The sequence below is a fragment of the Lactuca virosa genome, chromosome 8 (assembly GCF_052849685.1).
Source record: "Lactuca virosa cultivar CGN04683 chromosome 8, Lactuca_virosa_CGN04683_v6, whole genome shotgun sequence".
Taxonomy (NCBI): Eukaryota; Viridiplantae; Streptophyta; class Magnoliopsida; order Asterales; family Asteraceae; genus Lactuca; species Lactuca virosa.
In genome coordinates this window covers 102,822,053-102,966,231 of record NC_136433.1, presented here as the reverse complement: position 1 = coordinate 102,966,231, position 144,179 = coordinate 102,822,053, and the positions used below count along the sequence as shown (strand labels likewise).

The following is a 144,179-nucleotide window of genomic DNA, read 5'->3' as shown; positions in this document are numbered from 1 at the left end:
CTGCTATCTCTACATCAAGTGGATAGTCCAGCTCTCCTGGAGTTCCAACAAATCGCTTACTAAGCGCAAGCGATACAAAAGATCGGGTAGCCCCCGAATCGAACAATACCAGAGCTAATATGTCGTTCACTAAGAACGATCCTATAACGAACACATAACATAAGCGGCAAATCAATATAAATAAATAGATTAAGAGAAGATACATACTCGTCACAACATCGGGAGCTGCATGTGCCTCCTCTGCAGTCAGCTGGAAGGCTCTTCTCTTCGCCACAGGCGCCTCTTTCCGGCCCTGACAGCCATCGGTAATCCTCAACGTAGCAGGAGCGTGTTCCGCCACCTGTCGTGCTACTGCTAAACTCAGGCACTTAGACCTCTTGTGGCCCCTCTGATTGCATTGAAAGCAAATCAGATCAGATGTTGTGGTGGTGGTGGTAGCAGTACAATCCATGCTGACATGACCCGTTCGGCCGCACTTAAAGTAGCCCAAACTACCCGCCCTGCACGTTCCCTCGTGCGTCCTCCCACACTTGCCGCAGCGGCCTCGGCCCTACTGGCTCTTCCCTCGAGAATCCACCTTGGATTTTTTCCCAAACCCTCCACACCAGACGCCGCATCTGGTTTCCACTTCCTCTCCATCTCTAAATCAATTTCCCTCCCTCGAGCCCTCGCTATCATATCCTCCAGCGTATTGCAGCTGGATCGGCTCACAAACTGTCGTATGTCGCTCCTCAACATCTCATGGTACCAGAAATTTTTCATCTCCTCGTCTGCCATATACCGCGGAAAAAGAAGGGCCCTCTCCCTGAACTTGGAGGTGATCTCATTCACCGTCTCAGTAGTCTGCTGGAGATCCTGGAACTCCCGTGCTAGCTGTTGCACCTCAAATACTGGTGCAAACTCGGCCCTGAACCTGGTCGAGAAATCACTCCAAGTCATCGCATCAATAGCGGAATCATCTCCAATAGCATGTCCAACCTCCTCCCACCAATCTCGTGCCATGTCCTTCAGAAGGCAGGAAGCAAGTCGGACCTTGTCCCCCTTGGGACAACGGCTGGTGTGAAAGGCGTTGGCGACATCAGCCAACCACCTACTGCTATAATGGGGTCCCGAGTCCCATGATATTCTGGAGCTCCACAAGCTCGGAACTTCCTGAATGTCATCGTGCGCGCCCCCATCATGGCCGCCATCTCGGTACGGAATGCACCCAGCCTCTCATCAAGAATCTCATAAATGCCCTCCTTGACCGTCCCGAATATCACAAGAGCCTGATCCATGATACTACGTGTGATCTCAGATGAAATGAACTCTTTCATCTGATCATTGAGCTGCCCGGCTCCAGAGCCCGAGCTTGATCCCTCGCCTGTGCCAGAACTGCCAACTGGTCTAGTGCGTAGCATCACCATAATGAAAATACATCATAACAATCATCAGAATACTCAACATAACTCGAGGGATCACACACACAAGTTCCTTAGGTTCATCTCAACTTTCCTTGTCTCGAGTACGGATCCTCTGCTTTCAGTAGTACGGGCCCATACTACCTTACACATCTATCCGTACTTTCCTCAAGAATTGCCTCGACTCCACCAAGTCCATTTAACTACTACTGCTCTCTGCAAATCTCATCCTAGGCTTTCCCTAGGGTAATCTCCGTCTCACTCTCCGCTATCAGTTGCATAAGAAGTCCTTGCTATCTCTCCCTAACTAGCTTGCGAATACCATTACATATCACTAAGACCAGATAATTCTTCGAATGAGAGGTCCTACCCTACAACGGTTAAACTCAGACGAGAGCTGCGAAATAGGGCTAAAACCTGACCTTCTAAAATTATTTAGTCCTCGTAATATGTAACTTAACATATTCGTTTACTAGTTAGTTAAAGATATCTAGAACTCCTTACAGCACAAAGCAAGCAGCATTCGTGCATTGAGTAATCAAAACCAAGCATATCCTAATCAAGCCATCATATCACTGACTAATCAGTACTAGCATGCAGTTCCACAAGCACATATAGTAGGCATACAAGGCATCCTTCCTAGATCATTAGCCCTAATCTAGCATGCAGTTCTCATACACATACATCAGGCATACAAGGCATCCTTCCTAGATCCTTAGCCCTAATCTAGCATGCAGTTCTCATAATCAAATCATATCATAACAAACATGTATGGGTAATTTGGGAGAACTTACTTGAGCTCGGATGACTGCATGCACCACACCCTTTTCTCTTTTTGAAATCCTTTTGATAAAATGATTTTCTTTTGAAAATTTCATACCAAGTCCTCAGTTTGAGTTCAGACACACCCGAAAGTATGCCCGAATCCCTCAAACCAAGGCTCTGATACCAACTTGAAACACCCATAAAATACGGTCCAAAAATTTCATTTTTAATTATTAAATAAAACCATAGTTATCAAAATCATATCATCAAAACATAGGTCATAGTATCCCAAAACAATCCATATGAAAACATCTGTCAAATATATCATAGTAAACATCCCATGCTAAAACATCATGGTATGTGCAATGCAGTCACCCCGAGCTCTTCCCTTTGCTATTGGAAGTACCTGAAACCAAAACTGAAAACCGTAAGCACGAAGCTTATTGAATTTCCCCCAAACTACCACATACCATACACATAACATGCAGCTAGGAGATACGGGCCCCGCCCACACCCAAGGAGATACGGGCCTCGCCCACACTCAGCTAACTATGAAATACGGGCCTCGCCCACACTCAGCTATCTATGAGATACGGGCCTCTCCCACACTCTGCTAACTAGGAGGTACGGGCCCCGCTCACACTCCGCTGACTAGGAGATATGGGCCTCGCCCACACTCCGCTAACTAAGAGTTACGAGCCTCGCCTACACTCCACTAACTAAGAGATACGGGCCTCGCCCACACTCCTCTAACTAAGAGATACGGGCCTCGCCTACACTCGTCTAACTAAGACATCCATACAAGTATCACACAGACAACAAGTATAACCAAAATCTACCATTCCATATTCATACTCAAATAGTGCTAAGATACGGGCCCTGCCCACACTTAGCTACTAATCATCACACATACTATACACGGGCCGGAATTGGTGCCTTAGACCCATTCAAACCAGGAGGAAACTCACCTTAAATGTCGGATGATAACTGAAATGTCTCTGTCCCAAACTCGGATCTACTCAATCCCTGAACCAAGTGATCAATCCATCAAAATCTCGAAATACCCAAAATTCCCTCAGAAGTCAACCTTGGTCAACCATGGTCAAAGTCAAGGTCAACAATCCATGTTGACCCAACTCGTCGAGTGCATCTATCAACTCGTCGAGTTCCTTTAGTCTTCAGAAAACCGAGAAAACCCTAGCCAACTCGCCGATTTTGCTCAGTAATCAGAAAGGTCGGGGGACCACGATCCAACTCACCGAGTTGGATAAGCAACTCGTTGAGTTTTCCTTGTCTTAACTCATTCAGTCACTTCCAAGCGAGTCTAACACCTCCAAACCTTAGATCTGGTCCCCTAGGGCTGAGATACCACGTAAAGTTGCTAACTTTATGTCCATGCATGGTATCAAGAGGCTAAAAACACTAAAACTAAGTTTTATAAGAGACCTAGGCATGGAGGAGGGCCAAGACTTGATAAAGCTGGCAACTTTATGTCTCAAAAGGCCATGAAATGTCTAGATCTGAAGTCATAACTTCAAGGCATGCTCAAATCCAAGAATGACTCCTAAATAAGCTACTAAAGGCCATAAACTTCTCAATGAAGAGATCTATCAAATAAATGGTCAAGGTAACAACTTTATACCTTAATATGGCTGCCACAACAGAGGAACTCCTGGATCCAAAGCTTTTGCCTTCAACTAAGCAACACCAAACTTCAAGCTCATCCAAGAAAGCACCAAAGAAAACACTATTTACACTCACACACACTCAAGATGATAGAAAGCACGATTTAGGGTTTTACTGGACGGAGGGAACAATGAGGGAGGCCACAATGAAACATTAATGCCTTTAAATAGGGTACAAAACCCTGAAAATTGGGGTTTCATTTCTGCCAACCTATTCGTCGAGTTGAGGCCTCTCAACTCGTCGAGTATGTTACTTAAAATGCGTGACCCTTATGATCTCTACTCGACAAGTTTGGGGATTCCAACTCGTCGAGTTGCTATATAAAATGGAATAAATTATAAGTTAATTACATACCATGAACCGAGCGTTACAATTACCCTCTTGACACTTAGAGTATCTTTGACAACTTATCAGTCCATCATTTTTGGCAATGCATCATGTTACATTTCACTTGTCCCATCAACGGGTTTTATTTCTCGTAATAATACCTATCATGAAAAAAGGTGTAACAACTTACTCGTTGATGATTTTTAGACATTTAGGTGGAGTAAGGAGTGCATGCATGAAGCTTATTTACTCCATTCAATAGATTTAGCCATTTTGGACTCTTTTTAGATCTAGGGTTGGGATTTGAGTTGTTAGATGCTTGTTCGTGGATATATAAAGTTGGAAACTTTATCCATTAAGAACCTTAAAGGATAGTTTCTGGAAGACTTGACCCTATGAATTAACAGATTAAGCTCTTGTAGAGGATCCTGACTATGTGGTCGTGTAGTAGACGTGGTGCATCTAATTTTTTGTCGCGGTGTGTCTGGCCATTGACTGTTGACTTTGACTCGTTGATCGTTGACTTTTTGACTAGTTTGACTTTTGATCAAACTTTGACGAATTCGAATAATATACTAAGGATTGGCCTCTATTTGGTATTAGGTAGTTTGTGCAAATGATATCCTCGAGTTCTAACACATGTGTAGATTTTTGCTCTTAGTTTAGGTGAGTTTTTTCACTATATTATGTGTGTCATTATTGGATCTTAGGTGTGTAGGATGTATGTTTAATTCTATGGTATGATTGTATAATTTGTTAGACTATTGGAGTCTTCGTTCATTGATTGGTAGCTATATGATGTGTATATATTCTTTAATATGGATGTTGGCGGAATGGCTCTGGCCATGAGCCTACAGGCCGAGGGGGTGAGGTTCACGAAAGCGGTCGTGAACCGAAATCGCAAAAGTGGTCGCTAGATATATCCCGAAATTGGTCATGAACAGTTGTCACAAAAATGGTTGTTGACAGATATCATGAAAGTGGTCATGAGTAGTTATCACGAAAGTAGTCGTGAGTCTACAATTGTATGTATAGTTGTTACAATGGTATATGTGGTATATTGGGAAACCCATTAAGCTTTGTGATTATATTTTAAATTTAAATATTTTCTAGGTTGTTCTTCTGGTAAGGATAAGGGTGCGGCTTGACTGTACACACATCAGGAGATATTATGTTTTTGGTTTTCCGCAAACTTTGATTTATATTTTGCCTTGGTTGTGATGTTGGAAACAAATTGTACTATTTATCTTTTATGAAAAATGATTTTTGGATGTTTACCTTATTTAAAAAAAAAAACTTTGGTTGAAAATTTGGATGTTACACTTACCTTTTTGATTGACACATAAATTTGATGATGTCACTTAATAATAATGTCTTTATATAATAACTGATTATGTTATAAGTGTACAAAATCTATCTTAATAGCAGTTTTTTGTGAAGATCGGTTTAGTTTTTGTTAATATATTAGAAAATATGCAATGACAACTTTGTTGTCACAGTTTTCATAAGTTTGTATATGTCTAAGATGTATACATAGTGTCCACTGAATATGACACTCAAAGTTGCCAAGGAAACTCTATTACAAGTCAAGTTGCCAACCAATGAACCAACTGGAGTGTAAAATCCATATTATTTGGCCATGTTTTGTTTATGAGAAGTTCATGTTTGAAACTGGATGACTATTTGAAAATATTAATGCAAACAAAATGACGTGACAATGATATTTTTAGTTACAACATAAAATATATCTCACAGATAATATGTTGCATGGATTATTCTTTTTGGGAGGTTATATTTTCACTTATGATTTTGAATCATCCATTTAAAAACAACGTGGTGTAATTTTTATACCCTCATTATAATTGAAGACATAAAATCATGATGAAAGTATAAAGTCAAAACGTATTATTTAAGTGGATGGATCAAAAACTCAAGTAGAAATATCAAATCTTGTTCTTTTTGTTAGTATAACTATAAATATATCACATATCATGTTTATGTACGTGACGATAAATACTACAAAATGTATGTATAACTTGTAGAGTGAAAAATAATGATTTTATGTGTTTTCTTATTGGTAAAGAATTTATACGATTAGATGGTTGGATTTCTAAATCATGTGTTGATTAAGAAACTAGTGTGAGGGTTTTAATATTCTGCAATGGTAAACATGTGAAATTGAAGATTGTGTGTCAATCTCCACCAAGTTTTTGTGTTCATCATTTTTGTTTTTAAAACCCCACAGCATGTCATATATTGTATTCAACATACATCATCTGCAATATTTTTTAGCAAATAAGTTCTAACAAGTGGTATACTAGTAGAAGAAATATTTTATAGATTATTTTGCTATCTGATCCATTCATCAACCTAAATCATTTTTCTTATCAAATCTTCATGGTTTTTCTTCCTACAAAAATGTCATCCTCTAGCTTGAAATGTCCTTAATTTGATTAAGAGTATTCATCCATATTGAAAAGAAAGCTAATGCTTCATTTGTAGACTCTACATCCATATACATTTACTATCATCACAAATAGACCTCATAAACCAACCAACAATATATTTGATATTACTGTCAATGGTATTGACAAACTAACAAACCAAATGAATCAATTTATGAATATGAAAAGGGTTACCATAAATGGACTTGTGAAGATCACCAACTAGTATATGTGTATATACGTTCTAGATCCACCATTGATAATGTTCTTCTATATGGTGTATCATATTATAGAGTGATGCAAATCACTTATTATATCGTCTTGTTAAGGAATTGATAATTTTAGAGAAAACCAAAAATATAGTTAATTAAAGGATACAACTAGAATAAAACTTTAACTGAAACTCATACCACATTCAATACACTTATTAACAATATGGAAAACTTAGGGCTGTCAAGAATAATTACCAAATTGTCCATAATTTATGGACTCGTTGCACACCTACTGGGAGCATATCAACAAAGTTAAAAGGATATTGACAAGATTCACACGTATAATTTGTAAACCTACTTAGTAAGCCGATAAATCATGATAAGTCAAAGAATTAAAGGTTGGCATCCATGAAGAAGCTAATGTTGCAAGGATGTGCATATCTTTTATATTTGTTGACCAGTTTGACAGGTATAGTGCAACTATTGAAAATACAATTTTTAGATGAAAATTTTCTAATACGCAATGGCATGAATAAACATTTTATGACACTTTTAGATTTCATATCTCTGTTTAACGACATGCTTATTATTTACCAATTAACTTATGACACTTACCGACCATTTTCGGCTACCAAAATATTTTTGTTTCAAAAAAGGAACGGTATACAACCATCAAACACCATTTATTTTATCCTATTTTAAAACCAACAATAATTATTTTCAAAATTTCTCATTTACGCAACATATTTTCATGTTAATGACTTTCACAAACATTTTTTCATTTCTTTTTAAGCACTTGTTTTCTAACACAACTTTAATTCAAAATTCTGTAAGCCCTCCGGACAGAGGGAATGGAACCCGCGCATCTCTGTTGACTTCATAACTACCGATTGCTTTCTTCCGGAGAATCTATGGCAACGTGAGAAGCTAAGTTTCTAATTTGATCACAAAAAATAGGTAGCTCAAAGCGCCAACCCTTCCTCTTAGACACTACTACTGATCTCTTCTAGTTTTTCCTTCTTATGCTTATGGGTGAGACTCCCTTTCTTCTTAGGTTGTCTGTAAGTCTAGTTCGTGGTTCACGGGTGAGGTTACCTGGATAGGTGTATTGAATAGTGTCAAACCCGCAATAGTCAAGAAGAAAAACTCAGGACTAGGAAAGAAAGGCAGAGACAGGGAAAGCTAGGGTGATAGCCCTATAGCCCCCTTCTCGATAAGTAAGGTAGGTTGGCTGTGCTTGGGTCTCCTTCTCTTGTTGAAGGCTTTCCTACTTCTAATAGAATCTTCTAAGGTCATCTCCTCTTCAGCTTCTCTTTAAGTCCGATTGCCTTCTCAATCCTAATAAATGATGGGATGAGTTAAAGCACTATCAGACTGAATACCTTTTCTTATGAGTCTTCCATGAACTCAATACCAACTCTATGTTGATAAGAAAAAAGAAAATCCCCTAAGAAGAGGACTTTCAACTATTCCAAAAGAAAGGGGCAATTAAAATGCTTCATAGATAACCCCCTATGTCTCTTCCCGTCCAACTCACCGCCCGAAGTAGCATCCTTAGACACGTCCTTATCGCGGGAGGAGAAGAGACAAAAGATTCATATGAGGAAAAATAGGGAGAAAGAAATGGGATTGTGTCAACAGGCCCCTATTCCGACGAAAAACAGCCCCTTTTCTTTTTGTTTAGCCTGTTCCTATCAGATAAATTCTTAAGAGAAGAGGAAAAAAGTCCTCCGCCTATCATCATCACCAATTTACATCATCAAAGTTTACTTACAACACTAAAATTTTACATTGTGATTAACTACTCATGTTATTTAATTTTAATACACATATGTAAACCACTCATTCATTCCCAAACAATAATTTCAATATGCATCTCCAATTTGTCAACAATCCCATTTCAAGAAAACCCTAACCACATTTGCGATAAATTTCAAGGTTATACCTTTTGATTTAGGTTAAACTTCCAAAAAGAGTTTGTTAAACCCTTTAGGACTTGACCTTAATATATGAAAATCGAATCGGATTCCCTTTAGACGTCCTATGTATCCTATGTATCGGATTTTATAAAAGACAAAACTGCAAAAATGGTCCCTATGGTTTCTCATTTTATGTGGTTAAGGTCCAAACCTTTGAAAAGTTGTAGATTTGGTATTTTTCAACAAGTTTTGTTGTGGTTTTGGTCCCTCTTCCATTAACTTTAACAGCATCGTTGTTAACTTTTTTTAAATGTACCCCCAGGGACCATTTCTGTAGCCAAACTACAGGGACCATTTCTACATATATTCTTTTTATTCTTATTAAATTATTGACAAAATTGCAAAAATGGTCCCTGTGGTATGCATTTTTTTGGGGTTTTAGTCCAAACCCTGACTTTTTTGGGTTGGTGGTCCTTTTGAGCTACTTTGTTTGCAGTTTTGGTCCTTGTCCAAACTAAAAAGACTATTATACCCTTAATGAATTTATTTTTCATTTTTCTTTCACTTTTTAATATTATTATTATTATTAAATATAAAAGTGGGCCCACACACACACACTCTCTCTCTCTCTCTCACTCTCTTTCTCTCCAAAAAAAGCATCCCCAACTTATCTTTCTTACTCTTTTTCTCTCTCTGAAAATCTATAACACACATAGATCAAGAATATGACGATCAAATGAACAACAACTATGTAGAAATGGGTGGCAGTGAAGAAGATGATCAAATAAGCACGATTGAAGATCTTAGAAGAGGCCCATGGACAGTTGAAGAAGATTTCACTCTTATCAATTACATCTACTGTCTGCCAACAAATCGTCTCTGCACTTTTCTTCTTAACTTGTATTTTCTAGTGAACTTTTTACAGGGTTAAGCATAAATCTGTTACACACTTACGTTTAACTTGTATTTCAATATTGCTTATGAATCTAGGCTTAATTGTTGGTATTGTTATGGGCGTGATTTTTCAGATACGAATGACAAGTTGGGTGGTGGTTGATGGTGTGGTGTCGGATAGATGCAGGGGCTGTGAAGAAATTGGATGGTCCCTAAAGCCATGGTAACACTTCATCCTTTATTTTTGTTTTCGGCAATAGATTTAACAAGAAATACTCCTCCAACTAACATCTATTACTTCTAGATCTACATCCTGAACTGTAAGAAAAGCATTGCTCTGTCGGAAAAGCGACTCTCGGATTCCGATGAACGGCCAGCCCATACGACCTGGTGGCAGACACTCCCTCTTCTTCTTCTCCGAATTCCTCTCGTAAATCCATATATTCACACTCTTCAAAACCCATTTCAAAATCAACATTAATCCCAGAAAGCCAACCACCACCGCGTACATTTGTCAACAAAACGACGACCACCCGACAACCTGTCAAGTAGGTTTATATATCTGTAACAACTAAAATCTAGAGCAATCCTATCTTCAAATGGGTTTGATTATTATGAAGACTTGCTTTGATTCTTATGTATATTTACAATTCTTGAAAATCCAATTTAGTTTTCCCTTGATGACCTTGAAAATTCCTATGAATGATTTAATTTCTCATGATCTTATCGATTTCAAAAGAAACACAAAGTAATTTGATCTCTTATTTCTTATGCTGCCATTTAAAGGAGATCAGAGACGATTTTTAGGGGTTTGTTTGGATTGTTTTGGTTTTAAGCTGGAAGAGAAGATTTGGAGGATGAATCGAAAGCCTCCTTGTGGGTCTATGTTTTTTTTGTGTGTGTAGAAGGGATTGTGAGCTATGGTTTCAAATTGGATTCTAGCATTTAGTTGTTGACAGCAGGAGAAGAAAGGGGAAGATCGAAGAAGAAAGGATGCCACAATTACAGAGAAGGAGAGAGGGAGAGAGAGAGATAGAGAGAGAGAGAGAGTGGGGCCCACTTTTATAGTTAAGAATAATATTATTATTAAAAAGTGAAAGAAAAATGAAAAATAAATTCATTAAGGGTATAATAGTCTTTTTAGTTTGGACAGGGACCAAAACTGCAAGCAAAGTAGCTCAAAAGGACCACCAACCCAAAAAAGTCGGGGATTGGACTAAAACCCCAAAAAAATGCATACCACAGGGACCATTTTTGCAATTTTTTTTAAATTATTATATATTAATAAATATTATTTTTAATATATACTATTTATATATTAATAAATATTGTTTAATTAGATTATTAATTTCTTTTAATTAATTTTTTTTAATTTCTTTGTTATCGGATATTTTAATTGGATTATTATATATGAATAAATTGTTTTTAATATATAATATTTATATATTAATATATATTATTATATTGGATTAATAATTTATTTTAGTTAATTTTGTTTATTGGAGTAATTTTTTATTGGATTATTATATATATTAATAAATATTATTTTTAATTTATAATATTTGTATCCTAATAAATATAACATTATCAGATTACTAATTTCTTTTAGTTAATTTTTTGAACTCCTTTTTTTGGATTATTTCTTTTTTGTTGAAATATTATTTTTTTTATATAATAAATATTATTTTATTGAATTATTAGTTTATTAGTTTATTTTTTATGTATACTATTAATTCTTTTCAATTTTATTAGTTCCTCCACAAAGTTGTTGGAATACGCAAAGGCGCCGCCTGCGCATTAACGAAAATCGTTGGTTCACTGCCAAAAACCTTTATCGAGGGTCTGACGTAAACCCTACTTGTCAAATGTGACTGGAGCATTTGGATCATGATCACGGAGCATCTGGATTATGTTCATGGAGCATTTGTAGCACTTGGAACTCAATGGAGCACTTGGGGTTCACGGAGCATGTGGCAAAGGAACGGATCACGTGAGAAGGGAATGATTGTCTGACAAAGGAACGGATCAAGTGCTAAAGGAATGGATCATATAGAAGGGGGTTTGGAGCACCTGGAAGGGGTTTGGAGCACTTGGGGTGATATGGAGCAACAAAGGAACTTGTTGCGCCAAATTATGAAGTGTTGGGCCAAGAAGGATGTTGTTGCGCCAAGGGCATTCCTTCTTGTGCCAAGCATATCCCTCTTACGCCATGGAGAGTCCCTCTTGCGCCATGAAGAAGCCTTGTTGCGCCAAGTAGGTTCTTGTTGCACTAAGCATGTCCTTGTTGCGCCAAGATGATCCTTGTTGCACCAAGGTGATGATGTTGCTCCAACCTAGAAGTTCTTGAGCCACTCTTGATGCCTGCTGCGCCATCCTTGCACATGTTGCGCCATCAGGGTGCAAGATGGGCCATTTTGGTTCCTTGATGAGTCATGGTATCCTGATGAGCCAAGTATGATATGAAGTCCTCTGTGATGCTCAAGATCGTTCAAGGATGCTCAGAAGTTGGTATTGTTCAAGGATTACACCATGATGGATGTTGAGCCATTAGTGTTCATGATGCGCCATTTGTACATCATGATGCTTCACTATGACACAAGGTGCTCCATCATGTGTGTTGCTGATGCTCATGGGTTGTATGACATGGATGAATGTTCCAGAAGATGTTGCATGGCGGAATATGATTGGCTTTCACCATTCATGGGCCTATTGGCCAATGGGTTTGGCCCATTAGGGTTTTAGGTCTGATCCCTCAAGTATAGATAGGGATGCATGCATAGTTATTTGTAGTGTCTTGTGTCTTGTGTCTTGTATCTTATATCCTTAGTGAGTAGGGTGAATCTATGTGGAATTGTACTTGTGACCTCTGTTTGAGAACTCTGAAATAAAGAATACTCCCTTCCTACCTGTGGACGTAGGTCACCTTGACCCAACCACGCAAATATTGTGTCTTTGTGTGCTTATAGTTTTGCTTGTTATCCGCATTACTTCCTAACAAGGGTCATCAGAACTTGGCAAGTGGCATCAGATTTGTTCTGAGTCTTGACAAGTATCGCCTGTTTTCCCTAACACTACTAACTTTTTCCACCCAACATCCCCGGTATCCACCTACGACAACCTCTTCACAGTCCGCTGGAATCCTCCATATCTCACGCAATGCGCAACAAACTCCTATAAACATTAAAAGTGGTGGTGGTGATCGGGTGATGGTAGTGGTATTATTATAGGTGACTATCGTCATCATTGGTTGAAAAAAGTTGGTGAGTTTCTATCCGACCTCCGATGAAGATGTTTTGTGGTGTTCCCGACGATTTTCGATGATGAGAGGCAACGTTTTTGTGTATTCTGACGACTTTGTGGTGAAACTAATAAAATTAAAAAGAATTAATAGTATCTTAAAAATAAACTAATAAACTAATAATCCAACAAAATAATATTTATTATATAAAAACCTATAAATTATAAATAAAATTCCAATAAAAAAAATTAATCCAAAAAAAAGGAGTTAATGAATTAACTAAAAGAAATTAATAATATGATAATGTGTATTTATTAGGATATAAATATTATAAATTAAAAATAATACTTATTAATATATATAAATAGTATATATTAAAAATAACATTTATTAGTATATAATAATTCAATAAAATTAAAAAGAATATATATAGAAATGGTCCTTGTAGTTTGGTTGCATAAACGGTCCTTTGAGGGTAAAATAGTCTTTTTTTTAAGTTAACAATCAAGCTGTTAAAGTTAACGGAAGAGGGACCAAAACCACAACAAAACGTGTTCAAATGGACCAAATCTACAACTTTTCAAAAGTTTGGATCTTAACCACATAAAATGAAAAACCACAAGGACCATTTTTGCAGTCTTGTCTTTATAAAAAAATATATTTTATGTATCAAGTTTTATAAATTGCATCTAATAATTTATCAAATCACATGTCAAGAATGGTCATACAAACCTATCAGCATGCCACATGACATGTTCTATCGACCTTTCAAATTTGCATGCCACTACCAACTTCGATATACACTAGACAAACCCTTTCAAAGAAATTTGTGCCCTTTTTATATTTAGGTTTAGACAAAACTGCAAAAATGGTCCGTGGTTTGTATTTTTTTTTTTTCTGGAAATCAGTCCAAACCTTTCAAAAATTAGAGAAATAGTCATTTAACTAGTTTCATTATGAAATTGGTCCTTGTAAAAATTAAAAGACTATTTTACCCTTATGATTTAGTTTTTCTATTTTTTAATATTTATTAATTTTAAAATACTAATGGTCCCACAACACACCTCTCTCTCTCTCTCTCTCTCTCTCTCTCTCTCTCTCTCTCTCTCTCTCTCTCTCTCTCTCTCTCTCTCTCTCTCTCTCTCTCTCTCTCTCTCTCTCTCTCTCTCTCTCTCTCTCTCTCTCTCTCTCTCTCTCGTTATAGACTTGCAACTAGAAATTTTAAAACATACACAGACTAATATGAGAAACACATTACACTCGTTTCGTCTCGGTATCATAAGAGCTTGATCAGCTAAACACCATAAAGAAATGTCTCTATTAAAAATAAAAAAATGGACATGTGACGTACCTACGAATTCTATACACAAAAACAAACACACTTTTTGATGTGTTTTAGGTAGCCATATTTTTAATATATTTTCATGAACGTGTTATGCAAATTGATTATGGGGTTGACCAAAAACTGTAATATAAAATCCTCCAACAGTGCACTATATTGTCCACCCATTCCTTGCTAATTGTAAGTTGCCTTGGGTTTCTTGGCCGAGTACGTATGTCTATGTTTTGCTTGTTTCAGTTAAAGATCAACCAGGTGAGAGTAAGATGGATAGTGCTTAACCCAAAAAAATTGTTCAACAAAAGGAAACCTTAAACAAATTTCCCTTAGACAAAATCAGTTAAAGCAATTAAATTCAGGTTACTTCTTAATAGCAAAACTTTGTCATCATTTTTAGAAACTAGGTAGCCAACCAAGAACACCAAAATCAAAGCTCCCAACATGTTTTAATTTATCATTCATGCTCAATTCAAGTTGCTAATGTGCTTCTAAATAACAAATGGCCAGTAAAACTATGAGATCGATCTTAATCACTATATGCTGATTATTACATTAAAGTGAAGCTTAATTTAAGATTCATATCAAACCCCTGAAGCAGAATAATTACCAATCGAAGGTTGCGTTTACGAGACAGATAAGACACCAAGATTTGAAGGTGCTTCGATGGGTTGTGGTCAAGGTTGTAAAAAATGATCGACGATCGATTGGCGATCCACCGGGATTAAGGGATTAATCGATTTAGGCGGTGATTAATATGGAATTAAGCTAGGACCATAAGTTATTAATAAAATTATTTAAAAACTTAATATATCTTAAGAAAATAAGTAATTGAACTTTTGAAATTTTGAAAATTTGTAATCTTTGGTATAATATTTGAAATTTTAAAATTTTGTAAATTTTGTGTAATATTTGAAATTCTGAAAATTTGAATTTTATAATTTTACCCGTCTAGAAGCGCCAAGGACCGCCAAGCCCGATTTTGACAGATATTGACCAATTTTTGCCAAGCACCCCTAATCGTAATCAGTTACATACCGTCAAGCGATTAAATACCTGATTAATCGGCCGCCAAGGTTGATTTCTACAACATTGGTTGAAAGTTCAACAGTTCACCTCCACTACTACCCAGATTTAGAAACAAAAACCGATCTTCAGCCACCGATCGATGAAGGGTTTTGTTTTCATCCATAAAATCTGGACTTGATTGTGGCGAACTAGTAAATCGAGGGCAGTGATTTCCTGGCTCCTTCGGGTTCTACCACAGGAGCCTAATTATGGCCTGCAAGTAAAACGAGGGGAGAAGTTCAAAGGAGGAGGCAATTTTGGTTGTGATTCTACAGGAGAAGAAGGAAATGGACGACATGGTTGGTGGGCGTCGATGGTTGAGGCGGTGGTCATCTTGGCCGCCAGGAGAAAATATGTCTCGCTCTTGTTAAATGGGTATTATGTTCTAAAGGGAGAGGGTTTGGAGGGTTGGTTTGGTTAGGGGTGGGGTGGGGTGGGAGGATTTATTTGTATATTTTTATTAATTAAAATGGTAAAAACAATTAAAAATAGTGGGAAGGTAGAATATTTCGTCTGGACGGATAAGCAAGAGGAGGCATTCCAGACTTTGAAGGGTCTTCTATGTGAGGCTCTTATTCCTTCTCTACTCGAAGGGAATGAAGACTTTGTAGTTTACAGTGATGCATCATACTCTGGGTTGGTTTTTGTGTTGATGCAACGAGGGAAGGTGATTGCTTATGCTTCCCGATAGTTGAAGATTGTCGAGATGAATTACTTGGTACATGATTTGGAGTTGGAAGTAGTGGTGTTTGCACTCAAGTTATGGCGTCACTAGCTGTATGGGACGAAGTGTACGTTGTATATTGATCATAATGGTTTTCAACACATCTAGAACTAGAACGAGTTGTATATGAGGCAGTGGTTTTGGGTTGAGTTGCTTGTCAATTATGAATGTGAGATTAGTTATCACCTGGGAAAGAAAATATGGTAGCTGATACTATGAGTCGTAAAGAGACTAGGGTATCCTATCAGCTGGATTTTATAGGATTCGTAGTGGTTTCGAATATTTTTTTTAGAAAATTCAGGCTGCCCAGGCTGAAGGGTGAGGTGATGGTGAAAAAACAGGTTCTTCTGGTAGAGGATAATCGGGGATAGAAGATTTTGAGGCCCTAAAGTTGGTGGTGTTCGTGGCACGCTATTGCGATACACGCATATATAGAAGTACTCAATTTCATCCAGACACAATGAATATGTATCAAGTCGTAAAAACCGATTATTGGTGGTCAGGCATGAAGAGAGGGATAGCTAAGTACGAGACAGAATGTGTGACTTGATCGCAAGTCAAAGCATATCATTAGAAGCTACGTGGCATGTTGCAACAGCCGAACGTTCTAGAGTGGATGTGGGACAAAGTCACAAGGGATTATGTCACCATGTTACTCAAGATTATGAAAGGTAATAATATGATTTGGGTGATTGTAGATCGTATGACGAAGAGTGCTCTTTTTCCTAGTGACGAAAGAGAATGGGAAATTATGGAACTTGGAAGACTTTATGTAAAGGAGATTGCCACAATACATGGAGTTCCATTATCCATTATATCTGATCATGACAGTCGATTTGCATCCAGTTTTTGACAAAGATCACAAGAGGAGATACGTGTAGATGAGTCGAATAGTTTGGTGGAAGAACCAATTGTTGTTTTGGTACGTGAAACCATACTTGTACAAAGAAAAAGAAGCCAAACTTGTCAAGGTATGATGGAAGGACAGGTATGGGGTGATATGAGGTGGAGGGTCGAAGATGACAAGAGGACTCATTAACCTCGCATGTTCATGTCGGTACCAGATTATGGGACAGAATCCTTTTAAGGAAGGGAGGATTGTAAGGGATTCCTCTCATTCAATCTCTCATAATATTCCTCAAGGGTTCCAGAAGGTAAGTAGAAATTCTTCAACTCATATTTCTGTTGTGAATCGTTGAATTTAAGCACAAATGTGGTGATTTTGATGAATGTTGAAATTTTACACAACAATGTTCCCCCAACTTTCAAGGGATGTAGCGACTAAACTGGGCAGAATTTGACTGTTCACCGGAGAGAAAATTTTTGAAGGAAATTGAGTCTAGTTTCTAGGGACTCTAATATTAGCTTAATTAGATTTGTAAATCTTGAGATATCCTCAAAATATTGAACAGTGGTCTGGCTGGGAAATGAAATTTATCGTATACTAAAGTGGTGTATATGGATCGTGTTTTGTTCTTTGGATAGTACATGACTTCCAGGAGGTTAGTACTCGATATATAACATCTTTTTATGTATTAAGTTCATGATAATTGGTAGGAATGATTATTGAGCACAAACTAGAAGGTTATATAATGTATATAGTGTAATTGTGATTCCATCTTGTGCTTGATCGGTTCAAACCTTGTGGGACTAATCTCAGAGGCTGAAAGGTACCCTAAGGAGGGTTGGTTTAGGACTGGAACAAACTAGATCTCAAATTCCCCATGTGTTGTAACTTTCAGAGAGTTTGCGACGCGACGACCTTATACTCGTGACACGATGTCGGTGGTTCATTTTTACCAGAGTCGCAGCTTGTTGACTATTTGCGACGCTGCCTCTTGTCCTTAGCGACGCTAATGGTATTCTGTGTTGTCTGTAAAATCCAAAAATTTTACGCCAAATTTAAACTTTTCAAGCATAAATAAAACCCAATAGTATTGTTTACAAAAAAATGTTTTCAATTCATTATTCAATCAGAGTGTCCCAAAAGCCAGATCATAAGGATGAGGAGCGGTACGGTCACGCCTTCGCCTTGCCATGAACTCCTGAAGTAACTGAAACAATAAACTGAAAACTGTAAGCCCGAGGGCTTAGTGAGCTACCCCCAAAATACCAATACCACACTGATAATACCATATCCGTAATAATTAATCAATCAACATGCATACTGGGCCATCGGCCTGACTAGACCGCCCTACAGGGCCTACAGTCCAACTGAATCTATACCAAGCCTTCGGCATGACTGGACCGCCAGAGATGCAGGAGTTGTCATCTCAGTTGCAGGAGCTGCTGGGTAAGCAGTTTATTCGTCCGAGTAGTTCCCCATGGGGAGCACCGATCCTCTTCGTCAGGAAGAAGGACGGTTCGCACAGGATGTGCATCGACTACAGGGAGTTGAACAAGCTAACGGTGAAGAACCGTTATCCACTCCCAAAGATAGATGATCTTTTCGATCAGCTGCAGGGTGCATCTTGGTTTTCCAAGATCGACTTGAGATCCGGGTATCACCAGGTCAGGGTGAGGGAGGAAGACGTGGAGAAGACCGCGTTTCGGACTCGTTATAGTCATTACGAGTTCGTGGTGATGCCGTTTGGGCTCACCAACACGCCAATAGTATTCATGGATTTGATGAATTGGGTCTGGAGACCGATGCTCGATCGCTCGGTCATTGTGTTCATAGATGATATCTTGGTGTATTCCAAGACCCGAGAGCAGCACGAGGAGCACCTCAGGGAGCTGTTGGAGGTTCTGCGACGAGAACGGCTGTATGCCAAGTTCTCGAAGTGTGAGTTTTGGTTACGAGAGGTCCAGTTTCTCGGACATCTCGTTAACCAGGAGGGGATTTTGGTCGACCCGGCCAAAGTCGAGGCGGTTATGCAGTGGGAGATTCCAAAATCTCCCTCCGACATCAGGAGTTTCTTGGGATTAGCAGGGTACTACCGAAGATTTATTCGAGATTTTTCCAAGGTTGCAATACCCCTCACTCGTCTAACGAGGAAGGGGATGGATTTCCGGTGGGGGCCTGAGCAGCAGAGGGCGTTTGAGACCCTCCGGCGATGTTTATGTGAGGCGTCAGTGTTGACGCTCCCCGAGGGAGTCGAGGATTTCGTAGTATTTTATGATGCGTCCATCACAGGTCTGGGGGCGGTCCTCATGCAGAGGGGACGGGTGATAGCCTATGCATCGCGGCAGCTGAAGCCGCATGAGACGAGATACCCTACGCACGATCTTGAGTTGGGAGCGGTGGTATTCGCTCTCAAGATTCGGAGGCATTACCTGTACGGGGTCCGATGTACTATATACACGGGTCACAAGAGTTTGAGGCACATCATGGATCAGCCGAACCTGAATATGAGGCAGCGCAGGTGGCTGGATGTAGTCAAGGACTATGATTGTGAGATCCTTTACCATCCTGGTAAGGCGAATGTGGTTGCGGACGCTTTGAGCCGCAAGTCAGCTGGGTCTTCTACCCCGGCAAGGTGTATGAGGATAGCGGTGGATTCCCCGCTTGTGAGCTTGATTAGGGATGCTCAGGTCGAGGGCATGAGACCAGAGAACTGGAAGATGGAGCGGATTAAGGGCGAGAACGCTCGGTTTGTTCAGGATAGCCACGGATTATTGACCCGACACGGTCGGGTTTGGGTTCCGATGTCCGGAGGGGCCCGGCAGACAGTGATGGACGAGGCTCATAAGTCTCACTTTTCTATGCACCCGAGGGCCACCAAGATGTACCGGGATTTGAGTTTGAGCTACTGGTGGTCGTGCATGAAGCGAGAAATCGCTTGGTACGTCGAGAGGTGCTTAACTTGTAGGATAGTCAAGGCCGAGCATCAGAGGCCGCATGGTAAACTGCAGCCCCTGGAGATTCCCATGTGGAAATGGGAACAGATCACGATGGACTTTATTACCAAGTTGTCGAGAATGGCGAAGGGGCTTGATGCTATATGTGTTGGATTAGGTGTCTAAGCCCATAACTATAATTGGTATGTACTTGAATTGATAGCAGCACAGTCCTTTTGGGTTGCCCTCAACCTAGCAACTGGACAAGGAAATTATGAAAGGAGAGATATTAATTTATAAGATTAATAAATTAATATATATATATAAATGATTTATTAATATGTTAATGGATTAATATATTAATTAGAAATCATTATGTTTAATTAATTGTTAGCCAGAAATTAATCAGAATTGATTTTGGGGTTAAAAGAATTAATTATAAGGTGCAGGGACTAGTTTGCAATTATCTAATAGTTGAGTGGAAGGCTCTAGAACCCCCTTGGAAGAGGGTGGACGAAATCTTTAGGGGAAACCCTAATAATTTCGTCCATAGGGGCTTGGATAAGGCCCTAAGCAAAGGATAACTAGGGTTTCCCTTAAACCCTAAATCCCTCAGCTATATAAGGAGCCTCCTGGTTCATGTTTTTGGTCACTCTTTCTTTTGAAGAAACCCTAAGGCCGAGATTTTGCATACTCCCTCTCCCCTCTCTCTTCTACTTTCCTTCTTGCTAGTCATTGGGTGTGATTCCATTAGAGGCATTACACTTGTGGTGCTAAAGCTTCCAAGAAGATCAAGATCAAGATCAAGGGAATATCAATTGTTTGCTATAACAATTGAAAGGTATGTAAACCCTAAACCCTAGTTTGTTAATTTCGAAATTAGCCTCTCTCCTCTAGGGTTCTAGTTTTGCAATTCAAAGTTGTATGTTCAATAGTTAAAACATAGATCCAAAGTAGGTTGCATGTGAACTTAGGAATTGTTTTCTAGTTTATTTGTTGTACCTAAAACCCATCAGTGGTATCAGAGACATTATTGTTTTAAATTGAATTGCTACAATTGTTGAATTGCAAATTAGGGTTTATAGCTATTAAACCCTAAAGGCCAAATTTTCGATTTCTAGGGTTTTGGATCAAAGGGTTTTTTCGAAAACCCTAGCCTCCAAAGAACCCTAATCGAAATTAGGGTTAGGGTTTTGAAAACCCTAGCCTCCTCCCTTGTAAATTTCGAAATTTGCTTAGAAGTTTTAGGGTTTCTTGTTTTGGATAATTGTTGCTTAATTAGATTAATTGGATAATTATCCTTACCCTATTTTTCGAAATTTAGAGGGATAAAGATTAGGATTAAATTAATGGATTAATTTAATTAGATAATCCTTACAAGATTTAATAATTTGATTAATAGTTAATTAAAAGATAAATATTAAATCTAGTTAATTGGTTTATTTAAATTTAAATTTAATAGCTTAAATTTCGAAATTTATAAACCCTTGAAGTTTTAAAATGTTTTAAAACACACCTTATATATATTATAATTAAAAGTTTAATATTATATATGTATAAGAACATGGTCAGTCAAATCGCTAGTATGCCTCATTCACGAAGCTAATCTATAAGGGGGGTATAAGGAAACTGCCTATAAAATGGTAGTTGAATGGGTGTCCACTCTCACCCACCGCTTCCTTGATTGGTGGAGGGTCGTTAGCAGAACGGATTTGATAGGACAACTACTTCTCATTAAAAGTATAATGATATTAAAAGTACTAGAACATTATTTTCAAAATCCCAACTCTAGTTACTTTAGGAAAAATGTGAAAAGTATGCTAATCCATGAAATTGCACATTATGATTTATTGGTCGTTAGTGGAGCGTGTGTGGTTAACCAGCACACTAAAAGGCACTAATAAAGAGTAGTAATGGGTATCTCATAATTGTCATTTTGATGGAGCGTGTGTGGTTTACCAGCACATCAATAGTTAATGATAAAGACAATGAGGTTACCAAGCACATTTGCATGGTTATTCACATCTTGTTTGTGATCCTCGGCATCCCAGTCACAAATAGAAGAGCATAATCTGAGATTAAAACATGCCATTGAATAGTTTCAATGTATCTCAAAAGAATTAGGAATTTCACTTCGTTTGTTTCGTCTAATGGTGGAATTGGTGAATCGTCATTCACCTACCTTTATGAAATTTGCACTTGGATCTCGGCATCCCATTTCTAAGTTGTGAATCTTCATAGTTGGATCCTAACCTTGATATTATATCTTTGGGTTATTCTATTAAGGTATCTTGAAATCTAACTAAAACTTTCTTTTCAGATGTCTACTCCTGGAAACACTTCTGCTTCGTCCTCCTCCAACCAAAACTTCTCTTTGCTCAATATCTGCTCCAAAGTCGTTATGGATGGCTCAAACTATAACGATTGGATGCGCAACATCAAGATGGCTCTTCGTTTCGAGAACAAAGAATATGTTCTTGAAAAGGAGCTCAAAGAGCTTGATGAGAATGAAGCTACTCCTGAAGATCTTGCTGCCTACAAGAAACATTACGATGATGCTACCAAAGTGGCATGCATCATGGTGGCAACTATGTCCCCAGAACTGCAGAGGTACTATGAGGACTACTGGCCTTTCGAGATGAACAAGGACCTTATGGAAAAGTACCATAAGCGAGCTCGTCAAGAAAAGTTCGAAGTAGTCAAGTCACTCATGGCTTGCAAGATGAAGGATGGGGAGTCGGTAGTGTCACATGTGCAAAGAATGCAACGCTACATAGAGCGTTTGGTCAAGCTCAATATTCACTTTGATGAGGAATTGGCCATTGACATGGTCTTGAACTCACTTCCTGAATGTTATGGTCAGTTTATTCTAACTTACCATTTGAACAACACTGAGCAGACCTTGGCCCAATTGCACAACTTGTTGCAGACAGCTGAGGCAGGGATGAAGGGTAAAAGTATACCCTCCACACCTACGAGTGCCCCTGTTTTGGCTATTGGACAGGGAAAGGGGAAAAAGAGGAAAGGTCCTCCCAAGCAAAACTGGAAGAGCAAGGCTCAAGCTGGGACATCTAGTAATGGCCCAAAGGCTAAGCCCAATGGTTCCACTCCCCATGTTTCTGATCCAAAAGAGGCAGTTTGCTTTTACTGCAACCAAAAGGGGCATTGGAAGAGATCTTGCCCACAATATCTGCAAGATATCAAGGATGGCAAAGTGAAGCCATCTTCGGCAGGTATTTACACTATTTCTGCTAATAACTCATTATCTTCTCGTTCATGGGTCCTTGATACAGGATGTGGTTTTCATATCTGTTCTGATTTGCAGGGTCTAAAGGAAAGTGAGGAGATAGAGTGAGGAAGGATAAACCTGATCATGGGAAACAGAAAGTCTTCACCAGTAACCAAGATCGGAGTTTATCAGCTTCTGCTTAGTAATGATGTTAGATTAGATTTAATAAATTGTTGCTATTCGTCTGAGATGACGAGAAACATTATTTCATTTCATGCATTGTTCAGACAAGGTTTTACATATTCTTTTAATGATTTGAATGGTTCAATTTCTGTTTATAAGAATGGTGTTTTTATGTTTGAAGCTTTGCCTTGTAATGGTGTGTATGAAACAGTGACTTGTGTTGATAGCCTAGGAAATAGTGTACTTAATATTGACTTGTCTAATAGTGTAGACAAGGCATGCTTGTGGCATTGTCGTCTTGGACACATTAACAAGAAACGCATAGCCCAACTCCAAAAGGATGGAGTGTTGGAATCATTTGACCTAAAGTCAGATGATATGTGTGAATCTTGTCTTTTGGGAAAGATGACAAAATCACCATTCACAGGGTCTTGTGAAAGAGGTGAAGGTCTGTTGGATCTCATACACACAGATGTGTGTGGGCCCTTCAGATCAACTACAAGAGATGCTAATCGATTCTATGTGACTTTCATTGACGATTATAGCAGATATGGATATATCTACTTGATCAAGCATAAGTCAGAAACTTTTGAAAAGTTCAAAGAGTTTAAGCATGAAGTCGAAAATCAATTGGGCAGAAAGATAAAGATACTTAGATCCGATAGAGGCGGGGAGTATCTTAGTATCGAGTTTAACGACTATCTGAAAGAATGTGGGATAGTCTCACAATTGACTCCTCCTAGGACACCACAGTTAAATGGTGTAGCTGAGAGGCGTAATCGAACCTTGTTAGACATGGTTCGTTCTATGATGAGTCGGGCTTCGCTTCCTATTCACTTCTGGGGGTATGCCTTAGAGACAGCCGCCCACATCCTCAATCTTGTCCCTACAAAGAAGGTTGCCAAAACACCTCACGAAATGTGGACAGGGAAAGTTCCCTCGTTAGCACACATTAAAGTCTGGGGTTGTGAAGCTTTCGTAAGACGAGAGACTCACGACAAGATAGCAGCTAGAAGTGAGAAATGTGTTTTCATTGGTTACCCAAAGCAGTCTTTTGGATATTTGTTCTACAGGCCTAGTGAAAACGTGGTCTTTGTAGCACGAAGAGGAGTCTTTCTTGAAAGAGAGCTCATATTCAAAGTGGACAGTGGGAGCACTATTGACCTTGAAGAAATTCAAGATTCAGCCAATGAAGGAACCTTAGATGACACTAGCACTCAACCAGAGGAAACAGTTCCTGTTGAACCAATTGATAACTCATTACCTCTTAGAAGATCCACTAGGGTGAGTGTGCCACCTGAGTTGTATGGTTTTCATATTACTTCAGATGGTGACACATTCATAAGTGACAGAACACTGGTAAACTTAGATGAACCAGTCACTTATAAGGAAGCAATGGCAGGCCCAGAGGCTTCCAAGTGGAAAGAGGCAATGGACAGCGAGATTAAGTCCATGTATGACAACCAAGTTTGGAATTTGGTTGAAAGTGCACCAGGTCGCAAGACAGTTGGGTGCAAATGGATCTTCAAGAAGAAGACAGACATGGATGGGAATGTGCATACATTCAAGGCTCGACTGGTTGCAAAAGGTTTTACTCAAACCCCAGGGGTTGATTATGATGAGACTTTTTCGCCAGTGGCTAAGATTAAATCTATTAGGATATTGCTCGCCATAGCTGCCTTTCATGATTATGAAATCTGGCAGATGGATGTCAAAACTGCTTTCCTTAATGGGAAGTTGGCTGAAGATGTTTACATGAGTCAGGCAGAGGGTTTTGTTGATGCAAAGTTTCCCAATAGAGTGTGCAAGCTTGAGAAATCCATTTATGGATTGAAACAAGCATCTCGCAGTTGGAATCTTTGCTTCCATGAGAAAGTCAAAAAGTTTGGTTTCTCTAGAAGTGAAGATGAGTTTTGTGTGTATATCAAGGCTAGTGGGAGTATAGTAACTTTTCTGGTGTTATATGTCGATGACATATTACTCATTGGTAACGACGTTCCAACCTTGAAAGAGGTTAAGTCTTGGCTTGGAAAGTGTTTTGCAATGAAAGACCTTGGAGAAGCTGCCTATATTCTTGGGATTAGAATATTGAGAGATAGAAAGAAGAGACTAATTGGACTTAGTCAGAGCACATACTTGGATAAGGTACTAAAGAGGTTTAGTATGGAAAATTCCAAGAAGGGAGAGCTACCTATCCAGAGCAATACCAAATTGAGTAAGACTCAATGCCCGAGTACATATGTTGAAATAGATGACATGAGTCGTGTACCTTATGCTTCCGCTGTCGGATCGATCATGTACGCTATGACATGTACTCGCCCTGATGTGGCATTTGCTTTGAGCATGGTCAGTCGCTATCAGGGAAACCCAGGTAGAGCTCATTGGATAGCAGTTAAGAATATACTCAAGTATTTGCGAAGGACAAAGGACTGGGTTCTTGTGCTTGGTGGCAGTGATACTTTGAGAGTAGATGGTTACAGTGATGCCAGCTTTCAGACGGATAGAGATAACTTCCGTTCTCAGTCAGGCTGGGTATTTTTACTGAATGGAGGAGCAGTTACTTGGAAGAGTTCCAAGCAAAATACGGTGGCTGATTCTACTTGTGAATCAGAGTACATAGCAGCAAGTGAAGCGTCGAAAGAAGCAGCTTGGTTGAGGAACTTCATCGGGGATCTCGGAGTTGTTCCAACCATCCAGGAGCCTATGGAACTGTTCTGCGATAATGAAGGAGCGGTTGCCTTGACAAAGGAACCGAGAGATCATGGTAAAACCAGACATATCGACAGAAAGTACCATTTCATCAGACATAGAGTAGAAGAAGGCCATCTTATAGTAAAGAGGGTGTCATCTGAAGATAACCCAGCAGATCCTCTCACAAAGGGTCTGAGTAGGGCTAAGCATATTCAGCATGCTCGAAGCATAGGACTGAAAGATGATATTAGTTTTAGTAGTTAGATTAGTTATTGAAACTTGTAACAAAGTAAATGTAATTGACTTTTGGTGATTAAATAATAAAGTATTATTTATAAGTTTGGCTACTACCTTTTGTCAATTGTTTATTATTGTGTTTCATTTTTGCATGTTTTACTTCCTGAATAATGAGATTATTCAAATTCCACAGTCGCTCGTACTCTTGGAAGTAAGTAGTGAATTAAGACTGTCATGAATTGGATTGCAGATTGTCTAAGGATAGACATGGCAATAGAATTGCTGCAATGTTCATGAGTACTCAGAAATTGAGATTTGAGTATTGGATAAACCCTCGCTCAGAGTATCACTTCATGGAATTCATCACGAGTAATACTGAGACGATAATATCTTATAATCTTGAAACGAAGATATATGAGTTGTAATTTACAAAGTCGGTAATACATTGGTGATACGAAACCGCATCAGTAACTTGGTGTTATAAAACGTATTGTCATGTATAATTTGATGAGTAAAAGATACAAGCATATGAGTCAACGTTTATTCGTTCCTTTTGCCCTAACAGGAAAAGCGATATATGTGGGCCCCTCGATGATTTGGTGTTGACTTATGTGCTGGGCCCAGCCAGGACTAAATTGATGTGTTCAATTAGAAGTCCTACATCATCACAAATCAGGAATCGGGAAACATAGATTCTGGACAAAGAGATTGATTATATTCCATGTCTTTTGTCTGGGGATATCAAGCAGAACGAAGGGTTATATGATCACTTATCTTAGGACACGTAACTGACTGGGTCAGAGTTCGGCAGCAGCTTTTTGGAAGCTACAATTTGCTGGTCAAATTTAGAAGGCATACTAGCAATTATAGTTACAGACTTATCCAAGTGGGAGACTGTTGGATTAGGTGTCTAAGCCCATAACTATAATTGGTATGTACTTGAATTGATAGCAGCACAGTCCTTTTGGGTTGCCCTCAACCTAGCAACTGGACAAGGAAATTATGAAAGGAGAGATATTAATTTATAAGATTAATAAATTAATATATATATATAAATGATTTATTAATATGTTAATGGATTAATATATTAATTAGAAATCATTATGTTTAATTAATTGTTAGCCAGAAATTAATCAGAATTGATTTTGGGGTTAAAAGAATTAATTATAAGGTGCAGGGACTAGTTTGCAATTATCTAATAGTTGAGTGGAAGGCTCTAGAACCCCCTTGGAAGAGGGTGGACGAAATCTTTAGGGGAAACCCTAATAATTTCGTCCATAGGGGCTTGGATAAGGCCCTTGGGTTTGCTTAGGCCCTAAGCAAAGGATAACTAGGGTTTCCCTTAAACCCTAAATCCCTCAGCTATATAAGGAGCCTCCTGGTTCATGTTTTTGGTCACTCTTTCTTTTGAAGAAACCCTAAGGCCGAGATTTTGCATACTCCCTCTCCCCTCTCTCTTCTACTTTCCTTCTTGCTAGTCATTGGGTGTGATTCCATTAGAGGCATTACACTTGTGGTGCTAAAGCTTCCAAGAAGATCAAGATCAAGATCAAGGGAATATCAATTGTTTGCTATAACAATTGAAAGGTATGTAAACCCTAAACCCTAGTTTGTTAATTTCGAAATTAGCCTCTCTCCTCTAGGGTTCTAGTTTTGCAATTCAAAGTTGTATGTTCAATAGTTAAAACATAGATCCAAAGTAGGTTGCATGTGAACTTAGGAATTGTTTTCTAGTTTATTTGTTGTACCTAAAACCCATCAATATGGGTGTAACACCGTAAATTTCAAAACAATTTTTCACTTTTTAAAATATAATTTCATTCATAAATATTCTCGAATCCCAATGTATCACATATCAAATCCATAAAAACACATCCCAAGATCATAATGTATAAAACTCCAATAGTGTGTACTGATCACGCCGGCGCCTTCCCGCGATCCTCACTGGTACCTGAAACACATAACACAAAACACTGTAAGCATAAATGCTTAGTGAGTTCCCCAAAATACCACACACAACACATATTAGCCACTCGAGGCTATAACTCTGATTGACCCTCTGGTCAATGTGTCTCAGTGGGACCCTCCAGTCCCATAACTCTGTGGGCCCTCTGGCCCTAACTCTGTGGACCTTCCGGTCCTAACTCTGTAAACTCTGTAACATACATAGCATAAATCACACAGAAATCACATCATGCAAAAGCATACAAAATACTCTGTCACATAACTCTAATTACCACCCTAGGTAAAGTATAGTGAGAAGACTCACCTCGAGTAACTCGGTAAACCTCGAACTCTGAAATACCGCACTAGCCTTCACCTAATCACATAAATAAATTCTCTAATTAATACAACTTCTAAAGGCTAGGCCAACTCCTCTCTATAAGTTCTCTAAGAAGGGTAAAAGACCATTCTGCCCCTCTAATGGCTCATAAGTCCAAACACTGACTAATCCCTAAAAGTCAACAGAAGTCAACAGTCAACATTGACCAGACTCGCCGAGTGCACTAGAGTGACTCGGCGAGTATATGTCTGCCTCCTCGTCCCTGGTCCTCACTTGACTCACTGAGTCAACCCTATACTCCCCGGGTAGTTACGGATCGCGAGTCACGGGGCAACCCGACTCGACTCGTCGAGTCCCTTATGGACTCGGCGAGTTCCTCCCATGAAAACTCTCAAAAGATCTCTTGAGGTCAGATCTGCTTCACCAAACAGTAGATCCATCCTTCTAACATTCAAAAGTCACGTAAAGGTGCAACCTTTACATGCATGCAACCCATACCAAGCCTCAAATGGAGAAATATCACTAGAAATGGCAACCTAGTCTCCAATTGCTTATTTGCTTGCAAAAAGCTAGAAGGTAGTGACTCTATGGACCTCTCAAGGTCCAGATCTGATATCATCAACACAAAGGGGACCTTATGCTCACTAGATCTTATAAAAAAGGGAGGTAAAAACCCTAAAATCATGAAATCTATCATATCAATACGAAATAGAAGGGATTATACCTCCAGAGACAATATCTCAAGATGATTAGCTCCAATCCAAGCTCCCTTCACGTTCTAGATGGATCCTCTCTTCTTTCTCTAGCAAAAATCACCCCAAAATGAAGATTATAAGCCCTTTCTTGCACTCAAGCCTTCCTCACTCTCTCGAGGGTTTCTCTGGAACAAGGTGGCCTCAAATGACGGCCATAAGGGCCTTTAAATAGGGCACAAGCCCCGAAAATTAGGGCTTAATTTAACAGCGCGGACTCGCCGAGTCCACGCATGGACTCGCCGAGTCCCTTCATTAAATCCAGGCTGGCAGAAACGTGATTCCACTCGGCGAGTCTGAGCGCCTACTCGCCGAGTTCCTTTCTAAAATTCAACAAAATACATAAAATAAGATACATGGGTATCCGGATGTTACAATGGGTCATCGTGGATCGATTGACCAAGAGTGCCCATTTCTTGGCCATACGGGAGAGTTCGTCGGCCGAGAGATTGGCCGATATGTACGTCAGCGAGATTGTCTCTCGCCATGGGGTTCCAGTCTCCATTGTCTCCGATCGGGATGTCAGGTTTACTTCTCGTTTTTGGCAGAAGTTCCACGAGGAACTGGGTACGCGGCTGCACTTTAGTACAACATTCCATCCGCAGACTGACGGTCAGAGCGAGCGGACCATTCAGACCCTCGAGGATATGTTGAGGGCGTGTGTTATTGATTTCGGTGGGAGCTGGGATTCTCACCTACCGCTGGCAGAGTTCGCCTACAACAATAGCTATCATTTCAGTATTGGCGCCGCGCCTTTTGAGCTGTTGTATGGCCGGAGATGTAGAACCCCGGTTTGTTGGGGTGAAGTTGGACACAGAGTGATGGGTCGGATGGAGGTAGTCTTGCAGACTACCGAAAAGATCCAGCAGATCAGACAGCGGTTGCAGACCGCTCAGAGTCGGCAAAAGAGTTACGCTGATAGACGCCGATCGGATTTAGAGTTTCAGGTTGGTGACATGGTACTTCTGAAGGTCTCGCCCTGGAAGGGTGTGATCCGCTTCAGGAAGAGGGGAAAATTGGGTCCCCGTTATATTGGGCCATTCAAGATTATTGCCAGGGTTGGCAGAGTGGCTTATAGGCTAGAGCTACATGAGGAGCTCAGCGGAATTCATAGCACGTTCCATGTTTCGCAATTACGGAAGTGTATTATGGATCAGGAGGCAGTAGTATCGTTGGATGATATTCAGGTCGATGAGCGCCTGAATTACGTGGAGAGGCTTGTAGCCATCTTGGAAAGGAAGAAGAAGATTTTGCGGAACAAAGAAATACCTTTGGTAAAAGTGCAGTGGGAGCATCGGAGAGGATCCGAGTGTACGTGGGAGCCGGAGGCGGAAATGCGAGAGCATTACCCGGCGTTGTTTATTCCAGCAGACTTCGAGGGCGAAGTCTAGTTCAAGTGGGGGAGAATTGTAACGCCCCGATTCTCAGGTATTGTTTAAATAAGAATTTAATTGGTTTCAAGGCCTACTCGACGAGTTGGTTGCCCTACTCGTCGAGTAGCAGCGGGTTGGTTCGCGTATTTAGTGACCTACTCGCCGAGTCCATGAAGGGACTCGACGAGTAGGAGCTGGCAGAGGAAACCCTAAATCCCGGGGTTTTGCACCCTATTTAAGGAAGCATAAGCCTCCTTTGGCCTCTTTGCAGTCCTTTGAGAGCTCAGAAAATCCTAATTCGTGTGGTGTTTCATTCTTGTGTGTGTAAAGCTTTGGAGAGGAGATCTTTTGAGAAGAAGAGCTTGGGGAACAAAAGGCTAGGAGCAAGGAAGTGTGGGAAATCAGAAATCTACCTCAGATAGCATCAATTGGAGGTATCAAGTCGTCACCTTTTCTCCTTTTTCTTTCTAGACCTCTTTTGGTTGAGATCTAGGGTTTTTATGGGTTGGTTGAGATGGTAATGTGGGATATGAGCTAGATCTGAAGTTGTAACTTCAGATCTGTACCCTTCTTGAGTTCTAGAGTCATAAAGCTCCGAATTTGGTCATGTATGAAGTCTCTTTGAGTATGAAACCCCCCATTGTGAGCTTGGATTTGACATTAAGAGCCCTTGTAGCTATGCATGCACGTAAAGTTTGCAACTTTACGTGAAAAGCATGCCTTAGAAGCTTGGATCTGTAGTTTGGAGCCGCTGCATGGCTCAAATGAGTATGTATGGCAAAAAGGACTGAAGGGACTCGGCGAGTCGCATGGTCGGCTCGGCGAGTCACATGAAGATAGGCATGAACTCGGCGAGTTGGAAGAACAACTCGGCGAGTTGGAAGAACAACTCGGCGAGTCCGATGAAGATTGTCGTAGACTCGATGAGTGTATGAACAACTCGGCGAGTTGGATGAGGTTGCCCCAAATTATGTATGCGCGGGTAACTGTCGAGTTGCAAGAAGGAAGCTCGACGAGTGGCCTTAGGGTCTCGATCGTAAACCAAAGGAACTCGACGAGTCACTCAGGTGACTCGGCGAGTGGGTTAGTACTTCAAGGAACTCGGCGAGTAGCCGGGGGTACTCGGCGAGTCAATGTCAACATGGACTGTTGACCTTGACTGGTGACTTTGACTTTGACCAGGGTTTGATTAGTTAGCTTATGGGGTACCCTGAAGGGTTGGGAACTTATGGGTATGATTATACTATGGTAATAGGTGGTGGAGTTTGTGGCAGTGATCCGAGGGTTGAAGTTTATCTACCGAGTCGACATCTGCAAGGTGAGTTATCCTCACTATATCGATAGGGTCTAAGGCACCAAGGCCGGCCCTTTAGTTGTTATCGTTATGGTATGCTACATGTGGATATGATCTGTTAGATCAGAATCAGGATAGACAGTATGTTATGCTCTTATGATCCGTAGGGATTGATATGTTAGTGACCTGCTAGGTCAGTACTCTAGTTATGAGAGATTGCTATGTTTGGTAATCAGTGAGATAGATATGTTCGATGTTTGTATATGCCAGTAAATGTTAGTTATGCGCACATGGTTATTTGCTTGTTGCTTGGGTTGAGGCGGTCCTGCTTTGTGCTGAAGGCCAACACACCCTATGAGCGGTCCGGGAAGACTGTAGGCCCACGTGGCGGTCCAGTCATGCCGAAGGCTCGGTATAGATTCAGTTGGACTGTAGGCCCTGTAGGGCGGTCCAGTCAGGCCGATGGCCCAGTATGCATGTTGATTGATTGATTATTACGGATATGGTATTATCAGTGTGGTATTGGTATTTTGGGGGTAGCTCACTAAGCCCTCGGGCTTACAGTTTTCAGTTTATTGTTTCAGGTACTTCAGGAGTTCATGGCAAGGCGAAGGCGTGACCGTACCGCTCCTCATCCTTATGATCTGGCTTTTGGGACACTCTGATTGAATAATGAATTGAAAACATTTTTGTAAACAATACTATTGGGTTTTATTTATGCTAGAAAAGTTTAAATTTGGCGTAAAATTTTTGGATGTTACATTGTCTATTTTATGTTTTGAGGCTCGTCGTTGGTCAGACTCTTATGTATCTTTTTAGGGTGCTTAATTGTTTCCTGGAGAGTGTTTTCATCTGTTCATTGATTCCTAAAACTTGGACTAGAGGTGAGTCAACTAATGTTGCAATGCTAGTACTTTTTTGAGGAAATTTCATATCCTAGGATAAGTTAATTGATTCTAAGTTTATATGTGTAGTGTGTGCCCCTAATTGTGAATGATGTATGTGTTGTAAATGCCTATTCTTTACTATGGAAGTAATATCTAGGGTGTATGGCATGTTAGATACTTGATATGATGTTTGGGTGCAAATTTGTGGATAGGTGCATGCTAATGTGAGGGATATGAATTGATTATGTTGTGTGTTGTATGCATGATATTTTTTCTGGAAATTATATTGTCTATGATGTTAGGACAATGCATGTTGATGATATAATATTCCTAAAAGAAATGATGATGTAATATGCATGACTATATACTGATGAGAAAATGATGAAATATAAATGTCCATTGGTATGTAAATTAATAACAAATGAATAATAGGGGAAAACATGCTTAGAGGGTAAAGGGTGGCAACCTAGACTTAAGTATGTACCCTATCTAGATTGTATGATGGACTAATATGTTGAAAGAATGCCTATATGATAAGAGTTTAAGCCAACAATGAAGTCGAGTGATTTTTATAGACAATCATTCGGTACATGGTCCTTTGATGCAGGGACCGGAGTGATGTTGGTGGTTGGAGGACGTCAAGATCAAACATCACGTTTGAGTGGGAGGTATAATGATGGAAATGTCACTTTTACCACTCTCAAACTACAACTCATTGTACTTGTACACGCATCGTCAGAGTAGCGAACGCGGGGTATCTGGGGCAATTTTACGGGTGAGAGTTGTGCCTCACTTAGTGCATTGGGCCAAGCCGGTCATGCTAGTAGTGAAAAAGATTTATTCCTTATGGGTTAATGATGAACATAAAGACCCACAATAATGACGTAAAATGATGATACGAAGATTAATATTAAAAATATGACAGTGATGAATAATGATGAATAATTACACGAATGAATAGTGATGAGTAATTATTAATGAAGATTAATATTTGAAATATTATAGTGATAAATAATGATAAATCATTACAAGAATGAATAGTGATGAGTAATTATTAATTAAGATTAAAACGAAGATTAATATTAACGTATTATAATGATGATTGTATGTTTTATGTGATTTTATGCAATGTGTGAAGTTGATTGCATGTTATGTGATGATTGATTGACCGTTTTGGGATATGCATGTTTTCATTTAATATTGTACTTATGATTGGCTCACTTAGCATTTGCTGACACTTGTTTTTTGTTTGTTGCAATTGTCTTGCATTGGTTCAAGGTAGCTTGATTGTATGGCTTGGTGGGGATGGGATTCTTTGGGTAGTTATGTTTTGGTATTTCCTTTTGTAGTTATACCATCATGGACATGTTTGTTTGATCTTTCATTTACGGTTGGTTTTGCAAACTTTAACTACTTGAGGGTGGTTTTTGAAGTTAAAAGTAACGTTGGTGATGTTTTTTGAAATAATTTGCTAACTAAGACTTTCACTAACATATTCTGTTAAAAAGTATTTTAAATAAAAGAAAAATAAGATGAAAAATCACAACATTACATAGACAATCTCATGAGATTGTCATGGTCTTGTCTTCAATGATTTTTTTTTTTTTTTTCTGAAAACTATCTACCATCATCTGCATGTCTATACAATTTGCTATTGAGACTTGAGAGTTAAGACAGATCATACAAACTTATAAGTTTGGTATATGATACAAAGTCATTTATTGCAAGGTTTGTCATCATCTATCTAACACAACTAATATGGATTAACACTAACTAAGAAAAAAAACATTTATGTTGGGATTTTCGGTCCAATTAGAGCGAGTTTTGGTATTTTCTTTTTGGTTTTTCGATCGAATAAAGCAATAAAATTAGCAATTGAATATACATACTTGTTAAAGTGAAAAAGTCCATGAAAACACAAAAAATATATTTGACGGATTTCAAATACCTAACATCACAAATAATTGGAATGAAAACTATAAATATCTTATATAATTAATCAAGTACAAAACTTACATATGCTATAAATAGAATGGTATATTAAAATACAGTTAGACTTAGGTTTGGTTTTAAACAAAAAAAAAAAAAACAAACAAACAAAAAAGTAACCCTAAGGGTGCGTTTAGTTGCGGGAAAATGGACCGTTTTCCGGAAAATTTTCCAAGAAAAATGAGAATTTTGAAAACTTGTTTAGTTCGTCTATTTTTCTAAATTTTTCATGGAAAATGAAAATTTTCCGTTTTCTAAAATTACAAAGAAGTTGGAAATTTTTGGAAAACCGATAATCATTGTTTTCCACATTTTTCTAATTCCAATATTTTTCTAAAATATAAACACACATCCACTCCCACCCGCATCCACCTCTACCTACCCTCGCCTTAACACCCCCAACCCACCACACCCCTACCTACCCACACTCACTCCCAAACCCATCCCCCACAAACACACACACACACACCAACACCCACAAACATACACAAACACAAACACCCCTCCCCCCCCCCCCCCCACACACACACACACACCAACCCCCACAAACACACACACACAGAAACACCCACACCCCCACAAACACACACACACACACAAACACACACACACACACACCAACCCCACAACACACACACACACACACCCGCACCCACCCCCACCCCCACCCACAAACACACACACACACACACCAACCCCACAAACACACACCCACACCACACCCACACCCACACCCACACCTCCACAAACACACACACACACACCAACCCCACAAACACACACACACACCCACACCCACACCCCCACAAACCCACACACACACACCCATACCCACACCCACCCCATCCCCCCTCCCCCCATCCCCCCTCCCCCCCCCCACACACACACACACCCACCCAACCAACACCACTACCACAATCACCGACCTACCATCACCACTACCACTACACCATCATCACCACTGCCACAATTGTCGTCGTCACCACCACCGCCTATCATCACCACCACTGCCGCCACCCCGCTGCCACCGCCAACATCACCACCACTGTCGCCATCATCGACACCACCACTGCCCCCGCCGCTGCCACCGTCCCCACGCCTACCCTACCACCGCTACCGTTTTCTAAAAATGAAAACCGACAGAAAAATACACATCTAAACACGTTTTTAATTTTCTAAAACTGAAAATGAATAATAAATAAGTTTTAACTAAGCGCGTTTTCTAAATTTTCCAATGGAAAATGAAAACTGTTTTTCTGTAACTAAACGCAACCTAAACTTTTGTTTTTTAAAACAAAATCAAATAACCATCTATTCAAATAAATTCTTTGTCCCTAACGAAGATATATGAAGCAAATTTATCAATTATCCAAGTTTGCAAGTTACAAGTTAATCAAGGGACTATATATGTAACAAGCTACTAAACCAAGTTACAAGATCTCTTTTCTTCTTGTACCGTTTATAAATTTCTCTTCAAATTTTGTTTCCTCTCTAATTTCTTGTTTAAAACGGAGCATTTCAGGTATGATCTAGATTGTCTTTTTTCCGGATTCATCTGTTCTTTCTTGATGCTTTTGTTTGTTCGTCATTTATTAATTGAATTTCTTTCTTTTATTCATAATTCTTCCGCAAGAGATTGATTCTGTATGTATAATTCTATCGTATGTGTAAGCGACTATGTATGTTTTCGTTGTTTTTGATCGGCATTTTATTGTTTCTACAATCTGAATGCGATTTGTGTAAAAGATGAAAGTCTCTTAGGTAGGAGGTCCCCGTTCAAACCTGGACATTGGTGGATTAATTAACTTGGTGAATCTAACATCTAACCAATAACCGGCCGTTCAAAAAAGAATTATGGTTTTTTTTTGTGATGAGATCAATTGCTTCTTATGAGAAGATATAGATTTATACCTGAAAGGCTAATTAATTTTTGATCTTCATATATTCAAGTATTGGTTATGATTCTTATTTTCTGATGTCAATTTTGAAGATAATAGATTACTCATTTGATTTGATCATCAAATATCAATTGATGACTTTATCTTTTGCAATGAGATTCTAACATTTTGATAAATTATCGTTCACTATACCAATTCCGAAAAGCATTTCATATAAAATTTTCGCATGCTTTGCATGTATGTACCATAAACACATTCTTCAAACCTATTTAATATTCTATAAACGAAAATTTTAGTGTGGGATTGTTTTGATACTATCATTGTGTTGTTTTTTAATTTTTTTTTGTTAAATTGTGGATACTAATTCACTTTAACACTATAGTCGCTAGGTAGACCAAGCATGAGGTCCCACTTTAACCGTATATCATATTCGCCTTGAGATATCGTCATGGGCTAAATTTGTCGGAGTTCTCAGGTTGACTTTATTGTTTTAGGTAAAACAACTAGTATTTATATTCTCTGGATTTGTGTAAACCAATGTAATAATTAGTAAGTCATTCGGCTGGAAATAGTAAAATCTCTCTCGCTCTCGTGTTGGTAGTGGACGTAGTCGATCATCCTGATCATGTGAACTACGTTAAATATTGTGTCTTATTTTCGTTTTGCGTAAGAACTCTGTTTTGTGGAATTATCGAAACGATTGTTGAAGTGCTTAAACCCTAATATTTTTCTTGTTAAATTGTTTGTTTGAACAGAATTCTATCATAGTTCTGCTTAGTGAAGACATCAGAAACAACACAATTTAGCACCTGATCGAACTTTTGCTTAAATTTGATCGTTGAAAGATGACTGAGGTATGATGTTTTAAGTGTCCTATTAATTATTAAATGTTTATATGTCAAAGCAAATGTCATGCCTTGTGGAACATATATAATAACAATAACATGATGCATATCCACTTTTGAAATCCATCCATATATAGGAGGTTGAAAAGGTGAGCTTGCATGTCTACGACTTAAGCCAAGGGCTAGCTAAACAGGTCTCCACTTCATTGTTGGGGAAGGCTATTGAAGGCATATGGTGTGTATCGTTCCTAATTTTCTTCCATTATCATGCATTTATTATAGTTAATACATCCCTCATACCAATATACCATGAAATCTTTTTGTTAAAAAAAAAAACAAAAACTGGAATCTTTTTTGTAAAAAATAGTGCATAACCTAAAACCTTTTTCATGAATATGGTGCCTATCCTAAAATCTTTTTGTTAAAATCGTGGATACTTTAGAAGTGTTGACCATGTAACCTTTTTGTTAAAATAGTACATACCCTGGAATCCTTTTTTTAACATAGTACATACCATCAATACCATTAGAATCTTTTTGCTAAAACGGTACATACCTTGGAATCTTTTTCTTAAAATAATCCATACCCTCAAACTTTGCTGTTGAAATATATTTTGTTGAAATAATATTGCATATATATATACCTGAAAATGAACACAGGCACACGGGAATAGTGGTATATGGTATAGAGTATTATTTTGGTGGTGGGATACTAGAGACTCCAGTTGGAACAGCACCATATGGGACTCCAATTGAAATGATTGAGCTTGGTGTCACCAAGATTAAAAAAGATGACTTTGTGTCTTATTTAAAGGAAATAAGTCCGCGTTACACACATGAAACATACAATTTACTGAAGCATAATTGCAATACTTTTAGCAACGAAGTTGCACAGTTTCTCGTTGGCACCACCATCCCGCAGTACATTCTTGACCTCCCTAATGATGTCATGAACTGTCCACTCGCCCCTCTAATGCGTAAGTCAACAATTAAACTTGCTTTTGTTTGGTATGATGGAATCAGATTTAAAGTAATGGAATGGATTATTACATAACATATACCATCATCATGTTTAGTTGACTTGAAAGAATATAGCTGAGTCATACAAAGATCAGAAAACTAAATGAATTTGATAAATAAAGAAAAATAAATGTTATCTTTGGCAGCGGACTTTTGGGAACTTTTGGCTTTTAGTTTTTAACAAAAAGCTTCGTTTGAGAGTGCGAGTTTTTAGCTTTTAGTTTAAACAAAAAACTTCAAATCTAAAAGCTACTTTATGTAGCATTCAGGAAAAAACTATTGAGCATTTTTAATCAATTTCCAAAATTGCCCTTAATAAGATTAACATAATCTTTTTTAACTGCCCTTTGATGTAATTTCACAACACACCAATAAACATGTTGTAAAAAAATTTATTTATCACTTTAATAAAATTGTTTCCAAAAATAAAAAGTTAAGTATCTTCAGTGTCTTTGGCAAAACTAGTTAATAGCTAGAATCTGAAAGTTATAGCTTTTATTCGTGTAGAAGGTTTGACAAAAGTAGTCGTTAACTTTAAATGAGTAAAATTACATAAAAACAAAAAGCTAAAAATTCTAAAGTAGCTTTTGAATTAAAAGTTTTTTTTTGTTAGAAATAAAAGCTAAATGGAACAAAGCTTTTCTTTAATTCCACTTGATTGTTAAAATCTAAAAGCTAAAAACTGATAAAAACTTTCGAAGGAAGCCTTTGTTCCCTCTTGGATTAATGCATAGAAAAAACTACCTGAACTTTAATTTTGGTTGTTTTGTGTTATTTTAAATAACATACATGAAATATGAAATGATTAACGCTAAAAATGAGTGTATATATATATATATATATATATATATATATATATATATATATATATATATATATATTGCAGTGCCGATGATACAAAATCTGGAGTCTCAGTTGAGGGATAATGAAGTCCCGCAAGTCCTTCAACTCGTAGCACCGTTACCAGCATCAGAAGGCAGCAAAGGTGAAGGGTCGGAGGTGAAACCGAAGAAGATTCATGAACCGCTGGTCGATCCACTTGGAAATGCTCGGACTCAAGTGCAAGATGACATCGCTAAGGAGTTTGCTGCACTTAGGGCTCAGGGAACCTTAAGTCCCAGTGAAGCTGCTGCACTTGCCACCAGGAATGTCATGCAAAAATATGGATTCTTGGATTCCACTTCCAATTCCAATTCCATTTCCGATTCCAAGTCTGATTCCAAGTCGGACTCCAAGCCCAATTCCAAGTCCGATTCCAAATCCAGTTAAAACTTGGTTAGTTTTAATGGCGTCTTTCTGATTTTTCTAACCTTCTGTTCGTGTGTAGAACGATCGATGGGACAAAAATATTAAGGGCGTTTTGTTTTGTTTTGTAGCACGGCTTTTAAGAAATATCTATATGGACCATTTTGTCAAATAATGTCCTCCTTGGCCCTTGCACTTGAAAATTGTAAACAGTTTTTTGAACTACTTTTAATTGTCTGTTTAGTTGTTATTTTATGGTGAATTGATTTGGAATGGATTGGATTTGTTTGGCTTGGCTTGGCTTTGGCTCGGCAAGATTTCTAATTTTGTTCTTGTGGGGTTTATATTTCACACTTTTAGTGAAAATAATTTGTTAAATTAAATGTTGTAATTTGAATATAAGAGGACAAAACAAAAGAAGACCTTATGGGCCAACTAGTTCCAACAATGTAACTTTATCCGACAAACTTAAATGCCATATTGTGCTCTAAAGTGTTATTAAATAGAAACAAAAACGTATTTATTTGTTACTAACAAATGGTGTCATGTATGTTGCAAAATCATCTTAGTTTTTTGTATCTATATCAGTTTTGTCACACTACATGTTCAACTTGTCATTTAGGACGCTACATGTTCAACTTTACCATGTTGAAAAGAAAAAATAAATAAATAAATTCACAAATTTAACCGTTGAACGTTGGTGAGAGAGAGAGGAAGCGGCCGATTGCGACATAGGAGCTTCGAGTGAGTGACAGGCTGTCAAAGAGCAAAGAAAAAAGTCTGTGTGTCGTGGAGGACGCCTTTGCTCGGCTCAAACCAAGGCTGGGGTTTTATCCCCATTTGTTATCCCTAGAATCATATCATTTTACGGAGTACTAGCTTGAATAAAGCATATGATCATTTGACAATTACATAGTGTTTTTTTTTAATATTTGTAAAAACAAAATAATAATTTCACGCTTCGTCCGTTATTTACAATAGTGTAAATCTGATTATTTTTCCAAATTTGTGTCATAATGGTAATTTAATTATACTAGTCATAACATTCATACTCCATATTAAATATTTATCTTGAAACGGATTAAACACCTGAAATGAGAGTGCACCAAATAGAAGAAATCATAAACATAAAACTATCAAAGCACAACTTAAGCAACAATTTATTATTTGAGTTAATTTCACAAAACGCATTACATTTTTTCAATCTTTTAATCGAAAAGAAGTCATTATTTTATATTTATTTATTTATTGGAAAAAAAACATTCACATTTCGAAAATTTTGCAGTTTTGCCATTGACATTTTTTTTGCCAATTCACCATCTCTTGAGAGTCCGTAGCTAAACTCTGGAGGGTTAATTTCTAACTAATAATTAAATATATTTTACATCTTTCAATAACAACAAAATATATATGCTTTCTAATCCAAAAAAAAAAAAAAGGTTACAAAGTGGGATTTAAAATGTATAATATAATTATTGACCAATTGCCTTGTAACAAAAATAAAAGAAGAAAAAAGTAATGAGTCAGAATAAAAGTTAGTAATTTCAATTTTCAAGTAACGATTATTAAAGTACAAAAAAAAAAATTTGATTGCCCGAAACAAGTGATTTGAAAAACATTTCTTACCAGAAGATGAGGTGGCAAGCAAGAAGCATCCACCAACTGCAACCCCCGCAGTGGTGGTGATATTAGTCGCCACCAGCCTCCCCAAGGGACAAAAAAATAATTATATAACACAAACAAGTGCAGTTACTTGAGAGAAACATTAACTTGTATAGCAGATTCTGTCAAAATTATGTCTTTTGAGTTGTCTGCTTTTGGGTGGTCAAGTGAATTGATCTTTAACTTGACATGTAATGGCCTCAATAAGACGTTGTTACCCTTCCCACTCAGGTTTAAAGCATCTATCAATCTACCCACCTCCTGCTTCTTCTTAGAATCATCACCGTTTTTAAGTCTCAAGTACAATGCAGCATTGATAATAACCTGGAAGAAAATCAAAGATGTATTTTTTGACTGCTGGAAATCACAACCTACTATAGTTTTTTTTTTTTACCAGAATGGACGTAATAACAATGTACTTAAATTTCTTTACCGATAATAGCAACATACTTACAGTTCTGTACACACAATAACAACATACATACGTTGCTATTATGGGGAAGACAATATAAGTAGGAAGCAAAAAATTGGATATGCTTGAAGAAGAAGATTTTAGAATACCTCACTTGTTCCTGGGCTAGTATTCACAGCACAATCAATGAATACGTTTCCATCTTGCACTCTGGAATCAGACATGTTTTTATCCTCTTCAGCATCCAGTTGTTTTTGTGTTAAAGACGCAAGTTCATCTAACTCATCATACCATTGTTGGGCCACACCAACCTGCATTCATTTCAGGGTAATATTTTAAGAAAACGGAAGGGCAAATTTGTAAATTGTAATTCAACCTTCTCTGTGGATTCAGCTTTGTTCTCGGCTCCTAAAGTTTCAGTGGCGGTGCCTCTTGTTTGGCGCCATATACAAGCTTCATCTAGCGGCTCCACAAGCTCTGTATCTTGAGGGATTTCTACTTTCATCCGTATGTCTATCCTGCCTGTTTGTTTCATAACCCTTTTTTTACTAATGAAAAATAGAAACAATGATCAAGTGAAAGAGCATGTAGCCATGTAGATAGAGACAGTTAATTAATTACCTGGTAACAAGCTGAAATGTTGAATATGATCCAGGGGAAGTCCCGAGACACCAAAACCACTGTCACATCGGTAGAAAAAGGTATACATACATGAGTGTCCTAAACGGGCGGGTCATGGGTTATAGAAATAGAATAAGATTACTCACGCAGCATAAGCTGATTCCATAGGGGGCACCAACCAGTATGGCAATCCAAGCATTCCAATATTTGAAAACTCGAAGCTTGTCATTGAGTCACAAGTTTTGTTGTACTTCAGCACCACCTGACCATCTAACCATTCTTGTTGTTTATAGGATATTGTAGTTCATCAATTAAAAGAAAAAGAAAATATTTAATTTTACCTGTGTCACAAATTACGATATTGTCCTGAAAAGCTGCCACCGAAGAGAGCAGACCCGCATGTGAAATACCCTCCACTGAGAAATTATTTTGTGGCAGCTGACTAGGCGGTATTTCTTTTACAAGGGATGATTTCCTCTTTATCAACTGTCCGCAGATCTCTATAATATTTGCAGATCCTTCACACAACAAAAAATATTATTGACTAACATGATAATTAACCTAGAAACCTCAAAAGAACATGTAGACATTAAAAGTCAAACCTTTGACCACTTCTTTAATGATACCAGATGACAGATCCAAGATCCATAAAGTTTCAAAACTGCATGAAAACATTATATAGGAGATCAACAGTATATCATGTTAATCAAAATATGACATGTAAAATGTGATTTACCTGCGGTTGAGAATAAGGAGGTCGTTTTCCAATGACTTGAGAAGATGCCAGGGGTAAAAAAGTAATTTAGGATCAACTTCCTCAGAATTTAAAGGAACGTCTTTTGTACTCCAAAGTTTATCAATGATCCAACTCACTAAACCGCTTTTTGTCTCATTGACATTAGGTTTCGGATATAATGTCTCAACAGTCCTGCTCTCCATATCAGCTCTCCTTATAGCATGATTCTTTCATCATATGAAAAATAAAAACCATAATAAGACTATTGCCTATCAATATATTTGTAATTATTCATTTAAAAAAAATACCTCTGAGTCAACAAAATAGAGGTAATCATCCTCATTGTGATAAAACAAAGCAGCAGGGCGGATTATTTTGGATGATTCAAACTCTCCATCTTCAAATCCAGGTGAAGATCCAATCTGAAAAATATATACATATATTTATATTATTAGCATAAGCTTTTAGCTGCTCAAAATTGAAATGCTATGTGAGTTACAAATGGAACTCCTTACATACACAATCTAAGATCTTTCCATTGCCATCAAACACAATTATACGGTGGTGATTTGTGTCAGAAAGAAACAACCGTTCATTAACTTCATCAACCTCAATGCAACCTGTAAATTATATTTACCACAACATTAGCTAAGATGTTGTTTCTTTTTTAAGCAAATTGCAGAAAATAGCAACCTACTTTACTCATTTTACCAATATAGGCAATGTACTTTGTAACTATGTTGCTATTATGACTAAAAAGTAAAGTACAATGCTATTACCCACAATTTGCTCTTTCTTTTTGACTGAATGGAGACATGACTTAATCTGGTAAGTTATATATGGGTGTCTCTTTTTGACTTGATGCAGAAACAACGAATTAATACAGAAAGTCAGGGAAAAAAGGCTTTTTTTTTAATAAATTTTGCCCTCATTTACTTTTCCTTCTAGTGTTGACTACTGTACCTGGAAAATAAAGAAGTAAATTCTGCAATGGGGAACAGAGATAGGGTTCCTTTAAAGCATCAAGTGGCTTTACCCAACTGCCTCTCAGATTATGCAACAATCCTGGTTTTTCTTTCTGTTGCACGATTAACTCCTTAATGGCTGTAGGTTTTTCATCACAACAAAATAAATAAATAAATAGAAAAGTAATATGATACAACCCAAAATATAAACAAATAAAAGTGAAAAATAGGGCACCTGTCTCGAGAATTTCAAAATCCACATCTTTGTCATGCAAGAGTAAAGGACCTTCCATACCTTTAAATATTATGTAGCCCATTTTATTAGACATCTACAAACAACAAACAAGGATATAATCATATAAACAATACAACAAAAACGATTCTTACAAACACTGAAGATCCATCTGGCAATATAAATATTACCTCAGAAAGAGATTTGTTTGAGACTAAAATAGGAAATGTGATGTATTCACTCATGATAGTCTTTGCTAAATGAGAACGAACAACATCACTGCTAACTGATTTGCAGAACTGAAATCCCATAACATTGAGGGAAGGATGCCTGGAATGATAAACATATAGGAAAATGAATATCAATGAGTTTTAAAATTCGATGCAAGTAAAGTAAAAAAGCCAATGATAACTATATAAACTATTTTTAGACCTTTGTTGAAGTGATTTTACTTTTTCAAACATAAAGGTTGAATTGTGGCCTGATTCAAGAAAAGCACCAGCAACAACTAAGAACACTCCATTTTTCCCGGTTAAATCCTTGGTGGCAGTGCTTCTATTCAACCAACAATGAGAGGGACCTATATATTTAAGATAAACTATCTATAAGCCACAAAATTCCATTGCACACGTATGTATATCCAAGAAATGAATAAGGAATTATACCTTCGAGCTCGTTAAGACTAGATCTGATGAAGGTCGACAATAGATCGACCTCTGAAGGAGACGGTCTACATGATTCTGGTACAGTTGAAAACCTGAAAGAAGCTGTCGTTGGTGAATATTAGGAAAGTAAAGCAACCCCTTATTAATGACGCTGAATGATGGATTTTTACTTGAAAGAATCCAAATATATCATAAAAACAGACCGATTGAAGAAACCTTTAACTGGAAGAAAACAGATTTACCTATGAGTATGTTGTTTATGTATTAATCCATCATTGTTGATTTTCCGGCATGAATATAGAGCAACCGAGTTGACTACCCGTCTGGATGTTTGATAGTTCCTTAATATATGATACCATCTACCTAAAACAATTATAACAAAATCTGGAATTCATCACAATCAATGCCATAATCAAATTCAATGACTGAAGTTTGAATGTGCATAACCAAATTGAGAGGCGAAAACATTACCTACTGATCGCATCACCATAGTCGCACTCGTGTAACAATGTACGACTCTTCTTTCCCCAGGCGTTGAATTTATTAAAAACCCAAATCGAATCTGATTATAAAGTCGAAGCCGAATTTGGCTGCATATAAGTACTTGAATCAAAGCAATTCACAAGGAAAGAGGCTTGTAAAAATTTTTTTGAAAAACCTCTGGGAATGATGCCCCTGTTATGCATTTTTTCCTCTAAACCCCTTTCCTGCTAAACCCTAAAAAATACAAGGGCATGTTTCCAAACCTTTTTTTTTCAATTTCACAAACTTCTAATTAAAGGTGTGTTTGACTTAATTAATCATAGTAGTTTGATGTGAATTTTAGTTATCTAAGTTTAAATCGTACTAATTAAGTTTCTTAGAAGGGGAGGAGTCGATCATAGCTTATAGCGGGTTTACGGGTATCATCCGCTACATCGTCCCAAGCTCGCAAGGGCGGGTTACTTAACCCACTTCTCGTTTTTCTTTTCTTCTTATGCTATCAGAAGCAAGCTATCAGAAGTACTCACCGGTAACCATAAATATGGTGGGTGTCACATCATTGTCAGTTTGTCACTTCATCACCACACACAACCACTAAAGGTCGATATATCCACCATTTCAAATCATTATATTCATCTTATTTTTTGATTATTTAAAAAAAAAATAATTACTTAAAATGTAAAGAGAGATAGAGAGAGAAGGAAACTAATTGAATGTGTTGGTTCATCCTTCCCACGACCACTAACCACCGAGATGGTGTTCATGGTTAATGGTTGTTGCCAAATAGATACGAAAGTGTCCTTGATATGGATTCCGGATAGCTTTAGCAACTTGTATTATTAACTTTGTACCAAATCTAAAATGTGTAGATTGGGAGGGATGTCAAAAAAATCATTTTCTTTTTATGACCTTCTACAAGTTGTCATTTAACAATTTAAGTTTTAATTGTGACAATTATGTCATTGAAAAATAAAAATATATATTATAAGTTTTTTTAATATATATATATATATATTAAAAAATTTTAAAAAGACCCTATAAAATTGCATTTATTGAAAGTCAGATAAGGACATGTTCGGCAAAACTAACGAGTAGCTGGTAAAGTTTTGTTACACGTTACGTGAGATATTTAGATTTGGAGCGTGTTGTTTAAATAAGCGCTAAAAGTATGTATGGCCAAACGAGACTTTTTTTATCAAAATGGGGCATTTTGTCAAACTCTAGAAACTAGAAGCTCCCAAACACTCTGTGTCAAACAAGCCCTAATCTTCCAAACACATTTCCTTGAATTTTGCATGAAATAAATTGTATTACACTGAATTCTAATATGCATGAAAATATTGATTGTCCATCTAAATCATTACACTGCCAAAAGAATAAACATAAACATCGAGTATATGGAGGGATATACATCTTTATTTCCACCTCAGCGACTGTCTTATCCCAGTGTAAATAAGTCCCAAAGATCTCCCAATCAAACAAACCAAAAAGAACGACACTGCATCGCTGATTTTTGCAGCAACTGTCCGTACAAAAGGCATTCCAATATCACTCAGCTCAAGGTATAGGCTGAAATAGTACCTCCTACATACACCAAAGTCCAAACAATAATAAATCACTAACATGACCTTTTTGATCTAATGGCCCAGATTTGTTCATAAATAAAAGAGTTAAACACTTAAACCATACCAGCCCACAAGGCTCCTTAATTCTTTCGTGCGCTTCACAGGTACCCGAACACAGCTGATTACAGCATAGCATAATAAAGGAGACACCAATGGTAATGCTGTTGATTTCCTTACACCAATCTTCTTCAACCAATCAAACTTTCCAGAATTGCCCTTGGAGGATTCAAGAACACGTTGACTTTCAAGGACACGAAGGTCAAACCGATCCTCATACATGGATACAACCGTCTCCATGTTTTGAACAAACCACTGGTTCAGTGACACCTGTAACATCATCAATCATAATTATTTTTATTGTTTTAACTTTTAAATCATAATACCAAATTTTACAATTGTTGTACCTCGTTACGTAGTCTTTGAAGTGCTCGGGTCGATAAGGTGCACAGATTCAAACCAAGGTCATTTATGTCATTTGACATGTCACTGTCTACAGAAATTAACTCCAAATAGATGCTCGCGATTCCATCAGATAATGTGATCACCAAATCTTCCAACACAGAAACCCCCCAACAACCAAAAAATTTGTCATCGTAACGGGAATCCTGGCTGTTGGTGAACATTCAACGAAAATTTAGACTTCAAATTAATGACTTTTTAAATAAATAAAATAATAATACAGAAACTGTAATATTATATTATATACCTGACAGAATCAAATCTAAGTATGTAAAGTAGTTCAGTATAAAGATCCTCCTTGCCTGATTTTTTAACCATTTGTACAACGGAGTCATCTCCTTTTAACTTTTCAAATAATCGAAGGGGGAGTTCCTGATTCAAGAAAAAAAAAATCTTAATATGAAACCACTTTTAGCACTTGTATCTGCTTCTTAGATTTACTTATGGCAAATTACAGAAAAACCCTTACTTTTTAACCACTTATTCTTTACTTTTTCCAATCAAACCACGAAAGTTTCATCATTTTTCCAAATTAACCACTTTGACCTTTTTCTTACAGTATACCATCCTTGTTTTTGAACGTACCTTCATGGATCTCTTGTTTCTTAATAAAAGCTCTTCTTTCAGCCAATTCGTGCATATAGACAATGAAGATCTCTGTAGGATTTCAGAGAAAACCTTCTGCAGGTTTTTCATGTCTGGTGTAGAAGTGTTTCTATAGATATTGTCCACCTATAATCAAGTAATTCAACTTTTTATTAAGAAAAAAAAAAAGAGAAGTACAAACCAATATATGAAAGAGTACCTGCCTCATTTTTAAGCCAATGAAAGGAAGCCAACATCAACCGGAACCTGGGACCCTCTGCAATGGCAGACAAACTTGAAGATTTGTTGGCAGTTTGTCCTGATTCCATAGTTTCATTTTCAAGTTTGGTCCCATGTTCAATTGCAGTTATGGAATTGATAATTTTGTTTTCCACAGTATCCCATGACAACTCTAAGGTAACCTCCTTGCCCTTATCATTCTTTACACCACTGCAGATTTTGAGAGGATCAACAACAGATAGAATATTGATTGAATATATATAAGAAAGATTATATTTCTTTTCTAGTACCTTGCTTACCTACCAGAAATGGGAGTCCCATCAGGAGCCACATTATCACTAGATTTGTTTCTTCTAGAAGTTGAAAAGGGCCCATCAGCAGGTATAACTCCAGCCATATGTGTAAGAAAAATACTTGACATGAGGAGCACTTGATCAATTACAGGAATCCACACAGAAGGATCACCATTTGTACTTATTAAAGTTCCTAAACAATAGCATTTCATGCTTTTCACCTTCTGCTTGTGATTTACTTTTAGGTTTGTGATGCAGAATCCACCAGGCTTGTGGTGGTTTTGTGTAGCTCTACCACATGCAGCATAACACTTCCTACTGATTAATGGCAGTTCAGATATAATCAGAAGTAAGAAAAGCATGAAAACCAAATGTTATGAAGTTAAGAGTAAGACCTGCGAGTTTGAGCACATAATCCATTTGGCATAAAGCTTAGCTCCGTGATAGAATTTCCATAAACTGGAAACTTCATAAATGGCAGGACAGCAACATATTCTGTCATTCGTCTATCTTCCTGCTTCTTCCCTTAGAACATTAACTATAAAAGAAACAAATAATGTCACAAATTGTAGTAGCAGACAACTTCCACAATACACATCTATAAGATCAACAGCAGCCACCAACGCACACAGTCAACCATAATCGATTCGAGGAAAATTTAGATTACCGCAATAGCTCGTGTCATGACTGGAAGGTGCAGTATCAAGTATTAACAGTCAAACCAATATGAATTCACTTACAAACCAAAACCTAAAGTGTTTCCTACATTGTATTCAATCAACTGTGAACTCAATTGGGCCCTCGATCAGGATTTATTTGAGTTCATACCTAGAGATCAGGCCAGCACTATTAATGCAAGATCTGTTAAGTAGCAGAGAATGAGTAATGTAGTTACCAGGTGAAATAACGACGTGATCGAGGTGTAGGAACCCTAAATTTTAGGGAACAGAGTTGCAAATCCAGGAGAATTGGAATTGAAGATTGGATATCGTATGTGCGTACCTGGCTTTTTTGGGTGTGCAAAGTGGTTCTAATCTCCGGATTTCCACTCTATCGAAAGAGCCTCAAGGGCCCATTCATGGGCGAACGGTTTTGTTTGGCACCGTGTCCAGATTTCCAAATACACACGTTTCGCACACTTCAAAACCTTACAAACACACATATCACACCAAACCCACAAAAACACACACCACGGACCACACTACCGTCTCCTCTATTGATAATTTGATATAGAAAAGATGTAATGCCGAATTGTATTTGTGTTCGTGTTTGTGTTCATGTTCAAACTACTCGGTGTGGGCAACGGCAAGTGCAGTTTTGGTGACATGGACAGCCTTTAACGGCGTTATCACGGGGAACACCACCGCCTTCCTGTTATGTGGTCTGAACACCACCGCCTTCCTGTTATGTGGTCTTCAGTGGCCATGGCAACGATCTGGAATGTTGGTGATTTTAGTGTCACCATGTCATTTTAAGTAACTGGACTAACATGTGAGCTAAGGGGCTTTATAATTTGTACTTTAATATATGTACGAGGTTGTGCGGAGTGCACACATGTATAAGATCGAATTAGAAGCCGGTTCGACGACTAGTCGGGGGTCCGGGGGCAACGCCCCAAAACCTCACCGAATTTTACATATAGGAACATAGTGGAAATTTCAATTTCTTGAGGGTGATTATGGTAAAACTGACGAAATTCGTTAGTTTTGGTAACCCTAGTCCGGATTATCCTGACTTGCTTCCAAAGCAACTAATGACGGTCCAACCCTAATGAAACCCTAATCTCGTTTAATATATATACGGTTCTTCCTCTTCAGAAGAAGGTGACGAATTTGAGCTCTCGTTTTCATCAAACTCTCACATAATCTCTCTAGCATTTGATACATCACCTTGTTCTCCATTTTATGATTACTCTAATGTTTCATGATGTATTTGATACACTTTATTCCACTTTGGTTTTATGATGATGTTTTGGATTACAGTTTTATTTAATTTAAAAACGAAACTTTTTGTTTTTAATTTTTGGGACGTTACAAGTTGGTATCAGAGCCTTAGTTTGAGGGATTCAGACGTACTCTCGGAAATGTCTGAACTCAAACTGAGGGTTTGGTAAAATTTTCAAAAATAAATGTTTTATAAAAAGAGTTTTTAATAAAAGAAAAGGGTGTGGTGCATGCCATCGACCGAGCTCAAGTAAGTTTTCCCAAAATACCCATACATGGATTATGATATGCTTTGATTTATGAATCTATGAATCGCATGCTAGGTATGGCCAATGATCTTCTCAAGATTTGCATGATAGAATGCTAAGAGAAATGCCTTTTTATGCCTAGTATATGAGCTTGTAGACTTGCATGATAGTATTGATCATTCAGTGATAGGATGGCCTAATTAGGTTATGCTTGGTTTCGATTACTCAATGCTCGAATGCTGCTTGCTTTGTGCTTTTTAGGAATTCTCACTAACTTCAGCTAACTAGTAAGTGAATATGTTAAGTTACATCTTACGGAAACTGAATAATTTCAAAAGGTTAGATTTTAACTCTATTGTGCAGCTTTTGTTTGAGTCCAACCGTTGTAGTGTGAGACCTTTCATTCGAAGAATTATTTGGTGTCGATGATATGTAATTGTAGTCGTAAGCTAGTTAGAGGGTGTTGGTAGGAGTTCCTTCTGCAGCTGATGGCAAAGAGTGGTGTGGTGATTGCCCTAGGAAAACCTAGGAATAGATTTAGTGCGGCGAGCCTTGTCTTGTGAGGGATTATTTGTGTGGATAAGGAGTGACTTGGAGGATTCAAAGCGATCTTTGAGGAAAGTACGGATAGATGTGGAAAGTAGTATTGGCATGTACTACTGGAAGCAGAGGATCTGTACTCGAGTCAAGGAGGACTGCGATGAATCTAGGGAGCTTGTAGAGTATGAGACTCCTCGATCTCTCTCTCTCTCTCTCTCTCTCTCTCTCTCTCTCTCTCTCTCTCTCTCTCTCTTTCGGCCGGAAATTAGTTTCCTTTCAACGGACGTTTTATTTGGGTTAAAATAACAGTACGTTGCAATTTTGTTATAGAAATATACAAGTTTTAGTTAAAAACAAAAACATATTGTTGTTTTGAAAACCAAACTATGTAAACACATGACGATGTGATCTTAGCATATGTAGCATTTTATATTTAAATTTTGATCAAAATCAGATTTTAATTTTATGGTTGTTTTTAGTAATCGAAAATGAATTCTATTTGTCATTTTATCTTTTATCAGCTTATTATCGTTTTATTTTTATTTTCATAACAGTTGAAAATGGATATTATTATTATTAATCATTTTATCTATCTATCAACAAAATGTTGGTTTAATTTGTTTAAAATAGACCAACATAAAAATTATGATATTTTTGGATATTTTGTTAATTTAATTATTTTATTGATTACATAATCCAATTATTTTAGTTTTCTATTCCTAAGTAATTTTTATTTTAAATAGATCGTTTCTATGGTAATTCGTATGATTAAAATAAAACATATTAATGTGGAATTGCATTCTTTGCTAAGAATATTTAAGGGAAGGCAAATACTTAATTGCGGTAATTGGTTATACTTGTTGCAAAGCGAGTGCAATATTGGATATCTAAAGTTTCTGATACTTATTCAAATATTAACTTCGGATATCCGAAAATTTTAACATTTCAAAATAAATCAACTAAAAAAGTTTATATATTTCATTCATTAGCCAAAAAATGTTACCCATTGAAAAATGCTATGTGTCCATGTATATATCCACCGTCCAAATTATGGGTTGAAAATTTTTCAAAACTCTTTTTTCAAATGAATTCATACACCGCCACCATGTACACTAATTCATGTGTCCCTAAAATAAGAAAAGCAATGAATCAATTATGAAAACCATGTTTAACTCACTACATTTTTTTTGAACACTTGAATCTTAGTCCTGAGAAAACAAAATAATATATGGAAACAATCAAACATGGGAATAAAATACACGAACTAATAAACTCAGACAAAGTCCATTGCTATTTCGTTGAGGCTTCACAAAGTTCATTCCTTTTTCTATGTATTCCTAAGTTTTCCTACCAGACTCAAGCTCGTAGTGATGTTTTTAATGTTGGTGTCGGCTCCTTGAATTAAGTTGAGAAGTTGTCATGTTAAATACATTATCTATAAATTATAAAGAATATACCATGCCACCCCCGTCATATTATTTTTACTAAAAAAAATTACAATGCATAAACTTTTAATGACGTTTTATGCATTTTCCAAAGGTATTTTAATTTTAAAGGAGAAGTATATATTTGTAATAAACAAATAATCGGTTCTAGCCAATGACCAAATTTAACTTGATCAAATAAATTATTTTGTAATTTACACACATCTTCTTGATATTTAGATATCCAGATTCAAATTAAGGCATCAAATAGTTAGTAAAGTGGCAACAAATCTTTGTCAAATGAGTTAAAGAGTAAACCCAATATTTAAGTTCTTTCAAAACCTGTTGTAAAAAAGAGTAATACTAACGTTTCTTTATTTGATTTTTTTGACAACTCACTCGATGATTGCATACATGCCGGTAATCTAGTTGACAAAATAGAATATTTTTGCCTTCAACCATTCATATTCTTAATAATGTCAGGAAATGACAACTCATGGAGCAGTGCATGTATCATACAAATGGGAGGAGTGCAGGCAGTGTTGTAGGAAAGATGTGCAAGTTTCCTCATAAAAACTTCGAGCTTCAAAAAAACTGATACATCAAAAACGCTACTTCTTATATATCTAGTTTGAGATAGAAATTTTAACCAAAGGTGATCCTAAATTCAAAAATGTTGTCTTTGATAAGGATGATCCATTGGAGTGATATTATAAGTACCTTTATAACCGGACCCATCCATTCCAACATTGATGAATGAATATATACAAGATTGGGGTGGGTTCTTTTTTTATATATAGAATTTATCAAAATTACTAATAAACAATAAATTATAATGACACTCACCATTATGAACCTCTTTTATTTTAAAGCTATAACATCTTTTTATGGATAATATATTTTAAGCTTTTCGTTTTTTGGAATTTTCAAAAGTATGCTAAAATGTGGTCATTATGAAGTGATTCTTAACCTTCCGTTGTTAACTATCATTTGTATGTCCTTATTGATGTTAACTTGTTAAGGATTGTTAATCACAACTTGTTAAAAATGAATATAGAAGCCTTAATCTTGAACTCAACATATTTAAAACTAAACAACCATGCTTCATCAGTCATTCAATTGTGGCTTCATTTCGCTCGGATCTTACGGCCATTTTTCCTTATCATCGTCCCAATAGTTAACAAAATTGCAACCAACAAAAAATGAAGAACAAACCAACCTCTGGCCAAATGTGCCTCCCTTGGAACTGAAAATGGGAATACGCAACTGAAAAAAAAAATATTGCACCAAAAAACTCAAAAACTTTTTATGTTTATAAATCCAGTTGGATACAGAAATCAAACAACATATACAATAACTTAACAAATAATTAGACCCAAATAGATACCCAAATCAAACAAACAAATGTCACAAACACACCCTGACACCCACATAAAAAAAGAGTTCATTCTTTTGATTATCTTGTTACAAATGGGTTTCAAACATAAAATATCTTATACAGAAGCATAGCTTTAACTGAAATCACGAGGCCGATCTCCTTCAACCATTCTTTTAAACATGTCATGCAAAAAAGAAAAAGATGAAGAACAGGCATCAAAAGGTTTAGATCTGACAATCGAAAATCGAAATGAACTTTTTAGCCCACGAATAAAATGAAGATTTTATCTGGAAAATGGAAGTCTAACCATCTTCATCAAATAAGCATTAACGAAATGGGGGATATCCCAGATCTGTTCGCTTCAAATTTGCTTATGTTTTGAATGTACGACAGTCGGGAGTTTTAGAGGTTGATGGTGCTGACAAAGGCAGATGTATGGTGGCTTGGGGTGAAACCAACGACTTGGCGATGATGGGAGGTCTGACGATAGATTGTGGTGCATTGTGATAGAGTGGCATAAATGGTTATGGCTGGTGGAGGAGGCTGCTTGCTGTGGTTGAAGTTAGGGTTTTCTAGATAATGTAATATTTCGAAAGTGAAGGATTTCAATTACACCGTTGGTGGACAATATATAGATAAAGATGCATAGGAGTTTTTGTTTAGGTGTGCTTGTTTGTGCTTAAAAAGTAGTACTTTTGTCTTTAAGTATGGTATTTGTTTCTAATTGGTTTAAATGTATTCACATGGATCACTATTAATCAAATATATGCACCATCCAAATTAGATCCAATGGTTATAATTTCATCTCCTTGTTTTTAAGACTTTGTCTTAAAATTGATGGACCCCACTATTATTTATGCATTATAAAGTAGTAAGATATATATATATATATATATATATATATATATATATATATATATATATATATATATATATATATTGATGCGTATTCTAATGGTTTATATGGTCTATTTTCAGTATGGTGACTCTTCGAGGCAGACCGGTTGGTGGTTCTGGTACGAGGCAGTTGGATGATCAGACGCAGGAGTTCATTTCGTCCGAGATTACCCGCAACATACTTGAGTAGACTCATGCGATCTTTGGTATGATCAATGAGGGTATCGTGGAGGTGTTGGAGGAGCGTTTGGGCTATTTTCGTTTTGAGATTGTGGCTTTGATTGGGACACGTTTACTGACCTTCAGGGAGTTCCGGGCATGTGGGGCTCCGGATTACTACGGGGAGAAGGACCCGATTGCGAGCAGGATTTGGTTAGCGGATGTCGTAACGCCTTCTACACCAGCAATTGTCCTGATGGGGAAAATTTCAGACTTGTCTCCTGTCATCTGAAAGAAAGAGCTCGAGACTGGTGGGAGGAGGTTGGGCGCTACGTTGGTGATAAGGCTGTTGATTTGATGACATAGGATGATTTTACGACCAAGTTTCGATATGAGTTCGCATCAGTTATTGAGGTGCAACAACTGGCGAGGGATTTTTAGGACCTTCACCGGACTACTGAGACGGTGGTTGAGATCATCACAATGTTTCGTGATAGGGCACTGTTGGTTCCGCAGTATGTGGCGGACAAGGAGATGAAGAAGGCGAGGTACCATGAGATGCTGAGGAGTGACATTCGGCAGTTTGTGAGCCGATCCAGTTGCAAGACACCAGAGGATATGATTGCGAGAGCTAGGGAGAGAGATTGACCTTGAGATGGAGAGGAAGAGGAAGTCGGATCAGGCTTAGGTTTCAGGGGGATCAAGCAAGAGGCCCAAGGTATTTGATTCTAAACCGAGATGTGAGCAGGGCCAGAGCCGTTGTGGCAAGTGCGGCAAGACGCACGATGGGGCGTGCAAGGTGGGTGGTTCTGGCTACTTCAAGTGCGGTCGAATGGGTCATATTAGCAGGGATTATACTGCTACTACTACTACCATCACCCCGGTATCTTATCTGATTTGCTTCTATTGCAATCATATATCTTCCATACTAAGTTGGATTTTTACGGAGTTTATATTTTTTGAATCGCAGCAACGCGTATAATCTAAAAATGTTAACCTGCTCTTAAGGTGACACGATTTTTCGTGCACTTAATTCTGAACCTAATTGTTGACGTAATCAATAACAAAAATCGAATATATATATATATATATATATATATATATATCGAATGGTTACATGATTGTCCTATTACATGTTGTTGACAGTGTTAGATTCTAACGGCGATTGACGACGTATTTTCTGGGTTGTCACAATACACAATCTAATTCTTGCAGGAATTATCTATCTTCATCCCCAAAGGTACCATACTCTTATTCCCGTAGGAATCATAGTCTCTATTCCCAAATGAATCATACTCTTTATTGCCTAAGGAATCATACTCTTATTTCCGTAGGAATATCTATGTCACTCCCGAAGGAATCATCTCTTTACACTTCTCTACCTCTTTTATGTAACTCATCACACAACACTTTTCCCATGGACATTCTATCTCTTTATCTCATTAAGAGATATTTCCACTCATATAGTACTTAATCTATACATTCATCTAATATCTCCTAGGTATTATATACAATACCATTTACATTTACACATGCATACATACTATTTTATATGATTATAATGCATATAATCATATCATAACTCTTTATACCATCTCTTAGGTATTTAACAAATACGTTTCTCATCTAACCATATCTTCTCTAGGTATACACACATGCTCTGATACATGTTTCTAAATGTATACCTCATACTTACTCTAAATATACATACATGCTCAGTTATATGTTTTTAAACGTATATTCTTAATCCATCATCATCTAACAACTTGAGGACATTCATTTAGTGCCTCAATATCTAACATAAATGCATATATATATATATATATATATATATATATATATATATATATATATATGAACATTAATTAAAGAAAGAGAGTGAGACCTATAACTCACCTTATTAGTCAGTGAAGACTAACTACCCCTTTTTCTTCAATCGTTTCATTGATACATCTTGATACATCTTCTTTGCTCTTAGGCCTATTTATACACATATACAAGTTTATTAATACCTATTTAACTTATTAAGAGCTTAATGACTTTCTTGGTCTAAATGACCACTTAATGAATCAATATTCTAACTTATCAATTTCCACTTTTTCATTTACTCTAACTAATGAATGAAGCATCCCATACAACCTAATTCACTATAATCTAATATAATGCATCAATTACCACTCTCATCAGTTAGGGTTTCAAACCCTAACTTCATATATATGGATTTCACCTTGGAAATCACACATAAAGCTTGTTCAAGCTTTTAAACACTTGATTAGTCATTACTAACAAGCTCTTTTAACACAATCTTACATAATTAGCTTAATTCATCAAAAACATCATCAAGCATTATTTAGCTTGAAAATGGAGAAGATGATTACCTCATGAGATTTTGATGTTTAATCAAATCCATAAACACCCAAGACCACCACTTAATCCTTCTTCATTATCCAAATCGTCGGAGCTTGGTTGTAGGGGTTAGGGTTGCTTATGTCGAGAATGAACACCTTTGATATATTAATCAGTTACGACACCAAGTCGTGGTGGCCTAAAAGACCTCGTGTTCATCCCTTCTCCGTGTTGTGACGACCATTCTTCCATAACAACCTACCTTGCCCACCACGCCGAGGTGCCCATTCACCACGTTGCGGTGCAAAGCACGTTGCCTACAACTTATGACGTAGGAATTCATATGAATTACCTTTTACCCTCACCACGCCGTGGTGAGCATCTTGCCACGTCGTAGTGGTTGTAGATTAGCCATGATTCAATTCCAACCGGGGACGATTTTTCTCCCAACTTCTAACACGTATAAATCCTTCAACTTAAACCCATTTTCTATGATCTTTATATACACACAAAGATGTGAATACACTCTATAACTCCATCAAGTCATTTATAACCGACATAATACGAGTCTTAATCTATTAAGTCACAAACTTGGCCCAAAAGCATAAAATTTCCTCATGCATTTTTTTTCTTTTGAACCTAATCATCTAATTTCATCTTAACGACTTAAACTAATCTTGACCATTTTCATGAAGTCACAACTTCGTAAATCTTATAATTATTCTAAATGATCATTTCGCCATTTTGGTTAATATTTGACTAAAAGTCGAAATCTCTCTAAATTTTCATGTTCTTACAAGACACATATTATAACACATAAATTCAAAATTTTAGGGTTGTTACACTTTTCCTTTTTTTTTGCCTTTTGTTTGTTTTTTCTTCTAGATGATTGTGGTTGAGTTTTCGGTACCATTTCCTTGTCAACGTCATGGGGAGGTTGTGGTTGAGAAGGTTGTGCTTGGGAAGGTTTGGGTTATGGAGATTGTTGAACTCATGAGATTAAAGTTGTTGGAATTGGTTTGGTGTTTGGTAATAGGTTGGTTGGTGGAATTAACTTTGTTGGATAAGTGGTGGTTGTTGAATATGTTAGGATTGTAGCATGTTCATGAACATTCCGATTGGTGATTCGTAGCGTAAGCATTGGCGAGTTGTTGTGTTAAGGACATATAAATGGGTAAGTGAATCGAAAGTGGGGATGTTTTGAGGTGTTTGGATGTTGATCCATTTTTTGTGGTTTGGTGAATGAGAAATAGGTGGTATTTTATAGAGAAATTTTTTGTGGTTGTAGTGTGAAAATGTTTATAAAATAGGTAAATATTTATAGGTAAAAAAATAGTTTTATTTTTTTATTTTATTATTTTTTTAAGAGTTAACGGTCACATGACCATTACTCTTTCTCTCTCCGTCATTTACGCTCATAGCTAAGGTTATGTCATATCACAATTATATTGACCCGATCATTGTTCACACATAAGGGAGGTTGTTGTAGAGTTGACATGCATAATCAAGATCAATTGATGAATAATCAAGAAACACCCTAAATTAATCAAAGAATACTTATTTGAAGGGATTAACATATTCGATGGTGTTGAGGATGCCATACTTTGATTCTTTTCATGTAATACCCATAAAAATCATGCCAAATTCAAACTTTTAAAAACATTTTAAGACCATTAATCCTTACAAAACTTGTTTTCAAAATGTATAATATCAGAGTATCCCAGAAACATAAACATAAATACCCAGGTCTATTGGCTTTCGCACAAAGCTGATAAGCCTCAACCGCCAAACAAACATGTGCACATATAACAGATAATCACATAACAGTCTATAGACAAACAAACCGATATAACGGATCATAGCCACATAATACATAATACCATCCTATCTACCAGGATACCGATCTAACAGATCATACTATCATAACATATCCAGATAACAATCCAAAGGGTCGGCCTTGGTACCTTGGACCCTTGAGTATAGTGAGGATAACTCACCTCGCAAGTAGTGTTGAAGTACCGAAAACCTCTGATCGTTGTCTCACCGGAAATCCCGAACTATCACATAAAATACCAAGTCAATACACCATATAACAGTCTTGACTTATGGTCCACATAATCCATCATGTCCATTTTCTTTATTGGGCCAAGGCCCAATGCCAAGTCCATAACATTGAAAGTCCTTATGCAAAGCCCATTATTGGCCCAATTTGCCAAATTGGGCCCAACCCCTAATTGGTCCTAATTCCAAGATCCATTATCAAAACTTGGCCCAAAACATCATATTCATAAAGTCCAGCAAAGGCCCAAATCCAACTAGTCCATAATCAGCCCAAAACCCGAAGCCCAATTGTCAAAAGCCCAACAGAGGACGTACGCGGGGCGTACTCCTCTGGTACGCTGGGCGTACTCCTCCTGATGTTGACCACCATCGGGGTGGTTGACCCAGTACGCAGGGCGTACTGGATTTACGCCGGGCGTACGCAGTGGTTTGCCAAAATCTAAATAAGTGCTTAATAGCTTAAGCACTTAAGCCCAAACTTCAGATCCAGTGACCAAATGTGTCTAGGACCCATAAAGTCACGAACTTTATCACTTTGGACGTCCAGAAAGCTCTTAATACTTGGTCTTAATCCTTTAAGACCTTCCTACTCCATGCATGGGACATCTTAAGCCACTAGGACCTCATTTTTATCACTCAAAACCCCTTCAAGAGTCTAGAAGGACAGTTCATTTCGTCCAAATCACATCATGCACCATCTTGGGACTTTTTGGGACAAGATATGGTTCTTTAAAGCAAAGATGGCAAGATTTATACATATATGCATAAAGTTTGAAGCTTTTTACCTTCTGGAGCTTCTAGGGTACAAACCAACTACAGATCTACAAGCTTGATCTTCTTCTCCAACTCCTTGATGCAACACCTTCTTCTTAAAACACTCAAGAAACACTCAATAAGCTCAAACACTCAAGGAAATGGCTAGGGTTTGAGGAAAACGACTCTAAGCAGTGGATGTTGGGGTAAGGGAGGGTTATGAGCTCATAAGGTTGTTTATATAGCACCCAAACCCTAGATATTAGGGTTTCCTTCTGTCATGAGTACGCCCAGTGTACACAAGTGTACGCCCAGCGTACTAGGTCGCGCCTAGTATGCTCAGCGTACTCTTATGTACGCGCAGCATACTCATCCTGTTCCCAAAGTTGCAACTTAACCCTTAGGCTTTTCATGGCTTTACCCTTCCATCCCCAGGGATTATAATGACAAATCTTGTGGTGTTACAACTCTCCCCCACTTAAACTAGGCTTCTTCCTCGAAGCATGTTGCGGCGAACAATTCAGGATAATGCTCCCACATCTTGGACTCCGGCTCCCAAGTCTACTCGGATCCTTTCCAATGCTGCCACTGGTCTCCCTACATAGTTCAAATGCTCTCCGACCTGATCATCACCCAACGATACCACCGCCTACTCACCCAATATGCGCCTTTTTAGCTGACAGACGTGAAAAGTGTCGCGAATATGACTGAGCTTCATTGGAAGGTCTAACCTATACGTCACTTTGTCAAATATGACAGTAACCCTGATGATCCAAAGAATCGGGATCCAACCTTCCCTCTACTTGAAGCAAACCCTTTTTGTGCTGACCGAATAATGCATCCTTCAGCTCCCAAAATATCTTACGTAATCAACCCACTAATAATATGAACACTCATGTCTGGCCCAATCAGCCTCGGGCTGGAATACCAAGCATGCCTACGACGGGTCCAGTCATCCCTAGGATGGGATACCCTCGCACCCCACACATGTTTGGCCCAATCAACCCTCGGGTTGGAATACCAAACATATCAGGTCCAATCAATCATATGGTCCGATTATACTCATGATGGAATACCCTAGATTGGAATACCTCTATATACATAACTCGGGCCTACACATACTTGAGATCCAAGGATCTATACTTGTGTCTCATCCAAAATCCTCTGATTCGTCACAACCGAGTACAACTCGCCCGATCCTCAACAACACATCCATTCAGAACACACTGCAACAATGGAAATGACCATCACAATCTCTGTGCCCACAGCCTATGACTGGAATACCCTCACATGGTCCTCAACATAGGTATGGGTTGCTTCTGAGCCCACAACATGAGTCTGGTATGCCCTCTCTGGTCCTCAACTCATGACTGGAATGCTCCCTATGACCGATCGACACTACTGTCGTCACTTCAGTTGCCCAACACTCCGGTCCGGTGGATATCCACTTTCCTCCGCCGCTCGAATGGCCTAATCGACGCTCCTCTCATCAATAAACAAACATCACAATACTAAAACTTCTACCACACATGAAACCCAAGTCATAAACCCACTTCAACTCTTCCTGCTACCATATGATGTTTCTCAGATGAAATCGAAACCTCCATGGTCCCAACTTGTCTGCCCACTACCCGAAACACCGGACACCTCACTGATTGCTGAACCACAAGACACACACAAACAACAGTCCCACGCGTCTCCCGAAAAGAAAACCGACTAGCCGGACTTGCTTCCATGTCCTGCCATCAAACTTCTGCTAACATAATGAACGCTACATGACCCACTGCAGCCTCACCTCCTAACTGGTCTTCAACAACCCATCTTCTCCTCACTTCAGACACGCTATGGCTCTTTCACATATGAAACCAACCCAAGACACATCACAATAACTCAAACTACCATCAACTAAACCCATCCATGTCACACCCCCGAACCAGACGGCGGAAACGTCCGAGGGCTCGCGTGACTCAAATTGAATATCATCACAATGATTATACATGAAACACAACATAAACTTCACCATGCATTAATACATAACGATTGACATTGTTCACATCCAGTACATTGTTTAAATATTACATATTCATAGCATCAATTGTTTGAGAGTTTTCAAAACATAACACCCTAACGTACTTGATATTACCCTTCAGCTTACCTGTTACCTGAGAATACAAGTTATTTTGAAAACGTCAACATATGAAATGTTGGTGAGTTCATAAGTAGGGCTGTGATAAAAATGATTTGTGTAGTTTATAAAACCCAGAAAATCCGATATTTTCTGAAAAGACAATTGTTTATACCGAAGTGTGAAGATCCATAAGTTGGTGCATGAATGATTTCAAAACGTGTATAAATGGGAAGTTTTGCATTATAGTTATTGAAAATACAAGCGAGTGGTGTTGATTTCCTCGAAAAACCCGATGTTTTCCGATAACATAATATAATTGTTTCAAATTGTTATACCGCCACACGAGTGATTTTGATTACTCTTCCTTGATTACTCGGATAGTATTGGATTTATTTAATTACGTGAGTCGTTATAACCATGCATAATAATGACTAGTTCGTCTGTCTTGGCATCCTAATGAACGCCGGAATTGATCTTAAGATTTTGTCACCCTAGACTGGCCGAGTCTAACTGTAGCGAACAGCTGAGGTGTGGGGGAGTCACCCCCGTATAGATCTATACACAAACTCTCGCTCTCCTTCCAGGAGACTTTGATTATAACTACATACTACGAACGACACTTAGAGGTGTCGCCCGTTATTACTCACTTAATCCAAACAAAATTGATTATTATTGATTAACGACCTGAATTTGTTTACTTTGATTGCAAGTAAGCCTAACAAACGAGGAGAAGAGGATTACAAAGTCCTGCTAATTACGTGAGTTATTTTAGGCTGTTGTTTAAACGAAGAACGCGTTGGCCCATTTCACATATGATTTAATTGGACCTTGCTAGCAACGCTAATGGGCCACTGGGGTCCAATAGCACATAGAAGCCATTGAGGGTCCATTAAACATGTAATTTGGGTCACAGGAGGCTTAATTGACATGTATTATTATCGTTAGGCCCAAAAGTCATGCCAATGGGTCACGAAGGCCCAATAAGCATGATTAAGATCTTTCAAGCCCAACTATTTGAATATTTACTTGTTTTAGGTATAATATAATGGTCGGAAGTTTGATTGAACAATTGTTAAATTCTCAACGACACGAAACTTGTCAGTTGTTTATAACGATATTTGAAAATATATGTATATTCTTCATTCTATTTTCATAAGTTGTAATTTGGTATTCTTTTGACCCAAATATCTTAAAACCAAAATAATTGACTCAAAATATTGGTTTGACCCATTCAGCCCTTCTTTAATAAAAATGACAATTTTAGTCCCTTACATAAAGAAAAAGACATTTTAGGCCCTTAACTCATTTTCTTGACATTTTTGACCCATAGACTTGTTTAAATAAATGTTTTTAGCTCAAAATTTACTCTTTGGCAGTTTCAGCCCTTCCAGCAAAGAGTCTTTCGGTTAAAGTCCAACTTTTTCGCAACTTTTACAATTTTGGCCCAAATTCCAAAAACTTTACATTTTTTATCCTTTTTGGAAAAGAAAAGCATTTTAACCCTTGAAATAGTTTTGTTTACCCCTTTTACCCCCTGTTTCGAGAATTGTACCATTTCAGCCCCTTAAAATCGTATTTTTGCAATTTTTGGGCATATGGGCCGAAAAGCCCAAAAATTAGCCCATTAAGCTACAAATTACATTTCTAGTCCTTTAAAGAGTATAATATTCATAAAAACATTTATTTTTAATGTTTTGACTCGTTTAGTCCTTAAGAAAACCGTAAATGATAAATTTCAACCCAACTTTTGTTTATTTGACAATTATAGCCCAAAAATGAGTTTTATGTTGCATTATGTTTATTATGACTTTAGATAGAAATTTTTCTTGACTTGTTCAATGAAAAGTATATTAGATCATGTTTGTTTCCCCTCTTGTGCCATAGATCTCGAGATTTCTTCCCTTTTTGTTACATATTTACCACATAAACACATAAAATCACACATACATACATGCAATCACACATAACATACACATACACATAGATCTACACATTTTACTTGTATTCTCCCCCATAAAACTTGTGAAAACCGAAAATAGAGGGGTATGAACTCACCTTTGCTTGTTGTTTTCGATTTTGAAGGAAGAAATGAAGAAAATTTGGTCCTAGCAAGCCTTCTTGGGTGGATCTCGATCTTAGAGGTTTCTAGGATGATCATCATGAGTTTATATGAGTTAAGAACAGATTTTTGATAAAACAAAGAATCTAGATCATGGATCCAAGCATCAACTTACCTAAGATGATGATTTTTGTGGAATGAATTATGTGTGTGTGTGTGTCTCCTCTCGGCCGAAGATAAGAAGAGAGGGAGAGAGAGAAGTGAAATGATGGTGTGCATGGAAGTATGTGATGGTGCATGGAAGACCAAAATGTAATAAGGAGGTGGCTAACCCTCCTTATTTCACTAGTTTCTATTTTTTTTTGTTATCCTATTGGGCCGAGAAAGGGAGAAGAAAAGAATAGTTTGGGCCTTTGTGTTCTTGAGTCCATATTATGGGCTCATTTTGATGATTTTCGGCCCATTTGGTCTTTGGAGATGGTTCACGGCCCAATATTAATCAAAGTATGAGTTTTATGGCCCTTTAGGGCTAATTAAATTTGTTATGGCCCAATAAGAGTATTTTATTTCATTATAGGCCCATTATGGCCCAAAATGTTAAAATAAAAGAAAGTGGGTCCAATTAGAGCCCATATAAGAGTTCTAAGCCCAAAATAGTCAAATTGGAAGCTTATTGGTCCATTAGGCCCAATAAGAAAATCCTAGTCCAAAATGGACTTGAACCGGGATTTTTAAGGTTTCCAACCTTTGTTGACTACTTGAATGTTTGTGTAGAGTATTTGATGGAATTTTGTGATCATTGAACAAGCATCATACATGTTTTCCAAGTTTTAACTACAATGTTATCTTTGTTAAGGGTTTTACAAGGTATTAAAATTCCTGGTTGTGACAATCCATTACCCTTGAACCTGGTGATTGTGCCCTCAGCGTGTAAATATCTCAATCCATATTCCCATGACCCAACATCAATGAATCTCCACTTGTATGTCACACCACATCCTCCCGATTACCAACCCCTTGGCTCAACAGTCTCTACCAGTATCATCCTGAATTTCCATAATCACCCAAGCTCGCCCACGGACACCGAAGATCCTCAATCTCAAAACAGAGAATGATTCCCTGACGACCCTGGCCGGTGTGCCCAAAGCACGAGTTGATCCCCCTTCCATGCTTGTGACCATCTCATAAATAGTCTACTTTGAACCGATGAATAATACGATTTTATCACAGCCTAACACTACTTCCCTCCAATCACGCTCACCACTCAAGGCCTTTCCACACTCCATTATCACATCGGCGCACCTCCCGAGCCGAATCCTATATCCCATCAGGAGTTCGGGTCGTACTTATGGATTCCCACTGCTCACTAAGCATAATCAAGGCGATGCCCACCAGCGATTGGAAGTTTCCTGAGCTCCCACCAACCCAACCTAGGTCTAAACAACCACTCGTTTCTCCCCCACTTGGACTCGAGGATGCTCTTTCACCTCTTACGCCTTATGGATCTCCGATCCATTTCTATCAATATGCATGGCTCGTCAAAATCCTGCATTGAACAACACAAGCGCCCCATAGTTATCCAAACACAATGATCACTCGGCTCTGGAAATCTTGAAAAACACTCTTGTATTCTTAACCAATTGGATGATCCATTCACTTCCAAGGAGCCCCCCTTCCTCCAAAGAAATCCGAAGGTGAATGCAATTTAACACCATCTTACCACCGACCCATCAGATCGTACATGCCCAAAGTCAAGCACCCACTCGCAACGTCATCTGCTGACATAATCAATCCTTCCATGCCGGTAGCAACCCGTACACCCGGAGCGATAACTCCATCGTACAGTTTCCCGCTTGTGCTGCACTGTATCCAGCCCTGCTGGCCTCTCGGAAACTGATCCGAAATCTTGGGTCTCTTCCCGGGACCTTCCCATATATGCACCTGATCTGAACCTCTCCTCTCAAGGTACTCCAAATCGATATTCCGCTCTTGGGCTCTAGAAATCATAACATTCGGGGTCTCGCACCCTGACACACTCACCAGCTCAATCGTTCACAGCTGAAACAACCCCTGCCCGAAACTGGGCTACAACTACTCCCACGACATAGTCTCCAATCCCGAAAGTACAAAAGATTGTACCATCAATCCTGGTCGCCTGATACAAAAGATGCAAAGGGAATCGGATCTCACAAGATACTTGTACCACATCGACCCACCCACGCTCACCAGCGCCGACATACTGTCGCCAACCATGGTATCCAACCATGCTACCTTCCCTGACCAACCCTTAAAATCCTCTGACAATAAATTATCCTGATACTTCTAGTGACCTAACAACTCATGAAGCTCCGCAACACATAGACCAGACAAAACATGCAACTAACCCGAATTTTACTGCTTATCCATACTCAACAATATTCTAAGACAAAATAAATACTAATCACAAACGATTTGACCATAATATTATTACAAAATGGGGGTTTCCAATTACATACCAGAGACTTCTTGCGGCTCAACTTTGACCTCCTGAGGAACGATGACCGCTGGAATCTGAATTCCTTCTATCCTCAAAGCAGGACAGCTGGACCTGAAATGACCTGGCTCGTGACAGTGAAAGCATATCTGATCCTTCTTGCAATCCCGTTGCACATGCCCTATCTCCCCGCACTTGTAGCACCTGAATTTATGACAAGCAAATCTGTGGGTTCCCCCACACTTGCCACACACCTCCTGACTTCAAGTACCCAGGTCAGCAGACTCCAATCCTTTGTCCTCTGCTGAAAAGTCCCTCCTCATCTTTCCTAGTTGTGACCTCACCATCGACACTTCCCCAGTGGTCATCCTGGTAGCAACATCTCTCACAGATTGCAATGCTGCAACTTGCTCCTCGAACTTGGCGATCACCCTGGCGGTGACCCGGTCCATGACACCGAACAATTCTTCTCGCAAAATCTGAGAAACCTCCACGGAAATCATCTCCCGTATTTGATCGACGGACAATACCGGCCTATCCTGGCCACTCGCTCCCGATCCTGATCCGGATCCCGCCTCAAATCGTTTCTCCATCACCATACTGAACATATACCAGGAAGATATCAGATAATCCGCATAAACGACGGGAAACTTACTCCCAACCAAACCCTAGGGGTTGTGACTTCCTTGCTACGCGTATGGGTCCTGTGCTTTCAGTATTACGGGCCATACTACCTTCACAACTACCCATATTTGTCTCAAGTATCATCACAACGCCCTAACTGAATACATAATATAATGAGCGCTCAATCCTCACTCCTAGAGGAATGCTAAATATCTCATAACTGGCCTCCCGGCCTCTCACTACCCACCCATCCACCAACTGCCACGCGACCCTCCATTGGTGCCAGTTAACTATTACATGAATACAATCACATACCGCATGGCTTAAACAATCTTAGACTAAAAGATTTAATCCTACAATGGTTGGACTCAGACAAGATCTGTGCAGCAGGACCAAATCCCTTACCCTAAGATCATTTAACCCATGTAGCATGTGACTTGGAGTATTCACCCAATAGTTAATTCACACACGAAAGAGTCATACAACAATCAATGAGGTACTCTACATAAGATAAGGCATCAAAGATCATGCAATTCTATCATACGATTCCTGAGGATCCCTATCTTAGTACTAGCATGCCGTTCTAACATATCACATAATCAAATAGCTGCATGGTATTTTTGTTGGATTAATGTCTAAGTCCATAAATATATATGGTATGTACTTGACCCGACCCGGCATGGTCCATTTGGGTTGCACTTCACCGGCACAATTTATATGGATAGTCTTTTGAGAATAATATATTTATGATTTATATTAATATATTATAAGTTCTAATATATTAATATGAAATCATATTATTTAATTAGTATTGATCAAGAATTAATTTAGAATTAATTAAGTGATCAAAAAGAACTAATTAAATATGGACTCTTATATATATGGAATGGGCCAAGTTCATTTAGGTTGAGCTAAGCTTTCATGGATGATCCATGGAGCTTTTAACCCATGGATCCTATGTAAATGAAAGGTCATGGGTATTAGGGTTTACATGGATGTAACCCTAATCCTCCATAATATATAAAGGGGTCCTTGGCTCACAAAATTGGCACAAGTGTGTGAAAATAAGAGTGGGCCGATTTTAGTGTGCATACATATTCTCTCAAGTTCTTCCAAGGTGTTTTGGTGATTTGTGATTCCATTTGAGGCTTCCACACTATTGGGCTAAGCTCTTAAATCTTGAAGACATCAAGCTATATCAAAAGGTATGTCATCTAACTAAAACTTTGTAGTATAGGTGCTTCATAATATGCTAGTTAGGATGAAACATTGGAATAGTTAATATTTGCATGTATAATAGAGAAAACATAGATCCAAGGTATTTAGGGTTGTATGTGCACCATAGGATGTTGTAGTATACTAAAACCTAACAGTGGTATCAGAGCCTGGTTGTTTTCTGTTATATTGATGCAAATGTTTTATTTTCAAGTTGGAAAAAAAAGGAAAAAAAAAACATGACGTTTGTCAAATTTTAAGATAATTACTTGTTTTGTGAAAAACTAATTATTTGTAAAATTTGAATCATTTGTTATATGAGTTGAATTAGGTCAAATTTAGTAAAAGATAAAATGATATGATTATTTTATTAGTTTTAAAAGTTTGATCTAAATGTTTTAAGGAGTTACATATTTTGTCATAAAATTTTGGAGCTCAAAAGTTTTTTTTAAAGTTGTGATCTTAAGGGTTTTTGAAACTTCCATAAGTTATGGATATGAAAGTTTTTTTTTTAAAAAAAAAAATTTGATTCAAAGTTTATATGGAGTTACAAAATTTGGTGTTAATGTTTTAAATAATTCCATAACTTGTTCTTAAGTTATGGAACATGGAAAGTTTCATCATAAAACACCATTAATTCCATAAGTTATGGAATCCAAAGGTTTTCAAGAATTACAAAACTTGCCCTCAAGTTTTGGAATTTGAGAAAAGTTTTTTATGAAAAAAAGAATTGAATTCTAAAACTCTTGGGTTCATAACTTAAACAATTAATTAAATGGTTTTAATTTTGAGTTTAATAATTGGAATTATGATGTTTTGTTGAATAGTTCAAATTAACTCTTATGGACTTTATTAATAGTTAATTAAAACGTTTAATTAAAAGAGTATTATTAAATCCATAAATATATGGTTTGAGTTTAATTAAATTAAAAGTCTAGTTTAATTAATAGATTAAACCACCAAGTATTTTAAATGTCTAAAATACACCCTTATACTATTATAATATTAAAAGTTTAATATATTATATGTATAAGAGCAAGTCGTCTTACCATTAGTAGGCCTCATTCACGAAGCCGGTCTATAAGGGGGGTATAAGGTTACTGCCTATAAAATGGCAGTTTAATGGGTGTCCACTCTCACTCACCGCTTCCTTGACCGGTGGAGGGTCGTTAGCCGAACAGGTAGGACAAGGACTATAATTCTCCCTTCATTATAAGTTTAATGATAAATACTAAGTAACTAAACCTTTTATTAATTCTCAATCTTAGTTACTTAGGAAAATGTGAATAAGGTGCTAATCCATGAAATTACACTTTGCACTTTGTTTAAACCGTTAGTGGAGCGTGTGTGGTTAACCGACACACTAACCTGGATTTAACAAAGTAGGCAAAGGATAACTTAATATTTATCATAGTATCGGTGGAGCTCGTGTGGTTAACCGGCACATCGATTGAGGGGTAAATATTAAGGGTATCAAGTATATTTGCATGGTTACTTCACACCTTGTTTTGTGATCCTCGGCATCCCAGTCACAAAACCTGAAGGGCACAATCGAGATTCAAACATGCCATTGAAAGTTCAATGTATCTCAAAAGATCTAGGAGTTTCAAATCCAATTAAAACTTAATTATATTTCGTTTTTCATGGTGGAAATTGGTAAATCGTCATTTACCTACCTTCAACTATTTTATAATTTGGATTACGGCATCCCTCTTCCAGTTATAAATAGGTTGTTGGGTCCTAGCATTAATATTTCATATTGGGTGTTATATTAAGGACTTTAAATCAACTAAACTTGAATATCTCCCAAAAGATATCTAGTTCAAACATCTATGATCTTCCCAAATCTATTGGAACTTCACTTCCTCCACCTCCTCCAATTATTCTCCCTAACCCACAAGTTCAAGGTCACTCAAGCCCTATTGGCAAGGCAAGGTCTAGGTGTGATCACATCTTGGAGATGAAGTCACATATTGACAAGCCGGGAGAGTTGGGTGTCAAAGTCTTGAGAAAGTTGGTGGTTCAATCACTTTCTAAGTCACATAGTGAGTTCCTTTGGGACTCCTATGAAACAGACTATGACAAGACCCGATCTTATCTATTTGCTTGGTACTACTGAATCAGCTATGATTTGGAAGGCTAGTAAAGCAAATTTGATTAGAAGATCGACTTCCCAAAACTTTATGGACATTGACAATGATGACACTGGAAATCCAGAAAAAGCATTCTCTTCCCAATGGAAGGGATCGGCCATAGTCAACTCGGTTGACCAAATGGTAAAGAGAAAAGCTAAGTCTGTGATAGTCCCATGTACCATTACCAAAGGGTCCATTTGTTAAAATTGCCAAAGGAAAGGGGCACTGTTTGCGAAACTGCCAAATTTACCTAAGGATGTTAAAGTCAATAAGTTTGACTCTACTTCAGGTAAAGTCCATTGTCTAACTCTGTTAAGCTCCTATTTGGAGATTCTTATTACATAATGTGACTGAGTCACATGGTGATGTTATAAGAATCAAAGAAAAGAGAGAAATCTTAAAGGAAGTATATGCTGCTTCTGATCACGAAGATGGACTTCGATCGCATCAGAATTTTGAAGCTGTTACTTAGGAGTTATGACACATTGCTTAGAAATATATAACAACAAGGTTTTCATATGTATTGTAAGGATAAGTTTTTCCGCAAAGTTTTAAAATAAAAGGAAATTTTTGATTTTATTTATTTTAAGTATCCTTACAATGGCATTTGTGAAAAAAATTGTTGTTTATATGATTCCGTTGCTAGTAATATAGGAAAATGGTTTTGATTCTTTCATTTGTGGTAGTGTCTAAATTTACCAAATAAAGAAAGTTTCTCATCACCCAAGTTTCAATTGGACCGAAACTTGGAATCATGCAAGTTGTATAGTATGATGAATGAGAACTTTCAAGCATTGGAAAATCAAGACTTGTTCACATGGATGTGTGAATCAAGTGAAGGACTAAAGAGATCGAGTACACATTCTTGTGCACTGGTCATGTCCACCACAAAGCTCGTTAAGACTATTCGTCATGATTTACTAAAGTTTAGTAAATATGGTTATACTTACAAGTTTAAGTATAATTCTGAAACATTGGAAAAGTCTCAATGTATGGCAGAACGAATGGAAATAATCAAATTAGGCAGACAAATAAAAGTTTCTCAAATCTGAAAAGATGGGAGAGTACTTTAGTATCATGTTTTGTGATCATCTTAATGATTAAAGAACCACATCACAATTGGTATTCTAAGGACATCTTAGTGCATTCTTATGACTAAGAAGAGGAGTCATGAATTGTTGAAATGGTTAAATCAAGAAGATGAGTCATACTTCGTTTCAAAACAAGTCTTAGACTGTAAGTTGAGTGATATATCTTAAAGAAAGGTTTAAAACACTTGTCAAATGTAAGAGTAATAGTGTCATACTCTTGTACATTTGAAATTGGTAAGTTGTGATGTTTTGGATAAAACAAAGACCAACGTAGGCCAATTGTGTGAAGTGTTTGTCTTGATAAAGAATCCGCACTATCCCTTGAATATTTGACAAGAGAGTCTTATATGTCAAGAGGACAGTAGGAGTCTTAAAGGTCTTGAAAGTTTCAAGAACTAATCAAGAATAAAACCTGAGGTTCTTCACTAGCACACGACTTGAGGTTTATAACCTATCGTTTTGACATATTCTGTGCCCATTCCAGTTAAAGTTGGCTTTGCATAGGAGTTCTGAAAGTTCTCAATTGGTTGTATAACAACCTGGAAGCAATGGCAGGCCCTGTACTGCCAGGTGGCAAGAAGTTAAGATTGCATAAGTTCAGTCCATATGAGTTTGGATTTGTCATTATCCTTGTCTTGTGACTATGGTTTTGACGATTCACATGGATAAGAACACATACACCATAAAATCTAAGGGTCATAAGGTTTCTCTCCGATTCATGAAAATGATGGCGAGGAAACACTTCCACCAAGTAGATTTGAAGCAGATGGCAAAAGGTCTAAACAATTGAGACTATGATTACGGCATCCCTTTTCATAGTTCTGAAATTGTTTAGACACACATGCATGCTATCTAAGGAAAGGTGTATGATTTTGATAAAGTTTTATCAAAGCATCTCGTATCAGAAATCTGAACTTTGGTAAGAAAGTCAATAAAGTATTGATTTCTAGAAGTCCAGCTGATTTCTGAGTACATGTCAAAGCTAGTGGGAGCATAAGTGTTATGCTAATAATCATCATGTTAGTGGGAGCATGATAATTATTGTTAGTGTTGCAAGTTAGCAATGTTAATTATAGAAAACAAAAGTTTCAATTCGTGAGGCTGCAGGGATTGAAAAAGTTGTTTTGCTATAATTAAGGGAGATGATATACTTCATTTCAGTTCTAAAGGCTCAGATTGAAACCTTAATCATCTTTAGTCAAGAATATATATATGAATTTCATGTTGGATTGGTTCAACTTAAGGAAATTCTATATATTGCGTTCTCAAAATTCGATTATGATCACGACATCCCTCTTCATAGTCAAATTTTGAAAACATGGCAAATAAAAATATTATAGCAAAAGACTGGTCTACAATCATGTCTTTATGAATCGTGTACCATTTGCTTTGGGTACAGGATCGATTGCATGTGCTATAATATTTGTCATTTCTAAATTTTTCCAAATGACCAGAGGCATTAAGAAGGGAAAAGGTCGAGAATTGGATATGACTAAAATAATTAAGCAATTGTCGAGGACAATCTGAGGTTTACCAAAGATTGGTTTCTCAGGGACAATTGGAAGTATAGTGCTAATTTTGGAAGGACCATATTGACATGTTCTGAAAAGAGGCATCTCTTGTTCAGAAGTGATAGTCAAAATGAGAATATGGAGTTGTCTCCATAGGTGGAAGTTATCTGTGTAAGATTAGAAAACTTAATGCAAGAAGCATGTCCAAAGCAATGTACTTTGAATATGAGACTTAGTTTCTATGGAGTTGATCTCTATTGGAATACCTTATAATGACTGTTGACAAGTCTTTGTGACTTTGTACATATTCATTACAGGAGGGTCAGTGCATATAAGTTTAAAATCTAAACAGGTTTCGATAAATGATAGGAATTTGAAATTCTCACATTTTTCGATAAGGATTTGGGAGTGTGAAATTAGAATCACTGAAATTATGTTCAATTGGTTTATTTCACAAAGTAAGGATCATAGACAAACATAGAGTGCATACTTGGTGTATGGCAAAGCTATTGTTTAGAAAAACATAGTGTACATGCTTGGAGCATGGGACAACTAGTGTTTTTAATTCAGGTATAAAGTTGATAAAACCGAAACAATGAAATAATGAGTAATCAGTATGGTGATAAATAAAAGTGGTCTATTTATATTCATAGGGTTTGATACCATATTTGATTCATTTATTCTTGTGTTTCATTTTGCATGTTTTGACTTCCATAATAAACTAGGTCATTCTTCCTGAATGACTAAGTTATTCAAACTATCCACAGTCGGTCATATGTTGGAAGTAGATATGAATCAAGACTGTCATGGGTTGGCTTGTAGAGGTCTAAGATGTTGGACAAAGCGGTGCTACAACACTCATGAGTGCGCATAAGTTCTGAGTATTGGATTCAACCCACGCTCATTTGAATCACTTCATGGATTTTATCACGAGTGATCATGAGATGATAATATCTTATATTCTTAAAACCTAGAGATATGAGTTGTTACTATGAGTTGGTTATACATTGATTGCACGAAAACGCATTGGTAACTCGATGTTATAAAACGTGCCTTTGTGTATGATTCAACAAGTAGTAGAACAAGCCATATGAGTCGAAGTTTATCCATTCCTTTTACCTTCGGGATAAAAGCGATATCTGTGGGCCCCTCGATGATTTAGCGATGACACATGTGAGTGCTTGGCCAAGCCATGACTGATTTGATTTGTTCAATCAGTCAGTCATCATAAATCGAAAATCGGGAAACAACAAATGGATAGAGAGAATGATTATAATCCATGTCTCAGTCCATATGATATCTAGAATGGAGGAATATATGATCCCTTATCTAATGGACAAGTCATTGACAAGGTCAGAGTTCGACAGCGGCTTTAAGAGCTACGATTGCCAGTTAGGTTTTGAAGTCATACTCAATAATAGTTTTAGACTTATCCAAGTGGGAGACTGTTGGATTAATGTCTAAGTCCATAACTATATTTGGTATGTACTTGACCCGACCCGGCATGGTCCATTTGGGTTGCACTTCACCGGCACAATTTATATGGATAGTCTTTTGAGAATAGTGTATTTATGATTTATAGTAATATATTATAAGTTCTAATATATTAATATGGAATCATATTATTTAATTAGTATTGATCAAGGATTAATTTAGAATTAATTAAGTGATAAAAAAGAACTAAAAATATGGACTCTTATATATATGGAATGGGCCAAGTTCATTTAGGTTGAGCTAAGCTTTCATGGATGGTCCATGGAGCTTTTAACCCATGAATCCTATGTAAATGAAAGGTCATGGGTATTAGGGTTTACATGGATGTAACTCTAATCCTCCATAATATATAAAGGGGTCCTTGGCTCACAAAATTGGCACAAGTGTGTGAAAATAAGAGTGGGCCGATTTTAGTGTGCATACATACTCTCTCAAGTTCTTCCAAGGTGTTTTGGTGGTTTGTGATTCCATTTGAGGCTTCCACACTATTGGGGCTAAGCTCTTAAAGCTTGAAGACATCAAGCTACATCAAAAGGTATGTCATCTAACTAGAACTTTGTAGTATAGGTGCTTCATAATATGCTAGTTAGGATGAAACCTTGGAATAGTTAATATTTGCATGTATAATAGAGAAAACATAGATCCAAGGTATTTAGGGTTGTGTGTGCACCATAAGATGTTGTAGTATACTAAAACCCAACAATTTTGGGATTTACTTACTGGTTCCGGCTGATCGTACACCCTGCATCCTCCTTTGATATTTTGAAAACCTTTTTTTTTAAAATCATTTTGAAAATCTTTTACTTGGTTTGAGACTGGATTGACACAAGTGTTCCTCCAATTCACTCAAACCAAGGCTCTGATACCAACTTGTAACATCCATAAAAATCATGCCAAATTCAAACTTTTAAAAACATTTCAAAACCATTAATCATTACAAAACTTGTTTTCAAAATATATAATAATAGAGTATCTCAGAAACATAAACATAAATATGAGGAGATGTACGGTCACGCATTTGCCTTGCCGCGATCCCCTGATGTACCTGAAACAATAAACTGAAACTGTAAGCCCGAGGCTTAGTGAGTTCCCCCAAAATACCCATACACACAACAGTACACATATAATCATAAACATCATACTATGGGTCCAGTTAATCATCGGGTTGGAATACCCCAGGCCCTCAACCATCCGGTTGGAATGCCAACATACTATGGGTCCAATCATCCTCTGGATGGAATACCCCAGGCCCACAACCAACAGGTTGGAATGCCCACATACTATGAGTCCAATCATCCTCGGGATGGAATACTCACGGCCCACAACCAACAAGTTGGAATACCCAGGTCTATTGGCTTTCGCACAAAGCAGATAAGCCTCAACCACCAAACAAACATGTGCACATATAACAGATAATCACATAACAGTCTATAGAAAAACAAACCGATCTAACAGATCATAGCCACATAATACATAATACCATCCTATCTACCAAGATACCGATCTAACAGATTATACTATCATAACATATCCAAATAACAATCCAAAGGGCCGGCCTTGGTGCCTTGGACCCTTGAGTATAGTGAGGATAACTCACATCGCAAGTAGTGCTGAAGTACCGAAAACCTATGATCGCTGTCTCACCGGAAATCCCGAACTATCACATAAAAATACCAAGTCAATACACCATATAACAGTCTTGACTAATGGTCCACACAATCCATCATGTCCATTTTCTTTATTGGGCTAAGGCCCAATTCCAAGTCCATAACCTTGTAAGTCCTTATGCAAAGACCATTATTGGCCCAATTTACCAAATTGGTCCCAACCCCTTATTGGGCCTAATTCCAAGATCCATTATCAAAACTTAGCCCAAAACATCATATTCATAAAGTCCATCAAAGGCCCAAATCCAACTAGTCCATAATCAGCCCAAACCCCGAAGCCTAATTGTCAAAAGCCCAACAGAGGACGTACGCGGGGCATACTCCTCTGGTACGCTGGGCGTACTCGTCCTGATGTTGACCACCATCGGGGTGGTTGACCCAGTACGCTGGGCGTACTGAATTTACGTCGGGCGTACGTAGTGGTTTGCCAAAATCTGAATAAGTGCTTAATGGCTTAAGCACTTAAGCCCAAACTTCAGATCCAGTGACCAAATGTGTCTAGGACCCATAAAGTCACGGACTTTATCACTTTGGACGTCCAGAAAGCTCTTAATACTTGGTCTTAATCCTTTAAGACCTTCCTACTCCATGCATGGGACATCTTAAGCCATTGAGACCTTATTTTTATCACTCAAAACCCCTTCAAGAGTCTAGAAGGACAGTTCATTTCGTCCAAATCACATCATGCACCATCTTGGGACTTTTTGAGACAAGAAATGGTTCTTTAAAGCAAAGATGGCAAGATCTATACATATATGCATAAAGTTTGAAGCTTTTTACCTTCTGGAGCTTCTAGGGTACAAACCAACTTCAGATCTACAAGCTTGATCTTCTTCTCTAACTCCTTGATGCAACACCTTCTTCTTAAAACACTTAAGAAACACTCTATAAGCTCAAACACTCAAGGAAATGGCTATGATTTGGGGAAAACGACTCTAAGTAGTGGAGGCTGGGGTAAGGGAGGGTTATGAGCTCATAAGGTTGTTTATATAGCACCCAAACCCTAGATATTAGGGTTTCATTCTGTCATGAGTACGCCTAGCGTACACAAGTGTACGCCCAACATACTAGGGCGCACCTAGTACGCTCAACGTACTCTTATGTACGCGCATCGTACTCCTCCTGGTCCCAAAGTTTCAACTTAGCCCTTAGGCTTTTCATGGCTTTACCCTTCCATCCCCAGGGATTATAATGACAAATCTTGGGGTGTTACATTTCACTTCACATAATGGTGTCTATCATGATAGATTTCGATGGATGAAATCACACCCACGCTAATGGTGTTTATAGAGATGTGTTGAAAGGTGGAGAAAGGAGAACCGTTAATATCTCTATAAAACCCATGTACTCTCATATGTATATGCTTTATTAATCAATTACACCTTATGAGAAAGTTCTAGAACCACACAAATTTGGTCCCTCAACTTATGGACAAATGTCATATCCATCATACTATATATAATTAATCTGAGGGACCTGATATGTCATATGGCAAATATTATGGTACACAATATAATTGTACCTATCATATAAAATCATTATAAAATAGTTCGATGGCCAAACTAACAGGTCATTTTCCAACAACTGTCACCGTAACTTTACGCCCGACCTTACCTAACACACCAACAACCTAACCATTTGCAAAAATTGAAGATATAGTTTTTTTTGTTTGGCTTTACCCAAAAGACAACCTAGCCATTTTAAAAAGTGGTATATGCTTTTTTGTTTGAAGAAGATTAACTCGGACAACTTTGGGTTCGTACAAGAACAAAAAACAAAACTAAACTACCCAGAAAAGTTAATATCGATAAACTGCAACTTAAATAAATCTGGGGTGGTGGCGCAGTTGGCTAGCGCGTAGGTCTCATAGCTAAGAGTTATCCTGAGGTCGAGAGTTAGAGCCTCTCTCACCCCAATGGTCTTTTTCTCACGTTTTCTCAATTATTTTCGCTAAGCTCTTTCCTTCACGTTGATATTACGATAAAGTCGAAAAGCAACACAATGGGGTGGTGGCGCAGTTGGCTAGCGCGTAGGTCTCATAGCTAAGCGAGTGATCCTGAGGTCGAGAGTTCGAGCCTCTCTCACCCCATAATTTTTACACACCTTTGGCTACCTTTTTAATTGTTGAGCTATATTTATTCGGCAACCTTCTTCAAAAACCCTAATATCCTACCCTAAATCTCTCTGCAACTTCCAAACATCGAACCAACATTATAATGGGGAAACAAAGCAAAAGTAAGCAACTTCAGATTTTTAATCCTTCTATCTGCTCCAATTCGGTTGAACATACGTGAATGTTTTACATATTCGTTTTTACACACCTTTGTATGTGTTGGTATGTTGGTGTTAGTTATATTCTATGTTGGGTCGACTGTATGCTTCGCATATTTTCCTGCTCAGATTCGATTGAATTTATGTGTGCGTGTTTAACAAATTCTGGTTCTGTTGGTTTCTTCTGCTCGAATTCAGATAGGATTTATGTTGGTATGAGGAATCCAATTGAACGTATTTATGTTAGTCTGCGTGTATAACAAGTTTGATTGAATATATATATTTATGGTGTAACGAGTATTCAGCTCAAATTCGAATAAATGATTGAACGTTTATATATTACATTGTGTGTTTGACAGTTTTTTCTGCTGAAATTTGATTGAATTTTTATGTGTGTGTATTAAGCAAATTCTGTTGAATGCATGTATGTGTTTCACAAGTTCTATTATGTTCATATGTGGATCTGTTCTGTCTGTGTTAACCATACCTCTACTCAAATTCATTGAAAGTGGATAAGATGAATCGGATAGTGGATAATTTTTCTTCTCAAGTTCTATTGAATTTGTGAGTGATTCTCTTTGCTTTTCTGCTCAATATGTTTACCTGAATGTGAATTTGCATTTGAATATGTAGAGAGCAAGAACAAGAGAGTCACTCTGAAGCAGAAGAACAAGGTGCTAAAGAAGGTAAAGCTGCACCACAAGAAGAAGGCCAAAGAGGCAAAGAAGCTTGGTATGAACAAAAAGCCTAAGGTCGACAAACATGCTGATAACAATGATGACTCGCCTTTAAATGATGAAGAACTCAAGGCTCTCGAGGCACGTCGTGCAGCTAAGGCTCTCAATGGAATCGAGCACAAAAAGGCTGCAAGCCAAGAGAGGGTATTTTAGTAATTCAAATGTTACTGCTATTGCCACAGCAGTTTGGCCTGAAAACTTACATCAAATGTCTCTTCAGGTTAAAAAAAGGAAGTTGGGACAATTGGATGAAGATGAAGATGATGATGATGATGATATCACAAATCTGCCTGAAGCCCGTGATGATTTTACAGTTCCGAGTAAGATAAGGGGTAAGTGACTGTTGATCTCAATCTATTTGTTAGATTTAATTTGATGATAACTTAACTTGTAAATTGTAATAATCTGACCTTTCATAAACTGCCCTTTATAACTCCGGATAAATGTCTCAATAGCAGTTTGTTCTTCCTCCAATGTAAATCTGGTTTTGTTACCTTTTTTCTTAAATTGTTCTTGTTTACACAGACAATTCAGAGAGATCTTTCTACAAGGAATTGGCAAAAGTTATTGAAGCATCAGATGTCATCTTGGAAGTTCTTGATGCTCGGGACCCACTTGGTACTCGTGCTGCTGACATGGAAAAGATGGTTATGAGAGCCGGGCCTGAGAAGCATCTAGTTTTGCTGTTAAATAAAATTGGTAATATTTTCGTTTCATTTGTCTTTTTATCAAAATGAGGCCTTGATTGATTAGAGTGTTTTTTGAGAAACTGAAACTTACTTAATTGGAACATGGAAATCAGATCTTGTTCCTCGTGAAGCTGCTGAAAAGTGGCTCAAGTATCTTAGAGAGGAGTTGCCTGCAGTTGCTTTTAAGTGTAGTACACAAGAACAGAGGTCAAATCTTGGGTGGAAGTCTTCCAAGTCTGCAAAGAAGACAAGCAATCTTTTACAAACAAGTGACTGTCTTGGAGCAGAAACACTTTTAAAGTTGCTTAAAAATTACTCAAGAAGTCATGAGGTATGCATATCTAGCTGCATTTCAATCTTTTCCTTGCTTCTTTCACATAACATACTAAATGTAGTTGATAATATCTTGTCATTAGACAATAATATGGTTACAAACTAAGATTGTATCTTAGAAAGGATATATGTTTCTACTTTCTTGTAATTAAAAAAAAGTATATGTACTTGCTCATCGTACATTAAGTTGTTTAAACCAGTAACATTAGTATAATGTTACTGGTTAATCCTCATAAAATATTATATATATGTAACTACGTACCATATTAAAATCAAATCTGATGAGGAAATTGATACACCCGTACCCAATCTGATACATGTGAGTGTGAATACAGATTAAAAAGTCAATCACTGTGGGTGTGGTTGGGCTACCAAACGTTGGTAAGAGCAGTCTAATCAACAGTTTGAAGAGATGCCATGTGGTGAATGTGGGGGCGACACCTGGACTGACAAGAACCATGCAGGAAGTCCAGTTAGACAAAAATGTTAAACTTTTGGATTGCCCTGGTGTTGTCATGCTTAAATCCGGATCCGGGGATAATCATAATGATGCTTCCATTGCACTTCGCAATTGCAAAAGAATTGAAAAGCTAGAAGATCCTGTTGCCCCAGGTCATTTTAAATTTATTTATTTAATTATATCTTGAAAATACTTGCGTTGTATTGTATCTGAATGTTTTTTTGATGGTGGATTGCTTCAGTGAAGGAGATTCTCAGGTTATGCCCTGAGCAAATGTTGGCAAGGATTTACAAACTTTCCGGCTTTGATTCTGTTGATGACTTCCTTTACAAAGTAGCCACCATTAGAGGTAAGCTTAAAAAGGGAGGGATTGTGGATATCAATGCTGCTGCAAGAATCGTGTTGCATGATTGGAATGAAGGTTTGTATCGTATCTTATCAGTTATCACCAATTTGCATTTTCTACTTGTGGGCCCCCTCCCACTCCCACATGACATAACAGGTTGTACTGCATTTGACAGGTAAAATTCCGTATTACACGATGCCTCCAATTAGGAACGAAGGAGTGGTTATGGAGGCAAATATAGTTTCTGAACTTGGAAAGGAGTTCAATGTGGATGAAGTATATGGCACCGATTCCACCATAATCGGAAGCTTAAAATCCCTAGATGATTTTAACTCTGTTACTCTCCCACCCAATAATCCCATTGCTTTTGACCAGACAATGCTATTTGAGGTTTTTCTTTCTTCTTCTTCAACATTTTAATACTATTCATTTGCCTTTTTCACCATCAAACTGATCATTACTATAAAAACATTTATACAGAAGGATAAACCATCTGCTGATGAAAACCAAGTAGAAAAAATCAATCATGTGGGTGAGGACGAAGCAATGGGTGAAGATGATGATGGTGATAGAGTGGACCCGGTGATTAAGAGTTCAAATAGTCGACAGAACGAAAAATTGTATGCTGTTGAAGGTGTTTTAAACACAAAGTTAAGGAAAGCTGAGAAAAAGAGAAGGAAAAAGGCTAATAAATTGGCTTTAATGGAAGGAGATGATGATGAGTCCATGAAGGATGTCAAAAATGAATCGGGTAATGGGATGAATGTTGATGAGGGAGATGATGACGTGTCAGTTAAAGAGGTCACCAACAACAGATTTGCATTGGCTGATTTGGACGTGGAGCTCTAAGGTTTAAGGTTTTTTATATTGTCACTTTGAATTTTGCCGGTAGAGAATGTTTTTACTTTTTATCCAGTTTACGAGGTTAATATATATTTTTGTGATGGTGTAACGAACTATTTTGGTTTAATTACGAAATTAAGACTTTTTTAATTACATCATGTATTCAAAGTTGACCATCGTCACGATTTTTTTTCCCGACATCTAGAAACTTGAAATAAATACAGGAAGAATTGGGTGGTCAACTCGACCTATTCTTTGTTATATGTTGGTATATTCAGCCACCAAATTATGAAGACCGTTTTAGCAGCCTTCTTTAATTAAGTTGAAATGTAAAGGTTTATTCTTTAGATTATAATATTGTTTCAACACAATAAAGTATATATAAAAAACAAAACGTGTATCTTTTTTCTGAGTTTGAAATAATGATCTTAAAATTATCTAAGATATTTAATTTTGCATTAAATAAGATAACTTTAAATAGTTAGTAGAAAAGCATAATATTCTTTTAGCATTGTTCCAGACAAAGTATGACTTTTTTTTTCCTTCTCTCAAAAGAGGTTTGTTTTCGATTCTACATATGTATTTTAAGTCTTCAAATGGTAATTAGAAATTCTTTTGTTGGTTTAAGTAAAGTAGTAAACCGTTGCAAAGCTTTTTGAGGTGGAAGGATGATTATGTTTGTGTGAAAGTATATGATATCTAATTTGTCATTTTATTTTACAATATTTTTAGTAAAATACCTAAAATCCCCTTCGCAAAACTAAAAAGAATTATAGATGAAAGTCGAGTTTATAATTATCAGTAATGACATAAAATAAACACATCAATTAATTGAGAGCTCTCTCTATAGCCTCATTTGTAAATTGTAAGGCTTGAAATAGGTTATAAGACAATAATCTTGCATGAACAAAATTGTTTGAACTCTCTCTAGCTTCATTTGTAAACCTATTGTACTTTTACAAATATTTAAGGAGATTGGTTGCAATAAACAAACTACATAAGAAAGTGTAACATTTTACCTCATAACACCTAAAATTGTGTGAATTTTGTTATTTTAGGACTTTTGTTCCAGAGTTTGAATGTTTTTTTGACTCCGAACCCATTAAAATTTACATAAACGCAAGAATTATTAATAATTGAAAATGACATGTTAACATTTATTTACACAAAATTTATATTTACAAGGGATTTATTCAAAGGGAACGTCAATGTGGATCTGAAAAATTCAAAGACGTATTCAATGAAACACCGCGTGGCATTTCCGTAATTTCCTGGCGCCTACCCAGGCATTTTCATAAACCACAACGTCAACAAAACCCCCCTTTTTCATATACGAAAACCCATAGTGTCTCCTTTATCTCATTTCACCTCTCACTTTCTCTCTCTTGCATCCTCTCTCGAAGAATTAATCAGCGTCTTCTTCGGCACGCTTCCTCCATTTCGGTGCATCTGTTATCTTCCGGCGGTGGTGCTCGGTGACCGGTTTTATAGTCGCGGGAGACAGAGAAGGAGGTTATTATGGGACAACAGTCGTTGATCTACAGTTTCGTGGCTAGAGGAACGGTGATTCTGTCGGAGTACACGGAATTCACCGGTAATTTCACTAGCATCGCTGCTCAGTGTCTCCAGAAGCTTCCTGCCACCAACAATAAGTTCACCTACAACTGCGACGGCCACACCTTCAACTACCTTGTCGAAGATGGATACAGTGAGTCCGATCTGATCTATTTGTCGTTTTGTTTTTTTCTCGATCTGACCATGCTAATGAGAAATGATAACTTATGATTAGTCGATTTGATTGTTTATTCTTTGTTGTTTCGTATATTGATGCTATTATTTGTAGATGCGTCTCTCCCCATAACTATTTCCTATGTTTAATAAGGAACGTACATCTTTACTTTCTCTTTAGTATGCTCGTTTTGAATATGCTATCGGAGATTACTTTTATGGAGTATGAGGATCCTACTAGTTTGATTTGCTTCTTGTTGATGAAATTGATGCCAATGTGCATTTGCTGATTGAATGTGAATCCGAGATGCTTGGTGTTGCAGTTACTTCTGTTATACTTGGGATCTGCTTTAACCACTGATTTCGTTTAGCTTGCTTTAGCTTTAAAAGTAAAGTTCCATTGCACTTTGCACGTGTTCCTTGCAGCAGATTAATTTTTATTTAATTCATAATAATATATGGATTTGGATGATATGGCAGCGTAAAGGTTAATCCTTGTCTTTACCGAGACTAGTAAATATTTGAGATTTGTTAGCTATCGTTTTTGGATCTTAATCCCTCCCTTCAAAACTTGTACATGATTGAAGATAAGTTAGAAGCTGATATGTAAATGTTACAATTATACATTAGGAAAATGACACATGCATACATGCTATGCTACTAGTTGGGTTTTGGATGCTGATTAAGTTTATGTTGTGTGTGTATCTATGATATGAAGCATACTGTGTGGTTGCGGTTGAAGCCATTGGCAGACAGGTTCCAATTGCTTTCCTGGAGCGCATCAAGGAGGACTTCACCAAGAAATATGGTGGTGGGAAAGCTGCAACAGCTATTGCCAGCAGTCTCAACAAAGAATTTGGGTATTTTAATCTCACTCTCCATTTTAATTTTATTTATTTGTCATCTTCTTTTAGTTATTTAATTGGTTTTGATTATCAGCCCGAAGCTGAAGGAACAGATGCAATATTGTGTGGACCATCCAGAAGAGATCAGTAAGCTTTCTAAAGTCAAGGCCCAGGTTTCAGAAGTCAAAGGGGTGATGATGGAAAATATTGAGAAGGTAAGAAGCTCTAATTTGCAATCAGCATAACAATCTATTGTCTAATTTTCTTTTATAACTGTAGGTTCTTGACCGTGGAGAGAAGATTGAGATTCTGGTAGATAAAACAGAGAACCTTCGTTCACAGGTCGGTCAGAAATTTCTTTGGTTTTTTACATATATAAGATTATTTGAAAATGCTAAAAAAAAAGGCAAACATTTTGTATTTTTTAGGAAACCAAAATCAATAATTTGGGTCCACAACAAATAATACTAATATATGTAAAATTACGATATGTTGTTGCATGCAGGCACAGGATTTTAGGAAGGGAGGTACTCAGTTGAGAAGGAAGATGTGGTTGCAGAATATGAAGATAAAACTGATTGTTCTTGGAATCATTATTGCTTTGATTCTGATTATAGTTCTTTCCGTTTGTGGTGGCTTCAACTGTGGCAAGTGAAAACATTATTTTGATATCATTCAAAAACCATGCTTCTTTCTTGTTCTTTTTGGTATCTGATTCTACATAAGAGGAGGTTTATTATACCTTTTTATATTGTGAGACCATATTTCATTTCATATTTGTATAGGTTTGTTTCTTTGTTGTATTTTTTGATACACGTCTGTCTATCTATCTATCTAGATTTATTTATTCGTTAAGTTATTTGAGATTGTTTGTTGGCAGGGTGATTAAGATACTAAATCATCAGACAGATAAAACATAAGTCCCATGTGTTCGTTATAATAAGCTATCAGCTATGCTGCAATACATCAATTTCCATGTTGTCGATCAACCTCACCTTCCCAAACCATGCTGCAACACATATAACAACCCCTCCACCTCCACCACGTGTAATCTCTTCATCGTTAATTGCTTCTAGGCTTTCTTGATCCACAATCTGAAACAATCATAAATCCACAACTTTACTACTTTACTTAAAAAAGAAAAAAGAAACCAAGTAATCTCTTTTTTAATTGTTCCACCTCAACATAATCAATCTTTCCACCTGCTGCTTCTATACTTTCAATCACTGATCTTCTCAATTCACTACAAATGTTTTTCCCCTTCTTGGCTTCAAATAACGACCGACTTATCGACAATGCCTGCAACATTTTGTAACATATTTCTTTACCATTTCTACAATACACACTTTGACAAACTGTAAACACCAATTAGATCAATTCTTGTAGACAAGTTTAGTTCTTTCAAGATTAATATATTTCCACCTTGCACGCATATGGTTTTTGTAAATATCACAAAAGAACATAACAGTTTGTATCTGTAAAAATATAGATGCAAAAAAAGGAACCATGATGCATAAAATAGTTCATTCTTGCAAACTACAATGTAATTATGGTTTAGCAATCAAAATCAAGTATGAATATGATAGTTCAAAAACTTCACCACTTGTCCTTTTAGTCATGCAACAAGAAACTATATCAAATCAACAAATTCAACATCTATTTGAATTTTCTTTTTTATTGCATTTATAAAGAGGACCCACAAAAGAAAAAAAAGTAAATTGGGAGCTGACCTGTTCCCTTTCTCGGGGTGAAAGATGCACGTTCCGAGAGCTCATTGCTAAGCCATCTTTGTCTCGTATCATCTCAGAACCAATCACCTTCACTGCAAAATCAAGATCTCGAACCTGGAAGCATATATATATATTAAAACTTTGATCATAAATCCATCAAGATCAACAATATCCATGTAAATCGAACTATGAACACACTTCCATGAACAACTTGAAGCAAAGTACTATGAAACTCCAAACAAAAAAGAAATCATGAATGAGAAAAGAAGTTGCACCTAATCACTCCCATGGCAATTCCAACAGATAAACCATGGTATCATCATCAAACAAATGAATCATTATGAACCAGAAACCAACTGATACAACAATTTCAAGCACAGGAACAACATCATTCTCAATTATTCCAACTTCAAAAGCAAGAAAGGAACTCACTGGGCACTCAAACAAACATCTCTGAAACAATTTCATGTAAATTATGAGCATAATTAGCTAAGATTTGAAGGATAATTACGAATCAGAATGGAAACTCACTCACTCGCACTTAAACACACGTTTCTACAACAATCTGAAGAAGTATATCAACATAATTCCGGATAATTAAGCTTCAAAAAGATGAAAACAATTACGAATCAGAAAGGAACTCACCATTCGTTGAATGATCCGCCATTGCTGATAATCCTTCTTCCCAAAAACAGCAACATCAGGTTCAATTATATTAAACAATTTAGCCACAACAGTAGCAACACCTCTAAAAAACACAGGCCTACTCTTCCCACACATTCCCTTCTCTAACCCCTCAACCCTAATCCATGTCTCATGTCCGAATCCCCCTCCTCTCTCGTCCTCCAAACAAGACACTACTCCCTCCTCTTTCTCTCTCTTCTTCCCACCTGATCGTTCCCTCTCTTCTCCATAATCATACATATTATAGGGATTGAAAACAACATCTACGCCATCTGGAGTCGACTGGAGTTTTTCAATATCGCCTTGGAAATCAGAGGGGTATGTGGACAGATCTTCATTTGCGGAAAATTGACCGGGATTTACGTAGATTGAGACCACGATAAGCTGTGCGTGTTTTCGAGCTTCGGCGATGAGAGAGAGATGGCCTTGATGGAGGTAACCCATTGTTGGAACTAATCCGATTGTTTTCCCTTGAGCTCTCATAGATCTTGTCCAATTCCTCATCTGTTCTTTGTTTCTGATGATTCCTGTTTCTCTGATTGCCATTTTTGGTAGCGTATTGGAGATTAGGGGTAGGCTTCTTTGAGCAGATCTAGGTGGCGGCGGGAGTGAAGAACTTCAAATCGGTAGCGTTCGTTACAAATGTTTGGGACTTGGGATTGGATTGTTCATCGCCGCCGTGAAATTACAACTCTTGATGCAGTAGTTACAGCCACGTGAAATCCCTTTATTCACATTTTATTGGTGTTCTGTTTTCTTTGAATATCCGTTATTAGAAAGAGGCTAAATAAAATATTCAAGACAACTTTAAAAATAAAATCAATATTATCGTGTGACTTTATTAGAAAAAATAGGTTTCCATAATGGGTTTGATAATAATTTTTACACATATCAGGAAGCTCACTTTTGTTATTAATGTTTTGTGATTTCTATTGTGTCTGGATTAACAAGAAATAATCAGTAAAAGTATCCCGTATGTCATGCATAAAATAGAAAACACGTTCTAAAGAGTATACATATTGTTCAATTTCGTAAGGGAGTTCAGAATATGATGAAATATGAGCATGTATACCATCTATTTGAAAAGTTAGATGATAAGGTTGACGAAAACTGCAATTTTAAAACTTGAAAAAATGTTTTTGAAAAAAATGCATTTCGAGTTGTCATAGGCAGCTTGGGTATTGAGACATATCACATGTCAAGGCAACTTGAATTGCATTTGAGCGGATCCAAATATGGATGTTTCTCTTGTGAAGATGATAATAATATTTTTTCGCTGCATTACAAGTACAAATCGTAAAGCTTTAAAAGGGAGCGTTGTCCCATTGCAAGGCCGGTCCTGGGGATTCAAATGCCCAGGACGGGCCAACAAAAAAAGGTCCTTAGGCCCTAACGTGTAACGAATTAAATTATATAACAATTTTTTTTAAACGACAATAAACTTTATAACAATAAACATAGCAACATCAAAGTTTGTAATGTCGATGTCTCACAAGTCTTATTATGATACATGTATATATCTTTTGGAGATGACTAACATGTATATAGTAAGTCCTAAGAGGCTATGAGGCTAGTTGTACATGTAACCATATGATCCTTATATCTCAAGACTCCACTTAGGAAAAGAGGATTGAAGTGGTTTAAAATTACATTATTGCCTATGATGCATATAAGTTTAGAGTAAAAGGACATCTCAAGGTATTGTATCTTTCATTATCTCAAATAACCATAGCATCTTTAAGGTATAACATATAACTATCATGATGTCAAATATAGTACATCAATCTTCGAAGCTACTTATTTTTTGCATGATAGCATCTCATGGTTTATGAAAACCTAACATATACAACAATACTAAGAATTATCATATGGGACCCACAAAATAAAAAATTACAAATGACAAATGGTATAAACTAGAAAAAATCAAGATATGAATATGAGACTAACAAAAAAATAATACCCTCAACTATGCATATTCTTTTCTCTATATCAAGATTTTATGATACTTGATAGTGCATATGTTATCAAAATAACATTTTTCATAAAATTTATAACATTTCATCATTTAAAAAAGGATTAAGAATTAAAGAGTTTGATATTCAAGAATCCATCTTCCACCTACATATTTTGTTTCTTTTCATTCATCTTTGTTTGTAGATTCCTCAACAAAGTAACTTTAGTTTCTTGAAAAGCTACCACTTAACTTCAAAAAACATGGAAATCAATATAACCTAGTCCAACAATAAAACTACAAAAACCAGTTAACATGGAAATTAATATAACCTAGTCCAATAATAGAATTTCAAAAAAACATGAAAAGCTACCACTTAACTTCAAGTATTCAATTTCTAATAATCTATAACCTCATCAGTGGAATTTCTGATAATCTAATTCATTCAATTACTAAATTTTGATCATATAAATACATTCAATTTATGATAATACGATAACATAAAGACTAGAATAATCGATTGCCTAATAACCTGATTATCACGAATCAGGAGTGGACGACAAACCACTGGTAATCGATCATCCGATTGAATGATCGTTTCTTGCCTTCTCGCTGAATGACCGCTTCTCGCATGCTCACTTCTGCCGACTGCCTTCCCTTTTGTGTGTGGACTACTGATCTGATTATCCTTTCATTTGCATTTGGGCTTGATTAATGAATGTATATAAAAAAAAAATTGGCCCCTGAAAAATATTGGCCTTATGCACATGCCCATGTTGCCCCTGCTCAAAACGGGTTTGCCCCATTGACTCCCATATTTCATCATGTTCGAGATTAAATTTGTTTTATATTCAAATATATATTATGTATCATCTAACTTGTATTATATTACAATTCAAATCTTTATTTGTCACTAATGTTAATACCTATTACACTAAATAAATAAATAAAAATTGACAATGAAATCACCACAAGCTTAAGAGGTTAGGGGTGTTATATTTGTTTTAACCGACTATTTCAAAATTTTAATTATATCAAGTTGTAATAATCGGCTTTTATTACCTATACAAATAAATTTTATTTTTGATTATTTCATAACTTACAAGGCAAATAATAAGCTCAAGGTAATAGTTTCTTGTAAAATGCAACCGATAAAATCATAAAATTGTTGGTTGTCAAGTCTAATGAGTAATAATAAAAGAGAGGTTAAATATCCTCTTACTAAATGTTCCCACTTATCATCATACTTATAAGATTATTATAAGTGTCAAAATCAAAGGATAAGATGAGAAAAGAGAATTATTGTTTCACATATCAATCGTTGAATGAGTAGGATGATGAAATAGAAGGATTAAGTAGGAAACAATTTAATTTTCCATAATAATATTAGAGAGCTATTTAACACATACAAATGAAATGTCGCATTGTAAATAATGATTGTGTCTGTGTAATAAATAAAACAAGCAGGGTGTTTGTATTGAAACTTTAATCTAATAAATGAAACTTTGTATTAATAAAACATATAGGTTATTCATTTGGATGGATTGGTTCGATCCGATCCAACTATTAAAAAAGAGCAATGAATTGTAAAACTCTGTTAATGAAGTGATACGGTGATCCAAAATAGTGAATAAAAGACCTAGGATCGAGAAGTAATCCAACTTGATTTCGATTTGTCAAAACATGGATTTGAATAGTCAAAATTAAATTAAAATCTGATCCGAACCAACCAAACTGTAATTCAGTTAAATCAATTTTCACTATTCAGTTTTCAAGTTTTGATACATTCCAAAAAACTATAGACCTTTAATATTAATAACCTTAATTTTTCAAGTTTAAATCTACAAACATTCATGTTATTTCATCTTAGTGAACTCGAGTAAATAAACAAAGCAAATGAAATGACTTACTTGTGAACTAAAATTTTATATTACTTGAGACATTATTTGGGACATGCCTTTAATTTAAATCCAAAACAATATTAGTAATATATATATACACACTAAAAACAAACAAATAAATAATTGTTATCCAGTTTGCGTATCGATCTAAAAATCCAATTATCCTAACCATACAGTCAAATTCAAATTGTCTAACTGTACAATCCGATTTTATATAAGTAGCATACTTTATCTAAGTAGCATACTGTCCTAGGTTTAGCATCTAATTTGGTATAGCCATATGATCATGGATGGATGAGTATGGTGCAATAGTTTCTCGAGGAGTCATTTTAGATCGAATTGAGTTTTTTGTATGACTTGACAACACTCATTAGAAATCCTATATTCGATCAAATAAATACTACTTAAATTCTAATTAGATTTGAAATTTGAATATACATTGCATTACATACATGAATTTATCAATTTTATGATCAACCTACATGTAAGTTTGGAAGGTTTGAGGTTCTAAATCCTCATCTATAATTAGGGGTGAAGATGGTGCAATATTGATCATTATTTCTTCAAACTATGTACCATGCCTACTATTGTTGGTACAAAACTTTTGCGACCAATATTATAATTTTTTTTTTGTAGTTTTGTGCAACTATAGTCCATTTATTATCAGATAGTGTATTTTTAAAATATACAAGCCGAACCAAAATTGAACAAAAAGATGAATAATAAAAGCAAACCTTTTTTATGGCGATATACAGTGAAAAAAGTAGCTCAGATCAGAATATACCAAAAGCAGTCATCCTACCTAGTACTAGTAGAACAAAGAAGACTTGCTCCTTTTGCTATATAACAACTACCAAAACACCATAGATAATAACAAACCTCGCCCAATAACCAAAAAAAAAGAAAAAAAAGAAACATCATTAGATTTTTTTTAGATAATAAAATCACTAATTACTGCTTAAATAGAGCAAACCAACCAACCACCAATAGCCGCCTACTGTTGCTGTGGCTCACCACCTTCCCTAGACCGGCCGCCCATCCTCCCCCTACCTCTTCCACCTCCCCTGCCACCACCTCCTCTCATGAACCCACCTCCTGTATTTCAATTTAACATCAAAAATCAAAAGGATTAAACAAAAAAAGAGTAAATTACATTTTGGTCCCTGAATATAGCTGGTTTTTGTAACTTTGGTCCCAAAAAGTTCTCTTGCAAACATTGCCTTATCATTTGAGGTTCTTGTAACCTTTTTGGTCTTTGAGTAATAGTATAGCCGATTTTTGTTGAAAATAATCATTTTGTTTTAAATAGTGACAAAAACCTCAAATAAGAACATGAATTGCAAGAGAACTTTTTGGGACTAAAATTTCAAAAATCAGCTATACTCAGGGACCAAAAATGTAATTTACATAAAAAATAAAAAATCACTCACCACGGTAGCCTGCATTCCCACCACGGGCACCACCTCGACCACGGTTTACATAACCATTGTTATCTATGAAAAACACAATAATCAAAACTAAATTAAAATTCAATCCTATAAATAAAGTTTATGTAAAATCTAAATTACCTTGATAGTTGTTTCCATAGTCACCACCACCACTTTGATAGTTGTTTCCATAATCACCACCACTTTGATAGTTTCCATATCCCCTGCCGCCTCGATAGTTCCCATACCCCCTGCCACCACCACCACCACCCTGGTAGTTACCACCACCACCACCACCACCCTGGTAGTTACCATAACCACCACCACCACCACCACCACCCTGGTAGTTCCTATACCCATCCCCCCCTTGATACCCATACCCATACCCATACCCACCACCCCTGTTCCACCCACGACCCCTCCCTCCTCTTCCCCCACCTTGACCACGACCCCCCCTGTTTCCATGGTAGTTTCCACCATATGGCTCTAAAAATAAAAAAAGAACATTTTTTATAATAATAATAATAATAATGCTTTTTTACATGACAATATAATCATGATAACGCACCTTCATTGATCGTATTGTAAGCTTGCTGTGTGTTTCTTGGTTGTTGTTGTTGTCTCTGATAATTGTTATACTGTGGCCTTGGTCTCTCAACATAGAGTGGAGCTTGGTACCTGACTTTATGTCAATTTTTATTTACTTTTTTGAAAGAAAAAAAAAAGAGGTAATTATTACAAGCAGAACTCACCCTGGTGAATTCTTGTTTAGCTCCTTGGTTGACAAAGTAATTGATATCATTGACACCTGGCGAGTCATCTCCACACTGCATTTACCAAAAACCATATTGTTATAAATCTTGAAATGTGGAATAAAATATTTTGAAACTTACGGGAAAAGACCCTCTTCAATAGGTTCCCAAACATCAGTTATGCTTATTGAGCTGATTTGAGTATCTTGATGCAATCGAGGAATGTTTCTCTGTTTGAAACTTCATGTTATTTTACTACTTTGCACATGATAACATTGAAAAGGAAAAGGATAAAATTACAGACAAGTGATTTAAGTAGTAAACCTTGATATATTCTGCAATGGTTACTGTCTTGCTAATTGCCTGTCCCATTGCTTTCAGCACAATTTCTTTCCCACGTCTCTCCTATTAAAAAAAAACAATAATTCTTTTCAATAAGATCAAAATGATTTGTTTGATACATAAAACAACAAGATGAAGCCTAGAGGAACACACAATCAAATCAGGAAAGAAAACAAGAATGGCTGTTGCAGGGTACATATACACTACAGACAAAAAAAGAAGTTAGTCATATAAATATAAGTATACATGATTGCAGCATCAATGAGAATGTGGAGATGGATATATGGCTAAAGACTGAGATATAGGGTTACATATAATAATCACATGAGAGAAGGATCTGTTATGAAGAAATTGAGGTACCATGGAGATTGTATAGAACATGATCAAGTTTAAATCGGTGATCAAAAAACAAAAGCACATAAATATGACATGATAAACGGTTCTGTATTTCTAACATTACACTCTACCCAAGCAAAACATACAAGGAGAAACAGACAATGCACAAATCCATGGAGAAAATCCAACAATCATGTATTCATATGTTAATAGTTAATACCAACCATCAATTAGCAGATCAGAGCGCCTAGAAAACCACATTGAAATAAAATGTTTGTTGTTGCACTACGATGCAAAATTAATGCGAAAACACAAAATAAACAGCAATCGGCTTCGTATTCTATGATCAGACTCTAATCAAACACAAAATGCATGAAGAAGCAAACAATGCCCTCATGAACCAAAAGATCAGACACGGATTTCACATTGGCATAAACTGAGCAACAGAACTTAAGAACAGGTAACGAAAAGCACAAAGTAATACACATTTATTAAACAGACATCGGAATGATAATGGTAATACCTGAAGAAGAGTAGTAGCATAGCTGACGTAGTTACGAACCAAACCCTGAGAAGTGATTCTGATCTCATTCTCGTTGATAGGTATATCCGGTTTCTTCTGTTCCACCTTCGTGTACCTGTCCATGGCGCCCAAAACCCTAGAGAGTGAAAATAGCCCTAAAACCCTTTTTCCTGATGAGTGAGAAAGCTGAAGAAGAAGAAGCAGCCGGAGAGGCTAAAACCCATTAGAAGGAATTTCTTAATCTTAACAACCATATCCGGGTCGGTCAGCTTTTAATGCCCCATTCTACGGGGCTGACCCGATTTTTACTTCAATGGTAAAACCCACGCGCATAACCATGCGACTGAAGGACACGTATTGTTTTTATTAGCTACCACGCCGGACCCAATCAAATTTTGGTACCACAAACACGCGACAGTGATATTGTACCATGCATTATGGCGGTATAAAAATAAAAGTACAACTGACATGTATCATTATACGTTATGATTAGAGTAACTTACAGTTTTGGTCCCTTAGGTATACATATTTATGTAGGTTTGGTCATGTTTTTAAAAAAATGATGCCAAATATCCTTATGGTCTTCAAATCCATCAAATATGGTCCCTATCCCGTTTACCGTCAATGCTCATCCGTTAAGTACAAATGACTAATTTTTCTAATACCATCTTTACTTGTGTTTATATTTTTTTTCTTATTAAATAAATAGGTCATACCCTACCCTACAACTCTACCCCCACCTTGAATTTGTTGGTGACACTCCTTCTCCAACACCAATTTTCATCTCCAACGAACTACCGTTGCCATCTCCATAGTCCAAAAAAAACCACACCTCACCATTTTTTATCTTCGACGAGCTATCACCACCACAATCCATAAAATAATCAACCATTTTCATCTCCGGCGAGCTACCACCACCATAATCCAGAAAATAATCAACCCTCCCCCTCACCCTCTTCATCTCCGGTGATCTACCTCCAACAACCACAAAAAAAAAGTGTAGGGGAAAGAGAGAGGGATAGAAAGAGAGATTGGTAAATGTTAGAAGAAGGACAAAAGAAGGAGGGTATAGGAGAGAGATGTCAAATTTGTATGCAAGATAGAGGGGGGTGGGTTGAAAGTTGATGGTGAAAGAGGTAGTTGGCTTTGAGAGAGAGAGAGAGAGAGAGAGAGAGAGTGTGTGTGTGTGTGTGTGTGTGTGTGTGTTGGAGTTATCTTCATAAAGTTATCGATGTTGAAGACTTATATATACTAGGAGCGTGATAGACATATACAGTCAATGGATTATTAGGGGTTACTAAGGCTTTTAGGGCTTTATTACAATATTTTATGGGTATAGTGGAGTTAAGAAGAATCAAAATAACAAGAAATATAAAAAATATTTTTTTTTTTCATTTTACAGGCTTTTAAAGGGGGGCTATGGAAGGTAACGAGCTTAGGGACTAACCTAATGGATTTTGAAACCATCATGAAGATCATTATATCAATTTTTCAAAAATAAGACCAAACATACAGAAAAATGCATATCTTATGGATCAAAACTATAATTTACTCTAATAATTATTTTAGGAGAAAACCATAGAAAAACCCTATGTATTATATGTTAGTGCTTAAAAAAACTCGTATATGATTTTTTTTTGTTTGTTTTTTTTTACATTTTAACCATTATTATTTTCGAAACTGTCTAAATGCATCTAACTTATCCAGTAACCCTAGGTTACCCGTTCTCATTAGTCGACATGGATTTACCTTCAGTATACTGCACTTCTTTAACCTTCAATAAATCTAATAATGTAAAAAGTGTTTTTCACGTGAAAGAGGAAAAACGTTGTGGAATTAAGCGGTAAATCAATGTTAATACGGCTTCGTTAACTTACAATCAACTTGAATCCAACTTCGTCAAGTTACAATAGACTTGAATCCAAGTTTGTTGTCTTGCTTAATATAGTTAGCATATTTGATTTTGTTATTTTGTTGTTTGCATTGATTCTCTAATTAGGCTTTAACAAAAAGTTATGGCTTCAAGTTCAAATGTTGAAGATGAAGTTGATACAGAGAGTTTGAATGGAACAAATGATGAGTCTAATATTTATGGGTTGTCTTTAGATGTCGATAAGGATGAGTATGTAGATTCTCCAATGGACAAGACTATTGGATTAAGGTGTTTAAGCCAGTAACTAAATTGGTATATTCTTGTAATTAGAAGCAGAGTCATTTTTGGGTTGCCCTCATAACTAGAACTTGATTAGAATGACATTTATAAAGAAAGAGTGATTTATTAAATTATTATACGATTAATAAATTAATTGGAAATTATGAGGAAATGATGTGTTAATATATCATATGATTAATATATTAATTGGAAATACATAGTTGATTTGTTAATTTATTATGTGATTAATAAATTAATATGAGATCCATAGTTAAACAATTAATTTGTTAATTTATATGGTTGATAAATTAATATGACATCAATTAGAATTGATTAATTATTAATCAGAATTAATCTGGAATTAATTTGGGATTAATTGAAATTAATTAATGGTGCAAGGGTGAATTGTAATTGTTCAATAGTTGAACAAAAGAGGCAATTCTAAAACCATCCAATGGTGGACGATTTTGGGAGCCTTTCTAGGGTTTCCAGAAGCCTCTTGTATGTTAATAAGGAAAAGATTTGAATTAGAATTAAATCCATTATTATTCAAATCTTGCTTTGTCCCTAAGTTACCTAAACTATAAATAGGATTCATTGGGCATCGGTTTTCATGATTACTCTTTCTTAGAAGCATATGAACAAAAATTTATCTCTCATCCTCTCTCCTCAAGTGTCTTCTAGTTCTAGGGTTTGGATGTGAGCTATTAGAGACATCATCCTTTTGGTGCTAGCTTTCCAAGCTCTTCAAAAGAAAGATTGAAGTAACTTGTTTGCTATAACAAGTTTGAGGTATGTATCTTTAGTTCTTGATTTTCGAAATTACTAGGATGCATATTAGGTTTTTTTTATTCAAATTATGTTGCCTTAATGTGAAGACATAGATCATTTTAGGTTTCATGTGTCATCTAATTAATTGTTAACTGATTTTTCCGCATTGAGCATTTTGTTGTAACCTAATAAATTCAGCAGTGGTATCAGATCTAATTGGTGTGTCTAACATTGAAAGCACATTAGTTGAATCGAACAAATTTTTTTGGTCAGACTGAGATCACGACGTGACAGAGGCTCTGTCACGATGTGAACACAACTCAAATCCAGATTTTCAGAATTTTCTGCCTAATTTGATTTATGTGGTTTTATTTGGTAATTATTTGTTTTGTTTTCTGTCAAAATTCGATTTTGCTTGCCTAAGGTGATTAAAATCAAAACCCTAAACATTAGGATATAATCTTAAACAATATAATGATTAATTATGAGATTAATTAATATTATCGTAATGGATATAAATGATTAATTTAATTATAAGACTAATTAAAAGATAATTATGAATCCATAAATGGTTTAAATGATTAAGTAATTAACTGATTTAAATAATTAGTTTTAAATGTTTAAATGTTTAATTAAATAATCAATTAATTTAGATAATTAATCTTAAACCTAGTATTTTGGAATGTTTTAAAATACATTCTTATATATGTATTATAAGATTAATTACTATATGTATAAGAAAAGTCAGTCGAATCGCTAGTAAGCCTCAATCACGAAGTCATGCTATAAAGAGGATATAAGGAAATGACCTATAAAATGAATGTTGAATGAGTGTCCTTTTCACCCACCGCTCTCATGTGTGATAGAGGGTCGTTAGCTGAACGAGTTCGATAGGACATAATCAGATTAAAAGTATAATTTATAATGTACTCGAACCTTCTTTAAAAATCTCACTCTAATTACTTTAGAAAAAATGTGAAAAGTATGCTAATCCATGAAAACACACATCTTTTCTTTATGAGTCGTTAGTGGAGCGTGTGTGGTTAACTGGCACACTAATGTAGGACTATAAAGATGAAATGATGAAACAACTTGTGTTTATGATTGTTGATGGAGTGTGTGTGATTAACCGGTACATCAATGGAAGATTATAAATAAATCAAGTGTGTTTGAGCGGGTTTGCATGGTTATTCACATCTCGTTTTTGATCCTCGACATCCCAGTCACAAAAGGCGAGAGCATAATCGAGATTAAACATGTCATTGATAAGATTCAATGAATCTCAAAAGATTTAGGAGTTTCATAAGATTGAAATTGGTAAAAGCCTTACCTACCTAAAATAGATTCGAATTTGATTACAACATCCCTCTTCAAAGTTTGAATTGAAAATATGGATCATAGCCCTCATTTAAATTTATGGGTTAATAATCAATGATTAAAATCAACTAACTTGAATTCTTTTTTCTCCCAATTTTAGATGTCAAATCAAGACACTGATGGTCTTTATCGTTCATATGGAAATGGTTTTCCTCAATCTTCTGGAAATGGTCTTCCACTTTCAAATCAAGGTGAAAATGTCTTCCTTTCCTTAGGAAATGGTGGAACTGGACATCATCTCTCTTCAACTCTTCCACCCCAACCTCCTATGACTCTCTTAATGTCACATTTTTGTCAAGTTTAAAGATATGAAACTACTCAAGCCTTATTGGCATGTAAACATGAAGATGGAAATTTTGTGTGAGCGCACGTTCTGAAAACGAAGTCGTACATTGAAAACTTGGAAAGGATGGGTGTCGTATTACCAAAGGAGCAAGTCATTGATTTGGTTCTTCTTTCACTTCCTAAGTCATATGGTTAGCTCGTTGAGAACTTTCATATGAGGAATCTTGATGTGACCCTAATAGATCAGACCTATATGTTGATGGTTGTTGAAACAGAAATGCTTAAGAACACAACTAAAGAAGAAATTATTATAGGGTTTAATTCCAATAATTCCATGGACATTGATAATGTTAACATTAGTGATCTAGAAAATATTTCTCTTCCTAATCGAAAAGGATCAGCCAAGGTCAAACCGTTTGATCGTATGGTAAAGAGAAAGACTCGTTCTGAGATAATTTCACACATTGACCCCAATGAGTCCATTTGTTCTACTGCCAATTGAAGGGACATTATAAGCGAAGCTGCCCACAATACCTGAAAGATTTTAAAGATGGTAAAGTCAAGTCGTGTGATTCTACTTCAGGTACATCCAATGTCTAATTCCATAAGTTCCTATTCTTATACTCTTAAGACATGATGTGATGATCACATTGTGATTGTATTGCATGATCTAAAAGAAAGAACGAAGCTTAAGCAAGGGGAGCTAAATCTAATCGTGAAAGATGGAGTTTGGTCGTATGGTTCGTTGGTCAGAATTTGGAGCTATTTCTAGGGAGTTAGGATAATTTAATAGATTGATATTACTCTTCGAAGTTATGATTTTTCAAACTTTCGCATTCAACCCTATAAGGCAAAATGTGTCGTAAAATATGAATCGGAGATAGGCTGCTTATTAGCCTAAGTGATCTAAATGAAAGTCGTAGTAATCACAATTCCGAGAGTGTGCATATAAAGAATGTCTAAATCTGACATCGTGTGAAGAGGTTATGATTTTTCGAAGTTTTAGTACAACAGTGTGCGAGACAGAAATCAAAATCGATTGATTGTTAGCCAAAACGATATAAACAAGAGTTGAATATCTCGTAAATACGAATTCGTCTATATAAATACAGTCGAGAACGTAGTTCATATGAAGGAATTATGATTTTTGCACGAACTTTAACACTGTAAAGAACTAAAGATGTATATATGATACTATTACATGATAGTAATAATAAAAGTAGTATGACTGAGACGATAAAATACCTAATACTTGGTGTTAAATATATACACTAAATTAGGATATGTTTCCCAAATAGAGTTGGTGTTGGAAGTTGATTATAAGAATTGTAGTCTTGCCTAGTGATTAAATAAGACTTATAAATGATGCTTAGTTCGAGTTGAGTTGAAAAGTGTTAGTTATACCCTATACCGTAAAGATATTACATAGGCATGAATTTGATGTTGAATGATGATTAGGAGTGTTGTAACTGTAAGACCCAACGGAGATGCTTAGTTCAATTAAGCTTGAATAATGGGTAGCATCATATTAAGGGTATGTGTGAGATGGGAACGGAGAGTAGAACTATGTTCAATGATTTTGATGATTGGTGGGGTATGTTTTACATACATGAGTGTTATATTAGTATTCTCCTTACTTTTCCTTATCGATGACCGGTGGGGTACGTTTTATGTACAGGATTGCTATATTAGTATCCCCCTCCTTTTTTGATGAGCTTCGCGTGTCATCGTTTCCATTTAAGAAGTGATCGGATGAGCTTCGTGTTTCAGCGTTTCCTTCTACGAAGTGATCGGATGAGCTTTATGAGACTGCCAGATAGGGTGTGTCTATATCATACCACTACTAGGTATGTCTAAGTCATCTAGCAGAGTATATATGACTACCCATGGCTTAACTGTCTTGTGGTGTTAATGAACAGTGGTTAATTCGGGGTACTCCATTACCCTTATAAGTTATCTTTATTGATCCTCGTCTGTTGCCATGGAATCCCTGAAGCAGCGTAGTCAACTTGTTGTTCACAGTGATCCATCTAGATAGATCTCTTTAGGTCGTTGTATAGTACCAGTATATGAGGATTGACGGTATGGGGTAGATTGTCTTATAGATATGATATATCGATGTTGATGAGAACAATTGGTTTTTGTAGGTTTAAGATATATGATTTATTATCATTAAAACATTGTGGGATTGAAAACCACATGTATCTCACCAGGTTTCCCGATCTAACTCACTCATTTTATATGCATCACAAGTACCGGTGTTAAGATTGATGAATGAATAGGATGTTGAGTGATTTAAGAGAAGACATGTGACAACCATCAAATTTCGGTCAAGTCAAAGTCAAACAAAGTCAACTAGTCAAACCGGTCAACTCCATTAACCCTTGTATGATAGGGTTTACGTTATGTAATCACTGTATAATTCGCTATTTTAATGAGAAAACATCATTTGGAAAGTTCATGTGTTTGATTTTCCTTAGCCTTAACAGTGCTAAACAATGAACCAAAGCGATAAAACACTATTGCACAATCATCGGGATTGTGTAGGACACTAAATCATGGCTTAACGGGGTCTATGGACCTTGCGTTGTGAAGCCGGACACTCAAAAAGATCACAAACGAAACCTCTCGCAATCTCATTCAAACCCTACTCAAGATTACTTGACGCTAATAGGATCGAAACTCATACACTACGATATAAATTGACGTTAATAGCAACATAATATAGTACAACGTTATAACTATAATCAAATTAAATTATGATACCATATTAAAATCAAATCAAAGTATAATGCTCTAATTAAATTTAAAAGAATCAAACTTGAATGCTATAATTAAACTTCAAATCAAAGTAGATTGTTATAATCAAATAATAACTCATCTTTTATAAAACTCCATTTTTATAAACTTTACATTAAATTTTATAAAACTCTATTTTTATAAACTTTACATTAAATTTTATAAAACTCTTATATTAATTATGTAAAAGATGCTTGTGTTAGTGGGAAATTATGAAGACCACCAAAAGCAAAAAGATTATTCCCATGGTCTCCCACTCACACCTCCCATCCACTTTCCTTTCCTTTTTCTCCCAACACATTATTCTCTTCACCACTTAAACCTTCTCTATTCTTTCTCTCACTCTCAATCTCGAAATTTCCTCCAAGAATACTCATATTCCATCCAAGAACAATCTATTATACTCAAATCTTCATCCCTCTTGAAGCATTCATCAAGGTATGTTGTTAAAAGTTTCATATTCATACAAGAAACAAATTAAATCCACCAAAATATCTAAAACTCATTTTATGCATAAACCTGATTTTTCTCAGAATCCCATCAATAAAATAAGAAGTTCTGGAAATTTTCAGAAAATAGTTTATTTTTATTGAATTACTATAATTATTGCAATAAAGTAGGGTAATAATTCACATAAAATACTTTTTGCATTCAATAAATTCTGAGAAAATTCTGGGATGACCTGTATACTGATTAAACATGATATATGAAGTTTCATGCATTTATATTACTTTTTACTATTATTTATGATTTTATTGATTAATTAATAATGAAATATATAAAAAATACTTCCCATAGTCACAAATATCTGAAACTTATACACTGAGCTCTACATCATGTTATAAAACTATGGTTAATTTTACAGATTTTTTGAGAATCATTTACTATTTTTCCCGAATTTTGTGTTGTTTAATCATTAAAATATTAAATAAATACTAAAACAGTTCAGAAAAATATACAAATTTTACAGTAATTCATATTGTATGCAATAATGATTTCCTAATAATTTCATAATTTTTCAATACTGTTTACTATTGAAAACTATTTTCCTAAGTATTTAAGCATGTAAAAATGTATTTTAATGATTATTTCATATAAATAATTGTTAAAATCTGTAAATACTTATAATTGGGCAAGTTATTATTTTAATAAGAAATTATTAAAATCTGGCCTAAATTGAAAATATAAATTAATTATGCAAAGTAAGTAATTCAATTTAAAATTCATTTAACAAATAAATACCTTAATATTATAATCAAAATGAATTATTGTTAATTCATCTAATATAAGAATATGTGTCTAATTATTTGTATTAATACTCCATTCTCGTTTAGCAGTTCCTAAACCAAAACTATTAATTATATTAGGTTCTACGCCATTTTGACCCGAATCGTCTATCGTACGACACACGCATTTCGTTTTGGGACTAATGTGAGTAATCTACCCCATATTTTATAATTTTCAATACTTTTGGGGTGTATCATGTGGTTCTAATATGTTCCAACTTCATTTTATTGTTTTATCACAATTGAGACATTGTTGGGACATTTATACGTGAGTCATTAATTGTATAACTACTGTTTGTTTACGCTACATGTACTTGTAGTGCATTACCATTTTTAGTCTAATCTCCATGACTATGCCCGTATTCTTGAGGTACGTTATGGACAATAATAGCGCTATTGGGTTGACCACCCCGCCTTGGGACGCTAAGGTGATTGATTGCACGTGGTTGAGTGTGTATGATGATTAGATGCTCCATCCTATATATATTTATTTATATATACATATGTATATATAGGGTGAGGACTTATTGTTGTTGTTATCATTTGTTAATCAATTTTTGATTTATAAACCGTTATCTCAAATACAATTGTTTGCCGACTTCAAAAGAAAACAAATTTCCAATTATAAAGGTTTCAACTTCACAATTTTCTCTACTAAAATTAGATTACTCACCAACTCTCGTAGTTGACCTGTTTTTACCCATGATGCAGATTTGAAGAATGAAGTTGATGAAAAATAGGTTGTGCCTTAGAAATCCACAAGACTATTTAAATTTGATGTAATAAATGTTGTTCGTATTTGGATTTGTATTTGTATGGTGTGGATCTTGTTTGCATACTTAGTACTTAATTGAATCTAATCATATTATAACATAGTTGTCATGAGACTTTGAACAATATATCACGCCTCGATCGATTCCGACAAGGATCGGGGTGTGACAAGACATGCCATAGTGTGACAACCGTCAATTTTTGGTCAAGACAAAGTCAAATAAAGTTAACAAGTCAAACCGGTCAACTCATCTAACCCTTTTATATTAGGGTTTACAATATGTTTTCTATTGTACAACGTACCATCTTAATACAAAGTATCGCTTAGAGGTTTCATGTGTTCAGGAAATCTAAGCCCTAATCAGAATAAGTGATGTAACGACTCGATAAAAAACAACTACATACCTTACGAGGGCGTATAACACTCATAACGAGGCATAACAGGGTTTACAAAACTTGCACTAAGAGGATAAACACTAACAAAGGTCACAAACGAAATCTCTCCCAAATCCCTCCCAAATCTCTCTAAATCTCTTTCAAACTTTACATATTCTCCCGGGGCATCCCGACCCTTAACTTAGTCAAAAACCACTCGAAACGGGAAGTTTATTTGAAAAACAGCCTTAAAGGACCGAAGCCTCTTATAGAACCGAAACCTCTCCATTAGAACCAAAACTTCTGATAAGACCGAAGTCCCTCTTAAGGACCGAAGCCACCTTCGATTTGGCTCATTGCACTTCGGTTCGGTCTCACTACTTCGGTCCCAGTCTGCTTTCAGTCCATCTGTTCTCGGTCCATCTCGCCTCGGTTTGGGTCAAGCCATTTCGGACCGAACATACCTTCGGTCCTGAAGCAACCTTCGGTTCTCAGTACCATAGACCGAGCCAACTTTCGGTTCCATGCTGCACCAACCGAACCCTCGCAGGTTCGCCTTTTTTCCCGGTTTTCGACCACCTTCACGTTTTAAACCCGTTTTTCATGATTTTAACACGAGATTTTCACCTAAAATCATAATTTAGTATTTTCAACCCTCTAATATTATGATTTATCCATATCTTGGGGATTTCTAAGATAAAATATTTTCTATTGATTAGGATAAAGTGCAAGGTACATGAAAGTACTCTTTGACTTTCCATAAAGTTATGACACCTCCAGGTCACTATTCCCATCAGCCCTAGTCTATTCTTTGTACTCTCACCATTCTTCAACAAGTTTTCTTAATCCCATACACACAAAGAGTCAATACTCCTCACATCCTTTAGATCTCATTCACTTCCACCAAAAAGCAAACTCATTTCTCTCTCACATTCTCTCTCTAAAAACTCAAGATTTCTAGGCTGATCTTGAGCTTCTCATCCACTCTTGGTAAGTATCTTCACCCTACTCTTGAATATTCTACTCTCCCTCACTCGAATCATGGATCTCTCATACAAATATCGTCATATTTGTTCTTAGGATCTTCAAGCATCTTCCAAGTGTTCTTGACTTGAAAATTTCTTTTCTTCAGCATCCATCCCAAGAAATCACTCAAGGTGAGTTGATACCCCTACATTTTCATATTTTCTTCAAGTTTTAGGGGGGGGGAATACAAGTTAAATTACCTTAACATAACACAAACTCATAATCAGCTTTTCACAGAAAAGTTGGGTTCTATTCATGGAATGTTTTGACAATCTTAAACTTAATATTTTTCAAAACTGTTTAATATGCAAGTAGTTCAGCTTTCTGCCTTTAAAATGACTACTTGCACATCTACATACAATTTTTCTACAATTTATGGCGATTTTTACAAAACTGCCTATCATTTCAGAAACAAATTCGGACCAGTTTGTGAATATGGACATTTTCACACAAGTTAGAGGCCACTAAAAATCATAATAAAAATTAAGAACAAATTAGACTCATTTTCTAAACTCACAGAGTTTACGGATTCTGATTTAGACCTAAAATGATTTTTCTATAATTTTTCCAAGAACAGGAACAGAAAAGTTAAAACTAGAAAAATTAGTTAACAAGTTCATGTACACTTTGTAATATGCTGAGCAAAGTGTTTACTATGTTATATATATACTTGTTGTTTATATTCCATGTCATTACCTTAGTATAAAGGTATATATATCATATACAAAAAGGAATACCACCACAACAAAACCTTTTGATAAGCTATAATAGGTATAGTTTATGTTTCATTTACACAACAAACATACTATGGAAGGTTTCATTTCCACAAAAAGGGATTTTCATTTCACTTCACGTAAATCTGTTAATGAATAAATTTGTGAGACATTCGCTTCACGTTACTATCAAAGTAGCGCATTTAAAGTCTTGTAATTGTAACCAGAGTCTCTTGTAGGGAGAGTGTGATAGTTGTGTATAGAGCTATATTGGGTCGGACAAACCCGCACCCAAGCTGCTTGCAACAGCTCGGCCGACAGGCCAAGGGTGACAAGTGTCATTAACATTCCGACGTCTGAACAACGTCGCGTACAAGGCCGACTGGGTCATAGCATGGTTATAATAACTCACATGGGGTATTAACAAAACATACGATTTACGGGTTTTCTTTCATTTAAACAAGTTTATGTCGATTTAAACTTGCATGATTTACTTTAGGTATGAAAAATACCTGTACATTTTGGTCTTTGGGTTTTAAGACAACGACTCACTTTTAAAAGGAAAATATTGGATTTTTCTGGAACAAACATTACTCTTACAAAGAAAGAATTTCAATACCACATACAAAAGCTTATGAACTCACCAACTTAATTGTTGACACTCTTTCAAAACTACTTGTATTCCCAAGAAATCGGTAAAACAGGTAAACCGCAGCTTTTGAGGATGGGATGCTAAGGCGTCAAGCAATTTATTTTTGCCATCATAATGTAATTGATATTCGAAACATGTAAACGCATACTATGGTGTAACCCTTTTCAATTATATTTATGATGGTTGCATTTGCTTTTGTCACTATTATACTCGTTGTTATGATACTATACATGAAGTCCTCCACCCCCGAACGTTTCCGCCATCCTTGGTTTGGGGGTGTGACACATAGTGTTCAGGACCGTTAGATCCTTACGTTGTAACATATGTTGTGTATCGATTATGACATCCTTAGAGTTTTTATTATTTGAGACAATCAGTTGTATTTAAAATGTTTTAATGTCCTGAGATTTTCTGCAAATAAAGTTGTTATAAATTTTAAAAGCGTAGATATTTTTTTTCGTTTCTAGAAAATAAGGGATGTCACATGGTATTTCATTAAAAAAAACTCTTGTGGGTATTATTCATTACACATTTGATGTTATAAAAAATGCTACTAGTTGTTGTTATGGTTAAAGAAATGTAAGCAAAAGTTCATTTCCTTAATTGGTATTTCATACAAAACAAAAACTCATGTATGTATTTACACATTTAATCCTCAAATTGATAGCTTGTATTGACTTCAAACCAACTGTAACTTCCGGTTTTCCAGGTATATTATTTTCATTATTTAATTTGAGAATCTTGGAGAGACTCGACGAGTTGACGCCTCAACTCGTCGAGTAGGGTTGTGACTTGTGACGTGTATTAATGAATGGACTCGACGAGTCTGTGAGCCGACTCGTCGAGTCAGCACTGTTGAGGGAAACCCTAATTTAGCGGGCCTGTGGCCTATATAAAGGCACTTATAGCCTCCCTTTGGCGGCCACACTTCCCTGAGAAACCCTAAACGACCTTGGAGCTCATAGAGTGAGAGAGAGAGAGAGAGCTAACTTTGAGATCTTTGGTGCATTTGTGGAAGGGAGAAGAGAGTTTTCAAGCAAGGAGTAAAGGAGGGGCATTGGATCTGCTAATACTCGTCCAGGAGCTTTTGTTAAAGGTATCAAGTTCGAACCTTTCCTTCTGATTAAGTAGATGACATTTTTGGGAGATTAGGGCTCCTTTTTGTGTATATTTTGGGACTTGAAAGGTTTGGGGTTCATGAGGAAGCTTGAACTCCAGATCTGGAGTGTAGGAGACCCTTAACATCTAAAGGCTCAAGATTTATTCTGATTTGGTGAAGTCCTTGTGAGAAAAACCTTTGTTAAGGCATGATCTTGGCATTTCTTGCCCAAAATGCCATGCATGGACGTAAAGTCTATGACTTTACGTGATATTTGAGCCGTGAGAATGTGGATCTGGAGTTTGAGGAAATGTTCCGCCTTAAAATCGTTTGAATGCAAGCTGAGTCTTAATAGACTCGCCGAGTTGATGAGCCGACTCGACGAGTAGCTTAGGGTTTGTCCCGATGAGTTGAATCGCGCTCTAACTCGACGAGTTAGGGGTTAACTCGACGAGCTGGACCATCCTGAGGTTACTGAGAAACGATGGGACTCGACGAGTCGCACGAGTGCACTCAGGCGAGTCTGATCAATTTTGGACTGTTGACTAGAGTTTGACTTCTGTTGACTGTAAGGTCTGGTCAAATGAGTAGTAAAAGTCAGAGAGGGGTAAAATGGTCTTTTACCCATTTAAGGGGCTAAGAGTGTAAGAGAGATCAACGAATAGTGTAATTGAGTGTGAGGGGAGTATTGATTAGAAATATTATCCATGTGATAGGCGGAGGCTAGATCGAGGATTTCGAGCACGAGATTTTACTAGCTACCTTACGAGGTGAGTCTTCTCACTATACTTTACCTTGAGTGGTATTTATGTGTGACCAGAGGGTCTTATGTGCTTACTTGAGTTGTGCTTTATTTGTGTGATATATATTATGATATATTATGCGAGGCTGAGACCGGACCGGAGGGTCCAACGAGCCATGGGACTGGAGGGTCCCAACCAGACCGGACCGGAGGGTCCAATGAACCGTGGGACTGGAGGGTCCCACTGAGACACATAGACTGGAGGGTCTTACAATGTTATAGCCTCGAGTGGCTAATATGTTGAATGTGGTATTTTGGGGAACTCACTAAGCTTTGTGCTTACCGTGTTATGTGTTATGTGTTTCAGGTAGTTCCGAGGATCGCGGGAAGGCACCGACATGATTGTACACAGTGGCGAGAGATTGTTATATGATTATGGGATTTGATTTTATATGTGTGGAATTGTTGACATTTGAGATACTTATGATTTTGAGAATATAAAACTGAGTTTTATTGTGTTTGAAAATGAAAAATTTGTTTGAAAAATCACGTCGTTACAAGTTCGTATCAGAGCCTTGGTTTGAGGGATTCGGATGCACCTTCGGGTATGTCTGGACTCAAACTGAGGATTTGAGAAGAATTTTCAAGAAAAACGATTTTTCTAAAAACAAGTAAGAGTTTCTAAGAGAAGAGCGGAAAAGAGCAGTGTGTACAATCAGTTAGCGCCCGAACGGTGATTTCCCACAATACCCTTACTTTATGTGTTATGAGATATTTACGAGATAATTATGAGATATTATGCATGCTAGAGAGTAGGCTAGGTATTTCATATCTTAGGACTAGAGTGGCCTGAATTGTGATGCCTTAGCCTAGGAGTTACTGCTACCGTGAGTTGTTTGAGTGCGAGTAGGTAGCAGAGAGGAGCTTATGAGAGGTCTACTAGAGAGTGGCATGTGTCTGGAGAGGCATAGAGTAATTGCAACCTGGAATCCTAGGAGGAGGACTTGGGGTGGGTGTTGATGCGGTGTGGAAGGTAGTATTGGGCCCGTACTACTGGAAGCACCGGATCAGTAAGCAACCCAAGTAAGAATCCTTAGGATGCTAAGGAGCAAGTAGGGGCGAGTGATCGAGTGTGATTATACTCGAGCGAGTCTCTGATGATTTTATGTTGTGTTTCAGAGACATCATGGTGGGTACGCGCCACAACCCAGGATGCAGTGGTACTAGTGACGAGGAGATTCACAGGATGATCCACGAGGAGGTGGCTGCAGCCATTCGAGCAGAGATACCAGAGATGTTTGGGTCAATTAAGACCACCCTGATTGAGACGTTTGATGAGAGATATGCTGCTCTTACCGAGGCGGCTGCTGTTGCTGCCACTGCAGCTGTCGCTGCTGCCAGGCCACAGGGAGGTGACTCGTTGCTGTACCGGGAGTTCAGCAACACGAAGCCACCAAAGTTTGATGGGACTCAGGATCCGATTGCTACGATGAGATGGATCTCTGATAGCGAGGGATGTTTCTACACTTGTTCTTGTCCGGAACATTTGAGGGTACGGTTCGCGCTGAACCAGCTTCGCTTGGGGGCGAAGGACTAGTGGAAGTTTGTGACAGCCAATTTCACTCCTGCAGAGCACGCTGCAGTGACATGGGATAGATTTACCACAATGTTTCGAGAGGAGTATGTTCCCCCGGTGGAGAGGGAACGGTTGGCCCAGGAGTTTTTGTCCCTCAAGCAGCGGACAGAGTCAGTAACAGTGATTACGAGGATGTTCCATGAGAGGGTGTTGTTCTGCCCTGAGCACGTGTCTACCGAGCAGGCACGTATGAGCCGATATTTGAGCATATTGAGGAGGGATATCCGCGAGTTCGTGGCGAACTCGACTTATCGGTCATTTGCTGAGCTTCAGGCAAATGCCCGAAAGAGGGAGATTGAGTTGGAGACTCAGGCCAGGGAGGAGGCGGAGTCTCAGGGGAGGGATCGGCGGCCGGCACAGTCTCAGCTAGCAGCCAAGCGGGCGAAGCCTGCTGATTCAAGATCTGGAGGCCAGAAGGGCCGCACTTGTGGGAAGTGCGGCAAGAGTCATGAGGGGGTGTGTCGAGCGGGTGTTTGCTACAAGTGTGGCAAAGAGGGGCATATCGCGAGGGATTGCCCCAAGGGATTTGCAGTATGCTTTCACTGCAACCAGACCGGCCATCGGAATATTTTATTTGATTTTTTTCGTTTTCTTTTTAATTTTTTAATGTTTTTACTACATACTTGAATATACTAGTTTTTTTGTTTTTATTTTTTGATTTTTTAAACTAAATATCGGTTCGAGTTTTTGATGTTTAACAATTATAAAATTTTAAATAAGAAAAATATTAAGAATTATAATATTTTCCGTTCATACTCTTTTTGTATCGTATTATTTTTTAATCATAAAATTTTAAATCAAATTATTTTGAGTCATAGTATTTTGAATCAAATCATTTTGAATCTTATGATTTTCGATTAATAATATATTCAATTAAATAAAGTTTTGTTAAAAAAAAATTGTAGATCATTATGTATTTTGAATCATAAAAGATATAATTAAGGATTATAAAATATTTGAATCTAAATATTTTTAGATCATAACAAATTAAGGATCATAAACAAGTTGAATCAAAAGTTTTTTTTTTTTGAATCATAAATATTTTGAATCATAAATATTTTGAATCATTACATTTAACATTTAAAAAAAAGCTAATATTTCTAAAAATAAAAAATAAACACTTCAAAATCTTATTTTTGAAAAATTATTTTTACAAAGTTATTAGTATATTGAGTAGAAGTGTCCCTTAAATTTTTCATAATTTTTGGATAATTTTTTTTGCTGGGTTTTCTTTTATAAAAAAAATTAATATATATCTCCTTGTACTAATAAAAAAGTAGTTTTTGTTGTCATGTGTCACTCTATTAGGCCTCCTAATTAATGTCATGACACTTGTCAACCTATTGATTCTAAATTTCAAATTTCAAATTTTAAATTTCTCACTTTCATTACATCAAATTAATAACATTAGAATAAAAAATAAAATAAAATTAATATAAATTATAAGGTGAATCAACGATTACAACTCTCTTGGCGACGAAAAATAACTCTTTTGGCAAATAATTTCTTACGAGGAAATAATTATTAGATTTTATTATTAGTTATTATGTAATAAAAAAGTTACCACTTTTAATTAACATATTTATATTTAGAAATTATATTTATATTGTTTGTTTATACATTTGATGTAAATTAACTGTTATCGGTGTCTGATTTAAGAAATGTGAATTAATTTATATAGATGAATTTAATATTTTAAAATTGTGAATTTTCTCCATATTAGTTTTTTAATAAGCTTCCTTAATTCAAGTCTTCAAAATTTTTGCAAATATTAATGATTTTGTTATGCATAGTTGATTTGTATAAAAAGATTTGTATATTGTACTTCTTAAAATTCAAGATATGATTAATATGTTTTATAATATATATATATATATATATATATATATATATATATATATATATATATATATATATATATATATATATATATATATATATGTGTGTGTGTTTTGTAAAACACTAACATACAATACATAGAGTTTTTTCTATTGTACCTTATTTTATATGCTTTAATGCATTGTTTTATACTTTTATATAATAAATTATTTAGATTATAGATGGTTTAATAACCAAAAAGTATTATATTTAGGTTTTTTTTTTCATTATTGAAAAAAAAATGAAGGTTCTAAATAATATTAGGCGTGACTTGACGTCAATGTTAAGCTTCAAGATTTTACCAGTTGTGACGAGTAATGTCGTTTGTAAGGCGTGACTTAAAGCGAAAATTTTATATATAATCAACAATTTTATATATATTTTTACTATTATTCGTTTTTATATACATGTTAAAACGTGAGAAAGATCGATATTTCTTAGAGCCAGAGCGAGCTTTTTAGAACCTTGAGAAAGATCGATATTTCTTTTCTTTTTTCAAATATGATTCTAAGAACATGATTTTTTTGGTTTTTAATTTTCTTTTGAAGTAATCTTTTTCTCACAAGAATTAATTCAAGAAAAAAAAATTAATGACCAGTTAAACATTCCAATAATATTCTAATAAAAAGTTAAAAGCTTTCACTTTCTTTTATATTTTGTAATGGTGTCTAAAAAATTAAATAACACGTTATAACTCCTTTATACATGTCTTCATTTTTTATTGAAATAAATTTTCATGTTTTAATTCCAATTAGAATACAAATCTTCTAAGTTTATCTACTAAAATCAAACACAAAAATACAATTTAATGATCATCCCTACATTATAAAACAGTGGCAGACATTTGGACATAAACCATAAGATTTAGACTTACAAACATCAGTTTTAAAACATCCTGATCAAAACCAAATTACAAAGTAATAAAAAAACAAAAACGACATTAAGAAATTACAAATGTTTTGTAAGGTGGTTTTAGAATGTCATTTAAAGGATACGAGATGGGTTCAAAAAAGCACCCATCCTTCAAAATAACAACTACAGAATTTCCAACCTTACCCCTACCCGTCAATTTCACCAATTCTTCAATCATTCTGGATCTGGAGAACCACCAGGAACAAGCTGCATCAAGACAATGAAACAATGAGGGACTCAAATATGGGTAAAACGGGGATTTGGCAGCAGATTTGTGTAAAGTTAAACAAAAATCAAGAAGCATGAAAATGATACTTACAATTGCTATGTTATTTCCATTGAGCAAAATCTGATCAAGCTTTGTAATCCTACGTCCTTCAGGTGTTATTTCACTGCAATACAAAAAAGGATCAAAATAAATATAAAACACTTGTGATGATAATAATTATAAACATTAATACTTCAGTGACTAAATAAAAAAAGAGGATGTTTGATAGTTGTTGACTGAGAATCTGATCAAGGAAGAAACATATCATACAGAGTCAGAGGCGTCTAAGTGTGATATCAGACAGTCTGAATTTGACTGAATCAGACACAGCCCCAAAGTCAAGCTCAACAGAGTTTGATAGCAGCATATGTAATAAGAGAGATAAGTGGAGTTCATTGCTGTTTATACTCAATAACAACAGATCCCCAATCCTGTTTGCATTCACTACATTCAAACTGAACACTAGATCATCATTGATATTTACTAATCCTGCCTACTATTGTAATTCCAAACAATCCCCTTGAAAAAAAAAATCCTAAATTTAGGGTTTGAATAAACCCTAATATATAACAGCTATTCAATTTTCCGAACTTGCTTTAACCAATGTAATCAAGTTTATAGCAATAAATAACACAAATCTACACTGAACTATCCAAAATCAATGAAATTGTAGCAGATAAGAAAAGAGGGAGCAATTACTTACTATTCGGTGACGTCCTCGAGAACCATGTTAACATAGACATCGAAACCCTTGAGAGTTCCAACGAGTTCCTTGTCCCCTTTCATTATCACCCATATCTTCGAACCTATGCACCGATCTATCAACTCTGCATCATCGAAACAAAAGTTTAAGTTTGAATTAAAAGCTATTTCTGCCGACTGGTGCAAATGATAGAGGGTTATGAAACGATATAGAAGAATGTGAACCTGAAGGGAGGAGCTGCGAAGGATTGTGCGCCATTGATTCTCTTGAGACGAATCGCTTTGGTAAATTGAACTTGTATGCGTTTCGCACTGAGCCTTTCCCCCGATGAATTCCGAAAGCTGGAGCGATGGGTTTTGTAGCTAGTTGAAGTTCCACTAACGAGAACAATCGACATCAAATGCTTATTGGGTTATTTCTCATGTAAAAAATATTATATTTTTTTTTTGTGAGGCTTATTGTAAATTTACAATTCTTTATCAACATTATAGAGTTTTTTCACCATTTTTTTAATATTAAATTTATATTTCTATATTTCTTATTGTTAGTCTAATAAGAAATTCGGCTTTATTTTGTATTGGATTTTATATTGGCTCATTAGCTGGAAAACCCTAATTAGCTAGTCTATATATTATGTATTTTCTTTTTATTGTATCTTGTACTTCTCATTTCATAATAATACGAAACCCTAGCCGTTCTCTGTCTTGTTAGTTTTCATGGTATCAGAGCTCGGTTGATCGTCTTTATTTTTTGTTTTTGGGGGCGAGTTGTAGCAGGCACGACATTGCACGTATCGAACTTACTGTTGTTTTGGTTATTCTCGTTTGACTGATATTGAAATATGGCCCCGAGAGATGTTCATTTCAGTCCATTAGTATCCAACTTGATGACAAAAACTATGCCTATTGGAGTTATGTTATGAAGAATTTCTTGCGAGGCAAGACTATGTGGGGAATTGTTACATGTGACAATAAGAAACCAACAGACGAAAATGATGAGAATTATGCAGCCTTACTGGATTCATGGGAGACTGATAACTCCAAGATCATTACTTGGATTAATAATTTTGTTATCCAGTCTAGTGGTACTTAGTTGGCGAAGTATGACACAACAAAGGGGGTTTGGGATCACTTGGCTAGGCTGTATACTCAGTCTAACTTTGCAAAGCAGTATCAGTTAAAGTTTGATATTCAAGCCCTCCAACAAAACAATCTCAATGTTCAGGAATTTTATGCAGCTATGTCAGATTTGTGGGATCAGTTGGCTCTTATAGAACCTGATGTGTTGAAGGCTTTTAAGCCTTATATTGATAGAAGGGAAGAGCAACATTTGGTTAAGTTCTTGATTGCATTACATTCAAATTTTGAAGGCTTGTGTGGATCAATCTTGCATCGCACACCTCTTCCCACTGTTGATTCAATTGTTCACGAGTTAATTGTTGAAGAAACTCGTATCAAGTCTCATGTTGACAAAGGTCCCAATACAGCCATTCCTGCTGTCTTTGCTGTTCCACAATGATCTCAGTCTTCAAACCAGAATCGCCCCAAAGTTGCATTTGACGAGTGTGTTTTCTGTAAGAAGAAGAACCATTGGAAGGTAAACTGTCCTTTGCTGACAAGCAAGGGAAATCAGCAACAACAACAAACGAGATCACATGCACAACCTCAGTCTTCACAACAGAACAGGCCTTCTGGACAATCTCAGTCACGTCCCTCGTTTCCATATTTTAGGCCACCACAGTACGCTGATGATGCACCTTCAGTTGAGAATGAGACAGATTTTACACCACCATCAACCTTGGATCTCCATATTGTTGAGCAGTTCAGGCAATTCATTGCTTCCAATACAACTGACATGTCAGCTTCCATGTCTCATTCAGGTCTGTCTTCATCCAACACTTCAGGTAATCCTTCATCCTTGTGGATATTGGATTCTGGTGCATCTCATCACATGTCACTACATATGTCATTTTTTGCTTCGTTATCATCTCGTACACCTGTCTCTGCTATGTATGCCAGTGCTACACCTATGTCAATAGAGGGTGTTGGTTCTATTGTCACTCCTTATATATCTTTAACAAATGTCTATTACATTCTCACACTTTCTTTAAATCTTGCATCGGTCAGTCAGTTGTGTAAGTCTGGTTGTTGGGTCTTCTTTTCTGAATCATTATGTTGTGTACATGACATTCGGTTTCGGAGGGTGATTGGGATATGCCGTAGACTTGGGGAGCTTTATGTTTTGGAGCATAAAGCTGGAGCTAACTATTACGTTTCATTCATTGATGATTACACTCGCTACACATGGGTTTACTTTATGAAGCGCAAGTCTGACTTTTTCACCATATATAGTGACTTCAGAGCTCTTGTCAAGACTCAACATTTTGTTGTCATAAAATGTTTTCGGAGTGATTTAAGAGGGGAATTTACATCCAATGATTTTACACATTTATTGGCATCTGATGGCACTATGCATCAGTCATCTTGTACAGACACCCCTCAGCAGAATGGTGTTGCAGAAAGAAAACATCGACATCTCCTAAAAACTAGAAATCAACCATCTCGATCAAAATTGAAATAAAAATGCAAACCGACGTCCCCTAAATCTCTGCTTAATCTTTTTCGAGTAAGTTAAACCCTTTTACATATATTTGTTCTTCCCAACTGAAAATTTTGTTTTTATTTTTATTTTGCAGATATAGCGAAAATTTGTTAGTTGATTATGAAAATCCGAAGTATTGAGGGCGAAATTAATTGCTTAATTCGATGCTTCAATGGGGTTTTATAAGAGACACTGCTGGAATCCGTTATTTTTATTTTTATTTTGATTTATGATTAGAATTTAATCATTGCGTTTTTATGATAATTTAACACCCGGAATCTAGAAGGTTAATTGTGGAAGTATGTTAAATTCAAGTTGAACTCGGCGAGTTGGAGGAGCTAACTCGGCGAGTTAAAGATGAGGAATCATGGGATTTAGTGGGTCTACTCGACGAGTTGAGGAGCCTCAACTCGGCGAGTAGAAGTTAGCTTATCTGCGAAGTTTAATGAGGAAACTCGACAAGTTGAGGAGCCTCAACTCGACGAGTTGGCCTCTCAGAAGGAAACCCTAATTTTCAGTGTTTTGCACCCTATTTAAAGGCCTTGACCTTCCTTGACCAGCCTCCTTATCATCCTCATTGTCCTCCTGAAACCCTAAATCGATTTGTGAGCCTCTTGTTTGGAATCTTGCGGTTTTGAGTGGATTTTTGTGTACTTTTGGTGCTTGGTGAAGGTTTGGAAGAGCTTGAAGTTGTTTAGCTTGGAGGGAAGCTTTGGGATCTATAATCTATCACACTTTTGGCAACCATTTGAGGTAAAAAGTCTGGAACTTGGTGATTAATAGCTTAGATCTTCTCATTTGGGTTTTATTGTGATTTTGGCCTCCTTTTTGAGTTTATGGACGAGATAGGTGGTGTAAAGGTTCATCCTTTCAGATCTGAGTTTGTTTTGCTACCCTTGAGCTTAAATGTGCAAACTTTAGGAGGATCTTGAGGGCATGCATGCATTAAGTCGAGTGTTAAGTTCATTTGAAGCTTAAGAGCTTCATCTAGACATGCATGGACTTAAAGTTAGCAACTTTACGTGGTCTTCCAGCTCAAGGAAATCGGATCTATGCTTTGTGGCCATGCATTTATGGATTAGGTGCTTAATGAATTAAGTTGCTGGTCGTTGAGCGAACTCGACGAGTTTGTGGGTAGAATCGACGAGTTGGCTCGGTTTTCCCCGATATTTTCAGATGAATTAAGGAACTCGACGAGTTGGTGGGTAAACTCGGTGAGTTGGCTTGGGTTTTCTCGATCTGTACAGATTGATGGAGGAACTCGACGAATTGAAGGACAACTCGGCGAGTTGGGTCAACTTGGACCGTTGACTTTGACCTTTGATGTATGTCTTTGACCAAGTTTGTCTCGAGAGGTGTTTGTGATAATTTGATTTGGATTTAAGGAAAGTATGGGCTTAGGATAAGACCCATATGGGGTTGGGCCCAATTTGGAAAATCGGTCATTTACATCCATAAACTGAGTGGGTCAGGTTGGGAAACCTGGTGAGTACATAGGGATTTCAATCCCACAATGTTATATCATATATATAATTTAGAACTCACAAAATATACAATTTCCCCATATTTATAATCAACTCTTACCCCACCCCGTCAATCCTCACAACGAGACTATCCATACTCTCGGACCTTAGATTTTACCTCTTACTCCCATATCTAATCCATGTTCTCGGGTCAATAATTGTGCCCATTCCATACTCTCGGATTAGGGACAAGTGTCTACGTCTGAATCCATACTCCCGGATTAATGACGGATAATTATGTCATGTCCATACTCCCGGACTAAGGACAACTGACTATGTCTTAACCCATACTCTCGGATTAATGACATTTGACTATGTCCAATCCATACTCTCGGACTAGGGACAATGACTATGTCTAATCCATGCTCCCGGATCAATGACATATACTAAAGTTCTATTCTATGAGTATAACTCACTCGTACTCATAAGAAGATACTACCCAATATTCCTCATAATTAATTTAGGTTTACTCTTTATCCTAAATCATCATATATAATCATGTATGTTCTTTAACACATATTTCAGCCAACATCAAATAACTCGTACATAAACATATATTTAATACTTCAATCAATACTTGTATTGAAATCATGTTCATGAAAGGGACTATGCACTCACTTGATAAGGTGGTGACTCGGTACTCAGACAGTGCTTTGTTTACTTTAAAACAACTCATTTGACAGAACCTAGTATCATTACCACTAGAGTTTAGTCTAATGTTCGACGAGACTAATTAATAGTCTAGCTATTATTACTATTATATAAGCGTTAACACAATACTCTTCACCCACTATGTACAGACAGGGGCCAGACATGGAACACTGGAGGGCAGGATCAGTTTGGCATATAGCACTTCTGAATCCAGCAACCCAAACGACCCTCCAAACCAGATTCCCCGTACCGCGAGTGGTTAAAAATACATTATAACGACACGTATATAACTCATAATAATAGCCTAAATACTCATTATAAGGTCCTAATAACATTACTACATTATAACATAAGTTATACTAAAGATAGGGTAGGCATAGCTCACTTACAACGGGTTTTCTCGAAAACCGGGTTCCGCCGGAGCAGAGTTTCTGAGCCGAAGGGCTCTTTTCTCGGGGCTTCGGGAGCATCGGGGCTTCCTTCGGGTGCTAGGGGGATTACCTAGACTTTAGGGGGGGGGGGGGGTTTGGGGCTTAGAGAGAGAAAGTAGAAAGAGAAAGTGAGTTTGGGAAGGTGTGAAGAATGAGGGAACCCGACACCTCTATTTATAGGTTGGAATCCTGCTCTACTTGTCGAGTAGGAGGTCCTAATCGTCGAGTCCATGGACAGGTGTCACCATCTGGTGGCTTTCCTTGGGGAGAAAGCCTTGGCCCATATTCAGCCACGCCACCCGATTTCGCACAGCACCCTGCCGACTTCTAAACCTCGTAACTTTCGCATACGAGCTCCGTTTTCGACGTTCTTTATATCCACGCGTAGGTAAAAACAAGATCTACAACTTTCATTTAGACTCCATTGGATAATTCTCGACAAATATTAAATTTAACAGTATGAGGATATTATACTATTAAATGTCCGCGTAAAATTCATAACTTCTCCATACGGACTCCGTTTTCGTCTGTCTTTTTACCGTTGAGTTCCTATTAATGAGATCTTAAACTCTCATTTAGGTCGCATAGGCCAAAAACTGCTCGAACTAAAATTCGAGTTTCAGGCCGTGCACTGCTATGCCAAATCTTAGAAAATTCATAACTTCCTCATACGAAGTCATATTTGGGCGTTCTTTTTTTGTATGTTCTCGGTTTAACGTATACTACAAATTTTATTTAGATCACTAAGGCTAAAAAGTCCTCTATCATAAATTCACTATTTACGTCTCCTGGTGTCGTGCCGGTTTTGCCGTAAAACTTCGACGGGCCATAACTTCTTCGTTATAACTCGGATTTCGGCATTCTTTATATGTACGGAACCCTTGTAACATATAATAAAACTTGGTTAATATTAATCCTTATAAATAATATTCCATCAAAAACTCATTTTTGACGCTCATTGTCTCTAATTTGACTAGCCCGGATATGCGGGCGTTACACAGCAGCTTGGGATTTCTTTCGGGGAGCTTCTACATTCGAGGTGAGTTTTCCTCACTGTACTTATGGGTCAAAGGCACCAAGGCCGGCCCTTTGGATTGTTATACTGGTTTATTTTATGATTGGGTACTGTGATGATCTATTAGATCTGTAATCTGTTCTGGCTATATGTATACCGGTCGCATGTGTTGATGTAGTTAGGTTGGGTTGAGACTATACTCCTTAGTGTTGCCAGTCAACAAACCCCGTAATGTTTATATCGGTACATTATTTGTATGATTATTTGTTATGTATGTGTTAGGGATGGCAAAAAAACCCGAACCCGACGGGAAAACCCGATCCCCGAAGATTTCGGGGCTGGTCGGGTCGAGCTTATCGGGTAACGGGTCGGGTATCGGGTATTTATTTCGGGTTCGGGGCAGGGAGTGGGATATGTGTGCCCCGACCCGACCCGACCCATATATATATATATATATATATATATATATATATATATATATATATATATATATATATATATATATATATATATATATATATATATATATACACACACACATTTAAGCCCCTTAGAACCCTAAAATCACGTTACCAACGACACTCGCTTCTCTAATCGCTTCCAGTTCCAGCGGACAGTCGACAGAAGACTCGATCACTCGAAGCTCGTTCCGTTTCATCGAAGACTCGAAGTCTCGAATCGTTGCCTCGTCGCTCGTCGGTTTCACTCGTCTAGTCGTTTACGGTCTATCACAGTATCACCCCTCGCACTCGCAGCCTCTAATCGTTGCGTCGTTTGGAGATTCGGCAATCGCAGACTCGAAGTTGAAGGCTCGAAGCACATCTGTTCGACACAATCTAAATCCAGGTAAGAATAATGCTTAACTGAACTCTGTCACTCTGATGATTTCAAACTCTGATGGATTTTAATATGATTGATGACAAAGAAATTGGAGTCCAACATTTATACGGAGCCTTGTTTGGTTCAAATTTCATACAGGAATCACTCTTGTTGCTATAAGGATTTGTGGAATTAGGGTTTTACAAAACACACAGTTAAGGATAGTTTCATAATTATGATGATTTCAAATATGATTTATGAATTGATTTTGAGCTGATTTGAACTTATTTGTACCGATGAATATGATTTCTGATATTCAAATGCATATATTAGTTGATTTCTTTTCAAATGAACATATAGGCACTTGGTTCAAATTTCATACAGGAATCACTCTTGTTGCTATAAGGATTTGTGGAATTAGGGTTTTACAAAACACATAGTTAAGGATAGTTTCATAATTATGATGATTTCAAATAAGATTTATGAATTGATTTTGAGCTGATTTGAACTTATTTGTACCGATGAATCTGATTTCTGATATTCAAATGCATATATTAGTTGATTTCTTTTCAAATGAACATATAGGCACGTAAATAAACTTGTTTAAGAATCTGATTTGAGTTGATTTCTGATTTGTAATCTGTTTAGACAGATTTGTTGAGTGTTGCTATGACATTGGTTTTTATTTTTTCAGGAAATATGAATTCACAAAGTCAAAATCATGCTCCAACTGCAAGTAGTCAAGATATGGGAGGTTCGGGTTCTAATCAACAAAATACTGATTCTGTGGATCAACAAGATGGGACAAATATTAATGATACATTTTTTGATGAATACGGAGATGAAGTGGTTGTTCGAAAAGGGCAACACGTTCACCGGCATGGTTTGATTTTATAAAATTTAAATTGAATGGCGAAGTTAAAGCAAGATGTAAATATTGCACTAAAGTATTGGGTGCAGATAGCAAAAATGGCACAAAACGTTTACTTGCACATTAGACTACTAGTAATTTCTATTTGGTTAAATGATTTAAGAACTTATTTGGTATTTTAAGCCTATGAAACTGTCTTAATTTATCATTCTATATTTGTAGTTTTTCCTTTTTTTTCTGCCATATTTCGGGTTTTGGGTCGGGTTTTCGGGTAGTTATCGGGTTTCGGGTTTCGGGTCGGGTTCGGGGAAAGTTTCAGCCCCGACGGGGCGCCCCGATAAGAAACCCGTCGGGTATCGGGTCGGGGTCGGGTACGCATTTAAAAATCAGGTTCGGGTTTGGGAAACCATGCCCCGCCCCGAACCCGCCCCGTTGCCATTCCTAGTATATGTCGACATGGTTTGTGTGTATGTGGTTGGGTTGAGGCAGTCTTGCTGTGTGCTAAAGGCTGACAGACCCAGGGCGACCCGGATAGACTGAAGGCCAGTGAGGCGTACCAGTTAGACCGAAGGCCCGGAGAACGGTCCAGACAGGCCAAAGGCCTGGTGAGGCGAGCCAGACATGCTGAAGGTTCTGGAAGCGGTTCGGATAGGCTGTAGGCCCTGCGAGGCGGTCTAGTCATGCTGAAGGTTCGGGAGCGGCCCAGACAGGCTGAAAGCCCGGTGAGGCGGACCAGACATGCTGAAGGCTCTGTATGCATGCTGTTTATTTGTGTATGTTACTTGGGTGTTGGTACTCTGGGGGAACTCAATAAGCTTCGTGCTTACAGTTTTGGTTTATGGTTTCAGGTACTTCAGTGGATCGTGGCAAGGTGAAGGCGTGACCGTACACATCCTCGCTTTTTGAACTGATAATTTCTGGGAAACTCTGATAATGTGAATGTTTTGAAAACTATGCTGAAAGAGATTCTGATTTTAAATAAATTTTTGGGAACAAAGGTTTTTGTAAACACTTCTTTCAAAATGGTTGTTTTGAAAAGTTTAATTTTTATGAAATTTTTGGGATGTTACAAGTTGGTATCAGAGTCTCGGTTTGAGTGAATTAGAGGAACACTCGTGTGAATCCAGCCTCAAACTAAGGAAAAGATTTTCAAAATGATTTTCAAAAGGTTTTCAAGATACTAAAGGAGGATGCAATGTGTACGATCAGACCCCAAAATACCATACTGTTATTTGATATTGTGATATGTTAGAACAACATGCTAGTGATAGGCTAGGGATCTTCAGGACTTGCATCATAGAATTGCCTGATTATATGATGCATGATAGCTTATGGCCTTTCTTTTATGAAATTGACATCATTATTGTAGTTGCTTAGTGTATGCATCATGGTTATATATAACTAAGATCTTATAGCATGAGAATGTTTGGTTTTGCCTTATTTCCTGTTCTTGTTTGATAAAGGGCTTAGGGTAGGATCAGATATTCGAATATGAAGTCCTCATCCTTGATTCCTCGCGTTGTTATCTGCTCCGTCGAGGATCATGTGAAATGCCCTTGGATTTGGCGGTGCATTTGGCCTTGCTGCTTCATTTTTCTTTGGGCAGTCTCTAGAAATATGCCCTTCTTTGTTACATCTGAAACATACCTTCTTGTTGAATGTACACTCGTTGGCGTAATGGCCAGACTTTCCACACTTGAAACATATCACCTCTTCGCCACATTTTCTTAAGTGTTTCTTCTCGCACTTATTGTTGGATTAATGTCTAAGTCCATAACTATATATTGGTATGTACTTGACCCGACCCGGCATGGTCCATTTGGGTTGCACTTCACCGGCACAATTTATATGGATAGTCTTTTGAGAATAGTATATTTATGATTTATATTAATACATTATAAGTTCTAATATATTAATATGGAATCATATTATTTAATTAGTATTGATCAAGAATTAATTTAGAATTAATTAAGTGATCAAAAAGAACTAATTAAATATGGACTCTTATATATATGGAATGGGCCAAGTTCATTTAGGTTGGGCTAAACTTTCATGGATGGTCCATGGAGCTTTTAACCCATGGATCCTATGTAAATGAAAGGTCATGGGTATTAGGGTTTACATGAATGTAACCCTAATCCTCCATAATATATAAAGGGGTCCTTGGCTCACAAAATTGGCACACGTATGTGAAAATAAGAGTGAGCCGATTTTAGTGTGCATACATATTCTCTCAAGTTCTTCCAAGGTGTTTTGGTGATTTGTGATTCCATTTGAGGCTTCCACTATTGGGGCTAAGCTCTTAAAGCTTGAAGACATCAAGCTACATCAAAAGGTATGTCATCTAACTAGAACTTTGTAGTATAGGTGCTTCATAATATGCTAGTTAGGATGAAACCTTGGAATAGTTAATATTTGCATGTATAATAGAGAAAACATAGATCCAAGGTTTATAGGGTTGCATGTACACCATAGGAGTGTTAGAATGCTCAAAACCCAACAGTGGTATCAGAGCCATGAGTTGTTTTCTGTTATATTGATGCAAATGTTTTATTTTCAAGTTGGAAAAAAAAGGAAAAAAAAAACATGACGTTTGTCAAATTTTAAGATAATTACTTGTTTTATGAAAAACGAATTATTTGTAAAATTTGAATCATTTGTTATATGAGTTGAATTAGGTCAAATTTAGTAAAAGATAAAATGATATGATTATTTTATTAGTTTTAAAAGTTTGATCTAAATGTTTTAAGGAGTTACATATTTTGTCATAAAATTTTGGAGCTCAAAAGTTTTTTTTAAAGTTGTGATCTTAAGGGTTTTTGAAACTTCCATAAGTTATGGATATGAAAGTTTTTTTTTTAAAAAAAAAATTTGATCCAAAGTTTTTATAGAGTTACAAAATTTGGTGTTAATGTTTTAAAGAATTCCATAACTTGTTCTTATGTTATGGAACATGGAAAGTTTCATCATAAAACACCATTAATTCCATAAGTTATGAAATCCAACGGTTTTCAAGAATTACAAAACTTGCCCTCAAGTTTTGGAATTTGAGAAAAGTTTTTTATGAAAAAAAGAATTGAATTCTAAAACTCTTGGGTTCATAACTTAAACAATTAATTAAATGGTTTTAATTTTGAGTTTAATAATTGGAATTATGATGTTTTGTTGAATAGTTCAAATTAACTCTTATGGACTTTATTAATAGTTAATTAAAGCGTTTAATTAAAAGAGTATTATTAATCCATAAATATATGGTTTGAGTTTAATTAAATTAAAAGTCTAGTTTAATTAATAGATTAAACCACCAAGTATTTTAAATGTCTAAAATACACCCTTATACTATTATAATATTAAAAGTTTAATATATTATATGTATAAGAGCAAGTCGTCTTACCATTAGTAGGCCTCATTCACGAAGCCGGTCTATAAGGGGGGTATAAGGTTGTTGCCTATAAAATGGCAGCTTAATGGGTGTCCACTCTCACCCACCGCTTCCTTGACTGGTGGAGGGTCGTTAGCCGAACAGGTAGGACAAGGACTATAATTCTCCCTTCATTAAAAGTATTAATGATAAATACTAAGTAACTAAACCTTTTATTAATTCTCAATCTTAGTTACTTAGGAAAATGTGAATAAGGTGCTAATCCATGAAATTACATTTTGCACTTTGTTTAAGCTGTTAGTGGAGCGTGTGTGGTTAACCGGCACACTAACCTGGACTTAACAAGGTAGGCAAAGGATAACTTAATGTTTATCATAGTATCGTTGGAGCGTGTGTGGTTAACCGGCACATCGATTGAGGGGTAAATATTAAGGGTACCAAGTATATTTGCATGGTTACTTCACACCTTGTTTTGTGATCCTCGTCATCCCAGTCACAAAACCTGAAGGGCACACTCGAGATTGAAACATGCCATTGAAAAGTTCAATGAATCTCAAAAGAATCTAGGAGTTTCAAAACCAATTAAAACCTAATAATACATTTCGTTTATCTTGGTGGAAATTGGTGAATCGTCATTCACCTACCTTCAAATATTTTAGAGCTTGGATTACGGCATCCCTCTTCCAAGTTATAAAATAGTTTGTTGGGTCCTAGCCTTAATATATCATATTGGGTGTTATATTAAGGACTTAAATTCACGTTATTGCGTTCTCAAAATTCGATTATGATTACGGCATCCCTCTTCCAAGTTATAAAATAGTTTGTTGGGTCCTAGCCTTAATATATCATATTGGGTGTTATATTAAGGACTTAAATCAACTTTACGTGAATTTCTCCCAGTGTTGATGTCTAGTTTAGACAACAATGATCTTCCCAAACCAAGCTTTCCTAATGAATATGACTTTCCGAGTTTGGCTCATGGAAGTCATACTTCTCTTCCTCCACCTCCTCCAATTATTCTCCCTAACCCACAAGTTCAAGGTCACTCAAGCCCTAATGGCAAGCAAGGTCTATGTGTGATCACATCTTAGAGATGAAGTCACATATTGACAAGCCGGGAGAGTTGGGTTTCAAAGTCTTGAGAAAGTTGGATGTTCAATCACTTTTTAAGTCACATAGTGAGTTCCTTTGGGACTACTATGATACAGACTATGACATGAACCTTAATGATCATATCTATTTGCTTGGTGCTGCTGAATCAGCAATGATTTAGAACGATAGTGAAGCAAATTTGATTAGAAGATCAACTTCCCAAAAACTTTATGGACAGTGACAATGGTGACACTGGAAATCCAGAAAAAGCATTCTCTTCCCAATGGAAAGGGATTGGCCATAGTCAACCCGGTTGACCAAATGGTAAAGAGAAAGGCTAAGTCTGAGATAGTCCCATTACCAAAGAGTCCATATGTTTATTTTGCCAAAGGAAGGGGCGTTGATTGCAAAGCTGCCAAATTTACCTAAGGATGTTAAAGTCAATAAGTTTGACTCTACATCAGGTAGAGCCCATTATCTAACTCTGTTAAGTTCTATTCTGAGATCCTCATTACATGATGTGACTGGGTCACATGTTGATGTTTTAAGAATCAAAGAATAGAGAGAAATCTTAAAGGAAGTATATGCTGATTCTGATCGCGAAGGTGGATTTCGATCGCATCAGAATTTTGAGCAGTTGCTTAAGAAGTTATGATATATTACTAAGGAATAGATAACAACAATTTTCCATGTGGATTGTAAGGATAAGTTTTTCCGCAAAGTTTTAAAATAAAAGAAAATTGTTTAATTTTGTTTATTTGAAGTATCCTTACAATGGCATTTGTGGAAAATTGTTGCTTATATGATTCCACTGACAGCAATATTGGAAAATGGATTTGATTCTTTCATTTGTGGTAGTGTCTAAATTTACCAAATCAGGAAAGTTCCTCATCACCCAAGTTTCAATTGGACCGAAACTTGGAATCATGCAAGTTGAATAGTATGATGAATGAGAACTTTCAAGCATTGGAAAATCAAGACTAATTACTTGTTCACATGGATGTGTGAGTCAAGTGAAGGACTAAAGGGATCGAGTACACATTCTTGTGCACTGGTCATGTCCACCACAAAGCTCGTTAAGACTATTTGATTTACTAAAGTTTAGTAAATATGGTTATACTTACAAGTTTAAGTATAATTCTGAAACATTGGAAAAGTCTCAATGTATGGCAGAACGAATGGGAAGAATCAAATTAGGCAGAAAGATAAAAGTTTCTCAAATCTGAAAAGATGGGAGAGTACTTTAGTATCATGTTTGTGATCATCTTAATGATTTAGAAATCATATCACAATTAGTCCTCTAAAGGTCATCTTAGTGCATTCTTATGACTAAGAAGAGGAGTCATGAATTGTTGAAATGGTTAGATCAGGAAGATGAGTCATACTTCGTTCCAAAAAATTCTTAGATTCATACTCCAAGATTGTAACTTGAGTGACATATCTTAAAGAAAGGTTTAAAACACTTGTCAAATGTAAGAGTAAAAGTGTCCTACTCTTGTACATTTGAAATTGGTAAGTTGTGATGTTTTGGATAAAACAAAGACCAACTAAGGCCAATTGTGTGAAGTGTTTGTCTTGATAAAGAATCCGCACTATCTCTTGAATATTTGGCAAGATAGTCTTATATGTCAAGAGGATAGTGGGAGTCTTAAAGATCCTAAAAAGAATTTCAAGAACTAATCAAGAATAAAACCTGAGGTTCTTCACTAGCACACGACTTGAGGTTTATAACCTATCGTGTTGACATATTCTGTGCCCATTCCAGTTAAAGTTGGCTTTGCATAGGAGTTCTGAAAGTTCTCAATTGGTTGCATAACAACTTGGAAGCAATGGCAGGCCCTGTACTGCCAGGTGGCAAGAAGTTAAGATTGCATAAGTTCAGTCCATATGAGTTTGGATTTGTCATTATCCTTGTCTTGTGACTATGGTTTTGACGATTCACATGGATAAGAACACATACACCATAAAATCTAAGGGTCATAAGGTTTCTCTCCGATTCATGAAAATGATGGTGAGGAAACACTACCACCAAGTAGATTTGAAGCAGATGGCAAAAGGTCTAAACAATTGAGACTATGATTACGGCATCCCTTTTCATAGTTTTGAAATTGTTTAGACACACATGCATGCTATCTAAGGAAAGGTGTATGATTTTGATAAAGTTTTATCAAAGCATCTCGTATCAGAAATCTGAACTTTGGTAAGGAAGTCAATAAAGTATTGATTTCTAGAAGTCCAGCTGATTTCTGAGTACATGTCAAAGCTAGTGGGAGCATAAGTGTTATGCTAATAATCATCATGTTAGTGGGAGCATGATAATTATTGTTAGTGTTGAAAGTTAGCAATGTTAATTATAGAAAACAAAAGTTTCAATTCGTGAGGCTGCAGGGATTGAAAAAGTTGTTTTGCTATAATTAAGGGAGAGGATATACTTCATTTCAGTTCTAAAGGCTTAGATTGAGACCTTAATCATCTTTAGTCAAGAATATATATATGAATTTCATGTTGGATTGGTTCAACTTAAGGAAATTCTATATATTGCGTTCTCAAAATTCGATTATGATTACGGCATCCCTCTTCATAGTCAAATTTTGAAAACATGGCAAATAAAAATATTGTAGCAAAAGACTGGTCTAGAATCATGTCTTTATGTGAGACATCATGAATCGTGTACCATTTGCTTTGGGTACAGGATCGATTGCATGTGCTATAATATTTGTCATTTCTAAATATTTCCAAATGCCCAGAGGCATTAAGAAGGGAAAAGGTCTAGAATTGGATATGACTAAAATGATTAAGCAATTGTCGAGGAGAATCTGAGGTTTACCAAAGATTGGTTGCTCAGGGACAGTTGGAAGTATAGTGCTAATTTTAGAAGGACCATATTGACATATTCTGAAAAGAGGCATCTCTTATTCAGAAGTGATAGTCAAAATGAGAATATGGAGTTGTGTCCATAGGTGGAAGTTATATGTGTAAGATTAGAAAACTTAATGCAAGAAGCATGTCCAAAGCAATGTACTTTGAATATGAGACTTAGTTTCCATGGAGTTGATCTCCATTGGAATACCTTATAATGACTGTTGACAAGTCTTTGTGACTTTGTACATATTCATTACAGGAGGGTCAGTGCATATAAGTTTAAAATCTAAACAGATTTCGATAAATGATAGGAATTTGAAATTCTCACATTTTTCGATAAGGATTTGGGAGTGTGAAATTAGAATCATTGAAATTATGTTCAATTGGTTTATTTCACAAAGTAAGGATCATAGACAAACATAGAGTGCATACTTGGTGTATGGCAAAGCTATTGTTTAAGAAAAACATAGTGTACATGCTTGGAGCATGGGACAACTAGTGTTTTTAATTCAAGTATAAAGTTGATAAAACCGAAACAATGAATAATGAGTAATCAGTATGGTGATAAATAAAAGTGTTTATTTATACTCATAGGGTTTGATACCATATTTGATTCATTTATTCTTGTGTTTCACTTTGCATGTTTTGACTTCCAGAATAACTAAGTCGCTCTTCCTGAATGATTAAGTTATTCAAACCATCCACAGTCGGTCATATGTTGGAAGTAGATATGAATCAAGACTGTCATGGGTTGGTTTGTAGAGGTCCAAGTTGGTGGACAAAGTGGTGCTACAACACTCATGAGTGCTCATAAGTTATGAGTATTGGATTCAACCCGCGCTCATTTGAATCACTTCATGGATTTTATCACGAGTGATCATGAGACGATAATATCTTATATTCTTCAAACCTAGAGATATGAGTTGTTACTATGAGTTGGTTATACATTGATTGCACGAAAACGCATTTGGTAACTCGATGTTGTAAAACGTGCCTTTGAGTATGATTCAACAAGTAGTAGAACAAGCCATATGAGTCGAAGTTTATCCATTCCTTCTACCTTCGAGATAAAAGCGATATCTGTGGGCCCCTCGATGATTTAGCGATGACACATGTGAGTGCTTGGCCAAGCCAGGACTGATTTGATTTGTTCAATCAGTCAGTCATCATAAATCAAAAATCGGGAAAAAACAAATGGACAGAGAGAATGATTATAATCCATGTCTCAGTCCATATGATATCTAGAATGGAGGAATATATGATCCCTTATCTAATGGACAAGTCATTGACAAGGTCAGAGTTCGACAGCGGCTTTAAGAGCTACGATTGCCAGTTAGGTTTTGAAGTCATACTCAATAATAGTTTTAGACTTATCCAAGTGGGAGACTGTTGGATTAATGTCTAAGTCCATAACTATATTTGGTATGTACTTGACCCGACCCAGCATGGTCCATTTGGGTTGCACTTCACCGGCACAATTTATATGGATAGTCTTTTGAGAATAGTATATTTATGATTTATATTAATATATTATAAGTTCTAATATATTAATATGGAATCATATTATTTAATTAGTATTGATCAAGAATTAATTTAGAATTAATTAAGTGATCAAAAAGAACTAATTAAATATGGACTCTTATATATATGGAATGGGCCAAGTTCATTTAGGTTGGGCTAAACTTTCATGGATGGTCCATGGAGCTTTTAACCCATGGATCCTATGTAAATGAAAGGTCATGGGTATTAGGGTTTACATGGATGTAACCCTAATCCTCCATAATATATAAAGGGGTCCTTGGCTCACAAAATTGGCACAAGTGTGTGAAAATAAGAGTGAGCCGATTTTAGTGTGCATACATATTCTCTCAAGTTCTTCCAAGGTGTTTTGGTGATTTGTGATTTCATTTGAGGCTTCCACACTATTGGGGCTAAGCTCTTAAAGCTTGAAGACATCAAGCTACATCAAAAGGTATGTCATCTAACTAGAACTTTGTAGTATAGGTGCTTCATAATATGCTAGTTAGGATGAAACCTTGGAATTGTTAATATTTGCATGTATAATAGAGAAAACATAGATCCAAGGTTTATAGGGTTGCATGTACACCACAGGAGTGTTAGAATGCTCAAAACCCAACACTTATCACACCATCTTGCTTTGCCTCTTCCTCCTCCTCCAAACTTTGAGAATTTACTCTCCTTGTTGGGCCTTAAAGATCCTTCAAACTTCCTCTTTTCTCCTGCCTTATCTTTTTCTAGACCTTTTTCTCTTATCTGGGTCTCTATATTCTTAGCTGCTCTAACGACTGTTTTCAAAGTAGTTGCCATTTTGACCGTTGGGCCAAAGTCTGCGGGCAGTCCGTTAGCGAACCTATCTATCTTGGAGAGTTCAGTAGGCACCAAGTAGGGAAATAGTTTCATCCTCTCAGTGAATGCGGTGGCATACCCATCAACACTCATCTTCCCTTTCTTCAGGTTCTGAAACTCATTGTTTAGGTCTATCAGATCTATCTCTGAGCAGTACTGCATTTTTAACTGCTCCGTGAATGCTTCCTAAGACATTCGTATGGCTTCTCCTTGTGGCATTGTATCTGCCAGCAACTTCCACCAACTTAACACTCCGGTATTTAGTTGTATGACTGCAAAGACGGTCTTTTGCTTTTCGCTGCAGTCGCAGCTCTCAAATACCATCTCCATCTCGGAGATCCAGTCCATAATCTCCACTGGTTTTGGGCTTCCAGAGAGACCCGATGGTTTTTCACCCAAGAAATTCTTATACATCCGCCCATCCTTGTCATTTCCCTTCTCCGGGCCATTCCTCCTTACCCCTTGGGTTCCAAATTGACTCATAGTGCGGCTATAATTTCCTTCCTCCGATTGTTCAGCGATAAACTCAGGTTGCACAATGGGCACCGTAGGTTCATCCTTATTTTCGTGCAACATCTGCCTCATCTCTTCTCTTTGCTCAGCCAGCATAGCCCGAATCATGGCTTGTACTCCAGCCATTGTGATTGGCTCAGGAGTGGCTACTACAACAGGTATTTGCTTAATCATTGGTGGTTGAGGCGGTTGATTTCTATTTCCATTCGCGTTTCCACTTCGGGTTCTTGCCATTTCGTTCTATACACCAAATCAGACGTTTGGTGTGTAATGACGAGAATTAAGATATGAGATATTTTATCTACGATTGACGTATAAATCTCTTATCTCTCCGAAAAGTTATATGCCAGTTTTAATACCGTAATTAAACGTTTAGAAACCTGAACACATAAAGTTTCCAGATCCGGTCGGCAACAGACCATAGATCCGATCATATAATGCATATCATAAATCATTTAGCACATAAAGACATGTTAGGCATTTTCCTTAAATAAGCTAGTGCTTGTGTCTATTCAGGTGTATTACCTAAATTTATTAGACACACTCCTCACGATCATCGCTTAGCATTCTAAGTTTAAGTCTAGAAATAAATCCATATTCGTAGTTCGCTTAAACTAATGCTCTGATACCAACTGTGACATCCCCATTTTCTCGGCCAGAAAAGACCGATTTTGTTTATGCTTTATAAAAATTAGAGTACCTCTTTTAATAAAAATGTTGCGGAATTTGTTCCCAGAAAAAAAACATGATAAATACGTTATCAAAGCATTTCCGAAGAAATGTGTTTTTATCCATTTTAAAACATTTGGGATGTCATCGTCAATACAGAAACATAAGCATAAACAGAACTTATATTCATTTACACTAGTAATCTACATCTCTTTTAAATCTCTCAGTGTAAAGTAGCTTCATATCGACGCCTGTGATACAAATACGCTTGAGTGGGCAGGTTGGGAAACCTGGTGAGTACATAGGGTTTTCAACCCACAATAATATATTTATTATGTTCAACATCAAACAATCAACCCAATTACCCATCCCCGTTATCTTCTTTACTCTTAAGGATCTTCCCTAAGATTCAGCTATTCCTCGTTCATTCATTCCTAAGGAGTATCCTAAGGAATCAACACTAAGTCTGCATAGTCGCCAGGGTTTATCTCGTTTATTGACAGTATCGTTTTCGAGAGTCCACTCGCAATACATGTCAATGGGTTTTTTAAGAGTACACTGGGTGAACACATCGTTCACAACACCTACAGGTTGCGGGCCTGCTAGTGTTCCACTAGACTGTCTAGAATAGTCTGTGGTTGTCATCCATACTCTGCTAGATGACGGGGCCATCGCTTGGGTCATCGTTTGGCTCATCGTTTTGGCTCATCGTTTTGGATCATCGCTTTGGCTCATCGTTTTGGCTCATCGCTTAGGTCATCACTTAGGTCATCGCTTTGCACCATATTTTATCACTCATATATCATCGCTCATCATTCATCTCATATTTCATCGCTCATCATTTATCTCATCTTTTATCGCTCATCATTTATCTCACCTCTAATCTACCCATGTTTTACCCAACACATTTTGTAGATATAAAATACATATACAGTTTAGATCATTTAAAACATGTATAAAACATTTCATCCAGCATAGACAACAAGTATTCAGACAGTATACACACATAACACGTAATTTATATAAAATACTTCATATTTATGTGTAAGATGAAAGTAACTATGCACTCACCTGTAAAGGTGGTGACTCGACACTCGGACAACACTTCGTTACTCTTAAAACAATTTTCCTTTGACAAAACCTAGTATCATTACCACTAGAGTTTAGTCTAATGTTCAACGAGACTAATTAATAGTCTTGCTATTATTACTATTATATAAGCGTTAAAACAATACTCTTCACCCACTATGTACAGACAGGGGCCAGACATGAAACACCGGAGGGCATGATCATTTTGGCATATAGCACTTCTGAAATCCAACAACCCAGGAAGTCTTTCAAACCGGATTCCCCGTACCGCGAGTGGTTAAAAAGATATTATAACGACACTTATATAACCCATAATAATAGCTCAAATAATTATTATAAGGTCCTAATAACGTTACTATATTTAAATAAAAGCTATATTAAAAATTAGGTAGGCGTATCTTACCTACGAGGGGGTTTGGCTAGAAGCCAGGCTCTGCAGGGGTAGGACTTCCGAGCCGAAAGCTCTTCTTCTCGGAGCCGTCGAGCGCTCTGGGGCTTTCTTCTAGCGCTAGGGGAGTTTTTGGGAGGTTTAGAGAGAGTGTAGAGAGAAGAAAGAATGGGAAAGGTGTGAAGAAAATGAGGGTGGGAGAGGTTCTATTTATAGGGTGAAATATGGTTGAAGTTGGTGCCACATGTCACCATCTGGTGGCAAGACTTGGGGAGAAAGCAATGGCCAAGATTGTGTCACATCACCTATTTTCGCACAGCACACTTCCGACTTCTAAAATCCGTAAATTTCGCATACGAGCTCCATTTTTGACGTTTTTATATCCACGCGTAGTTAAAAATAAGATCTACAACTTTCCTTTTGACTCCGTCGGCTAATTCTCGACCGATCTTAAATTTAACAGTAGAAGGTGACTACACTGTTAAATGTCCGCGTACAATTCATAACTTCTACATACGAACTCCGTTTTCGTCCGTCTTTTTGTCGTTGGGTTCCTATTAAGGAGATATTCAATTCTCATTTAGGTCGCGTTGGCCAAAAACTGCTCGATCTAAAATTCGAGTTTCAGGTGGTGCACTGCTAGGTCAAATCTTAGAAAAATCATAACTTCCTCATACGAAGTCAGATTTGGGCGTTCTTTTTATGCACGCTCTCGGTTTAACGTATACTACAACTTTTGTTTAGATCACTAAGGCCAAAAAGTCCTCTATCGTAAATTCACTATTTACGTCGCGTAGTGCCGTGCCGGTTTTGTCGCGAAACTTCGACGGGCCATAACTTCTTCGTTATAACTCGGATTTCAGCATTCTTTATATGTACGGAACCCTTGTGGCATATTATACAACTTGGTTAAGATTACTCCTTCTAAATAATATTCCATCAAAAACTCATTTTTGATGCTCATTATCTCTAAATTGACTAGCCCGGATCTACGGACGTTACAAGTGTTATGTATGGCTAGCATACGCGAGTGTTACAGGGTTGGTGGAAGTTTCATGGATGATTTGTATGGGGTCAGCCGACCAGCCGCGTTATTGGATGAGGCAGCAATGATTTCCCTGGTTTGGGCGCGGTTCATAGCGGGTCGGCATGAGGAAGGATTAGCCTCTCTTGAGAGAGTGAGGGCAGGGGGAACATGCGCGCGACATGTTGGGAGTCTGAGACTGGGGTTTCATAGGAGAATCTGTCTGATCTTACTGCATTTTAGTGTCATTCGGCTCATCTGCACGAATGTTGCTTGCTTTGTGCTTTGTGGAAATTATGAGTGATGTGAGTTAGCCATTAAGTGTACATGTCAAGTCACATGTGGAAAGGGTTAAATAATCTCAGAGTAACGTATTTGACCCTGCTGCTCAGCTCTTGTATGAGTCCAATCGTTGCAGGGATGAGTCTGTTACTCGAAGGATTATCTAACCTTTGTCGCATGTGATTGTATTCATGGAATGACTAATTGACATTGTGAGGAGTTCTTCAACAGCTGATGGCAGAGAAGTGTGGAATCCTAGGATAACCTAGGGAGCCCTTTAGTGCAGTTGTTTCGCTGTTGAGTAGGTTCCAGGAGCATTTTGTGACTAGGTCTTAGAGGACCCGAAATGATTCTTGAGGAAAGTATGGATAGGTGTGAAAGGTAGTATTGGTCCCGTACTACTGGAAGCACATGATCCATACTCAAATCAAGGAGCATTTCGGAGGCTCTAAGGACTGGTCAGGGTATATAGCATGGTTGGATACCATGGTTCAAGGCATTGGTTCCGTATTTGTTGATAATTTGGATTGGGCCGCTTAGGCAAGGATGGGTTTTGTATTGTTCAGGTCCCTGTGGCGATATTGATGTGGGTTGAATGGTTCAGACTCAGATGAGTATGTTGATAGAAAGTATCGAGGGTTTTGGTTAGAGGTCGTGCCTCGATCCTCGAGACACGGGGAGAAAGCGGTTGTCATGATCGGTCGGAATTGCATTTGGGATTTAAGTGGTGGATTATCAGTTTAGGTTGGCGTTATTTGTGTGGCAGGGATTTTGCCTTCAGCTTTTCCGAGTTGGAGGGAGTGGGCAGGCTTTGACCTCCCAAGTTAGGTTGGATTCTCAGCTTGGGGTCTGTTGGTCGCGGTGGTTGGTGACGGCGTGTCAGCGCTGGTGTGCGCATATGGTTTGATGTGGCACGAGTATCTTAGCAATGTGAGCAAGGGTCGTATCCTTGGGAGATGGAAAGGTCAGGTGCCAGATTGTCGTATGGGTTGCATGCAGGGACATATCTTTGGATCGTAAATTTGTAGTTGCATATGCCTTCTATGTGGTTATTATGGGAAGATCTGAGGTCTTCAGTTGTGATTCAGGTTTCTCGTGGGGTTTGTTTGATCCGTACCTGAAGGACCATTTTGCGGGTGATATTCGTTTCATGTTCAGATATGGTTGTACCTGGATGGGCTGTTTGGATTATGTTTTGGTTCACCACCAGTGAGTGGTGGTTCAAGTTCTAAGTGGGGGAGAATTAGGAGTTCTCAGGTTGAGTGTCAGTCCTTGAGGGTCCTGGCAGTTCGTGGTTTCAGATTAGTTGGGCAGTTGTTGATCGATGGATCCTTTCCAGAAGCGGGTGTGTTCAGTTCCATGTGGGTCTTGATTTCTAGTTTTGAGTGTTAGTGTATCCTTGACCATTGGTCGTGGGGGTTCATCAATCATCGAAGTTTCCGTGGAAGGTTTAGAGGTGTCAGCCGAGGTTCAACGATCGGGTCAATCTATCGTCAAGTTCAGTATATTTTATGATTCCTTCGGTCTTCAGGTATGTTTACCCTCAATGGTGGAGTGGAAGCTTGGTTCATAGCAGACTCAGGTTTTGGGTAGCCTTCAAGATCATTTTGAAGTTTTATCAAGCTGGTGGGGTAGTGTTGGAATCCGTTCAGTCTCACAAGTATGGCGTCTTGTTTTGACCGATCGTGAATATGTTTTCTGTTTTGATTAAGGTGGCATGTCGATTGTCCCTGGTGTTTCTTTTCTCTTCGGATGAGATTTTGGGTCTCTTAAGTATGTGTATGGGGGTGTTCTTTGTGAGCTGGGCAAGATGGTTTTAGGACTCTTGGTTCGAGTTATGTTCATGGTTCTCCTGGGTTTCAGGTTCCGAATTGGATCAAGAGTCCGAGCATTATCCTTTCTGCGGATCGTGTGTGACTTTTTTTTCGTAAGAATTGCTTGGGTAGCAACTATGTGGTGCTCAGTGGTGCTGTGAGAATGTCGTCAAGGTATGTGTGTTATCGGAAGCATTCCAGTCATATTCATTTCTTCTGCTTGTGGTGTTTTAGGGATTGACGCGTTGATAGAGGTATGACGAGTCGTAAATATGTTGGTTGGATAAAGGAAGTAGTAAGGATCGAGGGAAGTATCAGTCAGGTATCAGAAGGTCTCGACATACTATATGCAACATTTCCAGTTGTTCGCAAGCGGTTGTTAGATTTGTGATTCTCGAGTTGGAAATTCCTTATGCAGTCGTAAGTCGTAAAATTCTTGGGGATTGTATCAAGTGGGTGCCCAGGTGGGAATGCACCGGAGTCGATAAGGGTTGAATGTATCGCAAAAGTTCATGGTTGATCGTCGCTTCTAGTCAAGCAGTGGTCGGTGATGGCATAACATAGAGTTAGAGGTGTTAAGGTTTTGGGTTTTTCATATGGCTTGATTTTGGGATAAGAATCGTGGACAATATGTTTCGAGGATTATTCGTCATGGTTCTGGTAATGCCCAAGTTAGGGACTGGGGGTAGATTCAGGTGGATGGTTCTACCATTGTGAAGGTTGGGCTAGTGAGGAGGTTTCAGGCTCCTAGTTTCAGCGTTTCGGGCAGTATCAGTATTGCGGGCAGTTTTAGCGTTTCGGGCAGCATCAGTGTTTCAGGCAGTATTAATGATTGGATCTCGTGTGCGTGTGGAGTAACTAATTGATTGGGAAATGCTAAGTCACTCGCAGGGGGATTAAATAATCTCAGAGTAATTGATGTGGCCCTGTTGCGCATCTCTCTTCTGAGTCTAACCGTTATAGGGATGAATCTTCTGAAGGGTTTTGAGCATTCTAACACTCCTATGGTGTACATGCAACCCTATAAACCTTGGATCTATGTTTTCTCTATTATACATGCAAATATTCAATATTCCAATGTTTTATCCTAACTAGCATAATATTAAGCAACTATACTACAAAAGCCTAGTTAGATAACATACCTTTTGATGTAGCTTGAAGTCTTGAACTTTAAGAGCTTAGCCCCAATAGTGTGGAATCCTCAAGTGGAATCACAAATCACCAAAAACACCTTGGAAAACTTGAGAGAATAGTAAGCACTTCTAGAAATCGGCCCACCCTTTGTACTCACACACTAGTGCCGTTTCATGTGCCAAGGACCTCTTTATATAGTATGGAGGATTAGGGTTACATTCATGTAAACCCTAATACCCATGACCTTTCATTTCCATATGATCCATGGGTTAAACACTCCATGGACTATCCATGAAAGCTTAGCCCAACCTAAATGAACTTGGCCCATTCCATATATATAAAAGAGTCAATATTTAATTAGTTCCTTTTGATCATATTAATTCTAAATTAATTCTTGATCAATACTAATTAAATAATATGATTCAATATTAATATATTAGAACTTATAATATATTAATATAAATCATAAACATACTATTCTCAAAAGACTATCCATATAAATTGTTCCGGTGAAGTGCAACCCAAATGGACCATGCCAAGTCGGGTCAAGTACATACCAATTATAGTTATGGGCTTAGACACTAATCCAACAGTCTCCCACTTGGATAAGTCTAAAACTATTATTGCGTATGACTCTAAAACCCAACTAGCAATCGTAGCTCTCAAAGCCGCTGTCGAACTCTGACCTTAGTCAATGACTTGTCCATTAGATAAGTGATCATATATTCCTCCATTCTAGATATCATATGGACTGAGACATTAATTATAATCATTCTCTCTGTCTATTTGTTGTTTCCCAATTTCTGATTTATAACGACTGACTAATTGAACAAATCAAATCAGTCCAGGCTTGGCCAAGCACTCCGGGGTGTCATCACTAAATCATCGAGGGGCCCACAGATATCGCTTTTATCCCTTCAAGGGTAAAAGGAATGGATAAACTTCGACTCATATGCTTGTTCTACTACTTGTTGAATCATACACAAAGGCACGTTTTATAACATCGAGTTACCAATGCGTTTTCGTACAATCAATGTATAACCAACTCATAGACAACAACTCATATCTCTAGGTTTGAAGAATATAAGATATTATCGTCTCATGATCACTCGTGATAAAATCCATGAAGTGAGTCAAATGAGCGTGGGTTTAATCCAATACTCAGAACTTATGAGCACTCATGAATGTTGTAGCAACTCTTGCTATGTCCACTACCTTGGACATCTACAAACCAGCTTCATGACAATCTTGACTTAATACCTACTTCCAACGTATTATCGACTGTGGATGGTTTGAATAACTTAGTCATTCAGGAAGAACGACCTAGTTATTCTGGAAGTCAAAACATGCAAAGTGAAACACAAGAATAATCGAATCCAATATGGTCTCAGAACTTATGAATATAAATAGAACACCTTTTATTTATCACCATATTGATTACACATTATTCATTGCATACTGTTTCAAATTATAAACTTTATACTTGAATTAAAACGATAGTTTTCCCATGCTCCAAGCATGTACACTATGTTTTCTAAACACTAGTCATGCCATACACCAAGTATGCATACTATGTTTTTTCAAACATTAGTTATGCCATACACCAAGTATGCACACTAAGTTTGTCTATGATCTTTTACTTTGTGAAATAGATCGATTGAACATAATTCCAATGAATCTCATTTCACAATCCCAAACCCTTACTGCAAATGCAAGAATTCCAAATTCATGCCATTTACCGAAATCTTGTTAGATTTTAAACTTATATGCACTGATTCTCTTGTAATGATTATGCACAAAGTCACAAAGACTTGTCAGCACTCATTAGAGAGTATTCCAATGGAGATCATTCCATGGAAACGAAGTCTCAAATTCAAAGTACATTGCTTTGAACATCCTTCTTGCATTAAGTTTCCTAATCTTACACGGATTTAATGAATAACTTCCACCTATGGGAATATTTCCATATTCTCATTTTGACTATCACTTCTGAACAAGAGTTGCCTCTTTTCAGAATATGTCAAGATAGTCCTCTCTAATAATTTACACCATACTTCTAACTGTCCCTGAGCAACCAATCTTTGGTAAACCTTAGATTGTCCTCGACAATTGCTTAATCAAATTAGTCATATCCAGTTCTAGTACTTTTTCCCTCTTAATGCTCTAGGCATTTGGAAAAATTTAGAACAGATGAATATTATAGCACATGCAATCGATCATATATCCGAAGCATATGGGACACGATTCATGATAAAGAGATGATACTAGACCAGTCTTTTGCTATAATGTTTCTATTTCTATTTGCCAAGTTCTCATAATTCAGATTATGAAAAGGGATGTCGTAATCATAATCGGATTTTAGAACGTAAATAATGTTCCCATATATAGAATTTCCTTATGTTGAACCATTCCAACATAACATTCATATATATACTTGACTAAATTTGATTAAAATCTCACGATCTAAGCTTTTATATTTGAAATGAAGTATAATTTCCTCTCCCTTAATTATAGCAAAATAACTTTTCCCAATTGAAACTTTTATTTTCTATAATTAATATTGCTAACTTGCAACACTTATTATTGATGGGTTTTAGGTAAAACAAATAAACTAGAAAACAATTCCTAAGTTCACATGCAACCTACTTTGGATCTATGTTTTAACTATTGAACATATAACTTTGAATTACAAAACAAGAACCCTAGAGGAGGAGGCTAATTTCGAAATTAACTAATTAGGGGTTAAGAGTTACATACATTTCAATTGTTATAGCAAACAATTGACAATCCTCTTGATCTTGATCTTCTTGGAAGCTTAGCACCACAATTGTAATGCCTCTAATGGAATCACACCCAAGAGCTAGCAAGAAGGAAACTAGAAGGAGAGAGAGAGAGAGAGAGAGAGAGAGAGAGAGAGAGTATGCAATTTTCGGCCCTAGGGTTTCAACAAGGAAGGAGTGGCCGAATTTAGGAGCTGGGAGGCTCCTTATATAGCTGAGGGATCTTGGGTTTAGGGAAAACCCTAATACTCCTTTGCTTGGGGCCTAAGCTAATCCCAAGGCCTTATCCAAGCCCCTTGGACGAAATCCTTAGGGTTTACCCTATAAATTTCGTCCACCTCCTTCCAAGGAGGTTCTGGAGCCTTCCACTCAACTATCTGATAATTGCAAACTAGTCCCTGCACTTTATAATTAATACAATTAACCCCAAAATTAATTCTAATTAATTTCTGGCTAACTATTAATTAAACCTTATGATTTCTAATTAATATATTAATCTTTTAACATACTAATAAATCATTTATATTAATTTATTAATCTGATAATAAATCAATATCTCTCCTTTCATAATTTCCTTGTCCAGTTGCTAGGTTTGAGGGTAACCCAAAAGGACTGTGCTGCTATCAATTCAAGTACATACCAGTTATAGTTATGGGCTTAGACACCTACCACTTGGATAAGTCTGTAACTATAATTGCTAGTATGACTTCTAAATTTGACCAGCGAATTGTAGCTTCCAAAAGCTGATGTTGAACTCTGACCCAGTCAGTTACGTGTCCTTAGATAAGTGATCATATAATCCTTCGTTCTGCTAGATATCCCTAGACATAAGACATGGAATGTAATCAATCTCTTTGTCCAGAATCTATGTTTCCCAATTTCTGATTTGTGATGATGTAGGACTTCTAATCGAACACATCAATTTAGTCCTGGCTGGGCCCATCACATAAGTCAACACCAAATCATCGAGGGGCCCACATATATCGCTTTTTCCGGTTAGGGTAAAAGGAACGAATAAATATTGACTCATATGCTTGTATCTTTTACTCATCAAATTATACATGACAATACGTTTTATAACACCAAGTTACTGATGTGTTTTCGTATCACCAATGTATAACCGACTTTGTAAATTACAACTCATATATCTTCGTTTCAAGATTATAAGATATTATCGTCTCAGTATTACTCGTGATGAATTCCATGAAGTGATACTCTGAGCGAGGGTTTATCCAATACTCAAATCTCTATTTCTAAGTACTCATGAACATTGCAGCAATTCTATTGCTATGTCTAACTCCCTTAGACAATCTGCAATCCAATTCATGACAGTCTTAATTCACTACTTACTTCCAAAAGTACGAGCGACTGTGGAGTTTGAATAATCTTATTATTCAGGAAGTAAAACATGCAAAAATGAAATACAATAATAAACAATTGACAAAAGGCAGTAAACAAACTCATAAATAATACTTTATTATTTAATCACCAAAAGTCAATTACATTTACTTTGTTACAAGTTTCAGAACAAAACTAATCTAACTACTAAAACTAATATCATCTTTCAGTCCTATGCTCCGAGCATGCTGAATATGCTTAGCCCTACTCAGACCCTTTGTAAGGGGGTCTGCTGGGTTATCTTCAGATGACACCTTCTTTACCACAAGATGGCCTTCTTCTACTCTATGTCTGATAAAATGGTACTTTCTGTCGACATGTCTGGTTTTACCATGATCTCTTCGTTCCTTTGTCAAGGCAACAACTCCTTCATTATCGCAGAACAGTTCTATAGGCTCCTGGATGGTTGGAACAACTCCGAGATCTCCGATGAAGTTCCTCAACCAAGATGCTTCTTTCGACGCTTCACTCGCTGCTATGTACTCTGATTCACAAGTAGAATCAGCCAACGTATCTTGCTTGGAACTTCTCCAAGTAACTGCTCCTCCATTCAATAAAAATACCCAGCCTGATTGAGAACGGAAGTTAGCTTTATCCGTTTGAAAGTTGGCATCACTGTAACCATCTACTCTCAAAGTATCATTGCCACCAAGTACAAGGACCTAGTCCTTTGTCCTTCGCAAATACTTGAGTATATTCTTTACTGCTATCCAATGAGCTCTACCCGGGTTTCCCTGATAGCGACTGACCATGCTCAAAGCAAAGGCCACGTCAGGGTGAGTACATGTCATAGCGTACATGATCGATCCGACAACGGAAGCATAAGGTACACGACTCATGTCAGCTATTTCCTCATCTGTACTCGGGCATTGAGTCTTACTCAATTTGGTATTGCTTTGGATATGTAGCTCTCCCTTCTTGGAATTTTCCATACTAAACCTCTTTAGTACCTTATCCAAGTATGTACTTTGACTGAGTCCAATCAGTCTCTTCTTTCTATCTCTCAATATTCTAATCCCAAGAATATATGCAGCTTCTCCAAGGTCTTTCATGGCAAAACACATTCCAAGCCAAGACTTAACTTCTTTCAAGGTTGGAATGTCGTTACCAATGAGTAATATGTCATCAACAGATAACACCAGAAAAGTCACTATACTCCCACTAGCCTTGATATACACACAAAACTCATCTTCACTCCTAAAGAAACCAAACTCTTTGACTTTCTCATGGAAGCAAAGATTCCAGCTGCGAGATGCCTGTTTTAATCCATAAATGGATTTCTCAAGCT

The 144,179-nt window shown here is 36.9% G+C and overlaps 8 protein-coding genes and 2 non-coding genes across 15 annotated transcripts; 5 read left to right on the top strand and 5 right to left on the bottom strand.

The window, feature by feature from the left end:
- The first annotated feature begins 36,168 nt into the window (after positions 1-36,168).
- On the top strand, positions 36,169-40,050 carry LOC145133672 (uncharacterized). The gene is made up of 5 exons (XM_079068610.1): positions 36,169-36,234; positions 37,366-37,464; positions 37,593-37,690; positions 38,115-38,431; positions 39,361-40,050. Exons 2-5 carry the CDS (start codon positions 37,456-37,458, stop codon positions 39,741-39,743), a joined length of 807 nt encoding a protein of 268 aa, XP_078924736.1. The 5' UTR covers positions 36,169-36,234; positions 37,366-37,455; the 3' UTR covers positions 39,744-40,050.
- Positions 40,051-41,170: 1,120 nt separating this feature from the next.
- On the bottom strand, positions 41,171-45,741 carry EMB1974 (NHL domain-containing protein). Of its 3 annotated transcripts, none has more exons than XM_079069687.1 (17): positions 45,484-45,741; positions 45,255-45,396; positions 45,013-45,104; positions 44,780-44,927; positions 44,539-44,677; positions 44,351-44,444; positions 44,114-44,254; positions 43,670-43,770; positions 43,459-43,572; positions 43,151-43,377; positions 43,017-43,075; positions 42,756-42,932; positions 42,561-42,684; positions 42,415-42,473; positions 42,170-42,315; positions 41,943-42,104; positions 41,171-41,705 (listed from the first exon to the last, which is right to left on the bottom strand). In XM_079069687.1, the coding sequence occupies exons 1-17, from the start codon at positions 45,500-45,502 to the stop codon at positions 41,469-41,471; spliced, it is 2,181 nt and encodes a 726-aa protein (XP_078925813.1). In that variant the 5' UTR covers positions 45,503-45,741; the 3' UTR covers positions 41,171-41,468. The 3 variants fall into 3 exon arrangements, with proteins under 3 accessions (XP_078925813.1, XP_078925814.1, XP_078925815.1); XM_079069688.1 differs by having other exon boundaries at positions 45,255-45,375; XM_079069689.1 differs by having other exon boundaries at positions 45,013-45,114; positions 45,255-45,375; positions 45,488-45,741.
- A 1,017-nt stretch (positions 45,742-46,758) lies between these two features.
- Positions 46,759-49,851, bottom strand: LOC145133329 (phosphoglycolate phosphatase). 4 transcript variants are annotated; one of them, XM_079068271.1, is made up of 10 exons: positions 49,593-49,851; positions 49,365-49,525; positions 49,093-49,235; positions 48,704-49,015; positions 48,389-48,614; positions 48,165-48,311; positions 47,827-47,951; positions 47,525-47,729; positions 47,185-47,447; positions 46,759-47,079 (listed from the first exon to the last, which is right to left on the bottom strand). In XM_079068271.1, the coding sequence occupies exons 3-10, from the start codon at positions 49,197-49,199 to the stop codon at positions 46,911-46,913; spliced, it is 1,554 nt and encodes a 517-aa protein (XP_078924397.1). In that variant the 5' UTR covers positions 49,200-49,235; positions 49,365-49,525; positions 49,593-49,851; the 3' UTR covers positions 46,759-46,910. The 4 variants fall into 4 exon arrangements, with proteins under 4 accessions (XP_078924397.1, XP_078924395.1, XP_078924398.1 ...); XM_079068269.1 differs by lacking the exon at positions 49,365-49,525; XM_079068272.1 differs by lacking the exon at positions 49,365-49,525 and having other exon boundaries at positions 48,704-49,012.
- Positions 49,852-78,674: 28,823 nt separating this feature from the next.
- Positions 78,675-78,758, top strand: TRNAM-CAU (transfer RNA methionine (anticodon CAU)). Its single transcript is given in 2 exon segments — positions 78,675-78,712; positions 78,723-78,758. It is a non-coding gene; the product is annotated as a tRNA-Met (tRNA).
- An 88-nt stretch (positions 78,759-78,846) lies between these two features.
- Positions 78,847-78,932, top strand: TRNAM-CAU (transfer RNA methionine (anticodon CAU)). The gene is given in 2 exon segments: positions 78,847-78,884; positions 78,897-78,932. It is a non-coding gene; the product is annotated as a tRNA-Met (tRNA).
- Positions 78,933-78,955: 23 nt separating this feature from the next.
- On the top strand, positions 78,956-82,675 carry LOC145132912 (guanine nucleotide-binding protein-like NSN1). Its single transcript, XM_079067865.1, has 9 exons — positions 78,956-79,078; positions 79,748-79,995; positions 80,072-80,183; positions 80,377-80,550; positions 80,654-80,871; positions 81,209-81,485; positions 81,575-81,754; positions 81,855-82,069; positions 82,160-82,675. The coding sequence occupies exons 1-9, from the start codon at positions 79,060-79,062 to the stop codon at positions 82,526-82,528; spliced, it is 1,812 nt and encodes a 603-aa protein (XP_078923991.1). The 5' UTR covers positions 78,956-79,059; the 3' UTR covers positions 82,529-82,675.
- Positions 82,676-83,856: 1,181 nt separating this feature from the next.
- Positions 83,857-85,959, top strand: LOC145128683 (vesicle-associated membrane protein 722-like). The gene is made up of 5 exons (XM_079063499.1): positions 83,857-84,230; positions 84,969-85,110; positions 85,190-85,310; positions 85,375-85,437; positions 85,601-85,959. Exons 1-5 carry the CDS (start codon positions 84,041-84,043, stop codon positions 85,748-85,750), a joined length of 666 nt encoding a protein of 221 aa, XP_078919625.1. The 5' UTR covers positions 83,857-84,040; the 3' UTR covers positions 85,751-85,959.
- A 2-nt stretch (positions 85,960-85,961) lies between these two features.
- On the bottom strand, positions 85,962-88,288 carry PANC (pantoate-beta-alanine ligase). The gene is made up of 4 exons (XM_079063498.1): positions 87,471-88,288; positions 86,826-86,939; positions 86,275-86,394; positions 85,962-86,189 (listed from the first exon to the last, which is right to left on the bottom strand). The coding sequence occupies exons 1-4, from the start codon at positions 88,053-88,055 to the stop codon at positions 86,043-86,045; spliced, it is 966 nt and encodes a 321-aa protein (XP_078919624.1). The 5' UTR covers positions 88,056-88,288; the 3' UTR covers positions 85,962-86,042.
- Positions 88,289-92,077: 3,789 nt separating this feature from the next.
- LOC145130686 (Alba DNA/RNA-binding protein) lies at positions 92,078-94,970 on the bottom strand. Its single transcript, XM_079065454.1, has 8 exons — positions 94,742-94,970; positions 93,865-93,945; positions 93,682-93,770; positions 93,541-93,615; positions 93,357-93,466; positions 92,930-93,274; positions 92,792-92,854; positions 92,078-92,456 (listed from the first exon to the last, which is right to left on the bottom strand). Exons 1-8 carry the CDS (start codon positions 94,862-94,864, stop codon positions 92,356-92,358), a joined length of 987 nt encoding a protein of 328 aa, XP_078921580.1. The 5' UTR covers positions 94,865-94,970; the 3' UTR covers positions 92,078-92,355.
- An 18,176-nt stretch (positions 94,971-113,146) lies between these two features.
- Positions 113,147-114,584, bottom strand: SAD1 (Small nuclear ribonucleoprotein family protein). Its single transcript, XM_079067623.1, has 4 exons — positions 114,411-114,584; positions 114,187-114,310; positions 113,535-113,607; positions 113,147-113,422 (listed from the first exon to the last, which is right to left on the bottom strand). Exons 1-4 carry the CDS (start codon positions 114,442-114,444, stop codon positions 113,390-113,392), a joined length of 264 nt encoding a protein of 87 aa, XP_078923749.1. The 5' UTR covers positions 114,445-114,584; the 3' UTR covers positions 113,147-113,389.
- Positions 114,585-144,179: the final 29,595 nt, after the last annotated feature.

Bases quoted from the DNA above. Each gene is read 5' to 3' on its own strand.
- SAD1 (XM_079067623.1), bottom strand. From the start codon at position 114,444: ATGGCGCACAATCCTTCGCAGCTCCTCCCTTCAG. The intron at 114,311-114,410 runs GTTCACATTCTT...TCGATGATGCAG, and splicing joins TTCGCAGCTCCTCCCTTCAG to AGTTGATAGATCGGTGCATA. The intron at 113,423-113,534 runs GTAAGTATCATT...GTCTTGATGCAG, and splicing joins ATGGAAATAACATAGCAATT to CTTGTTCCTGGTGGTTCTCC.
- LOC145130686 (XM_079065454.1), bottom strand. From the start codon at position 94,864: ATGGACAGGTACACGAAGGTGGAACAGAAGAAACCGGATATACCTATC. The intron at 93,771-93,864 runs GTTTACTACTTA...AGTTTCAAACAG, and splicing joins CCATTGCAGAATATATCAAG to AGAAACATTCCTCGATTGCA. The intron at 92,855-92,929 runs GTAATTTAGATT...TGTTTTTCATAG, and splicing joins CTATGGAAACAACTATCAAG to ATAACAATGGTTATGTAAAC.
- LOC145133672 (XM_079068610.1), top strand. The intron at 37,691-38,114 runs GTGTGTATCGTT...AAATGAACACAG, and splicing joins AAGGCTATTGAAGGCATATG to GCACACGGGAATAGTGGTAT. The intron at 38,432-39,360 runs GTAAGTCAACAA...TATATATTGCAG, and splicing joins TCCACTCGCCCCTCTAATGC to TGCCGATGATACAAAATCTG.
- LOC145128683 (XM_079063499.1), top strand. From the start codon at position 84,041: ATGGGACAACAGTCGTTGATCTACAGTTTCGTGGCTAGAGGAACGGTG. The intron at 84,231-84,968 runs GTGAGTCCGATC...TATGATATGAAG, and splicing joins CCTTGTCGAAGATGGATACA to CATACTGTGTGGTTGCGGTT. The intron at 85,311-85,374 runs GTAAGAAGCTCT...TTATAACTGTAG, and splicing joins TGATGGAAAATATTGAGAAG to GTTCTTGACCGTGGAGAGAA.
- LOC145132912 (XM_079067865.1), top strand. The intron at 80,184-80,376 runs GTAAGTGACTGT...TTGTTTACACAG, and splicing joins AGTTCCGAGTAAGATAAGGG to ACAATTCAGAGAGATCTTTC. The intron at 82,070-82,159 runs GTTTTTCTTTCT...ACATTTATACAG, and splicing joins ACCAGACAATGCTATTTGAG to AAGGATAAACCATCTGCTGA.
- PANC (XM_079063498.1), bottom strand. From the start codon at position 88,055: ATGGCAATCAGAGAAACAGGAATCATCAGAAACAAAGAACAGATGAGG. The intron at 86,940-87,470 runs GTGAGTTCCTTT...ATATGCTTCCAG, and splicing joins GGCGGATCATTCAACGAATG to GTTCGAGATCTTGATTTTGC. The intron at 86,190-86,274 runs GTGGAACAATTA...TGATTGTTTCAG, and splicing joins GAAAGATTGATTATGTTGAG to ATTGTGGATCAAGAAAGCCT.
- EMB1974 (XM_079069687.1), bottom strand. The intron at 44,678-44,779 runs GTCTAAAAATAG...TTATCATTCCAG, and splicing joins GTAAAATCACTTCAACAAAG to GCATCCTTCCCTCAATGTTA. The intron at 43,378-43,458 runs GTATTTTTTTTA...ATATGATGAAAG, and splicing joins TCTATTTTGTTGACTCAGAG to AATCATGCTATAAGGAGAGC.
- LOC145133329 (XM_079068271.1), bottom strand. From the start codon at position 49,199: ATGACAGAATATGTTGCTGTCCTGCCATTTATGAAGTTTCCAGTTTAT. The intron at 48,312-48,388 runs GCAGGTACTCTT...ACTTGATTATAG, and splicing joins TTCATTGGCTTAAAAATGAG to GTGGACAATATCTATAGAAA. The intron at 47,952-48,164 runs GTACGTTCAAAA...TTCTTGAATCAG, and splicing joins GAAACAAGAGATCCATGAAG to GAACTCCCCCTTCGATTATT.